This window comes from Suncus etruscus, chromosome 15 (genome assembly GCF_024139225.1).
Source record: "Suncus etruscus isolate mSunEtr1 chromosome 15, mSunEtr1.pri.cur, whole genome shotgun sequence".
NCBI classification, from domain to species: domain Eukaryota; kingdom Metazoa; phylum Chordata; class Mammalia; order Eulipotyphla; family Soricidae; genus Suncus; species Suncus etruscus.
The window spans coordinates 90,034,438-90,153,294 of NC_064862.1; the positions used below are offsets into that span (position 1 = coordinate 90,034,438).

Sequence of the window (118,857 nt, forward strand, 5' to 3'; positions counted from 1 at the left end):
CTTGTCTAGTCTCTGTCGCTGTTTCTGTCCCTCTCCCACGCCTCTCCCAGGGCTTCCTCTCCTCCAATGGGCCAGTCCCAGCTAGCCCTGCACCCCTTAACCGCGTTCCCAGGAGTTTTGTGGCTGCTCGGCTTCCCAGCTGCTTCTCTCACCCACCAAGCACAAAAGGGGGGCCTGATGCTGGCCTGAATTTACACCCCCCTCTCCCCCGTATTGCGATCTTTGTCCTTGCTGCTAGGTCCGTCCTCCCAGCCTAGCGATGAGGCCCTCTAGCCCCTGTCATGAGCTGGAGGCAGGAAAAATGGGTGCCTATGTGGGGATAACCCTAGAAGAGGAAGCCCTAGGACATCCCTAGGTAGCACCTTTGTGGGTTCTTATTTAACACAGGAAAGCCTGTACCCTCATATTCCAGCACGCAAGCGTTCAGTAGGAGGAGTCCCAGAGGGTCCCCCTCAAAAAAATAGCAGTAGCTGGGTGCCTCAATCACACAGCCACACAGCAGGGGTGAGATGAATGTCCCCTATGCAAGGGAAAGTCACACCCCAGGGTGGGAAGGCAAAAGTGGTCAATTCACACTTCACAGAATCTCTCAGGGCCTTTACCTGCCTCATCCCCATGCCATCCCTCTGTACCCTCTCTCCAGCACCATACTGTTCACATACCCAGGACCCCCTTACACACATTCCACACACATTCTCTCTCTCTCTCTCTCTCTCTCTCTCTCTCTCTCTCTCTCTCTCTCTCTCTCTCTCTCTCTCTCTCTCTCACACACACACACACACACACACACACACACACGTTCCAAATTCTCTGGCAGCTTGCTTTGTCTGGGGAATTTTTGTTTTGTTTTGGGGACATACCCCACGGTGCTCAGGGCTTTCTCCTGACTCTCTCTCTCATCAGGGATCATTCTCAGGCCACTTGGGGTGCAGGGATTGAACCCCAGAGGGCCTCATACAAAACAAAAGTCTTTGCTATAGCTCCAGCCAATCCCTGTTGATGGCGTTAGAGCCCCAAATCCTCCCTTCTGTCTTTCCAAACTTGGGAGGGCCTTTCCCACGCCTTCCTGGGGAAGTCACCGCCTCTCACAGACATCCCAACTTTCTGTCCCTTGCTCCTCCTAGACTCCTCCGGGCTATGGTATATGAGGCTTGGCCCCCTGAGGGCCCTGTACCCCTGTCCCTTCCTGCCCAGACCTGCTATGGAGGAGAAAGGGCTCCCAGCAGGCCCTCGGATACAGATGTGGTAGTTTTGTACCTGTCTCTTCTCAGTGGCCCTTATCTGCAGTGGAAGGGTCATCTCCCCTCTGCTACCCTGGGGGGTTTCGGAGATGAAAGGAACTAACCCAGCTATGATCTCTAGCCCTGCAGAATCAGCTGAAGCTCCAGGGGTTCTGCATTGCTGCTTAGTCCCACATCCAGAAATCAGCAAGGGGAGGAGGGCCCAGCGCCAGGGTACAGCCAAGAGGGCATTTGCCTTGCACACAGCTGACCTGGGATGGATCCTCAGTATGCCTTAGAATCTCTTGAGCTCTGGTAGGAGTGATTCCTGACCTGAGAGCCAGGAGTCAATTCTAAGCACCACCAGATGTGTGGCCAGAATACAATAAAAGAGGGCCCGGAGAGATAGCACAGCGGTGTTTGCCTTGCAAGCAGCCGATCCAGGACCAAAGGTGGTTGGTTCGAATCCCGGTGTCCCATATGGTCCCCCTTTGCCTTCCAGGAGCTATTTCTGAGCAGACAGCCAGGAGTAACCCCTGAGCACCACTGGGTGTGGCCCAAAAAAAAAAAAAAGAATACAATAAAAGAAAAGAAAGCATTTGGGGGACCAGAATGACAGCACAGTGGGTAGAGCATTTGCATTGCATTGCACCTGGCTAATTCGGGTTCAATCCCTGATATCCCATATGGTCCTCTGAACCTTCAAGAAATTATTTCAGAGCCTGAGCAATACTACAGCGCTAGGGTGTTTGCCTTGCAAGCGGACAACCCAGGACAGACTCCAATGGACTCCCAGCATCCCTTATGGTCCCTGGAGCCTGGCAGAAGCGGTTTCTGAGTGCATAGCCAGAAAGAACCCCTGAGTATAGCCGGGTGTGACCCAGAAAACAAAAAGCAAAGAAGTGATTTCCGAGTACAGAGTCTGCGCTCAGCCCTGAGCGCTGTTAGGTGTGGCCCATAAAACAAAATAGCAAAAAAAAAAAAAAAAAAAAATTAAAATAAAAAAGCATCCTTGGAATTGGAAAGATAGTACAGCAGGAAGGGCGGGCACTGGACTTGTCCAGAGTTGACTCGGGTGCAATCCCCGGCATCCCATAGGGTCCCCGCACACTGCCAAGAGTGATTCCTGGGAGCAAACCTGGGAGTCAAGCTTCAGCATCTCCGGGTGTGGTCCCAACACCCAAAAAAAGAAGCAAAGAAGCAAAAGAGAAATATATGAGGCGTCTCCACTCCAGACTGAGCCCAAATGCGCCCCAGGCCCTGGGCCTGCTCCCACCCGCACCCTAATCCCCTAAGGCAGCCAAACCTGGTCTTTCCTGGGGAGAGGAGCCCCGGCCTGGGCCTCTGGCTCCAGCCACAGAACTAGCCGCCTGCTGCCTGCTGCATGCCTGGGCTGGCCACACACCCGCCTGGCAGGTTCAGCTGCCCGCCCGCCCCCATGGGGCCGCCCTGCCCGCCTGCGCCCACTCTCCCCCTGGTCCCGCCTTTCAAAGGAATCAGGGGAGCACTGTCTGGGGAGGGGCTTCTCCAAGACGCTGCACCCCAAGATGTGGATGAAGTCGCAGGGGAGAGTCCATAACATAAGGTGGGGGCAGTTGCTTTGCATGCAGGTGTCCTGGGGTACAGCCTGAACTGTGGAAAATATTTAGAAAGGGGGACCAGAGTGAGAGCACAGCGGGAAAGGAATTGGCCTTGCACTTGGCAGGCATGGATTTGGTCCTGGGCATCCCATAGGGTCCCTTGAGCACTGCCAGGAGTGATTTTTGAGCACAGAGCCAGGGGGAACCCCTGAGCACCACCAGATGTGGCCTAAAAACCAAAAAAAGATATAGATATAGATTTTACTCTTGAGTCCTAAAACTTCATAGGGTCTCTGAGCCTTCCTGAACTAAGTCTTGAACACCTTCAGTGTGGATCAAAAATGTACAAAGCCAACACAGAAAAAAATATAAATCAAAGCAGGGGGGGGGGTTCTGATTGAGGATCTTGGAAGGTAACTGAGATGGTTAATGTGCAACAGGCTTTTTTTAAATTACATTTATTTTATTTTTATTTTTGCTGAACACCCAGCAGTGTTCAGTGGTTACTCCTGGACCCTGGACTCAGGAATTATTACTCCTGGTAGTGCTTGGAGGCTTATGCAGGATGGCAGGGATTGAACCCAGGTTGGCTATGTGCAAGGCAAATGTCCTCTCCTCTGTGCTATTGCTCCAGCCCTAGTGCTCAGGTTTTGCAATTAGGAGAGCTGGGTTCCACTGAAACAAAAAGAAAAGAAGAGCTGGAGCAGTGGTACAGCGGTTGGGCATTTACTTTGCACGCTGGTGACCCAGGACAGACCTCAGTTTCATCCCCAGCATCCCATATGGTACCCCAGGCCAGGAGCAATTTCTGAGCGTATAGCCAGGAGTAACCCCTGAGTGTCACTGGGTGTGGCCCCAAAACCAAAAAAAAAAGAGAAAGAAAGAAAGAAAGAAAGGAAGGAAGGAAGGAAGGAAGGAAGGAAGGAAGGAAGGAAGGAAGGAAGGAAGGAGGAAGGAAGGAAGGAAGGAAGGAAGGAAGGAAGGAAGGAAGGAAGGAAGGAAGGAAGGAAGGAAGGAAGGAAGGAAGGAAGGAAGGAAGGAAGGAAGGAAGGAAGGAAGGAAGGAAGGAAGGAAGGAAGGAAGGAAGGAAGGAAGGAAGAAGAAAATGAGATAAAAGCTAGGAGGGTAAAACTAACACCCTGGATAGACTGCATGATTTTTGGGGTGGGGGTACATTTTTGTTTTGTTTTGTTTTGTTTTTTTGGGCCACAATTGGCACTCAGAATGTGCTCAGAATTGTTCTCTGCACTCAGAAATCACTCCTGGCAGGCTTGGGGGAACATATGGGATGCCGGGGATTGAACTCGCATCCAGCCCAGGTCAGCAGCATGCAAGGTGAAACCCTACTGCTGTGCTATCACTCGGGCCTCTACACTTTGTTTTTTGTTTGTTTGTTTGTTTGGTTTTGGTTTGGGGGCCACACCCGGTGGTGCCCAGGGGTTACTCCTGGCTGTCTGCTCAGAAATAGCTCCTGGCAGGCACGGGGGACCATCTGGGACACCGGGATTTGAACCAACCACCTTTGGTCCTGGATCGGCTGCTTGCCGTGCTGTCTCTCCGGGTCTTGTTTGTTTGTTTTTGTTTTGTTTCGGGAGTCAGCCCAACAGCTGCACTCAGGATTTTACTCATGGCTCTGCATTCAGAAATCACTCCTAGCAGGCTCAGGGGACCAAATGGGATGGCAGGGCTTGAACCTGGGTCTGTCCTGGGTTGGCTACGTGCTATTTTTCTGGCCCCTGGATGGGGGTAAACTTTTTTTTTTTAATTTTTGGATCACACCCAGCGGCACTCAGGGTTTCCTCCTGGCTCTACTCTCAGAAAACTCTCCGGGCAGGCTCGAGGGACCATATGTCAAATTCGAGCCACCGTCCTTCTGCACGCAAGACAAATGCCATACCTCCATGCTATCTCTCCAGCCCCTTCGGGGGTACACTTGATAGTTCTCAGGGCTTGCTCCTGACTGCTCAGGGGATCTTATGAGGTGCCGAGAATCCAACCAAGCTTAACAGCATAAAAGGCAAAAGTTCCCCCATCCTGTCTTATGTCTGAGCCCCATGATGAACCATTTCATTCATTTATTCATTGATTTTGGTTTGGAGGCTACAACAGTAGAGCCCATCCCAGTCTTGTTTGTTTTGTTTTGTCAGGGTCACACCTGATGGTGGTGTGTCCCTCTAATCCAACCCAGGACTCCTGTACCCCAAGGCATTTTTAAGTTCCCTCTCTGGCCCTCCTAGGTCTATATAGCTTTCTTCTTTTTTCTTTCTTTTTCTTTCTTTCTTTTTTTTTTTTTTTTTTTTTGGTTTTTGGGTCACACCCAGCAGAGATCAGGGGTTCCTCCTGGCTCTACACTCAGGAATCACTCCTGGCAGACTTGGGGGACCCTATGGGATGCCGGGATTCTAACCACCATCCTTTTGCATGCAAGACAAACGCCTTACCTCCATGCAATCTCTCCGGCCCCACAAAAGTGATTTCTGAGCTCAGAGCCAGGAGTATCCCCTGAGCGCCACCAGGTGTGGCTCCCAAACAAAAAGCAAATAATAAGAATAATATACTTTCTCTAACAGGAGATTACTAAGTGCTACTAATGACGGATCCGGGCACTGAAGATGTGTCTCAGGGCTAGAGCTTGTGGTTTGCAGGGATGAGAAGCCGGTTCTGATGCCCAAGACCACAGGCCTTGAACAGGCACGTAGAAGGTTCCAGAAAATTCCAGAAGGATTCATTTGCATTGGGGTGGGGAGGACAGCTGGTGGCAGAGTGGCGGGTGTCACCTTGTTCCCAGAGGTGCTGATTTGACCAGGGGCCTTTCCCTGTCTCCTCCTCAGCAGAAAACCCAGTTGTTGTGTTTCTTTGTGGATAATGTGCCTTCATTGTCCTGGTTCCTGATAGTTAAACCCAGGTGGAGGATTACAGAGGCTGTTAAGATTAGGGGACAGGGGTCAAAGTGATCATTCATTTGCCTTGCACACAGCAGATCTGAGTTTGCTCATTTGCATCCCATAGAGTTCTTTGAGCCTGCCAGGAATAATTTGTGAGTGAGGAGCAAGGAGTAATCCCTGAGAACCAAAGGGTGTGGCCCCAAAACAAAACAAACACACAAAAGATTGGGGAAATGGGAGGGTTCAGGAGGACACTTGCTTGCCTTCTATGTGGCTGGCCCAGGTTTCTATCCCCAGCATCTCATAGGGTTCCCCAAGCAACTAAAGGAGTAATTTCTGATCAGAGAGCCCTGAGCACTGCCAGATGTGGCCCAAAACAAAACCAAAAATAATATGTGTGTGTGTGTGTGTGTGTGTGTGTGTGTGTGTGTGTGTGTGTGTGTGTGTGTGTGTAGCAAGAGTGTGGAAAGCAGGGATGTGACTCCCACACAAACCTCCACCCCATAGCCTTCTTGGGTACCCACCTCTCTGCCCCCTATACTTAGCCAACGTGATAATTGGCCCCTAGGAGTTAACCTGACCCCCCCCCCAACCTCCACATTCACACAGAGACACATTCATGTCACAGGCTAAGCCAGTAGAGAATTGAGAAAGAACAATTGGGCCGGGCAATTGTGTCAGCACCTACACTGGCCTGGGGGCTGGAAAGAATGTTCTAGAAATACCTTAGGTCAGGGGTCAGGGGCCTTGTGATAGCTAGCCGGTCCTTGCAGGGCAAATATTTGATCCCAGACAGTACATGAGCTCATGCCCCACCCCACACCTGCCCTCACATCTATACACACGCTTAAACATACATTCACACATTCACTCCACTATTTCTAACTCCTGCTCACAAACACACATACTCGTATGATCCACACATATGTTCCCACACCTACACACAAACTCACATGCATACAAGCAGACACACGCAGGCATTCACAATGACACTCTAGGCACCATCTCTCTGACCCAAGCTCTGACTTTTCCATTCCGGGGTCAGCCAATCAGCCAATCACGGTGGTAGTGACCCTCCCCAGATCCCCTGATTAGTGCTTGAGAAGCCCCTATTTGCCCCTCAAAATTAAAATATTTTGGGGGGAGCCACACCCGGCAGCGGCGGCGCTCAGGAAGTTCCTTCTAGCTCTGTGCTCAGAAATCACTCCTGGCAGGCTCAGGGAACCCTATGGGATGCTGGGGGTCGAACCCGGGTCTGTTCTAGGTCGGCAGCGTGCAAGGCAAACACTTACCACTGTGCTATCACTCCGCCTCCCAAATTAAAATATTTGGGCAACATTCTTTGCTTAAATATTTAAGTCAGAAGGGACCAACAGGTCCCAGCCCCTGCTGTGATTGGCCAGGTTGGAGAATGTCGAAGTGTTTTCCCAGGCCCCTGCAACTGGGCCTTCAAGAAGCCTTGATCTTGGCTGTTGGACTTTGGCCCCAGAACCCAGAGAAGGGGAGGCTTGGAGGGTTCACTGTGCTCCTTGGGTGGGCTGGGCAGGTCCTGTCCTAGTAGGCTCTCATTCCTATTATTGTTTTTATGAAGCTGTTATTTCCCTCCCTCTGAAGGGTACAATTAAGATGGATAATTATTACCTAATTGCCTTTTGTGTCTTTGCTCCTGGTGGTTTGTTTTGGCCCCGAGTGGAAAAGGCCCAAGTGTTTTCGGCACAACTGGGCGGAGTTGAGTCAAAAAGGCCAAGTCTATGGTTCAAGATTTCCGATACCCGAAAAGGAGGTGGGGACTGGGCGCTGTGGGCTCCTGCAGGGCTTCCCCACACTCAATCTTTATCCTCTTTCTCCGCCACTGTGATTTTCTGGGTGTTTTAAGAACCAGAAAAGCAATTTCAAAAATTGGGTCAGAAAGATAAGACTAGGGTTAAGGTGCTGCCTTGCACAGAGCCAATCTGGGGTCCATCACCTAATACCATTGGCTCCCCCAAACTTCACTGGGAGAAGTGCTTGAGATCAGAGTCAGGAGTCAGCCCTGAGCACTGGCTGGTGTGGAGCAAAAACCCTCCTCCCCCCCCCCACAAAAGGGGGACCCGTTGGAGCATTGGGTTCAAGATGGTCCGTTTGTTTCCACTTGGGAAGCTGGTCCTGGTGATGGAGAAAAGCAGTGAGTGTCTTCTCGGACCCAAACTCTCCTGCTCTTCTTCCTCTTCCTTTTCTCCTCACCTACCTCCCTTCTACTCACTGTCCTCCATGATCCCTTCCTTCTTCTTTTTTTTGGGGGGGGGTTTGGGTCACACCCAGCAGCATTCAGGGGTTAGTCCTGGCTCTGTGCTCAGAAATAGCAGGCTCGGGGGACCATATGGGATGCCAGGGTTCGAACCACTGTCCTTCTGCATGCAAGGCAAACATCCTATCTCCATGCTATCTCTCCGGCTCCCCTTCCTTCTTCTCCTCCCCTCCTCTTTTATTTCTCCTTCTCCTCTTTTTTTTTTTTTTTTTTTTTTTTGGTTTTTAGTTTTTGGGCCACACCCAGCAGCAGTCAGGGGTGACTGACTCCTGGCTCTGTGCTCAAAAATAGCTCCTGGCAGGCACGGGGGACCATATGGGACACCGGAATTCGAACCAACCACCTTAGGTCCTGGATTGGCTGCTTGAAAGGCAAACGCCGCTGTGCTATCGCTGTGGTATCTCTCCAGCCCGTGTTATCACTTTTAATCCTGTACTGGTTCCTTGGCTCTAGCTTCTGTTTTCCTACTAGGTGATGGATTTTTTTATGTGCTAGGATATAAAGTCTGTACAAGACATAGCTTACAGAATAAAAAAAAGTTTTTGCATTTTCTTTGTTTTTGTGCAATACCCAAAACCTAGTAGTGCTCAGGGGTTACTCCTGGATCTGTACTCAGAAATCACTCCTGGTAGGCTCAGAGGGATCATATGAGATGCTAGGAATTGAACCCGGGTCTGCCACATGTAAGGCAAAGGCACCACAGCTGTGCTATCGCTCCGGCTCCACTTTTTGCATTTTGGAGAGAATTTGACTATACCTGCTGATACTCAGGGAACATTAAGGTCTCTGGCCTGAGTTTTGTATTCTTATGAGTATTTTAAAAAATTTGGGGGGGGGTGAGAGGGTACACACAAGATGATGCTCAGGGCTGACACCTGGCTCTGTATACAAAATTCACTCCTGGGAAGTCTTTGGAGGAACCTAAATGGAACTGGGGATCAAACGAGTTATTTGCATCAAGGTAAAAGTGTCCCACCTTGAGCCGGAGAGATAGCATGGAGGTAGGGCATTCGCCTTGTATGCAGAAGGTCAGTGGTTCGAATCCCGGCATCCCATATGGTCCCCCAACCCTGCCAGGAGCGATTTCTGAGCGTAGAGCCAAGAGGAACCCCTGAGCACTGCCGGGTGTGACCCAAAAACTAAAAAAAAAAAAAAAAAAAAAGTGTCCCACCTTCTGTACTAACTTTCCCGCCCAAAGTTTTGCAAACTTTTCAGCAAGGAAGAGGGTTCGTTTCTAAACATTCTCTCACTCTGACATTCCTGACCCCCAGGAAATCAGGAAACTAGACCCTGAGAGTGGACAGTCGTGAGAAACTGTCTGTCCATCTCAAGTCTTGCTTCAGGCAGGGTAATTTATCTGAGCAAACAATCCGTCTGGTCAGGATTTGCAGGACACGATTTATTTCTCGAGAGGGCCTGGGAACGGGGGAGACAGACGAGGAAATAGACATTCCTGGCATTGCTGCAGAACCCGCCATCAAATTCAGAGCCACTTTTTTTCAGAGAAAAAACAGTTCCAGGAGACAGTCTTACCACATGATTGTCTTTCACACTCAGTAAGTTTGGCTTTAAAGCTTTAATGTCATCAGCTGGGGAAAACCCAAGCACCTGGGAGCCCCAGGCTCTATTCCCAGCACCCCAGAGACAAACAAAAAAAAAAAGAAAGAAAGAAAGAAAGAAAGAAACGAAAAAGAAAAAGATCTTAATCCATGTGAATGAACCCAAGCCTAAGACAGAACTTCTGGTCTGAACACATGCAAGACATGGGTGAGGCTGGGGCCTTGGCACAGTGGGTAGGGTATTTGCCTTGCATATCAATACCAGGTTTGATCCCTGGCATCCCGTATGGTACCTGAACTCTTGAAGAGTGATTTCTGAGTGCTGAGCCCGGAGTATTATATTAATATATACCAGTGCTTCTCAATTGTTTTCTGTCATGCCACCCTAGGCAGAAGAAAACATTTTTCACACACACCCCCCCCCCGCGTGACTGTAAACAGTATCTTTATTTTATTATCTTTTATTTTTTTGGTTTTTGGGCCATACCCGGTGACGCTCGGGGTTACTCCTGGCTATGTGCTCAGAAGTCACTCCTGGCTTGGGGGACCATATGAGATGCCGGGGGATCAAACTGCGGTTCGTCCTAGGCTAGCGCTGGCAAGGCAGGCACCTTATCTCTAGCACCACTGCGCTGGCCCCAGTATCTTTAGTTTTTATTTATTTATTTATTTATTTATTTATTTATTTATTTATTTATTTATTTATTTATTTTGGTTTTTGGTCACACGCAGCAGTGCTCAGGGGTTACTCCTGGCTCTACGCTCAGAAATCGCCCCTGGCAGGCACGGAGACCATATGGGATGCTGGGATTCTAACCAATGACCTTCTGCATGAAAGGCAAACGCCCCACCTTCATGCTATCTCTCCGGCCCCTAGTTTTTATTTATTTATTTATTTATTTATTTATTTATTGGTTTTTGAGTCACACCCTGCAGCACTCAGGAGTTACTCCTGGCTCTACACTCAGAAATCGCTCCTGGTAGGCTCGGGGAACCATATGGGATGCCGGGATTTGAATCACCGACCTTCTGAATGCAAGGCAAATGCCTTACCTCCATGCTACCTCGCCGGCCCCATAAACATCATCTTTATTAAAAACAAACAAAACAGGGCCCGGAGAGATAGCACAGTGGCGTTCGCCTTGCAAGCAGCCGATCCAGGACCAAAGGTGGTTGATTCAAATCCCGGCGTCCCATATGGTCCCCCGTGCCTGCCAGGAGCTATTTCTGAGCAGACAGCTAGGAGTAACCCCTGAGCACTGCCAGGTGTGGCCCAAAAACAAACAAACAAACAAGCAAACAAAACAAAAAAAAATAACTTGGGACCGGAGAGATAGCATGGAGGTAAGATGTTTGCCTTTCATGCAGATGGTTTGAATCCCAGCATCCCATATGGTCCCCTGAGCCTGCCAGGAGCGATTTCTGAGCTTAGAGCCAGGAGTAACTCTGAGCGATGCCAGGTGTGACCCCCTCCCCCCAAAAAATACCCCAAAAACTTTAACCTGCAAGACAAAAAAAATTTTTGAGCTGATTTTTTTTTTTTTTTTTTTTGGTTTTTGAGTCACACCCTGTGACGCTCAGGGGTTACTCCTGGCTATGCGCTCAGAAGTTGCTCCTGGCTTCTTGGGGGACCATATGGGACGCCGGGGGATCGAACCGCGGTCCGTCCTAGGCTAGCGCAGGCAAGGCAGGCACCTTACCTCCAGCGCCACCGCCCGGCCCCTTGAGCTGATTTTTTTTTTTTTTTGTGGTTTTTGGGTCACACCCGGCAGTGCTCAGGGGTTATTCCTGGCTCCAGGCTCAGAAATTGCTCCTGGCAGGCACGGGAGGACCATATATGGGACGCCGGGATTCGAACCGATGACCTCCTGCATGAGAGGCAAACGCCTTACCTCCATGCTATCTCTCCGGCCCCTTGAGCTGATTTTTTAATCAGAGGTGATGTCTAGATGAATGGCTACAATGAGCACGTTTTGCAATGCATAGCTTTTCGAAGCGGGGTTTGAAGCAGGACACAGCAACTCTCAGCTCCAGAGACATACAGAGACATAAACATGAGATTGTTATGACAGTGTTTGCCGAGGTCAAAAGCGCCCTTCTTTACGAAGCCTCGCGCCCTCCCTGGGGGACACGCCCCACTATTTGAGAAGCACTGATATATACAATTCATATAATTAATTATATTGACATAACTAATATATTAGTTGCTATATTAATTACCATAATAATATACAATATGTATGGTCTCCCTCACCCTAAGTCCTGCTAGTAGGGAGCCCTGAGCTCCAAGTCAAGACTAAAAGCCCCAAGCAAAGCAGGGTGTAGTTCAAAACTTAAACTTAAAGGGAAATTCCAGAACATCCAAATCAGAAGGGTCTGTGGATTGGAATAAAAGGTCAAAGGGAAGTACAGGGTTTCGGTTTCTTAGAGGAGACACAGAGACTAAGCAAGCCAGAGCACAGCAGGGAGGGTGCTTGCCTTGCAACAGACCCAGGTTCAATCCCAGGCATCCCATAGGACCCCTCAAGCATCATTAGGTATGGCCCATTCCCCTCACTCCAAATAAGAGAGGGAATCTATGGGAAGAAGAAAGTTCCTTAAGATTCTTAGGAGAGGGGCTGGAGTGGTAGTACAGCAGGTAAGGTGTTTGCCTTGCATCTATGGCAGACCTAGGTTTGATCCCCGGCATCCCATATGGTCCCCCGTGCCTGCCAGGAGTGATTTCTGAGCAAAGAGCCAGGAGGAACCCCTGAGCACCGCCACTGGGTGTGGCCCCAAAACACCACCACCACCACCACCACAACAACAACAACAAGATTTTTTGGGAGAGAGCAGCGCAGAAACTTGTGGGACAGAGAGGAATAGTTTGCTGCAGAGAGTTCTGAAAAAGCCTATTTTGGTATTTATTTCCAGATTTTGAGGGGTAGGACAAAATAATTGGCTAGAAGCATGCCCAGGCCCCTTCCCATTCTCTTTCTTAGTTTCTGGCCATTTCTGGTAGTTGCAAGCCCTGACCCCCAGGATTTATAGTCTTCATTTGTGCGTTTATGACTCCTCTTTTGGGGAGGTTGGAGTTCAGGGACTATTCCTGGCTCTGTGCTCTGAAGTGACGTCTGGTGGGTTTTAGGGAAACCACACGCAGTACTGGGGAGCCAGCTGGAGTTGGTTCTCATGCTAGCGAAGCCCCCTGATTCCCTCTACTATTTCTCTGGTTCCGGGGTGACCTTTGAATGAAATCCCAAGGGGAACTGGAGAGGATTGATACTACTCATTTGAGGTGGGTGGATAGAGCAAGTGCAAAGGTCCTGAGGTCACTCTCTGCTGGCTTTGATCCAAAAGGAGGGAATGGAGTGAGTGGATACCCCCAAGGAGGAAGTGAGATCATTAGGGTGCTCCCCCCCCACTCCTTCCAATCCTCAGCCCTGGGGTTCCCAATTTAGCCAGCTCAGGATGCAACTATGGGGTTTGGCCACCAGAGGTCACGCTCTTGGGGTTCCTAGGGTTCCCACACTGTCACCTCGTTTGGTTTTCACTGAGCCTCAAGTGTGCCTTAAATACCAGGCTGAGAGTTTTTACAGGGGTGAGTTCAGCTCCTCCCGCTGCTGCCCTTCCCCGGAGTTAGGAGCATTTTAAATGTTTAACAGCTTCATTGAGGTGTGATTAACACACACAGCAAACCACACAGGGACAATCCAGGAATTCTCGCTCTGGAAACCACCCAAGATACCAAGATAGCACGCAATCGCCTCTCTGGACCAGGTTACCAAAACCTCCCTGGCTCCTTCCCGCCTCTGCACCCCCTGTCTCCCCCCCCAGGTCCCGTTTACCTGCATTCCTTACATGACAAGGCAGGCGTGTTCTGGAGCCTTGGAGATTCAGGACCCTGGAGTAACATTTCTTCCCTGGAGGGCCATACAGGCCTCATGATCGCCCAAGAGGGTCACAGGTGAAAATCCAGTGAATGGGAGGGGGGCCTGGTAGGAGGCTTGGGGGTGTCTGTAATTAGGGAAAGAAAAGGTAGCAAGGAGGGCAATGTTGGAAAAGGGTGGAGGGCCCTAGAGACAGAATGACAGGGAAGGAGCTTGCCTTGCAAGGGGCTGACTTGGTTCTGTCTCCTGCAATAGAATAAAATGTCCCCAGATTTGCACCAGGAGTGACCCCTGAGTGCAGAACCAAGGCGGATCCTCCAAGCCCTGAATGAGCACAGTCATTCATTGGCCCCCCAAAAAGACAAAAATAAATAAATCAGACTGAGCAGCACTTGTCCTACAGTTGTCTGCAACTGGTACTGGTGGGTGTCTACCCCAAGGGTTTCCACGCGTGAATGAATGTCTGGGTGGGCAAGTGATGGTGGATCTTGGAAACTGAGGCACGCAGAGGTGAGGAGGCTTGAGTAGGGGAGAGCTGAGGGGCTGGAGGAGTGGCACAAAGGAGGACAGAGGTGGCACTGGGAATCTGTTTGGGGATGATGCCAGTCAGCGGGTACAAAAAAATCAGGGGAACCCAGCAAAGCTGGGCTGACTTAACTGTTCCACAGGGGGCGTGGCCCATAGCCATTAGGGGCGTGGCCTCCGGGATTGGGGCGGAGCATTTACGGGAGAGGCGGGGCATAGCGTCCTAGGGGCGTGGCGTCTACATCCGGGACGGGCATAGAGATCATGGGGCGTGGCCTCCGGAATGGGGCGCAGCTTCACGTTAGGGGCGGGTCTAGAGCGTGGCCCGGACCATTCAGGGGCGGGGAACCAGGCCTGGGGCGTGGCTATAGCCAAGTGGGCGTGTCCTCGGGCCCAGGGGCGGGGCTCGGTCTCTGGGGTCTCCGATAAGGACCTGTCAGGGCTCGGGCGCGCCTGCGCCGTTGAGATAACGCGGGGCGTGTGATCCGGGGTGCGGGGTGGTGCGGATCGGGGCGCCGAGCGCAGGTTTGGGGGCCGGGCCGGGGCGGGGCGTCAGGCGGGGCCTCCCCGGGACCGGGGCCGCGAAGATGGCGGCGGCGGCTGTGGTGATCGCGAACCGCAGCGGGTCCCGCGGATCGGCCGCCGCGGCCGGGCCCGAGTAAGCCCCGCGGCCGGGCCTCGTTGCGTCCTCCCGGCGCGTCCATGAACTCCGTGTCGCCCGCCGCCGCGCAGTACCGGAGCGGGAGCCCCGAGGACGCGCGCCGGCCCGAGAGCCGCAGGCCGCGGGGTCCCCGGGGCCCGGACCCCAACCCCAATCCCAGCCCCAACCCCAACGGCCTGGGGCCCTCTGGAGCCAGCGGCCCGGCTCAGGAAGAGCCGGACGAAGTGGACAAGTTAAAGGCCAAGTTCCTGACGGCCTGGAACAACGTTAAGTACGGTGAGGCTGCAGGGGGACAGAGCTGGGGGGGACCCTCAGGGGGATCCAGGACCTCCCAGGGCCTCCGATTGGGTGGGTGAGAGTCCAAGGGGACTGACTCTCCAAGCTCCCCAAATTCTGTGCAATTGTTTCCCATCCGTGAGTCACCTGCGGGTTCCCCACCCGGCCTGGCCTGGCCTGGCCTGCCCTGTCCTGTCCTGCCTGCCCAGGTGGAGCAGGGAACTTGCTTCCTGCTGCTGCTTCCGCCCAGCAAAGCGCTTCCACGCCCCATCCAGGCATAAGCCCTAAAGTTATGACAGCCCCAAGGCGTAGCTTCCCTGGGTCCCCCCACTCTCCCCGAATTTCACAGATAAGGGCCTGGACTTGGCTTGGACTGCAAGTACCTGGCAGTTGGAGAGGGGAACCCCATTAATGCATGACTGCTGCCTCTTCAGGCTGGGCTGTCAAAAGCCGGACCAGCTTCAGCAAGATCTCCAGTGTGCACCTCTGTGGCCGCCGCTATCGCTTTGAGGGTGAAGGTGAGCTGGGGGTGTGGAGTGTAGGGTGTGTGACGACCCCTTACCCACTCATCGTACCCTACCCCCTCACTCCTGGTGGCCCGGCAGGGGCGGCCGCTGACAGGCGACTCTCCTAGGCGACATTCAGCGTTTCCAGCGGGATTTTGTGTCTCGCCTATGGTTCACCTACCGCAGGGACTTCCCACCGCTGGCCCAGGGCCACCTGACGTCGGACTGTGGATGGGGGTGCATGTTACGAAGTGGGCAGATGATGCTAGCGCAGGGCCTGCTGCTACACCTACTGCCTAGAGGTGAGCAGGCAAAGCCCTGGGACCCACTGGGGGCGTGTGGGGGAACAATGTTTCAGGGGTGCGGGTGTGAGGAGCAGAAGGTCCATGGAGGGTCTAAAACAACAACAAAATTACTCCTGGCAGGCTCAGGGGACCCTATGGGATTGAACACAGGTTAGCTGTGTGCAAGGCTAATGTCTTCCCCCACCTTGCGCTGTGCTATGGCCCTGGCCCAAGGATCAATAAATGAGCGCAGAGCAGGGGTAGCCCCTGAACATCATTGGGTGTGGCCCACCCCACCCCCCAAAAAAGAAAAAGGCAGTTTCAGGAAGGCATAGGACATTGGGGAGGGTGCTGGCCTTGTAAGTGACTGACACGGGTGTGATCCTGGGCGCAGAGCGCATCATAGCTTTCGCCAAGCACAACCAGGCGTGAGCTCTGAGCGCAGAACTAGGAGTCCATCCTGAGCACTGCCAGGGGAAACCTCAAAAACCAAAATATGAAAGAAAAAAATTAAAAAGGAATTGGGCAGGAGAGATAACATGGAGGTAAGACATTTGCTTTGCATGCAGGACAGTGGTTCAAATCCCGGCATCCCATATGGTCCCCCGAGCCTGCCAGGAGCGATTTCTGAGCGTAGAGCCAGGAGTAACCTCTGAGCGCTGCCGGGTAGTGACCCAAAAAACAAAAACAAAAAACAGGGGCCGCAGAGATAGCACAGTGGCGTTTGCCTTGCAAGCAGCTGATCCAGGACCTAAGGTGGTTGGTTCGAATCCTGGCATCCCATATGGTCCCCCGTGCCTGCCAGGAGCTATTTCTGAGCAGACAGCCAGGAGTAACCCCTGAGCACCGCCGGGTGTGGCCCAAAACAAAAACAAAAACAAAACAAAAAAGGAATTGGAAAGTGTGGGAAGTTGAATCTGATACCTCAAAGGGCCAGAGCTTATTCATGCCAGGCAGGTGCAGGGTTTGAAGCCTGCACAGCATGGACACTCCTCCCCACAAATACATTAGAGCAGCCCTGGGGCTACAGGAATAGTCCCAAACCTTATCAGTTGTGACCCCCATCAAAATAAGTCACTTCAGGGGCCGGGTAGGTGGCGCTGGAGGTAAGGTGTCTGCCTTGCTAGCGCTAGCCAAGGAAGGACCACGGTTCGATCCCCCGGCGTCCCATATGGTCCCCCCAAGCCAGGGGCGATTTCTGAGCACATAGCCAGGAGTAACCCCTGAGCATCAAACGGGTGTGGCCCAAAAACCAAAAAAAAAAAAAAAAAAAATAAGTCACTTCAAATAACAAGTTTAAAAACAGGCTAGGGAGAGAATTTAGGCACCAGGGAGAGAACTTAGGAACCAGGGGCACTGATGGTCCTAGACGCTGATACCCCAAGTTCAATCCCGGGCACAGCCTGAACCCGAAGCCCTAGCTCTGATGCACCTGAGCACTAGCCGCCTGGCCCCGTTATCCAGGAATGGTTCCTGATCCCCCAACCCTGCTTGTAAGGCTCCCCTGGGGCCCCCCCAGAAGTTGAAAGCTGTATGGTAATGCCCAAGTAGATGAGAGCAAGTGTCCTCTGACCTTTGCCCTCTGCCCCCACCAGACTGGACATGGTCCGGGGCTGCAGGCCTGATGCTTTCCGAGCCCTCAGCGCGGGCTTCTCCCCTCCGGAACCGTGCTCGACGAGGGTCCCTGCGCATGTCCCAGGGTGTCCCCGAGCTGGGGCAGGAGCAGGAGCAATGCCACCGGCAAATTGTGTCCTGGTTTGCTGACCATCCCCAGGCCCCCTTCGGCCTCCACCAGCTGGTGGAGCTCGGCCACAGCTCAGGCAAGAAGGCGGGTGACTGGTACGGGCCCTCGCTAGTGGCACATATACTCAGGTGAGGACACGGCATCCTGCTGGGGGGCCCCTGGACCTCTTCTCCGGAAACTCAGTCTGTCCTCTGTCCCCAGGAAAGCTGTGGAGAGTCACCCCGAAGTTTCCCGCCTGGCGCTGTACGTTTCTCAGGACTGCACAGGTAAAGGCTAATGGGGAAGCTGGAAGCCCAGTCTTTCAAAAGTGGGGTCCAGGGCTGCTCAGTGCAATGGGCCCCAACAGTGCTCTGACACACGGCCACAAGTTGAGTCACTGGACCACTTTCCAGCCCCCAAACAGCTACTTAAATTTTGGGGTTTTTTTTAGAAGGGCCACACCTGGCGATGCTCAGGGTTGACTCCTGGCTCGGTGCTCCCGGTTTCCTTCTGGTGAGGCTGGGGATAGGGAGGTGGCCCTATAGGGTACATGTCACATGTCATGCTCACCAGGGGGTGCTCTTCCTGGCTTTGGTACCTGCAGGTCTTAGTTGTGGGGCACGCACCCCAGGCTGTCTTGTGTCCAGGGATCAACGGGCCAGCCAAGTTTAGGGCTGGGGTTCTGCCCTAGAGCACTGACCTTCCATGTGTAACACTGGGGGTGGGTTCACTACAGACACTGCCCCCCAATAAAAACTAACAAAAAATGTCAGAATCAGGCACCATGGATGAAACCTGTGGCCTTGTGTGGGTCCGAGTTCTTTCTCCACACCCCAGACCCCACCTCTTCATACTCCCTAATCTTTGATTCCAACATCAAGATTTGTCTTTTTTGTTTAGTTTTTTGGGGCCACACCCATTTGATGCTCAGGGGTTACTCCTGGCTAAGCACTCAGAAATTGCCCCTGGCTTGGGGGGGACCATATGGGACGAGGGTGGGGGATCGAACCTTGGTCCTTCCTTGGTTAGCGCTTGCAAGGCAGACACCTTACCTCGAGCGCCACCTCGCCAGCCCCTCAACATCAGGATTTGATCAGGACACAAATGTTCCAATCAGGGCCACAGCGATAGCACAGCAGCAGGGCATTTGCCTTAGCACTTTACCGACCTGGAACAGACCTGGGTTCAATCCCCGGCATCCCATATGGTCCCAGAGCCTGTCAGGAATGATTTCTTAGTGCAGAGCCAGGAGTAACTCCTGAGTTGGGTGTGCCCCCCAACCAAAAAAAATAGATGCTCCTGGCCCGGAGAGATAGCGCAGCGGCGTTTGCCTTGCAAGCAGCCAATCGAGGACCAAAGGTGGTTGGTTCGAATCCCGGTGTCCCATATGGTCCCCCGTGCCTGCCAGGGGCTATTTCTGAGCAGACAGCCAGGAGGAACCCCTGAGCGCTGCCAGGTGTGACCCAAAAACTAAAAAAAAAAAAAAAAAATAGATGCTCCAGTCAGAAGTGCAGGAGTGATGGCACAGCAAGGAGGGTGTTTGCCTTGCAAGCAGCTGATCTATATTCAATCCTTGACATCCCATAGGATCTCCCAGGCACTACTCGGAGTGATCCCTGAGCACGGAGCCAGGAGGAACTCCTGAGCACTGTCGGGTGTGGCCCAAGAACCGAAATCAAAACACAAAAAATTAATAATGGGGCTGGAACCCTTGCTTTAAGGGCCTGGAGTCTTGGGGTGCAGGGCAGTACCAGAAAAATGTCTCTCCTCCCACTATTAAAGGGAGGGTCATCCCCCATCCCGAGGGAGGTGATGGGATGACAGCTGGGCCCAGCCTGGGAGCCCCCAGGAGCAGCCTTTGTGGGGTGCAAAGGAGAGATCTCTTTCCCTTCCAGTGTACAAGGCAGACGTAGCTCGCCTGGTGGGCTGGCCGGCTGAGTGGAAGTCGGTGGTGATCCTGGTGCCCGTGCGGCTTGGGGGCGAGACCCTCAATCCTGTCTACGTGCCGTGCGTGAAGGTAGGTGCCAAGTCCAGGGAGCCTTCCTGGATTTTTTTCAGTAGGTGGCAAAGCCGGTTCTTTTTTCTGCTCCTTTTTGCCCACTTTGGGGTCTGACACTGCTAAGCCTGGGCTTGAGGGATTGGGAAAGATGCCACAGGAAAGAGGGAGGGGTTGCTGGGAGGAGAAGACACGGAAGATGCCAGGATAAGGAGCTCGAGAACCAAACTGAAAGCACTAGGGTACACCTGAGACCCTGAGAGGAGCCAATGAGGCCCATGGTGGCAGGGGGAGGCTGGGCCACATAAAGGAGAGGCCTGAGCAGTATAACAGTGGGAAGGACTTTTGCTTTGCAAGGCCAACCCGGGATCAATCCCTGACATCCCATTACACCAGCAACAGTCTGAGCACAGGGCCAGGAGTAACCTCTGAGTTACTGAGGTGGCCCAAAAAACAAAAATAAAGACTGGTTGGTGGAGCTAGAGTGACAAAACAGCGGGGAGGGTGTTTGAGTTCAATCCCCAGTATCTCTTGGGGTTCCATGAGCCTGCCAGGATTGATTCCTGAGCAGAGCCAGGAGTACCCCTGAACACTATGGACTCAGGCTCCCGGAAGTCGGGCCTGTGTTTTTTTTGGGGGGTCCACACCCGGTGATGCTCAGGGGTTACTCCTGGCTATGCACTCAGAAATCGCCCCTGGCTTGGGGGACCAAATGGGACACCAGGGGATCGAACCACTGTCTGTCCTAGGTTACCACATGCAAGGCAGACACACTATCGCTTGTGCTATTGCTCAGGCCCCAGCGCCTGTATTTGTTGTCTGTGTTGGCCTCGCGCTGACTTTTCCCCCCATCTTTGTGTCCCACAGGAGCTGCTGCGCTCAGAGCTGTGCCTGGGCATCATGGGGGGCAAACCTCGCCATTCACTGTACTTCATAGGCTATCAGGGTGAGCGCCCCGTCCCCGCCTCCCCACCCCCCTTCGCCCCTGGTTCCTGCTCACCCCTGCACCCCTGCAGATGACTTCCTGCTCTACCTGGACCCTCACTACTGCCAGCCTGCTGTGGATGTCAGCCAGGCCAACTTCCCCCTGGAGGTGAGACGGGCAAGTGTCCCCTGACCACCCACCCCGGGACCAATCCTGCCACGAAAAGGGAGGCGGGAAGGAAGCTGCCGCCGCTGCCACCCTCCCTGAGCAACCTTGTCGGTGCACCCCAGTCCTACCACTGCACCACCCCCCGAAAAATGGCCTTCTCCAAGATGGACCCTAGCTGTGCCGTGGGATTCTACGCCGGAGACCGTAAAGAGTTCGAGAGGCTCTGCTCTGAGCTGACCAGGGTGAGCCAGAGGGCCGCCTGTGAGGTGGGTGGGGTGTGGGTGCAGCTTTTAGGGTGCTGCCTGGGAGCCCCACAGTTTGGCCCAGCGGCTGGGCAGGATGTTACAGGTATTTGTATAGATGGTGACCAAGCTATGCACTTCCCTGGCCCTTGGGGGAACCTGGGTTCGATCCTCGACATCTCAAAGGGTTCCCCTAAGTCCCACTGGGAGGGACCCCTGAGCACAGAGCCCTGAGCATCACTACACTCAAGAAATGGCTCAGGGTCCCGGAGAGATAGCACAGCAGCGTTTGCCTTGCAAGCAGCCGATCCAGGACCAAAGGTGGTTGGTTCGAATCCCGGTGTCCCATAGGGTCCCCCGTGCCTGCCATGAGCTATTTCTGAGCAGACAGCCGGGTCTGACCCAAAAACCAAAAACCAAAAAAAAAAAAAAAAAGAAATGGCTCAGGGATGAAGGCAGACCCTAGTTCAGCCTCCCCCACTCAGGAAAAAAAAAATCCCAAGGCTGCCTCTCATTGGCCCCTGCGGGTTACGTGCTCATCGCTAAGCCAATCACAGGAGGTGGGTACTGGGGTGGGCAGAGCTTTGTCCCTGGGCTGTCAGTGCTGAGTTGCTCTTCCTCCTCCCTCCTCCCACCAGGTCCTCAGCTGCTCCTCCGCCTCGGAGCGGTACCCCATGTTCACGCTGGCCGAGGGCCACGCTCAGGACCACAGCCTGGACGACCTCGGCTCCCAGCCCATCCCACGGCCGCCCAGGCCAGGCAGGCTGAAGGCCAAGCGCCCCAGTTCCGAGGACTTTGTGTTTTTATGAAATAGGGGGGAGGAGACAATGGGAAAAAAATAAGACAGACACTATTTATTTTTCTATTTATGTCCTGGGGGTGGGATGACCCACCCCCTCATCCCCTCGGGCTCACACAGCTGAGACCCTTGGGCAGAGGGCAGCCCACTGGCACCCACCCACTCAGGTTCTGACTATGTACTGTGTAGATGGTAATGGACGCCCCTGGGTTCCCCCATATCCTCTCTCTGGCGTTGGGAGGAACTGGGGGGCAAATAAAGTCCTGCGAATTGACCAATTGTGCTGCCCAGTACTGGGGAGGCTGCTGAGGCCCCAACAGGTATCAGTGGCAGGTTCGAGGCTGGGGTATATGGGCTGGGCCCATCATGGGCCACTTTGACGCTGCTGTTGCTGCTTCCGGCGCTGTCGGCCCAGCTGGCGGAAGTGCAGCTTTTTGGGGTTCAGGCCAAAGGCCTGCAGCCTCTGGCAGCTGAACTCACGGCCCTTGAGGGTCACTGTCGGGCCCAGCAGACGCGCCTTCTTGGCCTTCCTGCGCCTCAGAGGGGCTGGTGGCTCCTCAGGAGTTGCCTCAAGGCCCGACTTCTCCAGCACCGGAGGGCTCTTGGGCTTGGGTCGCTTCTTAGGGGTCCCATTGGGTGAGGACAACTGGGCCTTGGGACTGGCCACATCTTTTTGTGGCTTCTCCACGGCTTCTGTGCGTGTCTCTGTCCTGTGGGCAGGAAGAGGGGTGCTGGGATTTTGGCCACGATGGTCAACCTGACCCCATTTTGAGGACTAAAAGTGAGGCTCAGAACTGGCTTCAGATCTGGGGTTTTGTCTTCCACACCCAATATCCCCACATGCCTGCCCGGGGCCTTTCTTCTTTCTAATCACCTACAACAAGTCGTTTTGTTTTGGGTTTTGTTTGGGGCCACACCTGGCAGTGCCCAGGTGCAAATCAGGGTTCAATGAGCGCCAGTGTCCTCCCCCCCCCCCCCCCCGTCACCTCCAAAACCCCAAACATAACAGCATGAGCCAGGAATGTGGCTCATGCAAGGCCCCAGGTTACTCACCTAGCCCCACCAAAGACTTAAAATAAAAATGGAGCCGGAGTGATAGCACAACAGGTAGGGTGTTTGATTTGCACACCGCTGACCTGGGACAGATCCGGGTTGGGATCCACGGCATCCCATATGGTCCCCCTAACCTGCCAGGAGCTATTTCTGAGCACAGATCCAGGAGTAACCACTGAGTGCTGCTGGGTGTGACCACAAAACAAAAAGTCATCCTAAGGGTCACTGCTGGTGGTATTTGAGACCTTATCCTGGACCATCTTCCCAGCCCCGTCAGACTTACTGCCCTAACCTACACTGCCTATTTTGGGGGTTTGTTTTTGGGTCACACTCCTGGCTCTGCATGCAGGAGTTAGTTCCGGGGGTACTCAGAGAACCTTATGGCAAGCTGGGGTTCGAACCCAGGTCAGCCACATGCAAGGTCAGTGCCCTCAACACTGTCCTATCTATTGGTCCTTTTAACCTTCATTTCTAGGGAAACAGGCCCAGAAAGGGAATGGCCGAGATCACACAACCCAACCCATGGCCAAGATCGGGGTAGCACAGAGCAAGACCCCACACCCCCTCTAGGGTGCCCCACTTACTCCTCGGGGCACAGTGACTTGAAGATCTGCTTCTTTTTCCACGAGTTTTTGGCCTTCTGCTTGTAGGCCTGCTTGTCCTGCAGCTCCTCCTGCTCAGACCTGTGGGAAGGGGGTGTTCAGTTGTGACTGGGGTTTCTGGGAGTGGCCCCCACTGTGGGGTGCTGCCTGGACCCCGCTCACCTGTACATGCAGGTCTTTTTCAGGGAACACCACCGGTTCAGCTCCTTATCATCCGCTGCCAGGATCTGCAGGAAAGGTTCGGGGGGGTGCGATGTGAGCCATAGCACAGCGGGGAGGGCGTTTGCCCTGCATGCAGACCACCTACTGTATTTTCCGGCGTATAAGACGACTTTTGAAACAAAAAAAAGTCAACCGAAAATTGGGGTCGTCTTATATGCTGAGTATATCCCAAAAAATGTTTCAATATGCCGCTAAACGAAACGAAAATTGTCTGAATACTGCCACAAAACGAATCTTCCAACTCGATCCTGCACCAATCACTGCAAGGCTGCTGGGACCGTCTCTCTAACTCAGCCAATCCAAGCAGGCTTTCTTTTTTTTTTTTTTGTGGTTTTTGGGTCACACCCGGCAGTGCTCAGGGGTTATTCCTGGCTCCAGGCTCAGATTTGCTCCTGACAGGCTCGGAGGACCAAATGGGACGCTGGGATTCAAACCGATGACCTCCTGCATGAAAGGCAAACGCCTTACCTCCATGCTCTCTCCGGCCCCCCAAGCAGGCTTTTTATGCATGCAAATGAGACAATGCTCTGGACCCGATCTACAATGTAAAAAGCCTGCTCAGATTGGCCAGAATCAGAGAGGACGTCTATTACAGTATAACCTTTGGACCTTTGCTTGTTGTGATTGGCTCACTGTGGTACATACAATTGCAGCACAGGAACGTTCTGTCTGATACAGTGAATATAGGCCTAAACCTATGTTTTGACTGCAAAATTAGAGGGTCATCTTATACGCCGGATAATACGGTAGGTTCGATCCCCGACATCCCAGATGCTCTCCTGAGCATAGAGCCAGGAGTGAAACCAAACAAAGACCTGCCCCTTCCCCTGCCCAGTCCCTGGCTCCTCTTCCCCCCCAGGGAGCCCTGTATCCCCACCTCCTCGGTGCTGAGCCCGAAGTCGCAGGGCACCACAGTGCGGTACTTGAAGCGACAGGGCAGGTCGTCGATGATGTCCTCATAGTCCAGCCGGTAGTACTCATCCAGGTACTGCTCGAAGGACCGCTCCTCTGCTCGGACACAGTCAGGCTGCTGGGGCCCGAATCCACCCACTTGCCTTCCTGCCCGTCCATCCTCACCCCCCTGCCCATCACCCACCCAATCATTCATCCATCCATCCATCCGTCTATCCTCACTCCCCGTCAGTCCGATCACCCTCACCCCTTCATCTGTACACTCACCCATCTATCTGTCCATTCATTTGTACAAACATCCACGCATCCACTCAGCTGTCTGTCTATTCATCTGCCCTCACGCCCCACAGTCAGTCTGTCCATCCATCTCTCTGCCCTGCTTCATATCTGGCTGCCATCCATCCATCATCCATTCATCCACCCATCCGTCTGGTCCATCTGTCCGCCCTCACCAGGCTCGAACTGGGGCTTCTCCTGCTCCACGGCGGCCGCAAAGGGCGATTTCCGCTTCTTCTTGCCAGTGGCAGGGGCTGTGCGCTTCTTTTTCAGGGGCTGGCTAGGGTCGTAGTCGGCGTCCATCTGCGGAGGTCGGGGTTAGGGCTGTGCTCAGGGACCCAGGGACCCACCCCCCAAGAGCTTCCCTTTTCCCGGGCACCAACATTGAAGTCGGGGTCTTCGCAGTGTGGCTCCCTCTCTGGGCCAGCCCAAGTGTCCCAGTTCCAGTCATCTGTGGGGAGGACAAGGCAGGGCTGAGGGTGGGGGTTTCGGGCTTCAGCTCCCCACCAGCTCCGTCCTGGAGTGAGCCCCCTTACCTTCGAGGCCTTCCTCTTCCTCAAACTGCGGTTTCTCCTCTTCCTCAGTGCCATAATATTCATCCCCGAAACATTTCTGCCAGAGCAGTGGGGGAGATTCAGCAGGAGCCCCCGACACAGCCAGCCCCCCTCCTGTACCTTCTTGGGGTGCCCTATGGTAAGCGTCCCTCCTCCCTGCTCCACCTCCACCGCCTTTCTGTTCCCAGACACCCTCACAGGCCCAGAGAGGTTGTGGCAGCACCCTGAGGCAGCACAGCATGGGCACCTGCATGAGTTGGTCGTGCTGGGCAGGGTCGAAGTCAGCATCCAGGTCACCCACTTCCAGGCCCAATGTCGCGTTGCCTGTGACCTGGCGGAGTCGCTCCAGCTTTGCCTCGATCTCCTTCCTCTTGAGGTTTTTCAGCTGCTTCAACTCCTCCTGCTTCTTAGCTTTCTCCTGCAGACCAGGTGTGTGTGTGTGTGTGTGTGTGTGTGTGTGTAAGGTGGGGTGATGGGATGAGGGTGCATCAGGAGCGGGGGACTCCTCCCAACACCCCCACACTCACCCTCTTCTTGCGTTCCCGAGTCTCCTCTCTTCGCTCCTTCCGCCGTTCATCCTTGCGGCGCACGGAAGATGCAATGTTCCGGGGGAAGGTCTTGACCTGGGGGTGGGAAGGAGCAGGAGCCCAAAAAAGGATGAGTCTAGGTTCCCCGTGCCTTCTCAATCCCCGGTGGGGGAGCCCCCTCGCCTGCACCCACCGACGTGGCGTCAGGCTCCTCGAAGCGAAAGTTGTACTTGTGCTCAAAGTCCTCCTGCTTCCGGAGAAACAGCTCCCCCTCATCCGAGGAGTCCTCCACGGCCAGCTGCAGTGGGGCGCCAGGGACCCTGCAGGATGTGAGCCCAAGGGTGAGCCCGTGGGAGGCACGTAAGTCCCCCAGAAGAACCCCTGTGATTGGGGCAGGAGAACAGCACATTGAAACGGACGGATGCAGATTCGATCCTCAGCATCCCATATGTTCCCCCTAGTCTGCTGGAGAAATTTCTGAGCACAGAGCCAGGAGTAACCATTGACCGCCTCCAGGTGTGGCCCAAATGCCTTCCCAAAAAAAGAACCCCTGTAGCAACGGTGCCCATTTTGCAAAAGGGAAAATTGAGGCACAAGCCTAGCGGTGGGGTCTGATTTCAAAGTGGGGCAACCTCTTCCTCAGCCAACTTGGAGGTTCTTTCTTGTGGAAGGGAGTCTCTCTGGCAACAGGACCAACACCTTCTCCTTCGCTGCCTTCTTCCTCTTGGGACACATCCACTTACCCTTCTTCTTCCTCTTCCTCCTCTTCTTCCTCCTCCTCATAGCCCTTGTTGAGGATGTAGTCCCGCAGGAATCGCTCCCCTTCATCCAACTCAGGATTGTTCCAATATTCCTTGAGGTGGGTCTGGGGGAGGACACAGGAGCCTGGTTAGGGGTGGTGGCAGCGGGAACAGCGGGTGAGCAGCAGTTGGGCAGGACAGACGGAGTTGTGGATATTCAGCAGTTGCTTCTCTGGGTTTTTTTTTTTTTTTTTTTGGGGGGGGGATCCCTCACACACAGCAGTGTTTGGGGCTTATTCCTAGCTCTGTGCTTAGGGATCAAACCCAGTCAGCTGTGTGTAAGGTCAAACCTAAACCCCCTGGGCCCGGAGAGATAGCACAGTGGCTATCTTTGCCTTGCAAGCAGCCGATCCAGGACCTAAGGTGGTTGGTTCGAATCCCGGTGTCCCATATGGTCCCCCGTGCCTGCCAGGAGCTATTTCTGAGTAGACAGCCAGGAGTAACCCCTGATCGCCGCTGGGTGTGGGCCAAAAACAAAAAAAACAAAAACAAAAACAAAAAAAACCTAAACCCCCGTATCATGGGCTCAGAACCAGTTAAACTTAATTAATTGAAACTGGGGGCATAGCGAAAGGACAGTGAGCAGTGAGGAGGGTGCTTGCCTTCCGCATGGTGGATCCGGGTTCGATCCCCGGCATTCCATAGGGGTGGTGTGTGTGTGTGTGTGTGTATGTGTGGGGTGTGTGTGTGTGTGTGTGTGTGTGTGTAGAACCAGTTAAACTTAATTAATTGAAACTGGGGGCATAGCGAAAGGACAGTGAGCAGTGAGGAGGGTGCTTGCCTTCCGCATGATGGATCCGGGTTCGATCCCCGGCATTCCATAGGGGTGGTGTGTGTGTGTGTGTGTGTGTGTGGTGTGTGTGTGTGTGTGTGTGTGTGTGTGTGTGTGTGTGTGTGTGTGTGTGTGTGTGTGGTCTGTCCCTACTTCACAGATGGAGAAACTGAGCCCATCAGGGAAAGGGCAGGCAGCTGGAGGGGTGGGGATTTGGGGTGGGGGTCCAGCCAAGCCCTACAAGAGACTCACCAGCTCTTCAAGGCCCTGCGAGCTGCCGGTTTCCTGCTGCCCTTTGAGCCAGTTCACATAATCGGCTTCTTCCTGAGCCTGCAGGGCCAGGTGACCTTTGTGGGACTCTGCAAGAGCCCCAGAATCCCTGCACCTCCCTCTCCTCTGCACCCACTTTTTCCTCCTGGGTCTTGGCTCGTCGCTGCAACAAGCCGGATCCCCCTTCTCCGGCACTGTCGTCATCCTCACTGTCCTCCACAAACGTCCGGAAGCTGTCCAAGCCAGGGATGAGGTTCAGGACACAAAGGCGGATGGGGACCCAAACGGGGTGCAAGTGATCACACCCTGGACCCCCCAAATCACCTTTCCTTGAGCTGTTTCTGTTCCTCCACGTAACTCTTGGACGAGAACTGCTGGGGAAACGGTGACGGGGCTCAGGCTTGGCCTTGCACCCCCTCAGCGCCCTCAGAATTCCCCAAGTTCCTCCCTTACCTGCTGCTGCTGTCTGGAGAGTTCCCCGTCTGAATCCTCCTCATCCACATATTTGCTGTGCGAGAAAAATGGGTGAAGTCAGAAGGGGCTGGACTCTCCTGGGGTCGAGGCTCATCATCCAGGGTCCGGGATGCCTGGGAGGATGTTTCAGGGGACTCCTCACCCTTCTTTCTCTAAGATAACCTTCCTCTCGTAGTCCTTTAAGAACATGGGCTGGACCTTCTTCTTCTTCTGGCGCTGCTTGGTGGCCGACTGGTCCTCCTCCTCTTCCTCCTCGTCGCTGTCAGAAGCTGAGGTTCGGGGGTGTCAGCAGAGACACCCCAAATAATTCATAACAGCCCTCAACAGGCAAAAATACCACAGGGATGGGCGGGGGGGGGGGTCCCGTGGCCTCAATATCCTAAGCCAAGCAGGCATGTGGGAATCTTGGGCTTGACCCCACCTGTTCCACAGGGATCCCTGAACACCGCTGGAAACAGCCCCCCCCATCCAAATCCCCAAGTCACTAGCTTCCTGGGGTGAAAAAGAAGGTGTCCACAGTACTGTTAATATAATCGGAGATAACTCTAAGTGACCCCCTGTTGGATCCCCGACACCACAGGGGGATCCTGTGGATCCTGAGGAAACTCAGCACTGCTGGGTGTGGGGAAACCACCCTTCACCCCAGGACCATCCAAGGCCCTGGTAGGAGATGCCCTCTGTCACACCTGTCCGCTGGTAGAAGGTGGCATCCCTCTGGTAGATGCGAGGGTCCTTCTTCTTCAACAGGGACAGAGTCCGGTAAAAGTCACGCTCCTGCTGGGGGTCAAACTCCTAGGGCAGAGGCGGGTGGGAGGATTGTCAGAGAGGGGGGCAAGGGGTACAGGTTGCTGGTGGGGACTGGGGGACTCAGGAAAGAGGGCTGTGGGGTCCCAGACTGGACACACATACTAGCAAGGGTCAGGGGGCTGGGTCTGAATAAGGAGAGAATAGATTGAACTTTTGGGGAGTTCCAGTGCTAGGGCAGGAGGACACAGGCAGGTGCCAGAAGAAAAGGGTTTGGCAGGACTGGGTATCATTTACAGGGCCTGACCTGGTAGGGGCAAGTCGCAGGTGGGTATGAACTGGACAGTGAAGCCGGGGAGAGGAGTGCAGGCTTATGGGGTGGAGGAGGGGGTCACCCCGAATCATTCCTGTGTGCTGGGATTCTGGGAGAACCTCGGGGGTCGCTCTATCCATCCAGGTGGGCTCATCTATGGAGGAGTTGGTCCCTCCGGGGGATAACTGGGGGGGTGTGGTCAGCCCTCCATGCCACGGGGGTGGGGGGGAAGATGCTTCCGCGGACAAAGAATATGGGGGTTCTTCGGCCGGAGTGGGAGCGGATAAGGCGCCTGCCTTGCAAGAGGCAGACCCGGGTTCGATCTCGGGCACCCTCTGTGGGTTCCCGGAGCCCTGTAGGAGTGATGATCCCTGAGCTCAAAGCCAAGAAGCAATCAGCCCGTGAGAAATCATGATCTGTGGCCCCGCAAGAAACAGCAGGAAAGAAAATCTGGGGTGTGCGGGGCGCGCGGGATTCGAACTCACCACGCGCTCGTCGCTCGAGTCGGACCCGGAGCTGGAGCCGCTGTCCCGGTCCCCGTAGCGATCTTTCACTGCACGGACACAACATCCTCCGGGTTAAGCAACGCTGCCCCAGCTCGGCCCCGCATCCCCGGCCCTCCGCGCACTACTCACGCCGCTGCAGCTCCTCGCGCTCCCGGTAGCGGTTGTAGCGCGCTGCGAACGCCTGGTTCACGCGCAACGGAGACGACGGAGCCCGAGGTTCCGGCATGGCGCCGCGGGGCACCACTGCGCACGCGCAGCTTGCGCGCGCAGTCTGAGTGCGCAGGCGCGCGATGCACGGGGCGGGGCTTCTTCGTGCCACGCCCTTTCAAGGGGACCGTAATGGGCGTGGCTTCCCGGATGTTCTTAGTCACGCCCACTCACCCTTCTGGGGCCCTAACAGGCCACGCCTCCCGGACACGCCCCCTGTTGGGAAAGGCGCCGCCTACCCAGCGCCCTCTCCACCCCGGGGCTCCCCGAGGGACCCAGCTGTCATCTGGGGCCCCTTTCACCGCTCGCGGTTTCCTGCCACTCCTTCCGTTCAGACCCGCCCGAGGAAGCCACGGCCCCACCCAGGCTCACCCCTTGCCAGCACCCTGGGAATTTGCACGCCTCGCCTTTCCCCTCCCCCCAAAGGCACCCCGAAAGTGAGCGTCACGTAACCCTCCTGGCGGTGCCTCATTCCCCCCCCCCCCAAAGGGGTTCCCCAAAGGATCAGAAGCCTCGGATCGCGGGCGATCGTGCACACATCTTAATTTAATTGGGTAAAATAAAAAACTTAAATTATCACACACCATTTTTTCCAATCAGGCTTAATAAATAGAGTTAATTTTTTTTTTTTGAGGTTTTGCTTTTCCAACGCTGGACAAGGCTTCCAACCAAATCAGAACCAACTAAACTCATCACACTCCTCCCTCCCCTTCTTTGCCTTGGACCCTCCCCAACTCCAAAAGTCTGGAACACGCCCCCCTACTTGGCCGCAGGCCCCCCTCCAACAGCGTGCCCTCTAGAGGCTCCGCTCGGTACCAACTTGCAGGCCACGATGACCTCATGGCTGCTGGGCCGAGGCTTTTAAATGCTCATTCTTGGCTCTTTGGGCTCAGATGGTCGCCTCAGTGTCCCCCCCAAACGGGGTGGCCGAGGAGGGGGTAAAATAAACCGTTTCTTTATAAGCATTGCCTGCTCCAGCCTTCCTCCCATCAACACATTACAAGAGAGGTGAGAAATAGAACAAAAAACACAACCAAGAGAAACTCCAGTCTCCAAACACACTCGCACAAAAGCCCCCCAGAAATCAACATCAACAAGCCACAAACTAGGGGAGCCCTTCCTCTCCCCCTCCGGGCTGGAAAAACTGGGGAGAAGGTGGATTTGCACCCAGGTCCTCCTTGGAAGTGGGTTCACTTAGGCTCCCCTTGGCTGCAGGGAGGAGAGAAAGGGAGGGAGCGAGCGGGGAGGGACAGTCACAGCGTCACTGGGGGGCCACCGTGTGCCCCGCCAGTATGTCCAGGAGGTCCTGGGCGCCCTGTGTCCGCGCCAGGTCCAGGGGTGTGAGGCCCCGGGAGTCCTCATGCTGCAGGTCGGACTCGGCCGCCAGGAACGCCACCACGGCCTTGTGGCCCTCTTTCACGGCCAGGTGGATGGGGAGCGCCCCGGTGCCATCGGGGGTGTTGACGTCGGCGCCGTGTTCCACCAAGAGTTTCAGGGTCTCCAGAAACCCGGTGCGGGCAGCGTCGTGGGCCGGGGTGGCCCCGGAGACGTCCTGGACGTTGGGGCAGGCTCCCTGCTTCAAAAGTTCCAGGGCGATGGCCGGGCTGCCAAACATCATTGCCTGGGAGGAAGGGGTGTAGGGGGACAGTGGGGGGTCAGGAAATAAGCTTGTTGGGTTTGCTAGAAGGAGAAAACCCCAGGGGAAGGAAAGAGCACAGCAGGGTAAAGAGTTTGCCTTGCAGGCGGCTGGCCAGGGTTCCATTCCTGGAATTCATAGGGTTCCCCCAATCCAAGCCTGTCAGGGTAATTTCTGAGCGCAGAGCTAAGAGTGATCCCTGAGTACCTCTGGGTGTGGCACCCCCCCAAAAAAAAAGATAAAAGGAGAAACCCTGACTACAAGCCCCCGTCTCTCCCCCAGCTGTTCCAGACCCAGAAAAAGCAGGTCTCTAGGAATAAATTGGTGTCCCTCAAAAAAAAAGCAAACCAAAAAAGAAATCACAACAAAATATTTCATCATCCCCCTATACCCCAGATAACCCTCCCACCAAGAGGACACCCCATAGAAACTTTCCAGAAATGTGGAGCCCCAAAAAGGAGTCAAAGAAGATGCCTTGTATGCAGCTAAGCCCAGTTTGAATCCCCAGCACCCCGTTTCCCAGGATCTTAGGGACTCAGTCATCAGACACTCAGAGTAGGGGGGGTCACTTGTATTAAATTTCCAGCATTAAAAAAAATTTAAAAATTTTTCCAGCATTGACTGAGAGTCACGCAGAGGAACCCCGAGGTCTCCTGGGCGCTCCTGGGATTCCCCTCTCCCCCAAAAAAATACTTTCAAGAAATCTAAGGCCCTTCCCGAAAGAATTCGAGACACCTCTTTTCCCAAAGATGGGAAAACACCATCAGTGCCCCATCCCACAGGGAACCACAGATGCCTGAGAAACGTGAACCCCCATTTTCCGAGGAATATTCGACTCTCCCCTATATAATGGGTACCAGATCCGCTCAGGAATGGGTGATCGAATAAACGCCCCTACCCCCAAAATCCCCCCACTGAGCCCTTTTAATAAACAAACTAGGAATTGAGGGGCAGAGGATGGAAGAACAAAAGAATCTCCTCTTTGAGGTTGCGTTGAATAAAACCCCGATTTTCCAGGAATATGGGGGGTCATCCCCTGCCTTACAAGCCAGAAAGAATCAGAGCTAGAGTCGCCCCAATGAGGCCGGGATCTAAAAACAAAACAAAACAAAATACTGAACCCCATTTTCCCCCTTCTCCAGGCCTCACTCAGGAGTATCTCGATCTTGGGGCGTCCCCAAGGAAACGGGGGTTCCCTCCTCTGGGGGTGATGGGCCAGCTCCCTTCCCCCACCTGCCTCCCCCATGCACTTGGGGCCAGGCGGGGTCTAGAGAGGAGAGAAGAGGTGGAGATTTGGGGCTCTTTTTTTTGGGGGGGCGGGGGTCCCCAGAGTCTCACCTGCAGCGCCGTGTGGCCGAAGCGGTTGAGCGCGTCGGGGTGCACCAGCTCCCGGTGCAGAAGGCGACGCACCTCACTCACGTCCCCGCGAGCCGCGGCCCCGCTCAGCCGGTCTCCGGCGTGGACCTCGTCCAGCAGCATGTCGACGGCACTGCACCCCAAATTTTTTTTTAGATAAACCAAAGCACCCCAAAAACCTCCCGGGTCCCCACGGCCACCTTCCAGCGTTTCCCAGCCGACTCCTCCCCCCTGTCACCCGGCGGAGCCCGGCCCAGCCCTCCAGGAACCTCTGGGTTCGGCCCGGCGCCCGCCCCTTGGGGGGCCGGGTCACCCCGACTCACCGCCCTCCTCCTGCGGCCCGGGCGGGGTCTGCTCTGAGCTGTCGCCGCCGCCGCCGCCGAGGACCACCCTAGGGGCGGGGCCACGGCGCCAAGCCCCGCCCCGGAGGAAGCTGATTTGCTCGCTTAGGGATTGGTTACTTGGTGGCGAGGGGCGGCATTGGCCGGCGCCTGACCCGGCCACGCCCTCTCGGATCAGCCAATCGGCGCCTGTCTCCGGGGAGGGTCTGGGCGGGGCCGCCGCTGATTGGACGAGCCGCGCCGACCGGTGGCCCGCCGGGGCCTGGCGGGGTTTTCGGTTTTCAAACGCGCTGGGCGGGCGGGAATTGGGCCCGTTTAACTGACCCCGGGAGGGTAAAAGGTCAGAGGCGCGGGCTGCTCCAGGGGCAAGGCAGATTTAGGAGGTGCGCGGTCCGGAGTTCCATCCTTCCCGACATGAGATGCTCAGAATACTTATTTATTCATTTGTTCACTCGTTGGTTGGGGGTACGCGGTTTGTACCCCCTATTAGGATGTGCTTTGGGGGGGTTTGGATGAGTTTTGGGGGGACACAATGACGGTGCAGGGGGCTGCACCCAAGTCGATTTGGTGTTCCGGAGTCTCTGGTGTCTGGGATTCAGGATAATAGAAAGTGCATGATTTTGGGGGCCCACCCTTGCAAAGCACTGCTCCCCAGCATCTGGAACTATTTTCCCCCAACCCCAGGAAGCAGAATGTTTTTGGGCCTGGGCTCAGGGAGCACTACTGACTGAGCTCAGGGGGAAACCGATGTGGTGCCAGATCGAGCCTAGGTGGGCTGGGTGCAAGGCAAGTAAGTGCCCTCCCTGCCACACCATGCCACCCACCATGGAGAAATAAATCTGGCAACTGAGAAAGGGGGAGATTGGAGTCGCCTCCTGGTTCCAATTGCTGGTACTGGCCAGGATGGATGTCCCAGCTCCATGATTCAGTCCAGACTTGGTCCCTCCAAATGTCTCATGCGCTAGACGGGTCACAGAAGCGGGAGGTAGAGTGAAATAAAAACAGGTGTAGTGTAAAACTGGTGGGTGGCAAGTCTCTTGGAGAAGGAAAAAGTATGGCAGTGGGCAGGTAGGTCCAGGAGGGCCTCCCGGAGGAGGGGAAGGCATAAATGAGACAAGTGTGCGATTTGAAGAAGGTATGTTAAGACCCTAGGGGCCCCGTTAACACTGGACTTTTACTTTGCACAAAGGGGTTTGGGGGCACCTGTGCCAGGCACCGACTTGTTGGCTCGAAAGCACACCCTAGAGGCCACAAGGGAAATGGCCTGGCAGGGCAAGGAGCTTGGGACTCAGGAGGTGTGGTTGAGCCAGGGGGTGGAGATGAGGAAAAAGGCTGCTTGGGACCCAGACTGCCATCCCCAGTACCCCCAATGCCCAGTTAAGAAGCACATCCAGGGGGCAGAGCAATAGCACATAGGAGAGCAGTGTGTCTTGCACACTGCCGATCCAGGTTTGATCCCTGGCATCCCATAAGGTCCCCCCAATCATCACCAGGAGTAATTCCTGAGCACAGAGGCAGGAATAAGCTCTGAGCACTCCTGGGTGTTGCCTCAACCGCTCCCTAAAATAAAGGAAGCAATGCACTACAGCCAGATTTATCACTTTAATGCCATCTTAAAAGTCAGGATTATAGGGGAAAAGTGGGGTTTTCCTCCCACACTCTCCAAGGTAGATCACAGCAAAAAAAGGCACTTACAAGGGGGGGGCCTCATCCCCTCCTCTGTTACTTCATACTTCATATAAAACAGGAGGGGGTGCCCTGGAGAAGTACATGGACCATCCCCCTTTCCTGATCTCTGGGTAGAATAAAAGGTGCTGGGAACAGCAGTTGCTGAGTTGTGGTGCCCCTCTCATGGACACCCCATTTTCTATCACATGGGCCAGTCATTGCCTGTGGGGCGGAACCCAGGCTCCATTTTTCCATTCCTCCCTTCTAGGTGGTTCGAACTTGATAATCTGTCAGGAAACAGGAAGGGGGAGCTCAGAAATGGGGAGTGGAACTGACCATGCCCCCCCACCAAAATAAACCATGCTCTGCCCCCAAACCTGTGCTTAAGCTCTACAGTTGGTAGTGAAGGAAGAGTTAATACAGGGTAGAAACTACTGTGGGGGATCCAATGGGCTCCCCTATTTCCTTTGTACAGATGGGTAAACTGAGGCACGGGTCCAAATGTCAGGTGGGCTTCAGAAGAAGGTCCCCACTTTCTAGTATGGATGTACCCTGAGACCATCCCTCTACCCCCTTAACCCTGTCGTCATGTTCTCAATGCAGGCTGCTTACCCCCACTTTGGGTAATGTATCGCACCCAGGGCAGTGCCTGGTACCCACTTTTCTCTATGATCTTCATGTAGCGAACCTAGAAAGGCAGGAAGTAGGGGAGGGCAGGGCTGGGGGGAGGGAGACTCGGAGGAGTGGTGGTTCATGGGGGACAGGATCTCAGGGTGGAGATGGGGGAGCACGGGCGGCAGGAGAGAGATGATACCGTCTAAGAGACACGCCAAGGTGTGAGGGCAACATGGGGTAAGAACAGAAGTGGGGATGCCACTCCCCAAAGAGGCAGCTGGCTAGAGAGCCAGGCCAGGAGATGGGGTACAGGGGACCCCATGCCCATGCCTCATACCTGGATCCCAGAGACGGTGAAGTAGGGTATCTCAAACTTGACTCCGATGGGCGGCCGGCCCTCCACTTCCTCTTTCTCCACACTGGGGAGGCCAAAGTGGGCACGCATCAGGTATTCCTTACCACCCTGCAGGGGATGGGGGTGTCAGACAGGCCCTGGGGAGACCCTCAGTGCCCCAGACCATCTCTGAAGCAGCTCCAGGTTAGGACCGGCTCTACCCATTTCTCAGATGTGGAAAATAAAGATCAGGTTCGGCAGAGGCAGCTTAAAGAACCAGAGCTCGGCTCTGCAGGCAGGATTCTGGGGTCCAGCTCGAGCGCCACCAGGGATCACCAGGTCAGGAGCTCTAACCCAGCCCACACCTCGGAGTAACTCAAAACCCAAGAAAAGAGCTAGTGCTATAAGACAGTGGGGAAGGCGCTTGCCATATAGGCGGCTGACCTGGGTTTGATCCCTGAAACCACATTAGGTTCCCCCAAGTCCTTCCAGGAATGATCCCTGAGCACCACCTGTTCTGACCCAAAAGATAATTAAAAGGAAAAAGGAAAGAAAGATGTCTTGAGACTGAAAAGACAGGACAGCAGGGAGGGCGTTCGGTTTGCACAAAGCCAACCTGGGCTCAATCCCTGGTATCCCATTGGGTCCCCTGTGTACTACCAGGAGTGATTTCTGTGTGCAGAGTCAGAAGTAACCCCTCAGCATCACCAGATTTGACACACTCCAATAATAAAGAGGGGCCGGAGTTATAGCATAGTGGTAAAGCGTTTGTCTTGCAGGCGGTCAACCAGGACAAACCCTGGTTCTATTCCTGGCATCCATATGGTCCCCTGAGCCTGCCAGGAGGGATTTCTTTTTTTTTTTTTTGTCCCCCAATTCACAATACAGACTAGGCAAAAAGTCTGGGTTGAGGTGTATATGGGGTGCATTTACTGTACCTCTTTCTATACAGTCAAAGTAAAGAACACAGCCAGGAGGGATTTCTGAACGCAGAACTGGGTATGATACAAAAATCGGAATCGGAGAGATAGCAAGCAGTAGGGCATTCGCCTTGTATGCAGACGATTCAGGGCAGACCCGGGTTTGATTCCCAACATCCCATATGGTCCCCTGAGCCTGCCAGAAGCGATTTCTGGGCACAAGAGAGCTGGGCTTGTCTTGTAGGCACCAGAACCAGATTCATTCCTCCCAAGCATCCTGCCAGAAGTGATCCTTGAGCACAAGGCCAGAAGTCAACCCTGAGCACTATCCCAGGAATCAGTCGTGAGCACAGAGCCAGGAGTCAGTCCTGAGCACAGCCAGTTACATAGCCCCAAAACAAAAAGAAACAAAACAGGGGGCTGAGAGATAGCATGGAGGTAGGGTGTTTGCCTTGCATGCAGGACTGTGGTTCGAGTCCCGGCATCCCATATGGTCCCTGAGCCTGCCAGGAGTAATTTCTGAGCATAGAGCCAGGAGACACCCCTGAGCACTGCTGCCGGGTGTGACCCAAAACCAAAACAAACAAACAAAAAAAACCCAGCAAGCATGGGGCTGTAGGTATCTTTGGTTACTGGCCTGCATCCACTAGGCCCCAGCATCCCCCAAGATTGCCCTAGGTGTGCACAGACGGGGATCCCCAATCTCTGCCTCGCCCCTTCCAGCCCCCTTCATCCTCCCTGACTCACCGGGAATGACTTGATGCTCCAAATGACCACATTCTTCTCGGGCACATACTTAGCGCTGCCCACACTGGTCTTAAAGCGTGGAGAATCGGCGTCACTGGGCACAGGTACACAGATCTCCACGCCGTTGGCTACTGACTGCTTCTTAAACTGGCCCTTGGCCTGGGGGACGGGGCAGAGCAGTTGGGACATGATGTCAGCCCTCTTCCTGGCCCACCCAGGTTCCATCCCTGGCACTGCAATAAAGTGCCAGGCATGAAACATGACCCTGAGCATGGAGCTAGGAGTTGGCCTTGAGCACTGTGAATTGTGTCCCCTAAATCAAAGCCAAGCCATGAGGTATATCTAAGAAATGATACTACAGTGGTAGGGTGTTTTTCTTGCGTGCAGCCGGCTCGGGACCCGAATTCGATTTCTGGCATCCCTTATGGTCCCTTGAGCCTGCCAGGAGCAATTTCTGAGCACAGAGCCAGGAAGAACCCCTGAATGCCGGATGTGGCCCCAAAACAAAAAACAAACAATCCAAGACTAATGAAAAAGTGGGGGGCCTCAGCCTCACCTTCACCATGATCTCCACTCGGCTGTGTGAGAATTTCTCAATGACTGATTCAATCCAGATCAGAGGCTTCACCTGCAGACAAGAAGGAAGAAAGTCCAGGACATCCTAGGGCCAGACCGGGGGTGGGGGGGGGGGGTTCAGGGTCCCCTGCAAAAGGGGAGGGGTGCATGCATCTCACCTGGGTGCTGAGGCGGTAGGACATGAGTTCGAAGTCGCCATCGGGCGGGATGAAGGAGATGGTTCTGTCATTGTCGAACCTCGACAGGCGCACGCACTGATGGAACTTAACATCCTCCAGTTCCACCGACTTGTTCTTACTCCCTGAAACTCGGAGCCCAACATGCGAGGTGGCCCTGTAGTGGGGGGCGCTGCGGGCAGGTTCCATGCCCCTCTACCCTCCCCACGGCGACTCCCCACCACTCCCAGGTCCCATTTCAAGGATGGGGAAAAGAGGAGCTCAGAGGGGTTGAGACACTTGCCCAGAGTTATCCAGCAAGCCAGGGACAGCCCTGGGATGTAAATGTGGGCAATCTGCCACTAACCATGAGGTTATATACTGTCTCCTTCCAGTGGTCCTCAAACTATGGCCCGTGGGCCACATATTGTATTTGTATCTGTTTTGTTTCTTCATTGCAAAATAAGATATATGCAGTAAGCATAAGAATTCGTTCATGGGGCCGGAGAGATAGCATGGAGGTAAGGTGTTTGCCTTTCATGCAGAAGGACGGTGGTTTGAATCCCGGTATCCCATATGGTCCCCCGTGCCTGCCACGGGTGATTTCTGAGCATAGAGCCAGGAGTAACCCCTGAGCGATGCCGGGTGTGACCCAAAAACCAAAAAAAAAAAAAAAAAAAAGAATTCATTCATAAGTTTTGTTTTTACTATAGTCAGACTCTCCAATGGTCTGAGGGACAGTGAACTGGCCCCCTGTTTAAAAAGTTTGAAGACCCCTGCTAGCATTCTGCACTGGAACAGCCATTCCAAGAGGGCAGGGATGCCTCTTGGTTGCCTCCCCTAACAACCCCCCAACAATTCTTCCACCCCCCAAAAGCAAAGCCTTGTTTGCAGGCTTTGAGCACAGACTGCACTACTCGTTCTGGCCAGCAGAGGGCTCGCGAGCGCTTCTTTTCGGGTCCCATTGCTATTGCAATTCCAGCTGCACGGAGAGGAACTTGGGGTTCGCTTTCTTGGGGCTCCACCGCTCTGGATTTTTTTTTTCCCGCCCTGGACTCTTACGGCCAGTGAGTTCGAAGAGCACGCGGTCGTTGAGGCCCAGCCGTAGCTCCGGCATCCCGGATAGAAACACCTTGAGCTTGATGGTACCCACAATCTCGCTCAGCAGGACGCTGCCATTGGCGTTGACCTGGCGGGTGGGTGGGGGCGTGGTCAGAGGAAAGACTCCGCTCCTAGAGACAGATACCACGCCCTTGCCCCGCCCAATCACAGAAACCACGCCCCCAAGTCTAGAAGCCACGCCCCATGTACATCCAGGGACATTGATCTGTGGGTGGGGCGTGGTCAGAAGGAAAGACTCCGCCCCCTAGAGGCAGATACCACGCCCCTGTGTTCAGAAACCCCGCCCCCTGCAGCCAAAGTCCCGTCCTGACTCCACTCAGTTCCAACAGCCAGACACCACACCCCTATGCCGAGATGCTCCGCCCAATTCCAGAGGCCACGCCCATGATGAAAGAAGCCCTGCCCCTTCAGCCAGTTGGTCCGCCCCCTGAGCCCAGAAACCACGCCCCTGTGGACATAAACTCCGCCCCTGACTCCAGACACTGCACCTGTAGCAGATGCCACGCCTCCTCTCCCCGAAGCCCCGCCCTTTCACCGAAGCCCCACAGAAGACTCGCCTTTCCCAAAGCTCCGCCCTCCAACTAGAAGGCACGCCCCTTTCACCAAAACCCCACCCAGAGGACACACCCCTTCCCCGTATCCCCGCCCACACCCAGGCCTTGCCCTGCTTCTGTCTTAGCCTTGGCGCAGGCCTGGGGGCCTCACCAGCAAATTGACGGACTCGATGACGTCGATGAAGACCTCGTTCTTCTTGTACTTGATGCCTTCCGAGCGCCAGGACACGGCGTTGGTCACGGTGGGCGGCACCCGGGACTTGCCCGTCTCTAGCTTGTTGCCCTGTTGGGTGATGTACCTGGAGGAGATGAGGGGGAGGCCTGGCTGGACCCACCAACCCTTCTTCACCCTCCTCCTCCTGCTCCACCTCTTCCCTTCCTTCTCCCCTGTGACCCCCACATGGACCTCGCACCCCCTCACTCACACCCCCTCTCACTCACTCCTGCAGTATCTTGCTGTCCGTGGTCTGGGGGAAGCCGAAGTCCATCAGTTCATCCAGCAGCTCGTAGACGATGACAAAGTTGTCCCGGATACTCTCCTCCTCCAGCTCCTTAAAATACTCGGAGAACACCTGGTGGGCAGCAAAGGGGGGAACATGGAGAGTGAAAAGTAAGACATTCAGAATCCTTCCCTGGACCCTCTCCTCCACGAAATCTTGCTGGACTCCCCTTCCTGGGAAGGAGGTTCTAGCTCCAGCCCAGCATGATCTCCCAAACACCGGTAGAGGTCACTGGAGAGCCGCCAGAAGCGGCTGCTAAACTGCACTGGGTGTGACCCCAAAACCTAGTAAACAAACAGGGGAAAAAAAAAAAAAAGACACCCACAGAGGTGTGACTGGCCTCCCCAGCTCAGAGGGAAACAGGGCAGAGTAACACCTGCACCATGGAACCTAAGCAGAAGGGGACCTCTGTTTTGCACAGAAGACTTCCTGGAAGAGGGGGTGCAGGATCCTGTTTTTGCTTGGTTGGGCTCTCAAAGCATGGGTGGGTTCACTTTCAAGTACTCAGAGGTTACTCTGGGCCAAGACAGCGCCCCAATGGAGGCAGGCAAAGAGGGGTAGACAGATAGGCAAGCCGGTCAGGCCCTACCTCGACGGTCTTGTACAGGAAGGAGTAGACCAAAGAGGCGTTGGCGTTCTTCAGGGTGGTGGCCACCACTGGAGGCAAGGCCCGTTAAGGAATAGGCTCATATTAGGGGTCGCACAAAAGAGGTGCAGCACCTGTACCCCACACCCTCCCCATCACCTCCTTCCCTCGTGTCTAGGGGCCTGTGCTGTGCAGCCCCAGGCCCGGGCTCGCCCTCTCTGGGCCAGGCAGGATACGGTAGAGGTTGCTGTGCTTGATCCACAGAAAGTGGACGCGGCCGTGGCTTAGCAGCGGGGTCAGCGCGCCCTCTTCCTCGCGCTGCACCAGCAGAGGCATGAAATATTCGATTTCACTCATGGGAATGTCGCCTTTGTAGTTGCGGCTGATGAGGGGCTGGAAGGGAGGAGAAGGAGCAGTCACCCCTGTAGCAGGACAGCCCCTGAAGAGGTTGACTGATGGAGGGATGGAGAATGAGGCCCTTTTCTTCCAGCTCGTAGCACGTGTCTGCCACCCTGTCTAGCCCACGGTTCTGAGGTGAAATGGCGGGTAAACAGCTCGCAGACAATCAGGCTCGTGGAAATATTTGCTTTATTCGGATGGACAAATCTGAAGTCCAAAGACTCCGATTCAGTTCCAGCCAGCAAAAGCCTCTCGCCTTCCACAGGCCCTTGCTCTTATAGTCCAGAGTCAGGTCCCACCCAATGGTGGGATCAGATACCAACCAATGGTGGAAGCAGAATCAGGTCCTACCCTAGGGTGGGGGCAGAATGCCAGGTCACATCCTAGGGTAGGGCACAATCACCTAATCAGATTAGGGTGAGCAACATAGTAATCCCCCAAAATATTTACATACACAACAACCCCGGGGTGCATGAAAGAGAAAAGCCCCAGCTCAGATCCTCACCTCCTGAGGGAGCCGGGGCCTGCCTGTATCCAGGGGTCCCCAACTCTGTGAAAGGAGTGCATGGTGAGCCCAGAGAGGGGTGCTCAAAGCTCTTGGGGAGGGAAACCAAGTTAGTGAAAGTATCACAAAGTGGGGGAAAACTGAGCGCAGAGAGGCAGGAAGATGGGGGTCTGGAGGGAAAGGGCACCGGCCTTGTGAAGCACCCACTTCTGCTCCCCCAAATCCGCTCACATATTTTTTGTTTGTTTTTGTTTTGGGGCCACACTCGGCGGTGCTCAGGGGTTCCTCCTGGTTCTTTGCTCATAAATTGCTCCTGGCAGGCTTGGGAGACCATATGGGATGCTAGGGGTTGAACCCGGGTCCATCCAAGTCAGCATCATGCAAGGCAAACGTCCTGCTGCTGAGCTATGGGCCTGGCCCTAATTTTAATTTTATTTAGGAGCCATACCCGGCAAAGCTCAGGGGTTACGGGCCCGGAGAGATAGCACAGCGGCGTTTGCCTTGCAAGCAGCCAATCCAGGACCAAAGGTGGTTGGTTCGAATCCCGGTGTCCCATATGGTCCCCCGTGCCTGCCAGGAGCTATTTCTGAGCAGACAGCCAGGAGTAACCCCTGAGCAATGCTGGGTGTGGCCCAAAAACCAAAAAAAAAAAAAAAAAAAAAAAAAAAGCTCAGGGGTTACTCCTGCGGTGCTCAGGGGACCCTAGGGTTGCTGGGGATCGAACCCAGGTCGTCTGTGTGCAAGGGAAATGCTCTCCCGCTGTAACATCGCTCTGACACTCCTAACATAACAGGATACCACCATCACCACAATGCCACTTGGGGTGTCTGTGACACAAAAATGTGCCATCTGGGGCTCCCCCAAACTGCAACTGAGGATGATCCCTGCTTCTGAAGGGCCACAAGGTCATACAAATACTGCAAGTCGAAGGAACCCCCTGTGACCTCCAGGGGCACCACAACAAAGGGGTAAAGGGGTGTGAAGCCAGCAGTGGAGACTGGAAGCCAGAGGTCAGGGGTACAGTGATGGGAAATTGAAGTAAAATATTAACAACGGGCCGAGCCAGAGCACAGCCAAAGGGCGCTGGTCTTGCACGTGGCTGACCTGGGTTGGATCCCCCACATTCCATAGGGTCTCCTGAGCACTAGCAGGATGCAGAATCTGAATACAGAGCAAGAAGGAAGGAACACCTGAGCCTAATTGGATGTGACCCAAAAACCAAAACCAAACAAAAATACTAATAATACAGTGTTAATGAGTGAGAGAAGTAGAATGCCTGTCTTGAATATAGGCAGGGGGTGGGGGAGGAGGGAGAAGGGGGGCATTGATGGTGGGAAGGTTGCACTAGTGAAGGGGGGGTTCTTTTTATGACTGAAACACAACTACCAACATGTTTGTAATCATGGTGCTTAAATAAAGATATTATTTTAAAAAATACTAATAATAGGGAGCCAGAGCGATAATTTGCCTTGTACTTGGACAACCTGGGACAGACCCAGGTTCAATCCTTGGCATCCCATAGGGTCCCCCGAGCCTGCCAAGAGTGATTTATTTTTTCCATCCTTCCTTCCTTCCTTCCTTCCTTCCTTCCTTCCTTCCTTCCTTCCTTCCTTCCTTCCTTCCTTCCTTCCTTCCTTCCTTCCTTTGTTTTTGAGCCACCCCCAATTACTCTCAGGAGTTACTCCTGGCTATGTGTGTTGGGTTACTTCTTATTTACCCAAAACAAAGATCATCCCTGGTTTCTTTGTATGTTTGTTTATAACTTGGATTTTTTCCCAAACAGAGATTGTCTTACTTGTAAACCTGGGTGGGTTTACTGCCCCACTCAGGGGTGGTCAATAAAAATGGTACTCAATAAAAACAGTAGTTCTGGCAGGCAGGGGGCCATGCCTTACTAGGTAGAAGACTGCCAGACTACACGTGTTTCACCCTTAGCCTGGTCTGGATTATTTCTTGTATGACCCTGATTCAGACCTGGGCTTAGAGATGTGTGGGGTGATTTTAGAAATGGTGCTCAATGGGGCCCGGAGAGATAGCACAGTGGTGTTGGCCTTGCAAGCAGCCGATCCAGAACCAAAGGTGGTTGGTTCGAATCCCGGTGTCCCATATGGTCCCCCGTGCCTGCCAGGAGCTATTTCTGAGCAGACAGCCAGGAGTAACCCCTGAGCAATGCCGGGTGTGGCCCAAAAAAACAAACAAAAAACAAACAAACAAACAAAAAAAAGAAATGGTGCTCAAACCTTGGACTGACTTGAACCCTGGACCCATGACGAAGAACGATGGTAAGTGTCAATTGTGATATGACCCTTTGGTGGATTCTCACCATGACAGTCCCCTCGAGCTGGACTGAATGTGCTGTGCCTTTCACTGAACCATGGCTGAACATGGCTCCTTCCCAGTGATGAGGAGTTCTAGATCTAAAGACCTTCCCAGAACAGATAATTTGTCATTTACAAATGGCACTAAACCAGAGATACCCCCATCTCTCAAGAACGATAAGCCAACTACTGTCTATACTGTCAGACACTGAAAACGGCTCAACCAAAGATGCTCAGAAATCCCTCCTGGCTTGGGGGATCATATGGAATGCCGGGGATCAAACCCAGGTCTGTCCTGGGTCAGCCGCGTGCAAGGCAAACCCCCTCCGCTGTGCTATTGCTCCAGCCCCTCCAGGAGTGATCTTTTTTTTTTTTTTTTTTGGGCCACACCCGGCATTGCTCAGGGGTTACTCCTGGCTGTCTGCTCAGAAATAGCTCCTGGCAGGCACGGGGGACCATATGGGACACCGGGATTCGAACCAACCACCTTAGGTCCTGGATCGGCTGCTTGCAAGGCAAACGCCATTGTGCTATATCTCTGGTCCCCAGGAGTGATTTTTAAGCGCAGAGCTAGGAGTAACCCCTACATGCCGCCAGGTCCAAATATCAAAGAAACAAACAAAATACTAATAATAAAGGCCAGAAAGATAGTACAGAGAGTAAAGCACTGGCTTTGCAAGAAGCCATGTGAGTTCTAAACCCAGCATCACAGCAGGCCCTCCGAGCCCTGAGCATTGCTGGGTGTAGCCCCAAAATCAAGCTAATAATCAGAAATAAATTCCCCCCAAAAAATGGTGGGACAGGAGATGGACCAAGTGTTAAAGCGCAGCCCTGCCAGGCTCGAGGATCCAAATTTAATCCCTGGTATCACCATCCGCCCAGCACCTCTGGGAGTGACCCAGGCTCCCCAGCACAAGGTGAATAAAATAATGTAATAATGAGGTGCTGAAGCGATAGCACTGCAGTAGGGTGTTTGCCCTGAGCCTGCCAGGAGCCATTTTTGAGTGTAGAGCCAGGAATAACCCCTGAGTGCCACCTGGTGTGGCCCAAAAACAAAAACAAAATAAAATTTAAAAATTAATAATGGGGTTGGAGGGATAGCACAGCGGAAAGTGCATAGGCCTTGCACATGGCCAACCTGGGTTCAATCTTCGGCATCCCCTCAGTTCCCCCAAGCCTGCTAGGAGTAATTTCTGAGCACAGAGCCAGGAGGAACCCCTAATTGCAGCTGGGTGTAGTTCCCCCACAAAAAAAAATAAATAAAAACAAACGAACAATGATGTAATTACAGGGCAGGCTGGGAAATCATCCTGACCACATTGTTTTGTCCATAACGGGAAAGCCCAGGGATGGTTCCAGGGTTCCAACTCCTGCCTGCAAAGTCACTGCTCCAGGGCTATTGCAGGGACCTGGGCCTGGGGGTGAAGCTCTGAAGTAGGGGTGTGTGTCTCCCCGTGTCCAGTGGGGCAAAAGCCCAACCAGGGGGCCAGAGCTATAGGAAATCGGGGAAGGCTCTTCTAGCCTTGCATGTGGCTGACCTGGTTTCCATCCCCACATCCTGAGTGAGCCCCGCCAGGAGTCAACTCTGGGCACTGCTGATTGTGCCCCCCCCACAAAAATTAATAAAAGAAACAAATCCAACACCCAACATCTCTGCTCTGGCCTAAGGCTGAGTATGTACAAATCACTGAGTCAGCAAGAAGCTGCAGGAGGGGTAAGAAAGGGGGAAAAAATCAGGATCCCCCAAATTCCACACCCCGATGCCCAGTTCTGCAGGGTCAACTCTGCTATTTCTGCTCCTCCTCCTCCTGGAGCACCTCGCTCAGCGCCCCAGGGCACCCCACAAGCATCCTGGGACCTGAGCTCTCCGGGCTGAGTTTGGACTGTCCCGGGGTGCTCAGATGAGCCGATAGGATGGCAGTTGCAGGAAGGGGTGCTGGGGTGACCCCGAAATGCTCACAGTGTGCAAGAGAAAGAATGATGCCCTGGAAGGAAAAAGTGAGGCCACGGGCTGGATCCCCAGGGGTAGGCGCCCAGTGGACATTCTTTGGGGGGGTATGGATCTGGCCCCCCATTTTTGAGGGAGAGAGAAACTGAGGCTCTTCTAGGCCCAGCCTATCCCCACAAGGGCCTGAGACCCCGAAATTGGACACCATCAGATGAGGGGGTGTAGGGGTCCCGTGGGAAACCGTGGGGATGGGGCAGGGTCCTGCACCCCGCACCCCAGGGCTCCCCAACAGGGAAGTTAGGTTTTGGAGGGGGCCGCGCCCCACCTCACCTTGCCCTTCACGTCCAGGATAAACACGGCCGAGGCGGACATGGTGGTGGTGGCCTGGCAGGGAGGTGACAGCGGCGCCGCTTCCTTCTTCCTGCGGAAGCCCAGCACAGGTGAGCGCCCAGGTGAGCTCTTAAAGGGGAGGCGGCCAGGTGAGCGCGCCGTCGGCCGACACAAAAGGCGCCGCCCAGGGGTGGGGGGACGGGACGGGGCTCCCGAGGGTGCAATCCGCCCCGCCCACTGCCTTGACCCGCCAGGGCGGAAGGGCGGAGACCCCAAGCCAAGCTCACACCCAGGGGTTGGGATCTCTTCAGTCTGTCCCTAAATCTGCCCTTTCTATCCATCCCTATAGCCTCCTGCGTGCTTGTACCATTCATCCATCCCAGACGTTCTTCCCCCAGCGTTCTTCCTTCCTTCTATATGTCTCTATGCCTGCCTGCTGTCCTTTAGGCATTGCCTGTCCAAGCTAACAAACAGGCTACCCTCTGTTTATCTAGCCATCCATCCATCTACCCATCCAGCCATTCATCCTTTCAGCCATCTCATCTACCCCATCTACCTTCCATCTACCCATTCACCCCATCCATCCTCCCCATGCACCATCCCATTCATCCATCCACCCCATTCACCCATCCATTCAACCATCTACCCCACGCACCCATTCATCCATCCATCCATCCACCCCACCCACCCATCTATCCACCCCATCCTCACATCCATCCATCCACCCCATGTACCCACCCATCCATCCATCCACCCCATCCACCCACCCATCCATCCATCCACCCCATCCACCCACCCATCTACCTATCCACTCATCCATTCTTCCATCCACCCATGCACCTATCCATTCATCCATCCACCCCATCTACCTTCCATCTACCCATTCACCCATCCATCCACCCCATGCACCCACCCATTCACCCATCCACCCCATTAACCCATCCATTCATCCATCCACCCCATGTACCCATCCATCTACCCACCTACTCATCCATCCACTCCATCCACACATCCATCCATCCACTCCATTCATCCATCCACCCCATGCACCCACTCATTCATCCATCCACCCCATCCTCTCACCCATCTACCTATCCACTCATCCATCCTTCCATCCACCCAATCCACCTATCCATTCATTCATCCACCTCATTTATCCATCCATCCTCCCCGTCCAACCACCCATTCATCCATCCACCCATCCATCCATCTATCCATCCATCCATCCATCCACCCATCCATTCACCCATGCACCCATCTGTCCATCCATCATCCCATCTACCCATCCATCCTTCCTTCCATCTACCCATTCACCCCATCCATCCACCGCATCCACCCACTCATCTATCCACCCCATCCATCCATCCATCCAACCATCCATTCACCCATGCACCCATCTGTCCATCCATCATCCCATCTCCCATCCATCCTTCCTTCCATCTACCCATTCACCCCATCCATCCACCGCATCCACCCACTCATCCATCCACCCCATCCATCCATCTATCCATCCAACCATCCATTCACCCATATACCCCTCTGTCCATCCATCATCCCATCCACCTATCCATCCTTCCTTCCATTCTACTCATTCACCCCGTCCATCCACCCCATCCACCCTTCCATCTATCCTTCCCTTCTTCCATCCATCCTTCCACCCATCTGTCCAACTACCATACATCTATTCATTCATCCATCCACCCTTCTTCCTTCCTTCCTCCCCTGTGGTTCCTCTTTCCCCACATGTATGTGACCCTAACAGGCAGGGACTCAGCACTCTCCATGTCCATCTCCCAGTGCCCAGCAGGGCTGTTCAATTCACTCATTCATACAAGAAATATTTCTGATGAAATTCAGCAACTCTTGCCTTGCACATAGCTGACCCAAATTCAATCCCTAACACCACAGTCCCTGAGTCTGCCAGGAATTATCCCTGAGCAAAGAGCCATTAAGTCCTGAGCACTGCTGAGTGTGGCCCCGAGCCTATTTTCCTGTATTTAAGGTGCTTATACACACCTGGCTGCAAGGGGGGTAAGATGTGTGTGTCAGAACCCCTTCTGGGAGTGTAGGGGGTTCCCAAGCCCAAGACCTATCAAGCACCAATGAGCTGAGGTTGGTGTGCAACTGCAACCCAACACAACAGGTCTGCAAACCTTAAATTTACAAGGTGGGGCAGAGGGCATTAGCCAACCAAGTCTCCTTCCGATCCTCAAAACACAATGCAGTATCGTGGTCTGTGCCCCAAAGTGGGGGAGCAGCCCTCCCTTCTCTCTCGGAAAAGATCTCCCCACAAGGCTGGGGACTGCAATCAGTCACATCACAGCATCTCAGAGTCCCCACCAGGGCCCCCTTTCCGGCAGCCCGGAGATGTTTTTTGGGGACGTAAACAGAACCCAAGCGCCTGTCTGGGCCTGGTGCCCTGGAATCTGAAACTCAAGGCCTGTTTGGCTGAAAAATTCATGAGCCCAAAGCTGCAAAGGATGAGAGAACAGAGAGACTCTCTGTGCCCCTCATCGCCCTGCCTGGGGGCACCCCCACACCCTACATCCCTTCCCTCCCTAGGGGCCAGGCCCTGCCCCAGTTCCTCCTCCAACCTCCCAGCCCTGAAGAATTACCCCTCCCAGGGCCCTGCCTAGGGCACCTCTTCTTTTCACTTTCAGTCTCTCCCTATAAGCCTGAGCCATAGAACAGCAGGTAGGGCGTTTGCTTCGATCCTTGGTATCCCAAATATCCCCCAAGCACCACCAGATATAATTCCTGAGCACAGATCCAGGAGTCAGCTTTGAGCACTGCTGAGAGTGGCCAACAGATAAAAAAAAACCTCTCTGAGACTCATCCTTTTTTGCCCTCCTTGGCTCCCCTTTGTCTCTTCCCAGGGCTGCTGCAACCCCAGCTGACCACTTTCCACCTTTGACCTCCTCACCCCAGACACTCTGACTTCTCTGTTTTCACTTCCTGTCTTGACTTTTTTTTTTTCTCTCACAACACTTTCCTCCTTTCTGTGCTTCCTCCAGAGTCAGTGTTTGGCTCACCTCCTCTATGAAGTCCTTTCTGATTTGCCACTTTAGGTCGGGGTCAGAGGTCCTTCTTTTTTTTTTTTTTTTTTTACCTTTTTTATTCTTTTTTTTGGGGGGGGCACACCCGGTGACGCTCAGGGGTTACTCCTGGCTATGCGCTCGCTCAGAAGTCACTCCTGGCTTGGGGGGACCATATGGGACGACGGGGGATCTCAAATTGCGGTCCGACCTAGGCTAGCGAACCGCAGTCTGTCCTAGGCTAGCGCAGGCAAGGCAGGCAACTTACCTCTAGTGCCACAGCGCCGGCCCCCAGAGGTCCTTCTTTGACAGCTGTGATAAGTCTTAGATACTTTTTCTTTTCTTTTTTTTTTAACACCCCTGATTTCTGTGGTTGTGGTTATAATTCTCTCTCTCTCTCTCTCTCTCTCTCTCTCTCTCTCTCTCTCTCTCTCTCTCTCACACACACACACACACACACACACACACACACACACACACACACACACACGCCTGGTTCCTACATGCAAGTCACACATGGCTGACCTGGATTCATCCCCAAGGCCACCTATGGGTCCGTAATCCCTGCCGAAGTGATCCCTGAGCACAGATGGGTTTGACTCCCAATTAAAACAAAACAAAACAAGGGGGCTGGAGTGATAGCACAGTGGTAGGGCATTTGCCTTGCACACTGTTGACCTGGGACAGATCTGAGTTCAATCCCCAGCATCCTATATGATCCCCTGAGCCTGCCAGGAGCAATTCCTGAGCACAGAGCCAGGAGCAACCCCTGAGTGCCGCTGGGTGTATCCCCCAAAAATAAAACAAAAACAAAAGAATTAAACACATGTCCAGCCTTTGTGCCCCATGTCCCTTGACACCCCAGCTGTTATTTATTCTATTCTATTCTATTTATTATTATTATTACTTTATGGCTTTGAGCCACACCCAGTTGTGCTCATGACTTATTCCTGGCTCTGTGCTAGGGGAAGATTGCTGGTGGGACTCTGTGCAGTGCTGGATATGGAACTGGATATGGAACTGGATGTGATCCCTTGACCATGTAACCCCTCCCCCGAACAACAACAACAAAAAAAGGTTGGGGAGGGAATGCCAAGACTCAGGAAGTAACTACAAGAGAGCAGTAGCCTTATACACCTAAGGTCCTGGGTTCCATACAGCAAAAGAAAGAAAATTGCAAGTAGTTGCACCAGTTTGAAATCTCAGCTGAAGTTGGTTTCTTATCCCTTTTTGTGGTGAATGCATTTAGCAATGTTGTGTCTCCTGCAAAGTTACTCCACCTGACCAGAGGGGTCATACCAGGGGCCTGCCAAGGCTACCTACAGCAGTGTCCAGGGGACCATGTGATGCCCAGATCCTAGCTCAGGGCCTGGTACCTGCAAGGCCCAAACTACTCGCTCCACTTTTCCCAGGGTCCCTTCTCTGGATCAACAGTTTGCTGTGCATCTTCTGTGTTTTTTTGTTTTGTTTTGTTTTGGGGTCGACCCGGCAGTGCTCAGGGGTTCCTCCTGGCTCTACTCAGAAATTGCTCCTGGCAGGCTCAGGAGACCATATGGGATGCCGGGATTCAAATCACCGTCCTTCTGCATGCAAGACAAATGCCCTGCCTCCATGCTATCTCTCCGGCCCCAACTGTTTTTTGTTTGTTTTGTTTTGTTTTAGTTTTTATTTTTTCTGTAGTGCTGAGTTCCAGCTCAGCAAACTATGTAACTGATCTCTCCAGGAAACAGGGTCAGGAACCACAGCACCACCCTTTACTTGATGAGGAAAAATCAATCAGATCAATAATAATAATTAAAAAAAAAGTTTTCGGGCCCGGAGAGATAGCACAGCGGTGTTTGCCTTGCAAGCAGCCGATCCAGGACCAAAGGTGGTTGGTTCAAATCCCGGTGTCCCATATGTGCCTGCCAGGAGCTATTTCTGAGCAGACAGCCAGGAGTAACCCCTGAGCACCAATGGGTGTGGCCCAAAAAAACAAAACAAAACAACAACAACAACAAAACAGTTTTCGTGATTTCTGAGCGCAGAACCAGGAGTAACCCTAGAGCGACACTGGGTGTGGCCTAAAAACAACAACAACAACAACAACAACAACAAAGCAAAAACAAATTATTTTGCCGCTGGGTACCCAAATGGTGTCAGGATCTAGCGGATGATGATGGATTCAATGGAATGATGGGGGACCTGAGCAACAACAGTACAGCAGGAGGGCCTTTGCTTGCAAGCAGCAGACCTGGCTTCCATCCCTGACACCCCATAGTGTTCCCCCTAAGCCCTGCCAGGCGTGATCCCTGAATGCAAAGACAGTAAGGAGCCCAGAGCAACGTGGCTCATGAAGCAAAAAAAAGAAACCAAAAACCCAAACAAACCATAAAACCCCAAAAAGTGGAAGGATGAGAGATTGCAGCCCTAATTCTCCAGGCAGGCGGAACTGGGAGCCCCGCCTGGGAAACAAAGGTTAGAGACACACCCACCCGCGACCAGACCACGCCCCCATAGACCACGCCCCCGCTCAACTCGAGCTCCTATTGGAGGAGGGCGTGGGGGCGTGACCCGAGGGCGTGGCCAGGCCCGGGGCGGGTCGCTGCACCCGCCAAGCCTCCCGGCCGCCGGGGCTGGGGTCGCGCTGCCTCGGTTTCCCCTTCCCGCCGCCGCCAGCATGGACGACGAGCGCAAGGACGGAGCCTACGGTAGGGGACCCCGACTGCTGAGTTTGGGGGTGCAGGGTCTGGGGGGAGGGGAGCCCTGAGATCGTAAACACACGCGCTGCAGCTGTGATCGTCCTGGGGGCGCAGAGAATGGGGGTGTCGGGGGTCGCCCCGGGTGCACAGCTCGGGGCCCGTAAGGCCCAAGCCGCCTCCGGAAGACCCCTGCACCCCGTTTCTCCCCACCCCACCCCGCAGTGTTCTCTCCGGGCTGATGCACACGGCGCATGCTCCCTCCACCCGGGAGGACCCGTTATCTGGGCGTCTCAGACGCCAGGCGGGGGAGGGGAGGCGCCTGGCGGGAGCTGGGGACCTCAGCAGAGTCCCCCCGACTTATTAAGCAGCTGCTCAGATCCCCCTCCTCCTGCTCACCCCCCACCATGCAAGCACACAGCACCCACAAACACAAGCCCAGGGCCTGGGCTTTGGTCCAGATGGAGAAACTGAGGCAGAGCAAGGGTGGGGGAATGGGAGCCCATAGAGTCTCTGGCCTAACCCACCCCCTCCACTTTTCCCACACACCCCCAGGAGACTGGAAGGGCGGAAATCGGGGCGCCTCCGGTGAGGGGGCAGGAAGGAGGCCGGAAATAATTGAGAAACTTTCCTCCCCCCCCCCCAAGCCTTTTGCCAGCAACTGGGGTACCCGGTTTCTAGGTTTCTATTTCTCCTCTCCGGAGAGGGAGAGAAGTGGGTTGGGGCTAGACCCCCCCCAAGCTCTAACAACCTCTGTGGGCGCTCCTGCCCCTCAGCTTCCCCCGAATCTGGGCACCCCACCTTGTGGTCCATCCGTGGTTCCCAAGGGGAGAGGAGAGGCTGGCCTCAGTGGGTTTCTCTTCTCCTTTAGGGGTCCCCCCTGAGAGGTGCAGAATACAGGGCCCCAGCAGGTGGCCGTGCTGTGGGGTTACATACCCCCAGACCTCCTGTGAGGTAACTCCAACTTCCTGGAAACTGGGGGAGAGAGTGTTGAGGAGGGGGCCCGCCGGAAACCACTTGCAAATTATTCAGAAAAACACAGTGAACCAAGAAAGCTCTTCCTTCCCTTCCAGGCACTGTGGTGCCCTAGACAGACAGAGGGAGGAGGGGGGACCCTCCTTGTTCTTTCTAGAGCTACTTTACTAGTCCTTCCTCCATTCCCCTTCCACATGCAGGGCCCCTTTGCTGCTGAGACTGGGTTTACAGACCTGACCTGTGGCCCGATGCTAAATGCTGTGCATCCCTTGGGAGTAATTGGTGGTCTCTGAGCTGGAAATCTCAACCCAGGGTCTTGGGGCACATCCCTGAGGAATCCAGGGTGCCCTTGAGGTCCTGCTGGGGTGGGAGGTGGACAGTGATGGGATTCAGAAGACCTGGAAGGTGGATAAGCTGGAATCAGTCTGATCCTAGGATTCGGGGTGGGGGGCTTGTCCTGCCGGACTTAGGGGCCAGATCTGAATTGGGGGTATTTTGCTGAGTACCAAGATCTATCTGGACACTTAGAGCAGCAGGAACAAGGCTTGAGAACAGGAAGAGATGAGAGCACAGTGGATAGGGCGTTTACGTTACATGTGACTGACCGGGTTTGATCCCTGGCATCCCATATGGTTCCCTGAGCCTGCCAGGAGTGGTTTTTGAGCATAGAGCCTGGAGGAACCTCTGCATGCCACTGGGTGTGACCCAGAAACCACCTAACAAATACAGCAGGTGTTTGTAATGGGGGGAGTGGTAGGACAGGAGTTTGTGTAAGTAAGTGTGAATGTGTGTGTGTTTGTGTGTCTGAGACTGAACGCATGAGTGTGCTTGTATGTGTGTTTGTGGAGATGTGTGACTGCACCTGTGAATGAGTGTGAAGTGTGGGTGTATGACTATGTGGTGCTGTGGTTTTGGGGGTGGGAAGAAGGGGGCACAGCCAGCCCTGGGCTGAACCTGTAGTCGTGGGAAAATACAAAACACAACCGAGGGCCCAGGAAGGACACTTGAGTAATCGCTCCCAGACCGGATGCTCTGGCCTTGTTCTCAGGCCCCCTACAGGGGCCCCCCAGCACCCCCAGGAGTGATTCCTGAGCACAGAGCTGGGAGTCCTCCCTGAGTATCGCTTTTGGGTGAGCATGAAAGGAATCTAATGCTATGGGGGTGAGGACCAGAATTGGCCGAATGTAAACCAAGTGCCTTAACCCCCCACACACCCCCCCACCCCGCCTGCTCTCTACAGCCCTTATAAAATCCAGCTGGGTCTCTGCAGCCAGGCCCTTATCTCCTCCTTCAGAAGGGCCATCAGGCTTGCATTTGTGAAGTCTGAGTTTTTTGGGGAATGAGTTTCTGCCTTAGTTGGTCCCTGATCATCAGAATCAAGAACCTGGGGTTCCCTGGCTCCCTGTCAGGTTCTTGCCAGAAAATGGAGTGGGAGACAGTAGCCCACAAATACTTCTGTTGCACCCACAGACATTTCTGGAGATGTAGAGCCAGAAAAAGAGATTCCATGTGGTTCAGACTTAGGCTACCTGGTCCTATGTGGTAGTGTTTTGTTATTTTTGTTTGTTTTTGTTGGGGCCACTTCCGGCAGCACTCGGGTTACTCCTGGCTCTAAGCTCAGAAATCTCTCCTGCTAGGCTTGAGGGACCATATGGGATGCCGGGGATCCAACCTGGCTCTGTCCCAGGTCAGTTGCATGCAAGGCAAACTTCCTATCCCTATGCTATCACTCTGGCCTGTCAGTAGTTTTAATACTTATTTTTGGGGCTGGAGAGATAGCACAGAGGTAGGGCATTTGCCTTGCATGCAGAACGGTGATTCGAATCCCGGCATCCCATTTGGTCCCCCGAGCCTGCCAGGAGCGATTTCTGAGCGTAGAGCCAGGCGTAACCCTTGAACGCTGCTGGGTGTGACCCCAAAACAACAACAACAAAATTATTATTTTTAGTTGGGTGTTCAAGCCATCGCAGGCGGTGCTCAGGGTGGACTCCTGACTCTGTGCTCAACTATAATGCTGGGTGGTGTGCCAGGAATTGAACCTGGGTCAGCCTTGTAGGAGGCCAGCGCCTTCCCCCCTGTTCTGTCTCCATAGCGCCTCCTGCTGGTAGTTTTAACCTTTCATACCCCCTCACCCCATCCCCATCTGCCATGCTGAATCTGTACAGTGGGTTGGGGTCTGCAGTCTTGGGGTGTGGGTTTTCTGAGTTGAGGCTCCCCTATCTGCTGTCCAGAACTCTTATGTGTCTGGAGAAAGGTTGCAGTCCCAAGGGAAATCAGGCAATAATGGCTCTGGGGATTGACAGATGCCAGCAAACGTGCCACTTTCCACCCTTGGCACGAGTGATGGAAACAAAGAGTTTTCCATGGAACTTGAATGCAGGGGGACAGGGAAGCAGGGTGGGGAGGAAGAAGGGCCATTGTTTACTTTGTTGTTGCTTTTCGTTTTAGAGTCACAGCCAGGCTGACTCCTGGCTCTGCACTCAGGACTTCTTCCTGGTGGGGCTCAGGGGACTCAAATGGGGTGCCCAGGATCAAACCCAGGTGGGCCTTGTACAAAGCAAGCACCCTCCTGGCTGACCTATAGTTCTGCTTGACAAAGCCAGTTCTGGGGCTGGAGAAATAGCATGGAGGTAGGGCGCTTGCCTTATATGCAGAAGGATGGTGGTTCGAATCCCGGCATGCCATATGGTTCCCCAAGTCTGCCAGGAGCGATTTCTGAGCGTTAAGCCAGGAATAACCCCTGAGCGCTGATGAGTGTGACCTAAAAAACAAAAAACAAACAAACAAACAAAAAAAAAGAAAGAAAAAGCTAGTTCTGGGGTCAAAGCAATAACACAGTGGCATAGCGTTGCCTTGCACTTGGACAACCTGGGACTGACCCAGTTCGATTCCCGGCACCCCATATAGTTTCACGAGCCTGCTAGGAGCGTTCTGAGCACAGAGCCAAGAGTAACCCCTGAGCACTGCCGGGTGTGGCCCCCAAATACATTTAAAAAAAAAAAAAGCCAGTTTTGGGCCAGGAAACTGATTTAAGTGGTATAGCACATGCCTTGCTGGCACTATGGCACTATGGACTCTGCCACTGTGGACAGTCAGGAATTAACAGAATTAACAGGAATTAGCAGAGAAGGAGCACACAGGATTAAAACCCTTGCCTTGGGCGGTAGGGCATTTGCCTTGTAGGCTGCCAACCCTGGAAAGACCTGGGTTAGATCCCAGGCATCCCATATGGTCCCCCAGCTTGCCAGGAGAGATTTCTGAGCACAGAGTAAGCCCCGAGAGTTGCCGGTGTGGCCAACACACACACACACACACACATACACACACACACACACACACACACACACACACACAAGCAAAAAATAGCACGCACACACACAAAAACAAAAAAGTGGTAGGGCATTGGCCTTGCATGTGGCCAACCTGGGATGGACCTGGGTTCAATCCTCGGCATCCCATAGGGTCCCCCAAGCCTGCCAGGAGCGACCTCTGAGCTCAGAGCCAGGAGTAACCCCTAAGTGTTGCCAAGTATGGCCCAAAAACCAAAAGGAAAAAAAAAGCACTTTCCTTGCATGGGTTAACCCTGTTTGATACCTGGCACTGCAGAGGATTCCTGGAGCAAGTCTAGGAGTGAGCTCTGAGCACAGAGCCAGGTGTAAGCCCCGAGAACCATAGGACATGGCCACAGAATTAAATAAAACAAGATAAAACGAATAAGGGTTTAATGGAGAGTTCTTGTAATTCCAAGTGCGGACCCTGGTTTAGTTTCTGGAACTGCAGATGGTTCATAGCACCACTAGGGGTCACAGCCCCACTGTGTGGACCCCAACCCTCCTACAACAAAGCAAAACTGATTTCCAGCTTGCCAAGAGAAGGTAGGGGTTCAGGAACTTGCCAGGCACGTGGCCAGTTCTGGTTCCATCCCTGGCACCACAAAGGGTCCCTCTGGACACAACCAGGAATCTGCTCTGTGCACCCAAAACCCAACACAAAACAAACAGGGGAACCAGATCAATAGAACAGTGAGAAAGGCATTTGCCTTGCATGTAACCGACCTTGGTTCGATATCCGTCATCCCATATGGGTCCCTATGCATCATCAGGAATTATCCCTGAGTGCGGGGCCAGGAGAAAACCCTGAACGTTGCCAAATGTGGCCCCAAACCAAAAGAATAATAGGGTTCGGAGCACAGCAGTAGGGCATTAGCCTTTGACAGGGCTGACCTGGGAGTTTTATTCCCTGCATCTTATATGTTCCTCTGAGCCTGCCAGGAGTGATTTCTGAGCTCAGAGCCTGAAATAACCCCTGAGTGTCTCTGGGTGTAGCCCCAAACCAAAAACAAACAAAATAATAATAACAAAGGTGGGCCCAGAGTGATAGCACAACTGTAGGGCATTTGCTTTGCATACTGCTAACCCAGGATGGCAGACCTGGGGTGGACCTGTGTTCGATCATCTGTGTCCCATAGAGTCCCCCTGAGCCAGGAACGATTTCTGAGCACATAGCCAGGAGTTACCCCTGAGTGTCACTGGATGTGGCCCAAGAATAATTTAAAAAAGTAAATCAGGGCCCGGAGAGATAGCACAGCGGCGTTTGCCTTGCAAGCAGCCAATCCAGGACCAAAGGTGGTTGGTTCGAATCCCGGTGTCCCATATGGTCCCCCGTGCCTGCCAGGAGCTATTTCTGAGCAGACAGCCAGGAGTAACCCCTGACCACCTACGGGTGTGGCCCAAAAACAAAAACAAAAACAAAAAAGTAAATCAAACAGTGGCCAAAGTGGTGCAAGCGGTAGAGCGTTTGCCTTGCATGTGCTGACCTAGGACAGATTGTGGTTCGGTCCCCCACCCCCTCCCCCTGGTTGTCTCATATGGTCCCCCAAGCCAGGAGCAATTTCTGAGCACATAGCCAGGAGTAACTCCTGTGCGTCACTGGGTATGACCCAAAAACCAAATAAATAAATAAATAAATAAATAAATAAATAAATAAATAAAACAAAGGAAAGGAATATATAGATCCCTTAACTTTCTTTGTGTGGTAGGGGACCCCAGCACCTCACAAATGCCAAACACCCTTCCGTAGACCTGGTACCCTGCCAGCTAGCTCTTCCTTCCAAAATACTTGGTGATTGCTTTATCTCAGTGGATTCTGAGGGCATGAAGCATCTTCTTAGCTGTCAGCCTTGGAAGCTGCTGGGTTTTTAATCTGCTCGCTTTTGGAGATTTCTCTCCTGGGAGCTGACCCTGTCTGCTATTTCCTGGCACAGTCCCAGGCAGTCTCCACTCACCACCGCCTCAGGGTCCTGGTTTGAAATTCCTGCTTGTGTGTTAATCACCTGACCTGTCACAGATTGACCAGAAATTGGACTTGGGAGCCAGGAGATGGCGAAATATCTGGAGCGTGGAGCATCTGGTTGGATTCCTGGCACTCCATGGGGTCCCCTGAGCACCTCTAGGGATGATCCCTAGAGCTAGGAGTTAGCTCCATCGCTTTAGTTTGTATATGGATGTCTGTATATACAAATATATATTTGGAGTAAGGTCACATCCAGCAGTGCTCAGGGCTTACTCCTGGCTCTGTGCTCAGGGATCACGCCTGGGGGGAAGCTTAGGGGACCCTAAGAGATGCTGAGGATTGAACCTGTGTTGATTATATTCAAGGCAAGTGCGCCTGCCCCGCTGTGCTATTGCTCTGGGGTTATTTTTATTGGGGGGGGGGGTTTGGGCCACTTGCGGCAGTGCTCAGAGGTTACTCCTGGCTCTGTGCTCAGATATCTCCTCTAGCTGGCTCAGGGGACCACATGGGATGCTGGGCATCGAACCAGGGTCTGTCCTGGGTTGGCTGCATGAAAGGTAAAAGCTCTACCACTATGCTATCTTTCTGCCCCCCTGTTTTGTTTGTTGGTTTGTTTTTGTTTTGGGGCCACACCTGGCTGGCTCTGCGCTCAGAAATCTCTCCTGGCTGGGGAACCATATGGGATGCCTGGAATCAAACCAGGGTCCATCCAGGGTCAGCTGCATGCAAGGTAAAGCCCTACCGCTGTGCTACCACTCTGGCCCCACCCCTGAGGTTATTTTTTTTTTTTTGGTTTTTTGGGCCACACCCACTTGACGCTCAGGGGTTACTCCTGGCTATGTGCTCAGAAATCGCCCCTGGCTTGGGGGGACCATATGGGACGCCGGGGGATCGAACCGCGGTCCTTCCTTGGCTAGCGCTTGCAAGGCAGACACCTTACCTCCAGCGCCACCTACCCGGCCCCCCCTGAGGTTATTTTTAAAGGTGATTTTTAAAGTCAACTAACAGAAATAAAATGTCCTTTCTCAGTTGGGACAGGGTGGGGACTGAGGAATTAAACCACACTGGGACTTGTGCTTTCCACGTGGAAGAAAGAAGCTTCTTCTCCAGCTGTCCTCACCTCTCTCCCCTCAGAGGGCCAGCCAGTGGCCTTCCCGGATTTGGTCTATTAATGTCCCTGGTAGATGTGACATCTGTCCCTTTTTATTTTTTTTATTTTTGGGTCACACCCAGCAGTGCTCAGAGCTTCTTACTCCTGGCTTTGAGCTCAAGAATCACTCCTGGCATTGCTTAGGGGACCATATGAGATGCCTGGGATCAAACCCGAGTTGGCCCCATGCAAGGCAAAGGCCCTCCCCGCTGTGTTATCACTCTGTCCTCTTCTTTGTCTTTTTGTTTGTTTGTTTGTTTGTTTGTTTTTGGTCACACCTGACAGTACTCAGGGGTTACTCCTGGCACTATGCTCAGAAATCGCTCCTGGCAGGCTCGGGGGACCATATGGGATGCTGGGATTTGTGCCACGAACCTTCTGCATACAAGGCAAACACCTTTACCTCCCTGCTATCTCTCTTGCCCCTTTGTCTTTGTGTGTGTGTGTGTGTGTGTGTGTGTGTGTGGTTTTTGGATCACAACGGTGACTCTCAGGGGGTCACGTGTGTGTGTGTGTGTGTGTGTGTGTGTGTGTGTGTGTGTGTGTGTGGTTTTTGGACCACAACGGTGACTCTCAGGGGTCACTCCTGGCTCTACGCTCAGAAATCACTCCTGGCTTTGGGGACCATATGGGACCCCACGACATCAAACCTCGGTCTGCCCTAGGCTAGTTTGGGCAAGGCAGACGCCTTACCACTTCCGCCACTGCTCCAGCCCCTTTTTGTCTTTTTAAGAAGTTCAGGCTGCTGTCCTGAAAACTGGCAGACATATTTATTTTGGGAGGGGCACACTTGATAGTGCTCATGGCTTACTCCTGGCTCTGTGCTCAGCGATCACTCCTGGATCCCCTCTGGGTACCCTGAGTGGTGCCATGGATGGAATCAGAGTGGCATAATTCAGCGGGCGCCCTGCCCTGTCAGCACTATCTCCCCACACTCTGATATGCTCTTGTTGTGGCTCCTAGAATACTGTGTTGCCTTGTCTAAATGTAAATAAACTGATTTTTGCAGCCCAGGGGATACAGACAATGTCTGATTATGTTCCTAGAGAAATAACAGATCAAGAACTGTGTTTCCAAGCCGGAGGCTGCTGGGTTCCAGAATGCTTATGCTGCTAGCCTCAAACCCCTGTCTGGAACTGGGGGCCAAGAACTCCTTGGCAGGTAGAGGCAGTGAGGGCACTGGGCCAGGGCTGAGGGCAGACCAAGTGTAATTTTCTCTCCATCCAAGAGGCTGTTCTGCTCTCAGGCTTGGGATCTTGATAAGCTCTGCAGGAGATTAAAGATCAGCACGTTCATTCATGAATTTCCTTCTGCCAACAGAGATTGGACAGGTCGGGCCGTGCCAGGTGCAGTTCTAGACTCAGGGAGACACCCCAGAAGCCTCCACTTGGCAGGTGACGTTGTAGACCAGGAAACTTAAAAGACAAGGACAGAGAATTGAGAAAGAGACTGAGAATGTGCCAGAGAGCAGAAAAGGGACCAAACACTGGGATGGAAGATCAACATAGAGGAGAAAGGTAGAACAGTCGAGAATGGTGAGATACAGGGGGTCCTTAGCGATAGATAGGACAGCACGAAGGGCATTTATTTATCTGACCTTCGGCCAGCCCAGGGTGTGATTCCTGAGCTTGATCCCTGGCATCCCATATGATCACCTGAACACTGCCAAGAGTAATTCCTTAGCACAGAGCTAGGAATTACCCAGGCAGGGCTGGTGCGGCCCCCAAACCCCAATGGTGGGTATATATAGAATTTTACTGATTCATTTTATTGTATTTATTTATTTATTTATTTATTTAGGCGGGGGAGAAGGAGGCAGTCTCCCTCCTGGCTTTCAGGGCTCAGGGAGATCTGTGGGGCTATGGGGCTGGGATGAAACCCGGATTGGCTGAGTACAAAGCAAATGCTTTTTAACCTCTATGAAAGCTCTCTCTAACCCTGCAATTTGGCTCCAGGGAAGAGTCTGGAAGAATCTAGAGTTCCTCCTGGCAGTGATGGAGGCAGGTCCCAGAGCAGCATGTGGGCGTCTGTTTCTTCATGGTGCCGCATGGCTCAGCACCTAGGGACGGGAAGGAAATGAGCTCCCAAGGGTGTGGAGAAGGCTCAGAGGGCTGGAGTGTTAGCTCTGCACACACATGCTGAGTGAGTCAGCCTCCACCTCTGTATGGCCCCCCAGAGCAAAGCAGACAAGGACCCTATGTACCGGATGGGCACTGGCTCCTGAGCAGTGCAAGTTGTGGCAGTGAGAGCATAATAAATACATCAATGAATAAACCTAATATGGACCATAGCAGGGAGGGTGTTTGCCTTGGGTGTGGCTGACTCAGGTTTGATCCTCCGCATCCCATAGGATGCAGATCCTGAGTGTGCCAGGAGTGATTCCTGAGCAGAGAGCCAGGAGTAACCCCTGAGCACCACCAGGCGTGGTCCAAAACCATAAATAATACATCTAGTAAATGAATTCCTAGGTATTAACGTGTGTTTCGGGGCTAGGGACGCTACTAATAAAAAATGTTGTTTTGGCCCCTTTTTTGGTCTGATGTCAGGATGGAGGTTGCAGGTGACATGGCTGGAAGAAGTTAAGACGCAGGGGGCAAGCTAGGGATAGCATGCGTAAATGGTTGAGATTCACTACACATGTGGTGGATAGGGTATGAATAAAGCTGATACTTCCTGAAAAAAAAAATGTTGTTTTGTTCTGTTTTTTTTTTTTTTTTGGTTTTTGGGCCACACCCGTTGACGCTCAGGGGTTACTCCTGGCTATGCGCTCAGAAGTTGCTCCTGGCTTGGGGGACCATATGGGACGCCGGGGGATCGAACTGTGGTCCTTCCAAGGCTAGCGCAGGCAAGGCAGGCACCTTACCTCTTGCGCCACGGCCCGGCCCCGTTTTGTTCTGTTTTAATGAGTAGAGCGTTTGCCTTGCATGTGGTCCCTTGCACGCAGACTACCCAGGACAGACCTGGGTTCTATCCCTGCTTCCAGATGGTCTCCTGAGCCTGCCAGGAGTAATTTCTGAGCACAGAGCCAGGAGTGACCCCAAAACCAAAATAACCAAACTAAACATAACAAAAATTTTTTTTAAAATTTTTGAGCCACACATAGATTTACTTCTGCACTCAGGAATTATACCCTTGGGAGTGCTCAGAGGACCCTATATGATGCTGGGAATAAAACTCGAAGTAGCTGTCTGCAAAACAAGCACCCTCCCCCACTGTGCTCTCTCTAGCCCCTATACTATTTTGGGGTTTGGGGTTTAGGGTTACATCTAGTAATGCTCCGGATCTACTCCTAACTCTGCTCAGGGGTCACTCCTGGCATTTGGGGGCACCCTGTGTGTGTCATTTCCTTTCCTGGTGGCTTTGCATCTTCTTTGCCCTTTGCTTTACAAATGGTGCAATTATTTCTTTGCTTTCCCAGATAGAGGCTCCCCTTCCCCCCTCGGCAAAGGGATACCCATTTTCTAAGCACTGACTTCTGGGAAATGGGGTGTGGTAAGCTGGCAGGGCGGCGCTGGGCAAGGCCCTTGGGACTTGGCTGGTGTTCGGAATGGATTCGGCAGGGGCAGGTTTTAACTCCGTGTTCCAGCACTGGCATCGTGACTGGGCAGCCTGGCTCAATGTCCTTATCTCTTGGTGGGACTGCTGCTCCAGTGCCTGGCAGTGCTGGAACCCTGGGGCCACTGCACCCCCTCCCTTCACCTCATTTATTCACCCTGACACAACCACAACCCTCTTGTGAGATTTTTAGAGCCTGGTTTTCCCAGGATCTGTTCTCCCAGGATGGGGACCAGGAATTTTGTGGCTAAACCCAGAGGGACCCTGGCTGGGCTGGGCCGTGAAATGGGATTATAGTTCAAATTAGCGATGCTCTTTAAATCTTTTTGTTTGGGGGCCGGGCGGTGGCGCTAAAGGTAAGGTGCCTGCCTTACCTGCGCTAGCCTAGGACGGACCGCGGTTCGATCCCCCGGCACCCCATATGGTCCCCCAAGCCAGGAGCGACTTCTGAGCGCATAGCCAGGAGTAACCCCTGAGCGTCACCGGGTGTGGCCCAAAAACCAAAAAAAAATAAAAATAAAAAATAAATCTTTTTGTTTTTGTCTTGGGGGGCTACACCCAGTGGTACTCCCGGTTACTCCAGGCTCTCAATTCAAGTTCAAGGATCACTTCTGGGGATGTTTTGCTTGGGGGACCTTCTGGGATGCCAGAGATCCAGCCCATGTGCAAGGCAGACACCCTCCCCACTGTACTATCTCTTGGGCCCCTTAATGCTTTAGCATCTTCCCTCACCCCCAACAGGCTTTAAGAGCTTTAATGGGAGTCCAGCCCTGGCCACACCCGGGAGAGATATGCAAGTTCCTTTCCCTTCCCAAGACTGGAGTAAAGGAAAGACAAGGCCTCCTTAGAACCACGCCCACCCCAAACCACGCCCACTCCCACAGAGCCACGCCTTTCCGGTGGCTGCAATACATCATGGGGGCGTCCATGCCCAGGACACACTTCATATGGCATGTTTTTCCTGGTTTTGTGCTCAGGGATCATCCTTGGCTGCTCTCCAGGAATGCTGGCCAGAGGAGGGACCCCAGGGTGGCCTCGTGCAGGGCAAGCACCCAACCCACTGTGCTATCTCTCTCCCTTCCTGAACCCTGGGAGCAAATATTTATTTATAGGACTTGGCAATCCTGTATCGTGTTTCTATGCCCCTGTCTGCAGCTCTGTGACAAGTGTGACTGTGTGCTAAGGGGACGCCATGAAGGCACAATTGGAATAAACAAACCTACCTTTTGTCTGGTTTTCTTTTTTCTTTTTTTTTGGTGGGAGGACAAGTGGGCTACATCTCAAGAGTTGGGGACTATTCCCACCTCAGCACTTGGGGGATCATTTCTGGAAGTGCTCAGAGTCATGTGATAAAGGAGATAAATCGGGGCCGGAGAGATAGCATGGAGGTAAAGTGTTTGCCTTTCATGCATAAGGTCATCAGTTCGAATCCCGGTGTCCCATATGGTCCCCCGAGCCTGCCAGAAGTGATTTCTGATCGTGGAGCCAGGAGTAACTCCTGAGCACTGCCGGGTGTGACCCAAAAACTAAAAAAAAAAAAAAAAAAAAAGGAGATAAATCTTGGACTTTTGCATGCAAAGTATGTGTTGTTGTTGTTGCTTAAGGGCCACACCCCATGGTGCTCAGAGGGCACCTCTGGCTTTAGGGCTCTTTGCTCCTGGAGGTGCTTGGGGAATTCACCTTTTAAAGCATCTATGATATCAACTTCTTCGTTTTATCTTGTTTTTATTTTTTATTTTTTTGTTTTTGGGCCACACCCGGTGGTGCTCAGGGGTTACTCCTGGCTCTGCTCAGAAATAGCTCCTGGCAGGCACGGGGGACCGTATGGGACACTGGGATTCGAACCAACCACCTTTTGGTCCTGGATTGGCTGCTTGCAAGGCAAACACCGCTGTGCTATCTCTCTGGGCCCATTCATTTTATCTTATTTTTTCCCTTTGTTTTGGTTTTGGGGCCACACCTGGTGGCGATTAGGGATTACTCCTGGCTCTCCACTCAGGAGTCACTCTGTGGTGTCCAGGGGATCCTATAGGATGCCAGAGATCAGAGATCCGGTCTGCTACCTGCAAGACAAAAGCCTTCCCCAATGTGCTGTTACTTGGCCTCTTTTCATTTTCTTTTGCTTGCCAAGAACAGGCTTGGATCAGGTTCAATGATCAGAAGCCATTAGCAGTGCCCCCCTCTCCCGCCGGGATTAATAAGAGCTAATGGAACCCTAAGTAACCTCCCCCTAGGCCCCTCTGCTGCTGCTTCCCAGGAACCCCTAAGGCCAGACCCTGAGCCCCACCAGGCCAAGGCCCCCTCCAATTTCAGCCGTTTTAGTGGGAGCTTACTGAATCATCAAGCAAGTTTCTGCAGCCTCTAAAATGCCCAGGGGTGCATGTGTGAGCATTGCTGAGGTCCCCAAGTTCCCTGGGGGGTGCTATATTTTTCCCTCTCAGCCTGCTCTGGCTTCAACACACACCTTCCAAGGTCTTTTCTCACCCATCAACACTGGCATCTAGACCAGTTTGGTTTGATTTTGGTTTGGGGAACATTCTCAGGGATTCCTCCTGGCTCAGGGTTCAAACCCGGCTCTCTAGCTAGAGAGATATATAACACAGCGGGAGGGTGTTTCCCTTGCCTGAGTCTGACATGGGTTTGATCCCCAGCAATCCATAGGAGCCTGTCAATAGTAACCCCCTGGGGCAGGAGAGAGAGCATGGAGGTAAGCCATTTGCCTTTCATGCAGAATTATGGTGGTTCGAATCCCAGCATCCCCCATGCCTGCTAGGGGTGATTTCTTTTCTTTTCTTTTTTTTTTTTTTTTTGGTTTTTGGGTCACACCCGGCACGCTCAGGGGTTACTCCTGGCTCTATGCTCAGAAATCGCCCCTGGCAGGCACGGGGGACCATATGGGATCCGAACCACTGTCCTGCATGGAAGGCAAAAGCCTTACCTCCATGCTATCTCGCCAGCCCCAAGGGGCGATTTCTGAGCATAGAGCCAGGAGTAACCCCTGAGTGCTGCCGGGTGTGACCCAAAAAACAAACAACAACAACAAAAAAGTAACCCCTGAGCACCCACCAGGTGTGGCCCCAAAACTAAAAAAAGAAAAAAAAAAAACCCAGACCTGTCTCAGCTTGGGCAAATCAGACCTTTCTCTGTTGTCCTATCGTTTTGGCCAGAACCACTTGCTGCTAGGCCAAGGGCTTCCTGAGCCCCAGTTTTGGTTTTCTCTGCCTCCCCAGATAGGTTTGTCCAGGAAGGGCACTTTCTTTCCTGCTTCCCAGTCTCCTTCCTCTGAGGCTCCCGGAAGAAGCAGATGGAGCCCTAAGATAGAAGAACAGGAGGCAAAATAGAAACAGACAAGCTGGTGGGGGGGCACCCCAGTAGAACTTCGAGGAGCTGAGTGCACCCGCCCCTCAAACCTCAACTGCCTTGGGCCTGAATTATATAGCACAGGGTTAAGTTGTTTGCTTTGCATGTGGTTGACCCAGGATGGACCTGGGTTTGATCCCCAGCATCCCATATAGTCCCCCAAGCTTGCCAGCAGGATTTCTGAGCGCACAACCCTGAGTAACCCCTGAGCACCCCTGGGTGTGGCCCAAAAACAAAAGACAAAAACAAAAAGCAAAACTCTCTACTGCTGTTGAAGGTCTAGTGGGAGGGAGTCCGCAGTTCTGGGAAGTTACTCAGTCAAGCCGCCTCTGATTGTTATGTAGATATCTCCTCCTGGGAATTGGAAGATAAGAGATCTCTTGGCCTCTCGCTTGGTGGCCAAGGCTGGATACTATTTCAATAGGAATTTGTCATTTTCTTTTTTTTTTTTTTGGGGGGGGGGAGTCACACCCAGCTGCACTCAGGGGTTACTCCTGGCTCTACGCTCAGATATCGCTCCTGGCACACTCAGGTGACCATATGGGATGGCGGGATTCGAACCACCAACCTTCTGCATGAAAGGCAAACACGCCTTACCTCTGTGCAATCTCTCCGGACCCGAATTTGTCATTTTCTTCTCTCTCTCTCTCCCTCTCTCTCTCTCTCCTCCTCTCTCTCTCTCTCTCTCTCTCTCTCTCTCTCTCTCTCTCTCTCTCTCTCTCTCTCTCTCTCTCTCTCCCTCTCTCTCTCTCCTCTCTCTCTCCTCTCTCTCTCTCTCTCTCTCTCTCTCTCTCTCTCTCTCTCTCTCTCTCTCTCTCTCTCTCTCTCTCTCTCTCTCTCTCTCTCAGGCTGTGGGGGGGGTAGGCTGTGTGCAAGGAAAATGCTACAGCTGTGCTATCTCTGGCCCCGGGACACCCGGTAGTGCTCAGGAGTTACTCCTGGCTGTCTGCTCAGAAATAGCTCCTGGCAGGCATGGGGGACCATATGGATCACCGGGATTTGAACCAACCACCTTAGGTCCTGGATTGGCTGCTTGCAAGGCAAACGCCGTTGTGCTATCTCTCCGGGCCCAACTTTCCCTTTTCTATATAAATATCTCAAACCAAATGACTCACCCAACTCCACTCAGCTCTGGAGACCTCATTGAAGAAACTGCCAAGGTGGGAGGAAGATACTAATACAGATGGCCAAGAGAAGGTGGCAAATTTGCTTTATTCAGAGCTGAAAATAGATGCATCATCCTCACCTTCTGGGGCTGTCCCCTCAAGTCTGGCTGCTCTTTGGTTTAATGCCTGAGAATTTGCAAACCTGGGGCCGGGCGGTGGCGCTAAAGGTAAGGTGCCTGCCTTGCCTGCGCTAGCCTTGGACAGACGGCGGTTCGATCCCCCAGTGTCCCATATGGTCCCCCAAGCCAGGAGCAACTTCTGAGCACATAGCCAGGAGTAACCCCTGAGCGTTACCGGGTGTGGCCCAAAAAAACAAAACAAACAAACAAACAAACAAAAAAAGAATTTGCAAACCTGCCTTAGTCTTTCATTCAGCTCCCTGCAGGTAGCCTCCTAGAAGCTTCTGTTTTCCCTCCATGCTTGTAATGCTTGCTTGTTTATATATACCAGCATGATTAATCCACGTGGAATTTATTTCGCTCAGTTTTGTGGGGGTGCGGCAGAAGTGGTGTTGGTGGTGGAAGAAACTTCATTTTCCTTTCCATGTGCCACTGGGTATTGCTGGCTGATTCATGCCTTACCCAGGCTCTAAATGCCAAATATTATTTTTTACCCCCCCAAGGAGGAAATTCTTGTCTGTGTAAGAGCCATAAATAAGAGGACTTACGTACTAGATACCACTGTGTGTGTATGTGGAAATCTCAGTCTGTCTTTTTGTTTTGTTTTGTTTTCAGTTTTAGTTGCCAGTCATTTTTTCCCCCATACACTGGCTGGCATCATGTGGGGTGCTCCAGGACAGACCCGGATGCCTGATCCACACCCCTTTCCTGCCTGTGCTTCTCACAGACCAGGGGTATAGAGAAACACATTTGTGTTAAAACCAGGTGGAAAACTGGGTCTAGAGCGATAGCACAAGAGGGCATTTGCCTTGCACGTGGCCAACCTGGGTTCAATCCTCCATATCCTATAGGATTGGTTCTCGGATCCTGCCAGGAGTAATTTCTTTTTTTTTTTTTTTTTTTTTTTTTGGTTTTTGGGCCACACCCGGTAACGCTCAGGGGTTACTCCTGGCTATGCGCTCAGAAGTCGCTCCTGGCTTGGGGGACCATATGGGACGCCGGGGGATCGAACCGCGGTCCGTCTCCTAGGCTAGCGCAGGTAAGGCAGGCACCTTACCTCCAGCGCCACCGCCCGGCCCCATGGAGTAATTTCTGAGCACAGAGCCAGGAGTAACCCTTGAGTTCTGGGTGTGGTTCCCAAAACAAAACAAAAGATCAGTTTGTTTTCTTTCTTTCTTTTGGTTTGGGGGCCATACTTGGCAGTATTCAAGGCTTAATCCTGACTCCTGGAAGGGCTCAGGGTACCCGCTGGGGTGCTGGAGATGGTCCTTGCCCTCTGTATTCTTTCTCCAGCCCCAGACAAGCAAGTTTACAGTGTAGAAGGGGGAAGAGACAGCTATTGTAGAAAGAACAGGCCTGGGGCACACTTTTTGAGCCTCTGGGCATGAAATGTCTTGTGCAAAGGTCCTGGGGCCCTTTGAGTTGCCAAGAAATTAAAGTTGCTGGGAAAAAAAAAAGTAAGCAGAAGAGGGGCTAGGTGGTGCCTTAAGGGGAAAGCCTTAATTTTTTTGGTTCCTTTGCTGCTCCAGAATAATTTTATTAATTATTTTTTCTGGTGCTGGGGACTAAACCTAGGTTTCCTATCTGCAGGGCAAACTTTGCTTGCTGAATTCTAATTCGCTAGAGGCCTGGTTTTCAGTTTCTACCCAGCCGTAACCTCCAAAGTACCCCTAGGAGCAATATCCTTGACCAAACCCTTGGCCAGAGTGCCTAAAGGAGTCTCCTCTGGATGGGCCCCCAAGTCCTCAGTAATAAGAATGATTGGTATGTGTGTGTGTGTGTGTGTGTGTGTGTGTGTGTGTGACTTTGGGCCACACCCAGTGGTGCTCACATAAAGAGACTATGTGGTTCCAACAGTGCATTTTTTTTTTGCGGGCCACACCCGTTTGATGCTCAGGGGTTACTCCTGGCTAAGCACTCAGAAATTGCCTCTGGCTTGGGGGGACCATATGGGACGCCGGGGGATCGAACCACGTTCGAGATCTTTCCTTGGTTAGCGCTTGCAAGGCAGACACCTTACCTCTAACGCCACCTCGCCGGCCCCCCAACTGTGCATTATTTTTTGTTTCTTGTTTGTTTTTTGGGGAGCGCCCATACTCGGTGGCACTCAGGGATTACTCCTGGCTCTGTGCTCAGGAGTCATTCCTGGCAGTACCCAGGCGGCCCTATAGGCTCAAAGACCAGTTGGTCCCATGCAAGATAAACACTCTTTGTTGTGCTATCAGTCTGGCCTATATATATATTTATTTATTTATTTATTTATTTATTTATTTATTTATTTATTGGTGGTTCGTGTGGGAGTCCCGAGGATCATTTCTGGAGATACACTCACTTCCAGGCTAGGCAGTTGAGTGTTCAGACCCAGTGCTGAGACTTTTATAAGCCCAGAAGCCTTTAACTGCTATGAAAGGAACATTACAGAGGAATTCCTGGAAGTTTCCCTCTGGATCCTTGTTTTGGAGATCAAAGCAGAGTCTTCGGGGCTTCCTGTCCCTTCTTTGTAGATAAGGTTGTTAGTTATCCATTCCTTCATCCATTCTGCATCCATGTAAGGCCGATCTTTCTGGAGAGTTTAAGAGAACCAACGTTCTGAGTTTGAACTGGACTGGTTAACATCTGAGCTGGAGGCATGTTGAAATCTCCAGAGTCTGGCAAGGGCAGGTACATGGGAAGAGCGGCTTGGCTTGCTTCAGCACCCCATAAAGTCCCCTTGCCTGGGCAAGCACCATCAGGAGTGATCCCTGAAGACAGAGCCAGGAGGCTCTCCCGGGGGCGGAGCGTCCACTGGGTCGGCCTGTCCCCTGGGAAGCCCTCGAGGTCCCTGTCCCAGACTAGGACCAGAGCCCCAGCAGGACAGGGGCCACCCAGGTGGGGGGCACTAAGTGTGGCCCCAAAAGCCAAACAAACCAACTAAATCAAACCCAACCCAACCCAAATTCAGGGACTGGAGGGATAGCACAGTGGGAAGGGCATTTGCCTTGCACGCAGCCAACCTGGTTTCAATCCTGGAATCCCATAGGGTCTCCTGAGCCAGCTATGATTGATTCCTGAGCACAGAGCCAGGAGGAATTCTTGAGGGCCACTGGGTGTGGCCCAAAAGCCAAAATAAAAAAAAAACAAACCAACAACTGAAACCCAAATTCAAAAGACATACCTGGGCTGTGGGGGAGGGGGAAAAGAGGTCAAGGGGAGAGAGAGAGATCTTAACTCATCCTGGCATTTATTTCCCTCCCCCCCACAGTGCAAAGCATTTTTAAAAGTGAGAAAGAGAGATGCTGAGAGCGATAGTCCACCTGGCCTTGCATGTAACAACCTGGGTTCCATTCCCCTCATTCCATGTGTTTTCCTGAGTGATCCCTGAGTGCAGAGCCAGTCAATCCCCAGCACAAGGTTGGCCCCAAATTAAAAATAAATAAATTGGGGCCAGAGTGATAGCACAGCGGATAGGGTGTTTGGCAAGGACAGGGCGTTTGGCCAGGACCCGGGTTCAATCCCAGGCATCCCATACTGTTCCCAGAACCTGCTAGGAGTGATTTGGAGTGCAGAGCCAGGAGTAACCCCTGAGCACCTCTGGGTGTGACCCCAAAACCCAATTAATAAATAAGGAATGCATGGTGGCCCCCCTGCAGCCTTTCTCAGACATTTGGGTCTGTGGGCTTGACCCCAAACTTGCAGATGGCGTGCCTCATTTTCTCTACTTAGAGGCATGAGCAGGATGGGGTGTCCTGATCTCTGGGAGGAGCCCCCCCCTTTGCACCACCTTTCCTTCTGCTTTGGGGGCTGGGCCGGGCTAAATCGGGCCCAGGGTGAGTGGCCAGTGCAGCTGTCTCCCTCCCAGCCAGGCCCGGGTCCCCCCTCCACCACCCCAGTCCTGGGCCGGGCCAGTCCGACCGGTTTGGGCCGCCCCGTCCGCCTCTCCCGGGGGCGGAGCGTCCACTGGGTCGGCCCGTCCCCTGGGAAGCCCGCGCGGTCCCTGTCCCAGACTAGGACCAGAGCCCCAGCAGGACAGGGGGCACCCAGGCAGGGGGCACAGGCATGGGAGGCGAGCGGCAGAATTACTACGGCAAGCATGGTAGGAACAACCTGGGGTGGGGGACTCTGGGGGTGAGGCCAGTAGCTGGAGGGGGTAGAGGGAGGAAGGGAAGGAAGGAGGGAAGAAGGGGTGGACATTTGGGGCTGACGCAGGAGCTGCCAGGGGACCCAGATTTTTAGTGGAGGCCTCCCCTGACCCTCCCTGCCCTGGGCCCCCCAAACCTCTTGCAGGAAATTTCACCTCCTGATCCCTCCTTTCTACCTTCTTCTCTCTCTCTGCCTCTCTCTACTCTGCCTCTGGGTACCTCCATTCCAGTCTCTTTGATTGTGGGGGGCCTCTTGGAGATAAACAGGGATGTAGGCTACTTGAGGGAGGCTCCTTGACTGGTGCCTCTGTGTGTTATGTGTGTGTATGTGTGTTTGTAAAACAGGGTGTGTTCTCTGGCAAAGCTTGATCTCCTGAGGACTTTTTTTGGTTTTTGGTTTTGGGGTCACATCAGGGCTTATTCCTGACTCTGGGCTCAGGAATCACTCCTGAGGGTTCTCGGTGGTGGGGGGGGCACCCTAGGAGGTGCCCCTGGATGGGACCCGGGTCGCCCGCATGCCAGGCAAAGCCATGCTTTACGGCAGTCCTACCTTTCTGGCTCCTTGAGCTCCAAGCTCAGGCTCTGTCTGTCTGTCTGTCTGTCTGTGTCTGGTCCATGCACCTCCTTTCCTTCCCTGTTTGCCAGGAACCCCTCCTCACCCATCCCTTGCTCAGAGCCCTTTGGGGTGTGGTTTCCTGGAGGTGGAATTTTACTGTTTTGTGGGGTCTCGGAACCGGAACCTTGTTCCTTCGGAATCCAGATTAGTGGTATTTGTGGGGGGTGAGAAGGGTTCCCCCCAGACAAGCAACCACCAACAATGTGGCTTAGCGGTTTCCTTTTGTTGATCTTTCAGGAACACCGCAGAAGTATGACCCAACCTTCAAAGGACCCATTTATAACAGGTAAGGGGGTGCTGTGGGTTGGGGGAAGGGAATCTGCTTTTTCCCTGACTTAACGTCCTTGCCATCTGCTTCCTCATGTACCACGGTGGCTGTTTCTTAGGGTGCAAGGGTGATGGAGGATGGCTGACTAATTTCCTCAACATTCCAAGAATCTTGACTTTCCTGATTTAAAGAAGCCTGAAAATTCTGGGGAAAAAACTAGAATCAGGCTTTGAACCCGGCTCTCTGGGATTGAAGTTTAGGTATTGCATTTGCAGCTCCACAGTTTGAGCCCATGAGCTTGTGGCCAAATGTGGTCCCTCAAAAAAAAATTTGGGTCACACATGGCGGTGCTCAAGGGTTACTCCTGGTTCTGCACTCAGGAATCACTCCTGGCAGGCTCAGGAGACCCGATGGGATGTTGGGAATCGAACCCAGCATGTGCAAGGCAAGTGCCTTCCCTGCTGTGCTATTCCTCCACCCCACTCTACCCCAATTTTTTGAGGTTGAGTCTAGAAACTTTCTAAAACAAGACCTTACTGTTAGGTATGTGGGGAGTGTGTGTGTGTGTGTGTGTGTGTGTGTGTGTGTGTGTGTGTGTGTGTGTGTGTGTTACTCAAACTTCTTTCTCCCAACGGAATGTTAATTAAAACAAATGGGGGAGGGCCCGGAGAGATAGCACAGCGGCGTTTGCCTTGCAGGCAGCCAATCCAGGACCAAAGGTGGTTGGTTCGAATCCTGGTGTCCCATATGGTCCCCCGTGCCTGCCAGGAGCTATTTCTGAGCAGACAGCGAGGAGTAACCCCTGAGCATCGCTGGGTGTGGCCCAAAAACCAAAAAAAAAAAAAACCCAACAAAAAAAAACAAATGGGGGGGGGGGCGGAGAGATAGCATGGAGGTAAGGCGTTTGCCTTTCATGCAGAAGGTCATCAGTTCAAATCCTGGTGTCCCATATGGTCCCCCGTGCCTGCCAGGAGCAATTTCTGAGCATGGAGCCAGGAGTAACCCCTGAGCACTGCCGGGTGTGACCCAAAACCACAAAAAAAAAAAAAGGGGGCCGGGCTGTGGTGCTAGAGGTAAGGTGCCTACCTTGCCTGCGCTAGCCTTAGACGGACCGTGGTGGTTTGATCCCCCGGCGTCCCATATGGCCCCCAAGCCAGGAGCAACTTCTGAGCGCATAGCCAGGAGTAACCCCTGAGCGTCACTGGGTGTGGCCCAAAAAAAAAAAAAAACAAATGGGGGAGCAGGCAGAAAGATAATGTTATAGTGTGGAGGGCGCTTGCTTTGCCAGTAACTGACCCAGTTCGATCCCCGGCATTCCACATGTACTTCCCCACACTGCCCTGCTAAAAGTGATTACCTGAGCAAGAATTAGGAGTCAGCCCTAAGCACCGCCAACTTTGGCCCAAAAAGAAAAAAAAGAAATGTAAAACAGATGAAATGATATGCTGCAGGGGCCGGAGAGATAGCATGGAGGTAAGGCATTTGGCTTTTATGCAGAAGGATGGTGGTTCGAATCCTGGCATCCCATATGGTCCCCTGTGCCTGCCAGGGGCGATTTCTGAGCATAGAGCTAGGAGTAACCCCTGAGCTAGGCCGGGTGTGACCCAAAAACCAAAAACCAAAAAATGATATGTTGCCTTCCTCTTGGGGAGCCCTTTGTAGAAACAGAATTGGGGCCAGGTTCCCCAAAATACAAACCCTGGGGCATATGGATTGTTTAGCCTTTATTTGGGGGGGATTGGGCCACACCCGTAGACTTTCAGCCGTTGCTTCTGGTTATGCATTCAGAAATCACTCCTGGCTGGGGGATCGAACTGCAGTCTGTCCTGGGTCAGCTGCTTGCAAGGCAAATGCCTTACCACTGTGCCCCCATTCCGCTCCCCTTTTTTTTCTCTTTTGGGCTATACTCAGCAGTGTTCAAGGGTTATTCCTGGCTCTGCACTCGAGGATCACTCAAGTGGTCATATAGGACTTACAAGACTGAACCCCGGTTAGTTGTGTGAAAGGCAAGTTTCCTACCTGTTGTACCATCACCCCAGCCCTGATATATATATATATATTTTTTTTTTCAGTTTTTGGGCCACACCCGGCGGTGCTCAGGGGTTATTTCTGGCTGTCTGCTCAGAAATAGCTCCTGGCAGGCATGGGGGACCATATGGGACACCTGGATTCAAACCAACCACCTTTGGTCCTGGATCGGCTGCTTGCAGGGCAAACACCACTGTGCTATCTCTCTGGGCCCAGCCCTGATTTTTTTAACTTTCTGGTTTGGGACCACATCTGGCATCACTCAGGAGTTACTCCTGGCTCTGTGCTCAGAAGTCAATCCTGGCAGGTTCCGGAGACCATATAGGGTGCTGGGGATCGAACCTGGGTTGGACATGTGCAAGACAAATGTCCTACCACTGTGCTATTGTTCCAGCCCCCCCTTTTTTTTATTTTTGGGTCACACTCAGGGGTTACTCCTGGCTCTACGCTCAGAAATTGACCCTGGCAGGCTCAGGGGACCATATGCGATGCCAGGATTTGAACCACCATCCTTCTGCATGCAAGGCAAGCGCCCTACCTCCATGCTATCTCTCTGGTCCCTACTTTGATTTTTTTGCCACACCCAGCAGTGCTACCAATTCAGGGCTTTCTCCTACTTTGTGCTCAGGGATCACTCTTGGTGGGGCACCAGGATGGACCTTAGGGGTTGTGGGATTGAACCCAGGTTGGCTAAGTGCAAGGCAAGTGCCTTTCCTGCTGTCCGAGCTTGACTGACCCATGATGCTTATTATTTTTGTATTTTTTGTTTTTGTTTTTGGGTCATACCCCGTGATGCTTCTGAATATATGCTCAGAAATCGCTTCTGGCTTGGGGGACTATATGGCTATATGGAATTCTGGGGGATCAAACTAGTGGTTCGTCCTAGTCTAGTGCAGGCAAGGCAGACGCCTTACCGCTTGCGCCACCGCTCTGGCCCCATACTGCTTTTTATTTTTGTGTCCCAGGACCAGCCTGCCTTTGTCTTTTCGAGCCTTCACAACAGAAGATTTTCTTGACTGAATGCATTTTGTTTCCTGCTTGTCTGTCCTTTACTGTGGGACATGTGACAAATGTGACAGCTAAGAACTGAGCGAGGAAGTGCAGTTTCTCTCGTCAAGTTCTATGAGGTTTTTCTTTTTCTTTTTTGGTTTTTGGTTTTTGGGCCACACCCGGCGGTGCTCAGGCGTTACTCCTGGCTGTCTGTTCAGAAATAGCTCCTGGCAGGCACGGGGGACCATATGGGACACCGGGATTCGAACCAACCACCTTTGGTCCTGGATCGGCTGCTTGCAAGGCAAACGTCGCTGTGCTATCTGTCTGGGCCCTCGGTTATTCTTTTGGGGGCTACTCCTGATAGTGCTCAGTTTTTTTTTTTTTGTTTTGTTTTGTTTTGTTATTGTTTTTGGGCCACACCCAGGGCTCTCAGAGGTTCCTCCTACTCTGTGCTCAAAAATCACTCCTGGCAGGCTCGGGGACCATATGGGATGCTGGGGATTGAGCCCGGATTCGTCCTGGTTCAGCCGCTGTACTATCACTCTGGCTCCAGTTCTCAGGGTTTACCCACCACTCTGTGCTCAGAGATGGCTCCTACTGGGACTCGGGGAACCATATTTATTGCCAGGGATGGAGCCAGGCTCAGCTACATGGAAAGCAAGTGATTTTCCCTGCTGTAATGTTTCTTAGCCCTTAACTTAAAGTTTATCAGTTTGGGGTTGCTGGGGATCAGATCTTGGGCCCCTTTTGCCAGGGCTGTGTTTGAGCTCAGCACTACATCCTGGCCTTTTTATCCCTCCTTATCTCTCTTAAGCTGTCTTTAGTGTTTCTAACATGAAAGCCTAGCAATAACTCTGTTTACAATCAGGAGGGCATAGGGATGGCTCCTCTTTTCTCTCTCTCTTTTTTTTTTTTTCTTCGGGCCACACCCATTTGATGCTTGGGGTTATTAATGGCTAAGCGCTCAGAAATCGCCCCTGGCTTGGGGGGACCATATGGGACGTCAGGGGATCGAACTGCCGTCGTTCCTTGGCTAGCGCTTGCAAGGCAGACACCTTACCTCTAGCGCCACCGCGCCGGCCCCATTTTTCTCTCTCTTTATTAAATTATTTTTGTTTCGTTTTATTTAGGGCCACACCCGTCAGTGTCAGTGCTTAGGGGTTACTCCTGCCTCTGCGCTAAGAAATCGCTCCTGGCAGGCTCAGGGGACCATATAGGATGCTGGGAATGGAACTAGGATCCATCCTGGGTCGGCTGCATGCAAGGCAAATGCCCTACCATTGTGCTATTTCCCCAGACTCTCCTCTTTTCATTTCTTTTTTCCTTTTTCTTTTTACCACACCCAGCAGTGCTCAGGGGTTACTCTTGGCCCTGCACTCAAGAATAATCATTTCTAGTAGACTCTGGAGACCCTGCATCCTACAAACTATGCTATCACTCTGACTTAAGGGACGTATTTTTTACAAGTTGAAGCGTTGGGGTGACTCCTGATGGTCCACAGGGACCCTGAGATGTGGGGGAATTGAGCCTGGGGCCCCCACATTCCCTCCAGCCCTTGCCACATCACTTTTGGACGCCTCCTCTGGACAGTATGTGAAACAGACATGATACTAACTAGTAAACTCACTTCCTGCCCAGGGGCTGCACCGATGTCATCTGCTGTGTGTTCCTCCTCCTGGCCATCGTGGGTTATGTGGCCGTGGGCATTGTGGGTGAGTCTGGTCAGGCAGATCCTGGCGCTGAGGTCCTGGGTTTGAGGGTGGCCAGGAACTGAAAGTGTGTGTCTGTCTGTCCGTCTGTCTGTCTGTCTGTCTGTCTTATTGGTCCCTAATCTCTCTATAGCCTGGACTCATGGGGACCCTCGGAAGGTGATCTATCCCACGGACAGCCGAGGAGAGTTCTGTGGCCAGAAAGGCACCAAAAATGAGTAAGTTCAGGGTGCTGGAGCTGTAGCACACATGGGGAGGGCATTTTACTTGAATGTAGTCATCTAGGGTTTGATCCCTGGCATCCCTTATGGTCACTGGATACTGCCAGGAGTGATTCCTGAGAGCAGAGCCAGGAGTAACTCCTGAGTGTGGTTCAATAAACAAAAACAGAAAAAAAGTGAGTTCTTTGAGACTCCCCCCACCCCTAGTGGTAGTAGAAATTTGGGGAGGGAAAGACTATAAAAGTACTTTCTAGAAGGTTCATTCCCTGAGTCAGTGTTAAGAAAAGTTTTAACATCTCGATCACCTTAGGTAATGTGGTAAGAGAGCACAGTGGGTTAAGGCATGTACTTTGCGTAAGGTTGACCCTCCTCCAATCAGTGTCAGCCCAGAGGGTCCCAAGCACAACCAGGAGTGATCCCTGAGAGCAGAGCCAGAAGTCAATCCTGAGCACCTCCGGGTGTGGCCCAGAAGCAAATGGGATTGAGTTCCCGTCATGCCTAGCTGCTGTCATACAATCCGGGCACCTAGTGTTCAGAGAGACAATAAGTGTTCTGTCTTCCTGGGGCCTGCATTCCAGTGGTGAGCAGGCTGTGCTCTACAGGATCTGATATCATATGTGATAAACTCATGCAATTCAGAATGGGGGCTAGAATGATTGCATGCAGCTGACCCGGGTTTGATTTTGTGGATTCCCGAGTCCTCTAGCTAGGGACCCTGGATACTGTCAGGAGTGATCCCTGAGCTGCGTGGAGAGCCAGTAGGAATCCTGGTGTACCACCGAGTGTGACCCCCCCCCAAAAAAAAAAAGCAAAATACAGTGGATTCAAGCTGACCTGAACCACCCCTGGCTCTGTGAGCCTGCATAAGTGTCTCAACCTCTCTGAGTTTGTGCTGTCTGTTCTGGAAGGAACAAACCCTTGGTCCTCGGTTCGGGGAGTCATTGTTCAAATCACAAATACCATAAATATCCAGGTGCTGGAGTGCCGTTGGCTCACTACTAAGCATCAAACTCGCATTGTGGTTGGGCGAGCACAAATCTGAGCTCATTGGCCTGCACCATCCTCTGGACTGACCCACCATTGTTCTGTTGGTTCTCGGCTCCCCCCCAGCCGAGCTTTGGGGTTGGGCGGGTAGAACCTTTGCCCATCCTTGTCTCCCTCCCCCAGGAACAAACCTTACCTGTTCTACTTCAACATTGTCAAGTGTGCCAGCCCCATGGTGCTGCTCGAATTCCAGTGCCCCACGCCCCAGGTACTGGCTCCCCTCTTTCTGTTTTCCCTGAGCTCCCTCTACAGTGCTCTCCCAACCTTTATGTGCCCAGGACTACTCTCTGCTCTTTGCTCTTAAACCCAAGATTTCTGCTTGCACAACTTGTGCTCAGCCCAATTTAAATTTTCTTTCCCGCTCCTCCCAAGCCCTTTCAAGTAACAGGGTGTAGGACCAGAGCAATAATCCAATGGTTGAGATGCTTACCTTGCACCCAGCCAACTTGATTTGGGTTCGATCCTGGCATCCCATATAGTCCACTGAACACTACCAGGAATGATTCTTTAGGGCTGAGCCAGGTGTCAATTCTGAGCACAGCTGTTTGTGACCCCAAAACAATAAAGTTAGTGGACTGGGCCACAAGATAGTCCAGCTATCTGGGCACTAGTGGAAAATGCATCTGACCCGGGTTCCAATCCGAGATGGATTCTCCAAGCTCTGCCAGGATTGTTCCCTGAACACAGAACGAAGAGGAAGTCCTGAGCACCACATGGTTTGTCCCCTGTCCCAAATAAAACAAAGGAGAGTGGAAGGCAGGAGGACTTTTTATTTCTTTGGTGGCCACACTTGGTGGTGTTTAGAGCTGACTCTTGGCTCTGTACTCAGGAATTAATAACGGCATCGCTCTGGGAACCCTATGGGAGGCTAGGGACTGAACCCGGAGCAGCTGTGTGTAAGGCAAATAAATGCCTTTCCCTTTCCCGCTGTACTCTGCCCCTTTTTTGTATGGGGAATGTCTTTCCACTATGCCTGGGGGGGGCCTGTCCTGAGCTCTCTGTCCCCCCCCCCCATCCCCGCCCCGCCCCGTTTTTTTCCTGCCACCTGTCCCCAGATCTGTGTGGAGAAGTGCCCGGATCGGTACCTGACCTACTTGAGTGCTCAAACCGCCACCTCGAAAAATTACTACAAGCAATTTTGCGTCCCTGGTTTCCAGGGCAACAAGGTAAGAGGGAGGGCACTGTCCCAGGGAGATCACAAAAAGCTGGGTGACCTGGGATGCAGGGATTAAGACCCTTTTTTGTGGACAGCCTCCGGCCGAAGTGTTCCGAGATGGTGATTGTCCTGCAGTCCTCACCCCCAGCAAGCCCTGTGAGTGTGGGGTCCTTGTGAACACTGCAGGGTGAAACGGAAGTGCGTGGTGGGGTTTTGGGGAGAGGGCTCCGCCTGATTGTACCCCCCTACCCCGCCCCTATCTTCATCCACGCAGTGGCCCAGCGCTGCTTCCCGGATATTCACGCCCACAAGGGGGTCGTCATGGTGGGCAACGAGACCACCTATGAGGATGGGCACGGTGTCCGGAAGAACGTCACAGATCTGGTGGAGGGTGCCAAGTGAGCCCCCAAATACATCCTCCCCTGGGGTGGACTAACATGAAGCTAATGAGGAGCAGGAGAGAGAGGGCACCGGGGAGGACACTTGCCTGGCACACTGCCAACCTGAGTTGGATCTCTGGCATAACCTAGGCTGCCCCAGGCACTGTCAGGGTGAGCCCTGAGCACAGAGCTAGGAGTAAATCTTGAGCATCTCTGGGTGTGGCTCCCCAAAATAAACAAAACCCAGACTTAGGGAACTGGAGCTATAGAGCACAGCAGGGACTGTATGACTCGCATGCAGCTGACATAGGTTCAATCTTTGGCATCCTATGGGGTCCCCTGAGTCAGCCAAGTATGATTCCAGAGCACCATCTGGGTTGTGACACCCAAAGCAAAAGAAATAAAAATTTCTGGGGCTGGAGCGGTGACTCAAGCAGTAGGGTGTTTGCCTTGCATGCACTGACAAAGGATGGACCACATATGGTCCCCCAAGCCAGGAGCAATTTCTGAGTGCATAGCCAGGAGGAACTTCGAGCATCACTGGGTGTGGCCCCAAAACAAAGCAAAACAAAACAAAACAAAACTAAAAAAGAAATAAAAATTTCTGAGCACCCTGCTGGCTCCAAAAACAAAAAGCAAACAACCAAAACAAAACCAAGCTAATAGGATCAGAACTACAGCACAGCAGGAAGGACACCTGCCTTGCACAAGTCAATGCGGGTTCGCTCCCTGGCATCCCATATGGTTCCCCGAGCCTGCCAGGTGTAATTTCTGATTGCAGAGCCAGGAAGAACCCCTGAGTGTGCTGGTGTGTTCCCCCCAGAAAACAAAAACAACAAAAAAAGAAACAACCAACTAATAGGACCAGAGCTATAGTCCAGCAGGAAGGGCACTTGCCTTGCATGGGTTGACCTGGGTTTGATTCCTGGCATCCCACTGGGTCTCCTAGCCCCAGCCAGGAATGATCTCTGATGTGCAGAGTCAGGAGTCAGCCCTGAGTGTGGCTGGGTATGGCCCCCAAATGGGAAGAACGAACAAGCTAACAGGACTCCCTCCCCCCAACTCCAGGCAGGCAACTGTGGTGCTGGAGGCGAGGCAGCTGGCCATGCGCATCTTCGAGGACTACACGGTTTCCTGGTACTGGATTATCATGTAGGTGCAAGGTGTGGGCACCTTTAGGGGGTCTGGAGAGGTTGGGGCGTGCTCACCCCTTCTCTGTCTCTGTGCCCCCCCCCCACCAGAGGCCTGGTCATCGCTATGCTGCTGAGTCTTCTCTTCATTGTGCTGCTCCGCTTCCTGGCTGGCATCATGGTGTGGGTGATGATCGTCATGGTCATCCTGGTGCTGGGATACGGTCAGTCCCTCCCTCGGCCTTCATCCCTCGGTCACACACCCGATCACATCTCCTTCCTCCCTTTCCCCTGCCTGCTTTTTTATTGTTTTTTTATGGGGGGGAGGGGCCACACCCAGCGGCACTCGGGTTACTCCTGGCTCTGCGCTCAGAAATCGCTCCTGGGGGGCCGGGAAGGTGGCGCTAGAGATAAGGTGTCTGCCTTGTAAGCGCTAGCCAAGGAACGGACCGCGGTTCGTTCCCCCGGCGTCCCATATGGTCCCCCCAAGCCAGGGGCAATTTCTGAGCACTTAGCCAGGAGTAACCCCTGAGCGTCAAATGGGTGTGGCCCAAAAACCAAAAAAAAAAAAAAAAAAAAAAGAAATCGCTCCTGGCAAGCTCAGGAGACCAGATGGGATGCCAGGGATCAAACTCAGGTCCATCCCAGGTTGGCAGCATGCAAGGTGGGAGTTAGAGCTTGGGACACTGAGCCCCATCCCTATCCCTGTTTGTGCTCTTTTGTCTGGAAGTGGTCCATCCAGAATAGTTTCTTTTTTTTGTTGTTGTTTTTTTGTTTTTTGTTTTTGGATCACACTCAGCAGTGCTCAGGGGTTTCCCCTGGCTCTAGGCTCAGAAATCACTCCCAACAGGCTCGGGGGACCATATGGGATGCCGGGATTCAGACCACTGGCCTGCATGCAAGGCAAATGCCCTACCTCCACGCTATCTCTCCGGCCCCATAATAATTTTCTTTTTTTTGGTTGTTTGTTTTGGGGCTATATCCGGTGGTGCTCAGGGGTTCCTCCCTGGCTTTGTGCTTAGGAATCACTCCTGGCAGGCTCAGGGGAACCGTATGGAATGCCAGGGATCGAAATTGGGTCGCCACATGCAAAGCTCTGTGCTATATCATTCAGGTTTCTTCTTCTCATTCAGAATCTTGTTTTCCTTTTTGGTTTTTGGGTTACACCCAGTAGTGCTCAGGGGTTCCTCCTGGCTCTACACTCAGAAATCACTCCTGGCAGGCTCGGGGGACCATATTGGATGCTGGGATTCGAACCACTGTCCTTCTGTATGCAAGACAAATGCCTTACCTCCATGCTATCTCTCCGGCCCCGATGCTGGAATTTAATTTCAGGATCAAACCTAGGTTGGCCACATGCAAGGCAAACGCCTTCCTCACTGTGCTATGCCTCCAGCCCTGGCCTCTATTTTTATTTTTGTCTGGCAAACATGGGTATAATGTGGCACCAGAAAGTCGGGGTTTAGGGCTGCAGCTCCCCTGGTTCCTTCACTGCGTCCCCTCCGGCCAGGGAGTTCACTTCCTGGGCCTCAGTTTCACCCTCTGTAAAATGGGGATAATTAATGTTTACTCAGCTGTTCGGCTGAGTGGCGGTTGGAGCAGGGGCCCTGGAGAGCAGGAGTGAGAACCCTGAGGCCTTTCTCCCCAGCTGATTATTTGGCCCTGATGATTCATCTCAGCTTTCTGGGGGAAAGGAAGCCTGGGTGGGTGCCTCCCAGTGTGTGGCCCCGGTCAGGAAAACATTCATGTTAATAGAGGTTTCCAGGCCCAGAACACTAGTCCTGTGGGTATGTTTGGCATTTGCCTTGCACGTTGCAAACTCAGATTCAATCCCAGACAGGCCACAAGGTCCCTTGAGTTTCGCCAGGAGGGAAACCTGAATGCAGAGCCAGAAGTCAGCCCGAAGCATCGCTGGGTGTGGCCCCAAAATAACATAAGCAGTTTAGGGGCCGGGCGGTGGCTCTGGAGGTAAGGTGCCTGCCTTACCTGCGCTAGCCTAGGAGACGGACCGCGGTTCGATCCCCCGGCGTCCCATATGGTCCCCCAAGCCAGGAGCGACTTCTGAGCGCATAGCCAGGAGTAACCCCTGAGCGTTACCGGGTGTGGCCCAAAAACCAAAAAAAAAAAAAAAAAAAAAAAAAACATAAGCAGTTTACCTGGGTTTGAAACCCAGCATTCCGTCTGATCCCTCAGCACCACCAAGAGTAATTCGTGTGCAGATCCGGGTAGAAGCATTGAGCATCATTGGGTGTGGCCTGCAAATAAATTGAAAAAGTTAATTGATGGCTGGAGCAATCCACAGCTGGAAGGATTTGCCTGCATTTGCCTTGCAAGCAGTTGACCCGCATTCTATCCCCAGCATCCCATAGGGTTCCTCAGCCATGCCAGGAGTGACTCCTGAAGGCAGAGCCAGGAGCAAGCTCTGAGCTCTACTGGGTATAGCCCCAAAACACTATTTGGGTCAGAGTCACTCTCTTTGGGTAAGGTGACTATTGCATTGTTTTGGGGCCACATTCCTAAAGGCCATGTGCAGTGTTGGGGATCAAGCTGGGGCCTCCACCACCTAAAGCCTATGCTCTGAGCCTTTGAACCAATCTCATTCACCCCGCAAGGAAATAAACGAGGGACCCAGTAGGGTCTTTCAGTCTTTCAGCCTGTGTTGTTTTTTGTTTCTGGGCAGGTGTGTGTGGCTTATTTATTGATCCTGATGTGGGGCTTTTTGGAGTGAGGGGGTTTGGGGAGTTGGCGGGAGCTTCATGGGGTGCCTCTGCACACAGGAATATTTCACTGTTACATGGAATTTGCACGTCTGAGAGGTGAGGCCGGTTCCGACGTGTCGCTAGCGGACCTTGGCTTCCAATCGGATATCCGGGTCTACCTTCACCTGCGGCAGACTTGGATGGCTTTCAGTGAGTGGGCCCGGCCTGGCACTCCTGTTGCCTCATGGGAGGAGAGGAGGGTGGTACCCCAGCACCTGGCAGAAACACAACACGCCCCCCCCACTTCCACCCTCGTTCTTCTCAGTGATCATCCTCAGTGTCCTGGAGGTCATCATCATTCTGCTGCTTATCTTCCTGCGGAAGAGAATTCTTATCGCTATTGCACTGATCAAAGAAGCCAGCAGGTGTGGACGTGTCGGAGGGCTGGTGGTGGGGTGTCCCCAGAGGTTACTGAGGCCCTGATCCCTTTGTCCCTCTTTCCTCAGGGCCTTAGGATATGTCATGTGTTCCATACTCTACCCACTGGTCACTTTCTGCCTTCTCTGCCTCTGCATCGCCTACTGGGCCTGCACGGCTGTGTATCCGTCCTCAAACCCTCGTCTGCCACTTGGGGGTGTGTGTGTGTGTGGCACCTTTCTTTGCAAGCTCCTTCCCCCTCCCAGCCCTGGATCCCGAATTCCTTAACACACCCCCAGCTTCCTGTCCACGTCCAACGAAGCCGTCTATAAGATCTTCAGTGATAATAACTGTCCTGTTACTGGGAAAACCTGTAACCCAGAGGTGGGTTTTTGGGGTTCAGGGGTCGTTTGGGGGAAGGGGGCTTTTGGGGGGCAGTGTCTGTTGCTCCCACAACTCACAGATGATCTGAAACTGCTCACGCTCACTTGAGTGAAAGCCACAGAAGAGACCGAAGAGTCAAAATCGGTGATGACAGTGGTGTGTGGTGTGTGGTGGGGTGCTGTCCTGGCATGCAGCCGACCCGGGTTTGATCCCTGGCACTCCATGAGTGATTCCTGAGCACAGAGCCAGGAGTCTGCTCTGACCACCGCTGGGTGTGACTTAAAAAATTCATCTTTGGGGCCGGAGGGTGGTGCTAGTGGTAAGGTGCCTGCCTTGCCTGCGCTAGCCTTGGACGACCGAGGTTCGATCCCCCCGGCGTCCCATATGGTCCCCCAAGCCAGGAGTGACTTCTGACTTCTGAGCGCATAGCCAGGAGTAACCCCTGAGCGTCACCGGGTGTGGCCCAAAAACCAAAACATAAAAAAAAGAAAAAAACAAAAAATTCATCTTTGCTTGCTCGCAGTCTATGCTCTTACATCCTTCATTTCCACCTCACCCCTGTATCCTAGCTTTGTGGTGCTGAAAGCCCTGACTCAGGACCCCACCCTGATCCCCAAAACAGCATCTCCTATCTTGTAGTCCTTGAATTGTTGATCTCTTAGTTAGCTTCTAGAAAGATCCAATTCCTTGACTTAACTCCTGATTCTTGTTTTCTTTTGTTTTGTTTTGTTTTGGATCCACACCCAGTGATGCTCAGGGGTTACGCCTGGCTATGCGCTCAGAAATTCCTTCTGGCTTGGGGGACTGTATGGGACGCCGTACGCCCAGCGTCACCACTCTGGCCCCAACTCCTGATTTTTGTGTTGCCATTGGTCTTTGTTTTGGGCTTGACTCCATCCCAGCTCTGTGCTCAAGGATCACTCCAAAAGCTTGGAGTGTCCTATGGAATGCTAGAGATCAAACCCAATTCAGCCCTGTGCAAAGCAAAACGCCCTCCTGCCTGTCCTATGGTTCCTGCCCCCGTTTGATCTTTCTGACCTTAGTTTTAATATGCAGGGCTAACTGATTGTCTTGGGGGGGGACTCGTGGTGGAAGGCACCCCATATATAGCTATGCTCAACCCCAGCCCTTGGAATCCAGTGGGTTCCTTAACTCCTCCCTATTTTTGTGATCCGGTCTTGTCTCCCACAGACCTTCGCCTCCTCCAACGAGTCCCGCTTATGCCCTGATGCTCACTGTCAATTTGCTTTCTACGGAGGGGAATCGGGGTACCACCGGGCCCTGCTGGGCCTGCAGATCTTCAACGCCTTCATGTTCTTCTGGTTGGCCAACTTCGTGCTGGCCCTGGGCCAGGTCACCCTGGCTGGGGCCTTCGCCTCCTACTACTGGGCCCTGAACAAACCTGACGACCTTCCCGCCTTTCCCCTGTTCTCCGCCTTCGGTCGTGCGCTCAGGTGTCATCTCCAGCTCCCAGGGACTTGTGGGGGGCCAGGCAGGGTGGTAGAAGCCTGATGCATCCACCGACTGCCACGCCTTTTGGGTTCTAGGTACCACACTGGCTCCTTGGCCTTTGGGGCCCTCATTCTGGCCATCGTGCAGATAATACGTGTCATCTTGGAATACTTGGATCAGCGCCTGAAAGGTATGTCCCGCCACCTTTGGTTTATATGGGGGCATTTGTGCTGATAAAAGTTAAGTCTGGGGGGCCGGGCGGTGGCGCTCGAGGTAAGGTGCCTGCCTTGCCTGCGCTAGCCTAGGAGACGGACCGCGGTTCGATCCCCCGGCGTCCCATATGGTCCCCCAAGCCAGGAGCGACTTCTGAGCGCATAGCCAGGAGTAACCCCTGAGCGTCACCGGGTGTGGCCCAAAAAAAAACCAAAAAAAAAAAAAAAAAAAAAAAAGTTAAGTCTGGGCCCGGAGAGATAGCACAGCGGTGTTTGCCTTGCAAGCAGCCGATCCAGGATCAAAAGTGGTTGGTTCGAATCCCAGTGTCCCATGTGGTCCCCCGTGCCTGCCAGGAGCTATTTCTGAGCAGACAGCCAGGAGTAACCCCTGAGCACCGCCGGGTGTGACCCAAAAACAAACAAAAAAGAAGTGAAAAATTTTAGGGGCCAGTGAGGTGGCGCTAGAGGTAAGGTGTCTGCCTTGCAAGCGCTAGCCAAGGAAGGACCGTGGTTCGATCCCCCGGCGTCCCATATGGTCCCCCCCCAAGCCAGGGGCAATTTCTGAGCGCTTAGCCAGGAGTAACCAACCCCTGAGCATCAAATGGGTGTGGCCCGAAAAACCCAAAAAAAAAAAAAAAATTAAGTCTGTTTCCTCTTAGCTTAATTTTTTGGGGGGTCACATTTATGGATGTTGAGGTCAGAGTTACATAGGGTCCTAGCGTTCTTTCTATCAAGGATTACATCCAGGATTTTTGCTTGCAAAACCCAATGGGATATTTTCCCGCCATAAGGATGAGAAGGGGGGCCGGGAAGGTGGCGCTAGAGGTAAGGTGTCTGCCTTACAAGCGCTAGCGTAGGACAGACCGCGGTTCAATCCCCCGGCGTCCCATTTGGTCTCCCCAAGCCAGGGGCGATTTCCGAGCTCATAGCCAGGAGTAACCCCTGAGCGTCAAACGGGTGTGGCCCAAAAACCAAAAAAAAAAAAAAAAAAAAAAAAAAAAGGATGAGAAGGGTGGTGGTGAGACGGGATTGGTTGAACGTTGAGGTGGGTGTGGCCATGCCTGCGATCATAATTGGCTCCTGTGTGGGAGGTGTGGGGCAGGCGGCAATGTGATTGGTTCCTTTCTTGGGACGTGGCTGAACTCTTACTATGTTCTTTCTGCTTTAGAGGGGATGGGATGGTCAGGTCAATGTTTTTTCTTGGGTTTGGGACAGTGCAGGTTTCAGGAGGGTCCCCAGATCTCTCACAGCTTGAGAAGGTGGGTTCTAGGAGCCTATGCACTTTATTGGGGTTGGGGAGAACGAGGGTCTCACCCTTCCCCTTTCTTTCTCTCTTCTCCCAGCTTCAGATAACAAGTTTGTCAAATTTCTCATGATGTGTCTCAAATGCTGTTTCTGGTGCCTGGAGAAGTTCATCAAATTCCTCAATAGGAATGCCTACATCATGGTGAGGAGATCTGGGGTCCCTCCAAACCAGACACCCGCCCTCAGGCATGAGGACCCTTCATTCTAGGGCTGCTGACCATGCCTTCTTGCCTCCCATCAGATTGCCATCTACGGCACCAACTTCTGCACCTCAGCCAGGAATGCCTTCTTCCTGCTAATGAGAAACATCATCAGGTTAGGGGGGAGCCCCGTGCCTTACCTGCCATCCCCTGTACCCCCAGTGCTCAGTCCCATCTTACTATTTCATGTTGCCTCTTCTCTCCTGCAGAGTGGCTGTCCTGGACAAAGTCACCGATTTCCTCTTCCTATTGGGCAAACTTCTGATCGTGGGGAGTGTGGGTGAGTGGAACCTCCTGACTTGAGCTGGTTGTAGATGCCTGTGGGTGAACTTGTGAACAAAACCATCATTTTTTTTTCTCTCATTCTTGGTTTTATCCCACATCGCTTTTCTCTTTCCTTTTTTTTTCGTGGAGGGGGGGTGTCACACCTGGCAGCGCTCAGGGGTTCCTCCTGGCTCTACATTCAGAAATCGCTCCTAGCAGGCTCAGGGGACCATATGGGATGCCGGGATTTGAACCACCATCCTTCTGCATGCAAGTCAAACGCCTTACCTCCATTCTCTCTCTCCGGCCCCTTTTCTTTTTCCTTTTACTTCTTTTTCTTTTTTTTTTTTTTTTTGGTTTTTGGTTTTGGGGTCACACCCGGCACTGCTCAGGGGTTCCTCCTGGCTCTATGCTCAGAAATCGCTCCTGGCAGGCACAGGGGACCATATTGGATGCTGGGATTCGAACTACTGTCCTTCTGCATGAAAGGCAAACGCCTTACCTCCATGCTATCTCTCCGGCCCCACTTCTTTTTATTTTTCAATTTTTGGCCAGCGGTGTCAGAGCCTGGCTCTGTGTTCAGGGATTCAAACTGGGTCATCTGCATGCAAGGCAAACCCCTTAGCCCTATTGTCTTACTCTGTGGCCATCCCATTCTCTCTCTTTTTCTTTTTTGTTGAAACTCAGAGTCTCATACATCTGTGCAGGCTCTCACTGAGCTACATTTTTTTTTTTTTTTTTTTTTTTTTTGGTTTTTGGGCTACACCCGGTAACGCTCAGGGGTTACTCCTGGTTATGTGCTCAGAAGTTGCTCCTGGCTTGGGGGACCATATGGGACACCAGGGGATCGAACCACGGTCCATCCAAGGCTAGCGCAGGCAAGGCAGGCACCTTACCTTTAGCGCCACCGCCCGGCCCCATGCTACATTTTTTAATACTTGCATGAAGGACCCCTTTATTTAGTACTCTGTTTTAGGGGCTACTTCTGGTGGGGCTCTACTCCCAGCTTGGTGCTGAAGAAACTGCACAGTACCAGGGATGGAGCCGGGGCTCCCCCCATGCAAAGCACATGCCCAGCACTCTCTGTTTGGCTCTCCACTTTCTTTTTTTTTTTTTTTTTTTGTGGTTTTTGGGTCACACCCGGCAGTGCTCAGGGGTTATTCCTGGCTCCAGGCTCAGAAATTGCTCCTGGCAGGCACGGAGGACCATATGGGACGCCGGGATTCGAACCGATGACCTCCTGCATGAAAGGCAAATGCCTTACCTCCATGCTATCTCTCCGGCCCCGGCTCTCCACTTTCTTTACCCGGGAATTTACCAATCTTTTCCACCCTTGCAGGGATCCTGGCTTTCTTCTTCTTCACCCACCGTATCAGGATCGTTCAGGACACAGCGCCCTCCCTCAATTATTACTGGGTCCCTATTCTGGTATGGTCTCTGGGGAGTGAGGAGAGGGTTGAGGGGAGAAGGGTGTCTTGGGTTTTGCTAGGTTATCTTTAAGCTAACATCACAGGAATCAGAGGTGGACGGACTGAATGTTTATGTAGTCTTTACACTTCTTTGTTTGGGGCTCATACTCAGTAGCGCTCAAAGGTTACTCTTGGCTCTGCGCTCAGAAATTCCTCCTGGCAGGCGCCAAGGACCATATGGGATGCTGGAATCGAATCTGGATCAGCTGTGTGTAAGGCAAATGCCTACCTGCTGTGCTATTATTGCTCTGGTTTTATTCATTATTTTAATGGTGCAGGGCCCCATCTAGGGGTGCATTAGAGCTACTCCCTGCAGGATTCTGGGGAGCCAGGCGGTGACCATGGATGGAACCTAGGTCTCCAGAACTTTAGGTCTCTGAGCTGTCTCCCTATCTCCAAATGGTTGGGATTTTTTTGTTGTTGGGTTTTATTTATTTATTTACTTAATTTTGGTTTTTCTGTCACACTCGATGACTCTCAGGGGTTACTCCTGGCTCTATGCTCAGAAATCGCCTCTGGCAGGCTGGGGGAACCATATGGGATGTTGCGGGTCCTGGGTCTACCGCTTGCAAGGCAAATGCCCTAGCACGGTGCTCTCTCTCCAGCCCAGCCCGTTGTTTTTGTTGTTTTGGAACCATACCTGGCAGTGCTCAGGGCTTACTCATGCTTCAGGCCCAGGAATTACTCCTGGTGGGCTCAAGGACCAGAGGATCAAACCTGGGTCGGCCAAGTCCAAGGCCAGCCGCTTCCCCGCTGTGCTATTGTTCCGGCCATAAAATGGCTTGGATTTTATCTCAGTTCTCCATTTGCTCGCTCTAAAGTCAGACTGGGGGCAAGTTACTTTATCTCTCAAGGCTTTTCACTAAAGCCCTTCACATCTCCACACCTGCCATGCAAGAAGTGGGGCTGAGTTTCTGAGGATTTGAAATGTGTGGTGCCCCCAACATTCTTACACTTTGTCCTTGGACAGAGACCACATTGGAGGGTGTGTGGCTGAGACAGAGCTTAAAATAGGACCCAGCTTGTGATGAGAAAGACACATTTTATTAGGGTTTGGGTGTTTGCCTTGCACGCAATGGTGCTTCTAGGTTCGATTCCTGGCACTTCTGAAGGTAATCTCTGAGCGCAGAGCCAGAAGTAAGCTCTGAGCTGTTCCCAGTGTGGCCATTAAACACTCCCCACCCCTCACCCCCCAAAAAATCATCCCTAATCAGTGTCTGGCTACCTAGGGCATCTTCCTGGAGGAGGTGAATTTGCAGAATTAATTTTTTTTATTTATTTTTATTTTTTTTTTGGTTTTTGGGCCACACCCGGTGACGCTCAGGGGTAAGTTACTCCTGGCTATGCGCTCAGAATTCGCTCCTGGCTTGGGGGACCATATGGGACACCGGGGGATCGAACCTCGGTCCGTCCAAGGCTAGTGCAGGCAAGGCAGGCACCTTACCTCTAGCGCCACCGCCCGGCCCCGGATTTTTTTATTTTAATGTGAAAGCTGAAGGAAGTAGAAGTGGAAGGAACTTGGGGTGGGTTACAGTCTTAACCAGAAGGAAGATTTGGCAGTGGTTTTTGTTTGAGGGGTTGCCCCAGATCCTGTCTGGGTTGACAACTGGCTGGTCTTCTCCGACTAGACTGTGATCATCGGCTCCTACCTGATTGCTCATGGCTTCTTCAGCGTCTACGGAATGTGCGTGGACACCCTCTTTCTCTGCTTCTGTGAGTGAGCCCCCTCCTGGCTGGGCCTGAACCCCCTGATCCCCGTGGAACGGAACTAGACCTGGAAAGACACCCCCCCCCCGCTTTGTTCATAGATGGAGACCCCTGGTCCTGGGGTCCCCCACGGCTCACTCTCTTGGCTTCTCACTGCAGCCTGTGCTTAGCACTGACCCCCCCCTTCCTGACCCAGGCTCTGCAGCACGCATGCCCTCACTGCCCCTGCTCCCACATTTTCGGCTTTGTTGTAAGGGGGGGGTGAGGGGTGCGGGGGGGGGGTGTCTGCGGGCTGCCACTAACTCTGGTGTCTCCGTCTGTCTCGTTTCTTTTTTTTGTTTTTTTCTCCTTTTCTGTTTCTCTTTTCTTCCTCCACGCCTGCCGGCCTCCCCTCTTCTCTCCCCTGCCTCCCTCTCTCCCACCCCTTCCCCTGCTGGTTCCCGGGGGGAGCCCAGGTGAGGACCTGGAAAGGAATGACGGCTCTCAGGAGCGACCCTACTTCATGTCGCCCGAGCTAAGAGACATCTTATTGAAGGGGAGTGCGGAGGAGGGGAAACAGGCTGAAGTGGAGGAGTAGAGAAGAGTGGGGGATGTTAGTGTTTGGGGGGGCTGCCTTGCTTGGGGCGTGTGGGAGAGTGTGTGTGCCCCCCCCAACGTGTGGGCTGTGCCGGGCCTCCCCCTCCCTGTGTGACCCTCCATGTCTCCTTGGCTTCCTAACCCGCCCTTCTTGGTCTGGGCCCACCCTGCCCTGCCCCATGGCCCCCAATCCTTGACTTGGGGCACCCCTCACGCCTGGCTGCTGTGCGGGTCTCTCTGCAGTGGAGGACCTGGAGCGGAATGACGGCTCGGCCGAGCGGCCTTACTTCATGTCTTCCAACCTCAAGAAGCTCTTGAACAAGACCAACAAGAAGGTGGACTCCTAAAGACAGAACCTCCCCCCCCCCAACAGCCCTGTTGGGCTTTAGAGAAGGGGGGGGGGTCCCAGCTTCCCAGCCCTTGGGAGTCTGAAATCCTTCACTGCCCTTTCCCTCGCCCAATTCTCCATCATTTCCTGAACCATCAATTTCTGGAATATTTTGGGGGGGGTCACCGCCCTGTGCCAAGGAGGTCCACCGCGGGGGAACCTCATGACAGCCTCTTTGCCCCCCACCCCAAGACTGCCAGTTACGTGAGTCTGTCTGTGTCTCATATCAGGAGGTCTGCCCCTGGGGTGCATCTTTATGGCTTCTGATCCCCCTCTTTATTATTATTATTATTGTTATTTTTAACGGTGCTGGGGATCGAACCCAGGGCCTCATGTAAGTAAGGCAGTGAGTGTCCTCCCGCTGACTTTCATTCCTGATCCCCATCTTCAGGGATACTGACTGGACTATTTGGGCCCGTAGATGCCCAGACAAAGACAAGGACAAGGACACCCCCGCCACACACGAACACCTTGTCTCCTCTGGTCAGAGCTAAACCTTTTTTGCTCGACTGAACTGAGTTCCAGGCACTTCTTTGGGGGACTTTTTCCACTGGAATGTGGAAGGGCCTCTGAGATGGGTTGTACCCCCCACACCTTGGAGGGTCTTCCTGTGCTCACTTTACATTTGGATGGGGCTGGGGAGGGGGTTGTCTGTACCCAGAGTGGGTATAGTAGACAGAAGGTGTGGTACTTAACAGAAACCTGTTTGGGGTGTCCCCACTGCCAGGAAGGAAATGATGGGGCTCTCTGAAGGAAAGAAACAGAACCCGCCCGGAGGTGATTTTGGGGGGCCTGGACGAAGAATAAGGGGTTCTGGGGCCCTCCAGACTCCCCTGTGTCTCCTCGCCTTGAGGATCCTTTTGCCAAAACTCCTTGAACTCGGGACCCAGTTTCCGGGCTCCCCCACGCCATACCCCGATATTGGGTGTCTGTCTACATTTTGCCCAGCGCTGGCCCTGCGCCCCTACCCATCGTCTGCACCCCTCCTCTCCCGTTCCTGCATTCCAACCACTAATAAAGTGCCTACTGTACAGACAACCCCGACTCTGGTGTTTGTGGGCGGCCTGAGAGGGGGGCTCTCCCCACCCCTGTCTCTTGCCCTGGGATGGCCTGGCTGGGGCCCCTCTTGCCAGACAAGCGGGAGCGAGGGCAGGAAATCGCCGCCTGCATGCCCGGGCTGAGGTCGCGCTGGACAAACGTCCCTTTTTAGGCCTGGTCCCTGGAGGCCAGGAGATGTGGGGGCCGCTCCAGCTCCCGCCCTGCCTATCACATGCTCAGACCTGGGGCCCAGCCAACCGCTGAGTCCCCGGAGCCCCGCACCTGTCCCGGCCCCTGCACGCCTGCTCTCTGCTGCCCTCTGGCGCTGAGTCCCAACCGCCAGCCTCTGGGATCTGGGGGTATTCCTTGATTTTTGATTTTGGGGCCACACCAGGAGGTGCTCAGGGGTTACTCCTGGTTCTGCGCTCAGGACTCACTCCTGATGGTGACAGTTCTATTATTGCCTCCCACCCCCATTTTCCTTAAATAGTTTCCTCTCTGTTTTTTTTTTTTGTTTTTTTTTTTTTAACTTTTGGTCTACACCTGGCAGTGCTCAGGGCTTACTCCTGGCTCTGCACTCAGGAATCAATCGTGGCAAACTCAGGGGACTCTCTGGAATAATCAGGGATCGAATCTGAATTGGCTGCATGCAAGGCAAATTGCACTCTCTACAGGGCCCTATTCAGTCTCTTTGGGATGCCACAATGAGGATAAAAATAACATTATGGCGGGGCCAGAGAGATGGCATGGAGGTAGAGCGTTTGTCTTGCATGCAGAAGGATGGTGGTTCGAATTCTGACATCCCATATGGTCCCCCAAGCCTGCCAGGAGTGATTTCTGAGCTTAGAGCCAGGAGGAACCCCTGAGCGCTGCCGGGTGTGGCCCAAAAGCCAAATAACAACAACAACATGGGACAAGGAGGGTTGAACCCGGGTCAGCTATGTGCCAGGCACATGTGGAGTTGCCTGGAGGTTAAGGGTGAAAAGGGAAGCCCTGGAGCTGGGAGCTGAGGAGCAGAATCCAGGGACTGCCTCATGCAACAAGGATGAAGAGTGGTGGTCCATGGGAATGTTTGAGGTATTTTGGGGGGGCATACTGAATGGTGTTCAGGGCTTAGTCCTGACTCTGCATTCAGGAATCATTCCTGGTGGTGCTCAGGGGACCCTATGGGATGCCAAGGATTAAACATGGGGCAGCAAGCGCTCACCACACTATTATGGCTCTGGCCAGCCCTTATTATTTTAATTTTTTTGTTTGTTTATGGGTCACACCAGGTGACACTCAGGGGTTCCTCCTGGCTTGGGGGACCATATAGGACACCAGGTACAGAATGTAAGTTCATCCTGGGCAGCCGCATACAAGGCAAACACCTTACTGCCATGCTATTGCTCCAGTCCGTTAATTTTTTTTTTTACTTTTTTGTTTTTGTGTCACACCCGACCGGAGGCACTTCGAGGTTACTCGTGGCTCTATGCTCAGAAATCGCTCCTGGCAGACTCAGGAGACCATATCGGATACTGGTGATCAAACCGTGGTTCATTCCAGGTCGGCAGAATAGAAGACAAATACCCTGCAGCTGTGCTATCATTCTGGCCGTTATTTTAATTTTTTATTGTTTTTTTGGAGCCACACCGGGTGGCGTTCACAAGTTACTCCTGGCTCTGTGCTCAAAAATCGCTGTTAGCAAGCTTGGGGGACCATATGGGATGCCAGGATCGAACCATGGTTCGCTCTGGATAGGTTGCTTGCAAGGCAAATGCCCTACTGATGTACTATCTGGCTCCAATACCCCTTTGTGTTTTTTTTTTTTGGTTTTTGGGCCACACCTGGTAACGCTCAGGGGTTACTCCTGGCTATGCGCTCAGAAGTTGCTCCTGGCTTGGGGGACCATATGGGACACCGGGGGATCGAACCGTGGTCCGTCCAAGGCTAGCGCAGGCAAGGCAGGCACCTTACCTCTAGCGCCACCGCCCGGCCCCTACCCCTTTGTTTTACTTGAGTAAGTTGGAATAGATCTAGGTCTCTCCCAACCCAAAAGACCAAAAAAGCCGAAGGACTTGAAGATTCAGTAAGCGAGGAACCTTCATTCTGCCACTTGGGGGTGCTATTAGCTTAGAGAAGCCAGGAGCTCCGTCCGGAGAGCCATAGTGGCTCCTAATCAATAGGTCTCCAACCAAGTTAGATGCAGCTTCCAGGTGAAGCCCAGGAACACACCCAAAGCTCAGTAAATTTTCTTCACTAGCAAGGTCTGTTGAAGCTCTTTAAGTGGAGGGGCATGAGAGATAGCACAGCCTTGCAGCCGATCCAGAACGGACAGTGGTTGGAATCCCGGTATCCCATATGGTCCCCCAGGAGCGATTTCTGAGTGCAGAGCCAGGATTAACTTCCGAGCGCCACCGGGTGTGACCCAAAACTCCGTGTTATCCTCTTAGTTACCGCGGGGTTAAGTTGGCCAGTTCAGACACTTAACTTCCCCAAGGGTGCTAAGGAGGTGCCGGGTGTCTGGAGGGGAACCGACTTTACTCACGTTCTTCTGCACTTTACATCTCGTTATCAGAGTAATGTTTTTTTTTTTTTGGGGGGGGCCACACCCAGTAACACTCAGGGGTTACTCCTGGCTATGTGCTCAGAAGTTGCTCCTGGCTTGGGGGACCATATGGGACACCGGGGGATCGAACCGCGGTCCGTCCAAGGTTAGCGCAGGCAAGGCAGGCACCTTACCTTTAGCGCCACCGCCCGGCCCCAGAGTAATGTTTTGTTCCAATGAGGGGTTTAAAAAGTAAAGTGAATAAATGGATAAAAGGGCAGATGGAAAGATTCCTGAGGTTGCATCTACAAAATATGCCTGCTGGCTTCCTTCTACAGCGGGTGAGTTCTGTGATTCTGGAGGGCAGAAAGTCAAGAGAATTTTAGAGCCATCCAGTAAGTGGCCGTGTTCTGGGCTTACTCTGAGCTCTGTGCACAGGAACCACATCTGGTTGTGGGGGGTCGGTCAGGCACCCTAACCAGGCCACTCTACACTTTATGTTCTAATCAACAGCTGCAGTTCTGTAGGAAGAAACACGGCCACACATGCCGGTCAAGGTGTGGGGTGTCAGGGGAGTTAGAAGGGAACGTGGTGGTTAAGTTGATACTGGGGGTGGGATCAGTGTTGAAATACATCAAATGTTTAAAATCCAACAACTTTGTGAATCAGGTTCTTTACTTGAGTCAACCCTCCAACAGCCCCCAGGGCTCCCTGAGCAACGACAGGGTTGACAAGCCAAAGAAAAACTAAACTTAACAAGCAAAACTTAGTGTCTGGTTCAGCAGAAGAGAAGTAAGTGATGGAGGCTGAACCCCGCTTGGGGGCCCCGCCGCACAAAGATGCAGGATGCTTCGGGGTTTCCAGATAGGTGGGAGGCCGGAGTGGAGGTCTGATCTGACCCACCGGGCCTCCCCACACCTTCCCGGGAGAGGGAACTTTCTTAGCTGTCCTGGCTGCAGCGCTCGGCCAAGCAGGGCCCCGACTAACGCAACTGATTTTAGCAGTGCGCCCCAGCACCCGGGAAAGGTTCGGCTGACCCAGCGGGAGAGACGAGGAAACACTAGGTCCCCTCTGAAGCCTTGCTGGGCCTCGAACTTGGAGGCCTAGCTTGTAACCTCGGATCTCCCAGAAATTGGCTCCTGGGTGGGTTAAAACAACAACAACAACAACAACAAAAAAAAACTAATCTTGAGGGTTTTGCCTGCGCAAGCCTAGGACGGACATGGGTTCGATCCCCGGCCTCCCACATGGTCCCCCAGGCCAGGAGCGATTCTGAGCGCAGAGCCAGGAGGAACCCCTGAGCATCACAAAATGTGACCCAAAAACCAAAAAAAACAAACAAAAAAAACCAGACACACACAAAAAATCTTGTTGCTGGGAGATCTTCTTGGCCTGGGCCTCAGATCTTCTTGGCCTGGGCCTCAGTTTTCCCACCGGGCAACGCTGCCCACTCCCGGGCCGCGGAGAGCCGCGCGCACCCACGTGCCGGGTCGGGTCTCCGCGGAAGGAGCCGCTTCCGCCAACGTCCTAGCGCAACGACCTGCGCAAGATGGCGCCGGTGCCCGCGCTTGCGCATTAACGCCGCGGCGTCCCTAGGGGCAGCTCGCTCCCAAACCGCCATTGAAAAAAAAAAAAAAACCGAGAAAGGAAAAAAAAACCCAACCAATGCCCGCGGGGGATAGGTAACACGTGACTCGGGCGCCCAATAGGAAACCGAGGAGGAAGCTTTCACCTCCCTCCACATCACGTGACCCGCTTGAGCTCTGGCTCCGCCTTGGATCACATGACCCCGCCGCTTTCAGAGTCAGAGGGGGCGTGGCGAACGCCTTGACTCCGAAACGTGCGGCCGCGCCGGCATCACGTACGAGACGCGGTGACGTCACGCAACGCGACGCCGCTTTTCCGCTTCCGCTCTCTTCCTCCGGGGCGGGGCGTGCGTCGGCACGACGGGCGCGCGGCGGCAGGGGCGGGGCTCCGCGGGTCACGTGATCCCGCAGCTCCTTGGCGCGCGCGCGCCCGCCGCCCGCCCGCCCGCCCGCTCGCTCGCTCGCCCCCGGCCCCGGCTCCTCCTCCTCCTCCTCCTCCTCGCCTCGCCATTGCAGTCGGGATTCACTCGGCGGCCCGGGACGCACCGCGTGGCTTGGCGTGGCGCGGCTGCTCTGCGCTGGGGGGGGCCGCGGCGGCGGCGGCGGCAACGGGGGACGCCGACGAGGTAAGCTGGAGCGTCACGGCGGGCTCGCCGCCGTGCCCGCCCCTCCCCCGCCGCCTCTCTCCCAGGGGGCGTTTTGGGGGTCCCCGAGGAGTCTCCTCAACGCAGCGCCCGGCGGGGAGCCGCGCCGGCCGCCCCCCGCGCCCCCACGCCCCCGGCCCCGTGAGCCTCGCTCCCGCGCTCGGCCGTTAACTCGCCCCCATTGTGCGAGCGAGCGGACAAGATGGCGGCGGCCGGCCGGGTGCGCGCGCAGCTCCTGGGTGCGCGCGCAGCCGCCCCCTCCTCGCCGCGACCCCCCCCGCGGCCCCTCCGACGGGGCCGCGGGAGGGGTCGTGGCGAGGAGGGGGCTGCGCGCGCATGCTGGGCCTCTCCCGGCCCGGCCCGGCCCGGCCCGGCTTTGTCCGCGGCGGAGGCGCCGGCGGCAGGCGCGCACGTGCGCCCGGGCTGCACACACCCCCTGGCGCGGGCCCGCTCTTCCCGCTCCCGCTGCTGCTGTTGCTCTTGCTGTGGCCGACGCCCCCCAGCCTCTTTGTCGCCGGGCCCGCCCCGCAGCCCTGGAGGCGGGAAAGCTTCCCCGTCTTTTGTCCTGCACCCCATTTTGCAGAAGCACCCAGGAGCGCCACCCCTAACAGCCGCCCGGCCCGGCCCCACGCGCACGGGCCTTGGGCTTGGGCTTGCATGCACTCTTCCCCGACTCAGTTAGTCAGCTTGGGGTGGTTCTCTGCTCCCCAGGAGCACCCCTGTTAGCTTACTTGGTGCGTGGACTGGGCTTCTTGCATTGGCTCTGGCTTGCCATGGGGTGGGTGGTTCTCTTGCCCCCCCCCCCAAGAAGCATCTCCTCACACCCCACGCGCACGGCCTTCTTTGTGCGTGGACTTGGCTTGGGGTGGTTCTTTGCCTCCCCTTCCCCCCAGGAGCATCCCCGTTAGCTTCCCGGGCTCCCCACGCGCGCAGGCCTTGGTGCGTGAACTGGGCTTCTTGCATTGGCTCTGGTTGCCGTGGGGTGGTTCTCTTGTTTCCCCCCCCCCAGCAAACACCCCCCCCCCCCGTTAGCTTCCCGGCTCCCGATGCGCAGGCCTTGGTGCGTGGACTAGGCTTCTTGCATTGACTTTTCCACCACTCTGTTAGTCAGTTTGGGCTCGTTCTTTGCCCCCAGGAGCACCCCAGTTAGCTTCCCGACTCCCCACGCGCAGGCCGCCTTTGTGCGTGGACTGGGCTTGTTGCATTGGCTCCGGCTGGCTCTTCCCCGACTCGGTCAGTCTCAGCTTGGGCTTGGGGTGGTTCTCTTTCTCTTAGGAACACCCCAGTTAGCCTCCCAGCCCCGGGCCCCACGTGCAGGCCTTGGTGCGTGGACTCGGCTCGGGCTTCTTGCATTGGCTACGGCTGGCTCTTCCCCAACTCGATCGCAGCTTGAGGTGGTGGGGACTCCTTCATGCCATCCCCACTCCTGTGCGTGGGGATGATTCGTGGGTGTCGTCTTCCGCCGCTGCCCCAGACCCAGACGGCTATGGATGGAAGGACGGGGTGATGGTTTGTCGGGGAGACGGGAGCCTGAATGGCTTTGTAGGGGCTAGGGGAGATAGGAGAGAAAGTCTCCTTTGTGCCTTTTTTCCGAGCCCCTCTCATCGCCACTTTTGCTTTTCTCTGCTTCCGGCTAGTTCTAGTTGGGGAGGCTGAGTGGGGACCCTGCGGGGGTTTCCGTGTCCACGAACTCTTGTCAGCTGAGCTGCTCTTGGAAGCCCAAAGAAAATGGGCGGCAAGTTGTTTCCCCTACCCCCCAGGATGGGGACAAGCCCTGGCACCCCTGCCTTCGCCCCCCAGTGGGGCCTCCCCTAGCTCTGACTAATGGAATCAATTTGGAGCCACAGTTCCTTCGCTTGAGGTGTGTGTAGTTCACAAAGAAGTAACCTTCCCTCACCTTCCAGTTGGGATTTCCTGCATTGGATTCTGCAGGTAGTTTGGGGTCCCTCCCAGGACTGTCCTGCCTGCTGTGTTGACTCCTGGGATGGAGTGTGGGGACTTGCTGCTCCTTGACAGCTGAGAAAGTGAGTAGCCCAGGGGACTTCCATTACAGGCCCCTGCGGCCATTCCTGGGGTTGTTTCTTTCTTCTGCCAGGTGAGCAACAGGCACTGATTTTTCCTATCTCAGCCCCATAGGTTTTGTGCAGGATTAGCTCACTGTCTTTATGGGGTGATGGGTTCCCAGTTGTTGGCTGTTTTCTTTGTGACCCCCCCCCCCCATTCATGCTTTTGGTACCAACACGTGGCTCTGGGAGAGAGCCCTGGGCTTGGGGGGATCACTGACAGCAGGGCAGGGCCCGGAGCTGCTTCTCCCCCCCCCAACTGTCGTGACCTCAGTCTAGTCAGTGATGAGCAAATGTGGATGGTTGACAGGAGGATGGGCCTTTACCTTTGTGCAGCTCTTTTCCATTCTAGTTGGGGCTCCCACATCCCACTCAGATCATTTCACACCACAGTTTGACCCTCTAGTAGTCTTGGGGTGCCTGCTGTGAGCAAGGCTATAGTATAGGCTATTAGCCATCATGCCCACCCACTTCAGGGCTTACGGTGGCACGTGGGCGCCCTGCTCTGGGTAATGGATCAGGAGCCTTACTCGCCTACACTTTCTCTGTGGGGCCCCACCTTTGGTGCTGGGGGCTGGCCTTGTGCTGGAGGGCCTGATGTGAGTTCTGGCCCCAGCATTCCAGGTGGATCCCAAGCACTGCCTGGAGTGTTTCCTGAGTGCAGAGCCAGGAGCGAGAGCTGAGCACTACTGAGTGTGGTCCCTGAACAAGAAAAGTCTGGGGAGACTTGCCAGGGCCTTTCTCGGGGCTCCCTATAGTAAGTGGCAGCAGGACGGGGTGGGGGGTGACAACTGCCATTTATATTTATTACAGCCTTCCTGGGAGTGAGTAGCTCCATGTCCAAGTCAGGGAAGGGAGGCGGGGTGCTTGCAGCCTAAGGGGGTCCTTGTTCGGCCCCTATGGCCAGCACACAGACTGCCCTATCACCTGGTCAGAAGAGCCTGGACCAGTCCACCCTTGGAACTGTTTCCTCTGGTCTGTTTTGTTTTTGGGCCACACCCGTTTGATGCTCAGGGGTTACTCATGGTTATGCACTCAGAAATTGCTCCTGGCTTGGGGGGACCATATGGGATGCCGGGGGATCGAACCGTGGTCCGTCCTACGCTAGCGCTTGCCAGGCAGAACTACCTCTAGCACCACCTCTCTGGCCCCATGGTTGTGTTTTGTTTACGGACAAATGTTAGTGTCAGTGGAGCCTCTTTGCAGGTTAGTAGAGTGCGCTCTCACTCTATCTCTTTCTTCCCTGTCTATAATTTAACAAATCTAGGTAGGAATATGGAGGGAAGGAAAGAAGCTGTTCAGCATGTGAGCGTTGAGCTCTGCTTCCCTCCACATTCCCATCAAGAGGCTCCACTGACAAGCTGATACTAATATTTTTTTTGTTTTGTTTTGTTTTTGGGCCACACCTGGCGGTGCTCAGGGGTTACTCCTATCTGCTCAGAAATAGCTCCTGGCAGGTTAGGGGGACCATATGGGATGGATTTGAACCAACCACCTTAGGTTCTGGATTGGGATTCGAACCAACCACCTTAGGTTCTGGATCGGCTGCTTGCAAGGCAAACACCGCTGTGCTATCTCTCCGGTCCCGACACTAACATTTGTCCAGCATGCAGGGATGTAGGGGTGCGGTCCTACATGTGTGGGGGAGGTGACAGAAGCAGGGATGTGACTTGAGCCAATGTTGGTGATTTGGGACTCATCCGCCAGGGTAGTTGCCTTATCTCAATCTCTCTGGCCTAGTAGGTGGTCTGGTGGTGGGTGCGTGTGGTGTCCCTGGGTTCTGCTGACCCCCCTCCGCCCCTGCTGTGAGTGCCAGTGTCATTGTTGGGGGGAGTAAGACCCGCTAGACCTGTTGGGTGCTGCCCGGCCTGCTGCCTTCTTTGCTCTCAGGACCAGATTTGGGCTGGGACGGGTCCAGGCCCCTGCTGTTGTGACTGTCAAGGACTCAGTGCTGCACTTGGATTACCCTGCAGCTCTGCTTAGGGTGAGGGTCTCAGCGCGAGCCTCAGGGCAGTGTGTCCCTGCATTCCATCTGGTCCCCCAAATCTACCAGGAGTAGCCCTGAGCACTGCTAGAGATGTCCCCCCCAAAAGTTTCCATGCAGACTTTTAGGCTGCTTCTTCCCTTTGTTTTTTTTTTTTTTTTCTTTGCAGGGGCAGGGGGCCCAAATGGGCGTCGGCTCTGCACCCAGGAATCACTCCTACTGCTGCTTTGGGGACCTTTGAGGGTGTTGGGATAGCAGCGGCCCTCCCACCTCTCTTTGTCTGGCTGTGCTTGGAATCACTTGAGACACAGTTACAAAGTTGCGGGGCCTGAGTTTCAGTCTACAATGTTCCACCGCACAGGCCGCTCCCAGTGGCCCCCTTTCTCCCTGCTTGTGATGCATGGTCTCTCTCTCATGGTCTCCCTCTCTCTTTCTCTCTCTCATATGCATGGTGTGTCTTTCTCTCCCCCCTTCTCCCTCCCATCTCTCTCTCCTCTCCTCTCTCCTCCTGTCACGTTCCTGGGATGGGTATTCTGCCTATCACTATCTCCTTTCACACGCAGTTCCTGCTACTCAGGGTCTATTGCTCCCTTCTCGGCCCTACTGCACTTCCCGCCCTTGTGGCAAGCCTCCTCCCGTGGATTGTCCTCTTGGCTCTCTTCTCTCTTGTCCCTGGATGTTCTCTGCAACTCGCTGATCAGTGTAGTATTCTCCACAACCATCCTTGGATGGACCAGAAAACTCCACGGCTTTATTTTCTTTCTAAGTGCTGGTCGGTACTCCTGGTGTAGACGTACTGCAGTTTCCTTAGCCACTCGTCTGTTCTCAGGCACTTGGGCTGGGTCCAGATTCTGTCTATTGTGACTCGTGCTGCCATGAGCATAGCGGTGCCGAACAAGGGCTTTTCTGCCTTGTGTTTTTGAACTAGGGGCGTATTGCTGGACCATATGGAAGCTCATTTGCTAGTTTCTTTCTGAGGAAAGTCCACATTGCCTAAAGAGGCCAGACTGGTTGTTGTCTGCCAGCAGTGAGTGAGTGAGTGAGTGTGTGTGTGTATGTGTTTGTGTGTGTGTGTGTGTGTGTGTGTGTGTGTGTGTGTGTGTGTGTGTGTGTGTGTGAGAGAGAGAGAGAGAGAGAGAGAGAGAGAGAGAGAGAGAGAGAGAGGGAGAGAGAGAGAGGGAGAGGGGAGAAAAAAAGAGTATGCCAATCTCTGTCCACAACTGCCTTCTGCGGTTGGGGACCCGGGCCTTTGGCCTCTGGGTCTCATGAGTGGACATCCCCTGGTGGCTCCTCCTGGCTGTGAGGCTGGTGTTTTCTGCAGAGTTGGGCTGTTTTGGCTTTGAGCGAGTTTAGGAGCTTCTGCCCTGCAGCATTTTTCCCTGGCCTGGTCTCTGGTCCCGTGTGGGGCCTACCCTTGTCTGGAAAACCCCATATTCTTCAGATTGTTTCTGGGTTTGCACCCCTGATCATTCCCTAGGGGAGTCGCTAGAAAGAAAGGAAATGGGCAGGGCCTTGCTGGGTGTGGCCTGTGACTTAGACAGCTGACAGATGGTCCTTGATGGTCACCCTGAGGGTACTGCTGGGCGCTTGTAGTTGGGCTCTGCCTGCTGCTCTGCACAGGCCCAGCTTTGGCCCTGCTGGCCAGATTCTCCCCTGAGGACTGTCAGGTCTGCAGCCGAGTCCCAGCCTGGCTCCTGACCTGATGCCACCGTCAGACCCAGGCCTGGCCTCTTCTGCTTCCTTGTTCTTGTCCCCTCTGTCCAGGCACTACCCGGGCCTTCACTGTCAGGAGGATGGTGGAACATGTTGGAAGCCCCTGTTGGGTGACCCTGTCCCTCTGGGTTCACGCACACACATGGTACACACACACGCACAAACACTGGCCATGTTTTGTGCAGCGCTCATGTTGGCACCCCAAGAGCTGCCAGCAGGGCTGCATGCATGCTGCCAATGGTGCCAGCGGGTCCAGGTCGTGGTGCCGGCACAGTAAGAGTGGGATTAGTCCCTGTCCACGCTTTGTCCATACGTGGTGTTTGATCTCACGGTTCTTCCCACTCGGTTTCCGGAGCCTGTGGCCTAGGGAGCAAGCCTTGTCCTTGGTTGGTGTGATCAGTGCGTCTTAGCGAGCTGTCCCCCTCCCCAGAGATCCCGCTGTGCGAGCTTGAACCCGGAGATTCCTGCATCTTCCATGTCTGCCCAGGTCCTGGCCAGGCACAGCTTCTGGGTCTGGTTCCCAGGGTGTTGTGAGTGGGGTCTCTGTGGGCAGGATGGGCGACCTGCTGGCGGGTGGGAGGGTTGGACCTCAGCCAGCTCCTGGGTCCCCACTTGCCCGAGTCCCCACAGTCCTGGCCCTCTCTGTGTGTCCCTTCTGGGACTGCATGTGAGAGGTGTCAGAGGTGGCCCTAGGTTGGGAGTTTGCAGCTGGAAACGTGGGAGAGGGGCTGCCTTCTTTCCAGGTGCTTCAGTTGAGTCTGGGGCAGCCTCCGGAGAATAGGTGGCCCCAGACCAGCTCTGGGTTTGGGCTGTGCCCTCTCCTGGCCTGCTCGGCCGCCCCTGGCCCTTCTCTTCTGTCCGTGCACCATCAATGGCAGCTAATTGCAGCTGGGTCCAGCATTATCCGTTGCCTGCTTGCCCTGGAGAAGGACTGCAGGTCTTTGTCGGGGCCCGTCTTTAGCCCTGCCCTGCAGCCCAGGACTCGGTGCTGTGGAGACCCTGCTACTGGCCCAGTCTGTTGGGTGCCTGAGCACTGCAGATGCCGCCGCCCCACCAACACGGCCCCTCTCACCTCTACCCATGGGCTGCCCTTGTTCTCCGTGGTTTTCTGTTGACGTGGAATGTGGGTCTCCCTCGGTTGTGCTCAGGAGTCTGTGCTCAGGGATGCCCCATCCTGGCAGGGTTCGGGGCATCTGATAGGGGAGTGAACTGGGTCGGCCATGGGACAGGCTAGTGCCCTGCCCGCCCTGTCTGCGGCCCTGCAGACACTGTGATGCTTGGCGCAGTCCCATCAAGTCCTGTCTGAGTGAGCCTGCAGACCAGGGTCTGCCCAGATGGGGCCTCTGATCACTCGCTATAGATCAGGGGTGGCGAACAAGTTCGACACAAAGAGCCAAAATTTTAAACTGAGAGTCAGAGAGCCACAACACGCAGTGACCTGCCAAAACAGACAAACACTCACACAAAAGCATATAATTTTAACAGTAATATATTAAACACATAATTGCATTTTGCCATTTTGAGTGAGGGTAAAAATCCTGTTTGCCACCCCTGCTATAGATCCTAACGGTGGCTCCAGCCCCAGGTGTGGAACCGGCTAGGAACGCTGTCCCTTGAGCTTCTCTTCAGGGTATTGATTGAAGTTGGGGATGACCCACTGCGCCCATGCTGTCTAACGGGAGCATGAATTGGCGGCATGCTGCGTTCAGACCTGCTCGCAAGAAACCTGGGTGCTTGCCCCCTTCAGCTGCGAGGGTGGGAGTGGGGTCTTTAGTTTTGGGGACCAGGCCCAGCCCCTCAGGTAGTTTGTGTGTGTGTGTGTGGTTTTTGGGTCACACCCGGCAGTGCTCAGGGATTACTCCTGGCTCCATGCTCAGAAATTGCTCCTGGCAGGCACAGGGGACCATATGGGATGCCAGGATTCGAACCAATGACCTGCACGAAAGACAAATGCCTTACCTCCATGCTATCTCTTCGGCCCCAGCCCATGTGTAGTTTTTTTGGGTAGTTTTTGGGTGGGGCCACACCTGGTGGTGCTCAGGAGTCACTCCTACTGGGCTTGTGTAACTGTATCTGGGTGCCAGGGATTGGTGGCCTTCCCCACTGGTACTCTGCATGGCCCCTGGGAATAGTATGTATTATGGGATCTGTTCCAGGGTGGGGGTCAACGAGCATTTTTGGGGTTTGAGCTGTGGCCCCTCCTTGCCACGTATATAGCGGTAGACTTGTAACCATACGTGGCAGTGCTCCACTGTAATGCTCGGGGGAGCTCCTGTGTCAGGGAGTGAGTCTGGCCTGGTCCAGCCCTTGCCCACCTCCTTGCCCCTAAGCAGTCTGTGGGCAGCCAGAGCAGCACCTTCCTTCCACTGCCACCGCATGGTGGCCGAGTGGCTCCTTCGGCCACTCCCTTCTGGTTGGTCTGGCTGGGAGAGCGAGAACATGTGATCACACAGAACAACTGATTCCTGGGCCAGCGCTGCCTCTGCGGGGTGATAGTCCCCAAGCGAGGGTGCTGGGAAATGGCGAGGCCCAGGCAGCATGTGTGGGCAGAATGTGGGGTGGCCCGGCCTGGAGCCTCAGAGTGTGTCCTCATTGTCCCCCAGGATGTTGCCCCCCTGCCCTTCCTTTTCCTCCTCCAGATGAGACTTGGCAGGACGTTTGGGGGTCTTTGTTACTCATTCTGGACTGGGGGTGTCTTGGGGAGCGGTTGGAGCCAGGCTTTGCACCGTGCTGGGCTCAGGGTTGAGCCCCAATGCTCACTTGCATGCTCCCCTGAGCACTGCTGGTATGACCCCAAAATGGGAACAATTCTTTCTATAGAAATAGGGTGATGGGGCCCAGAGAGATAGCACAGTGGTGTTTGCCTTGCAAGCAGCCGATCCAGGACCAAAGGTGGTTGGTTCGAATGGTGTCCCATGTGGTCCCCCGTGCCTGCCGGGAGCTATTTCTGAGCAGACAGCCTGAACACCGCAGGGTGTGGCCCAAAAACCAAAAAAAAAAAAAAAAAAAAGAGGGTGAATGACAAAAAAAAAAAAAAAAAAAAGAAATAGGGTGCGTGCTGTAAAAAAAAAGGCAAAGTGTGAGACAGCCTACTGTGGCCTTGCATGCCAGACAGGGCCAGGTGGAGGGGTTGGTGCTGTCTCGGCTCCTCTGTGCCCTGCACCCCTCTCTTGCTGTGCTCCCCTGCCCTGTCTGGCTGCTAAGTCGATCCTGTTGACTTTCTCGAAACTAAGAAATGTTCTACTCTTACAGGCAGTTGAAGTATTGATTATATCAAGGAAATTGACCGCTTGAAAAGATAAGTAAAAGAGTAAGGAAAAAAATTGATTCCCAGACACTACAAAGAAGTGAAAATGGTAAGAAAAACAGCTTTTTACAAACATACCAGATGTGGGTTGGAGCCATAGCACAGCGGGGAAGGCGTTTTTTCCTTGCACATGGTTAACCCAGGACTGACCCAGGTTCAGTCCCTGGCATCCCATATGGTTCCCCAAACCTGCCTTGAGGAACCCCTGAGCACCACTGGGTGTGACACAGAAACAAAAACCTACCATACCAGATACTTCCTCTGCAAGGAGGGAAGGAACATCAGCTTTTCCCAGTTGTTCTGCCCCCTTTATCCAAGGGGGTAAAGTTTTCCAACCTCGAGATACCGAGGGGGGTGACCAGAGCACACATGCCCTCTTCACTTGGCTGCCTGTGCTGAGGGAGCTAAGTGTGGCCTGCCTGGACAGGACTTGGGTGCCTGGGTGCCACCACATGGGGCTCTGGGCACCAAATGTTGGTTGGACCTCGGCAGTTCCTGGGCTCGCTGCACGGCGACAGGTGGTTGAAGCTAAGGGGCTCAGAAGTCTGCAGGGTGAAAGTGGGGGGGGGGCACTGGCCACGCACAGGACTCTCTTCAAGGGGCTTTCACATGTGCTACATCAAGCCCCCATGCACGCGCACGCACGCACACACCAGTACCCCGCAGCCTCTGTGACCCTGTCTCCCTGCTTCAGCGTCCAATGCGAATTTTTGTGAACGATGATCGGCATGTGATGGCCAAGCACTCGTCCGTGTACCCAACACAAGAGGAGCTAGAGGCCGTGCAGAACATGGTGTCGCACACGGAGCGTGCGCTCAAGGCTGTATCCGACTGGCTTGACGAGCAGGAGAAGGGCAGCAGTGAGCCAGCTGAGGCAGAGGGCACCGACACACCTGCCGAGGAGGAGGCCAAAGACGGGGCCGGGTCTGTGCGGGCCTCCAGGCTACGGGGACGGGGGCGAGGATGGCCAGTCTCAGATGGGCCCTGACTGAACACCATTTGCCCCCCCCCCCCCCCCCTAGGGAGCAGAAGCCGGAACACATGACGAGGACGCTGCGGGGTGTGATGCGCGTGGGCCTGGTGGCCAAGGGGCTGCTGCTCAAGGGGGACCTGGAGTTGGAGCTGGTGCTACTATGCAAGGAAAAGCCCACAGCGGCGCTGCTCGACACAGTGGCCGACAACCTGGCCCTGCAGCTTGCCGTGAGTGCCCGCCACATTGTCCTGCTGTGGGGTTTCATGAGCGTGGGGCACGGGTAAGGGCCACGAGCCAACACCCATCCCTCCCCATGGCTTCTGATCCCTGAGACCTTAAAGCCTCATTTCCTTCATCGTGCCCACTGAGCTGGGACCTGGTGACCCCCAGGTGGTCCCTGTTGGGGGCAGGCTTTCCCTGGACCCTCCTGGGTTCGGTTTCCTGTTGCCTGTGGGACTGGCTAAGGAGTGGCATCAACAGCCCAGTGGGCCTGTGTCCGCCTGATATTCAGTCCTGAGTAACTGTTGTGTCTGCTCAGTCTTTGCTTCTTGGGGTTGTTGAAAGAAAAGTAATCAGTGCAGCCTCCTGTCTAGGGCGAAGCCTAGGAACGCAGATAGACGAGACTTAGAGGAGATGGCTGGGGTGCAGGCCCAGCACCTCTGGGTCCTTTGTATGCAGAGCCAGGAGTGGCCCCAAAAGGGAGAAAGGTGCCAGGAAAGTGCATTTTTGCTGGTTCAGATGGGGGTGGCCTGGAGACTGCTCTCCACTTAGAGAGGCCCCGTGCTCACCCCAACACAGCATTGTGAGGCTCTGGTGGAGAAACTCGAGGTCCTTGCCAGGGTCCCTGTCTGTCTTTGCCACAGCTTTGACCCCTGACAGGATCAGGCCGTGTAGTGCACAGCCTGTGGGCTGCCAGACGTGCCGGAAAGAGACCAGGCCTGGAGCTCTGGGGGATGAGGTAGTCACAAGTTACTTTCTGTGTTTCAGACTGTCACGGAAGACAAGTATGAGATCTTCCAGTCAGTGGATGATGCTGCCATCATCATCAACAACACGAAAGAGCCACCACTGTCTCTCACCATCCACCTGACGTCCCCTGTGGTCAGAGAGGAGATGGAGAAAGCCTCGACCGGAGGTATGTCCGGCCAGTGCTGCGCTGTTCAGTGAGGCCCCTTGTGTGTCTGTACGGGTGTGCACGTGCAGCTTCCCAAGGCCACTCCACTGTAGCTGAGGACCTGGTGGCAGTATTGAGCTGTGGTACCCTTAGCATCTCTCCTGTTATTTGGTGGCAGTTATTTGGTGATCAGGTGCTTGTGTCGAGGTGAATCTGTCCAGTCATACTGGACTTTTGCACCATGGAACTTTCAGATGGGTGTGGGGTGTTTCCTGTTGGATCCTGAGCTGATTTCTGGAGAGCATCTCAGTGGCATCGCTTAGGAAGGCCCCTGTGTGTCTTCACAGCAGGCGCCTTTGCACATTCCCCTGGTTTCTGTCAGATGCCTGAGGGGTGTCTGCGATCCCACTCTTTTTCTCCATGGGCAGAGGGGCCCATTACCTGAGACTCTGGGGTCTCCCCTTTGCCCCTTGGTCATTGTGTGTCCCCGTCTTGTCCCCGTGCAGAGACGCCCGCAGTTAGCGACCCCCCGGATGTGTTGGACAGACAGAAATGTCTCGCAGCCTTGGCCTCCCTCCGGCATGCAAAGTGGTTTCAGGTTTGCAGCTGTTTCTCTTAGTGTTTGGTTTCCACAATTCTCCTGTCAGTGCTTGGGGGTTGGGGGTGGGGCTGTGCACAGCAGTGTTGTGGACTGTTGGCTTCATGGATGTACCGAGCCCAGAGAGGTGCATGTGTGCTTGTGTCTGTGCCTGGGGCAGGTACCCCCTCGCTATAGCTGTGTGGTTTGTCCCTCTAGGCCAGAGCCAATGGGCTGAAGTCATGTGTCATTGTCATCCGGGTCCTGAGGGACCTGTGCACGCGTGTGCCCACCTGGGGGCCCCTCCGAGGATGGGTAAGTAAAGGGCTGTGGTCTGAGTCCTACTTTCGCACATTACGCAGTCAGTCTGAGTGCTGTTGAATTGGGGTGGCAACTGGGCCCCCCACAACCCGATCACAAAGTCTGGCCCTTGTGCAGCCAGTGCTGCTTCTAGGCTCCTGCTGGGAAGCAGTGGGTGTGAGCACATGCTTGCACCTATTACGCACAAATGCGTGTCCCTGGTGCATGCCCTGCACAGTGCACCAGTTGGTACGAACATACACAAGCACCACACATCAGACATGGCAGACAGTGCCCGCCGGCAGCTTCTGACTTGCCCCCTTGCCTTGCAGCCCCTGGAGCTCCTGTGCGAGAAGTCCATCGGCACCGCCAACAGGCCCATGGGTGCCGGCGAGGCCCTGCGGCGCGTACTGGAGTGCCTGGCCTCGGGCATCGTCATGCCAGGTTGGGGCCTTGTGCTGTGCAGGTGGCAGGGAGAGGACAGGGCCCGGCCCCAGTGGGTTAGGGCAGCAGCGCCCCATGTCCCCCTAGGGTTGACTCATGTCCCTGCCCCATACGCCCTCCTTGCCAGCCCTGCCCGGAATGGGGCGGCGGTGACCCACTCCCCGCGGCGCCTCATCCAATACCCTGGTGGGCACTTTGTCTCCGGGGCAGCCGCCCAGGCCGAGTGGGTCACCGTGCTCCACGACTTGCCCGAGCTGGGTGTGGCCGGGCGCGGGGGCTTGTCTGGTTCCCGCAGCCTGCACGCGGCTCCGAGGAGCCCCAAGATAATTCTCTGCATATCTTCCTTGTTTCCTGCCTTCAGATGGTTCTGGCATTTATGACCCTTGTGAAAAAGAAGCCACTGATGCTATTGGGCATCTAGACAGACAGCAACGGGAAGATATCACACAGAGTGCGCAGGTACCGTCGCTGCGGGACCCCTCTGCGCCGCAGGGCTGGGCCTCGCCTCGCGAAGGCCACCCCCACCTGGGCTGCTGCTTGCCCGCTGACACCACGTGCGGCCCTGCCCATCCCGTCGGCCTGCTGTGTGCCATCTTGGCACCGCGGCCGGCGGGGACGGACACGTGCTGCAGCCTGCACCATGCCAGGGAAACCTTTCCCTGCAGGCCCCACGTGGCTCTGTGTGGCAACCGCTCCCTAGGTTGGGGTCTCCAGAGACCTCTCGAGGCGAGGCAGGGGGGTCCCAGACCGGCCTTCCCCCACAGCAAGGCTGGGCGCTGGCCCTCAGGCCTCCCCCTGGCTGCTGGGGGACCCCCGGCCGATGGACGTAGCGGAGACCCAAGACCCATAGCGGCCCGTCAGCTCCCGCCCCTGCAGCAGGCAGTAGTGAGCACAGTCCCGAGGCGCCCCGGGCCATGGCCTCAGGTGCCTCTTTCCCTTCGCAGCATGCCCTGCGCCTCGCTGCCTTTGGCCAGCTCCACAAAGTGCTGGGCATGGACCCATTGCCCTCTAAGATGCCCAAGAAGCCAAAGAACGAGAACCCAGTGGACTACACGGGTGAGTGCGTTGGGGCCAGATTGGTTGGCTCAGGCTGGGTGCTGGGTGCCGGCCGGATCTCTGATGAGCCTCCTGTGCCCCCTGTCCTGTCCGTGCAGTTCAGATCCCCCCCAGCACCACCTACGCCGTCACACCCATGAAGCGCCCTTTGGAGGAGGATGGCGAGGAGAAGTCGCCCAGCAAGAAGAAGAAGAAGTTGCAGAGGAAAGGTAGTGTGGGTGTGAGTTGTGCTGTGACCAGAACAGCACCCAGTTGTGTCCCTACCCACCCACTGATGCTGTTCCCATCTTGTCTAAAGAGGAGAAGGCGGAGCCGCCGCAGGCCATGAATGCACTGATGCGGCTGAACCAGCTCAAGCCAGGGCTGCAGTACAAACTGGTGTCGCAGACGGGCCCTGTACACGCACCTATCTTCACCATGGCTGTGGAAGTGGATGGCAGTTCTTTCGAGGCCTCGGGCCCCTCCAAGAAGACGGCCAAGTTGCACGTGGCCGTGAAGGTGTGTGCCAGTGCCAGCCCCCCAAACCTGCACTACCGCTGAGCCCCGGTCTCCTTCCCTGGGCCAGGCTCTCACAGCTGCTGTCCCACAGGTCTTACAGGACATGGGCCTGCCCACGGGTGCTGAAGGCCGAGACTCCAGCAAAGGCGATGACTCGGCCGAGGAGACGGACACCAAGCCAGCTGTGGTGGCCCCACCGCCCGTGCTGGAAGCCGCTTCCACGCCCAGCACCACTTTCCCCTCCGATCCCACCTCCGAGGTGAGTGCAGAGGGTGGGGAGCTGGGTTTGGGGGGCGGTGGCAAGGCTGAGCCATGGGCTGAGTTTTTGCCCTGTCCCCTGAGAATGCTCCACAGCAGGGGCCGATCTTGACCAAGCACGGCAAGAACCCAGTCATGGAGCTGAATGAGAAACGACGTGGCCTGAAGTACGAGCTGGTGTCCGAAACGGGCGGCAGCCACGACAAGCGCTTCGTCATGGAGGTGAGCCTGGACTTAGCCCTGCCTGCCCGCTCCCTGCCTCATCCGAGCCGAGACCTCAACCCTCGCCCCGTCTTCCAGGTGGAGGTGGATGGGCAGAAGTTCCAGGGCGCCGGCTCTAACAAGAAGGTGGCCAAGGCCTACGCTGCCCTTGCGGCCCTCGAGAAGCTCTTCCCCGACACGCCCCTGGCCTTGGACGCTAACAAGAAGAAGCGCACCCCAGTGCCTGTCAGAGGGGGCCCCAAATTCGCTGCTAAGGTAATGGGGGCTCACCTATGAGGACTGTGTCAGACTTCTGGGAGCATAGCATGATGTGTTTGTGTCATCTCCCTTCAGCCGCACAACCCGGGTTTCGGCATGGGAGGCCCCATGCACAACGAGGTACCCCCGCCCCCCAACATGCGTGGACGGGGCCGAGGCGGGAACATCCGCGGGAGAGGCCGAGGCCGAGGGTTTGGAGGCGCCAACCACGGAGGCTACATGAATGCCGGTGAGGGCCAGGCGCTGGGCAGGGCTTCTGCAGGTGGGGGGGGCTGATGGCCCCTGACCTGGCCAGTCACTCTGTCCCTCCGCTTTCTTTCCGCAGGCTCTGGCTACGGCAGCTACGGATATGGCGGCGGCAACTCAGCCACAGCTGGCTACAGTAAGTGGCTTCCGAGGGGTGGTACAGGGGGCGTGGCTGAGCGTAGCTAGAGCAGGTGGCCCCAGACTGGGGGGGGGCAATGTCCCCACCAGACTAGGTCCAAGGCCCTCCTCCCCACCTGCCCGGCCGGGCGCAGCGCCCTGCTTGCTGCTGACCCCACACTGTCCGGCCTGACCCTCCGAGCCAACATTTTACATTTCTCTGCTTTGAGCCGCGGCCACGCTGGCCCTGCGGAAGTGCTTTGCCCGCCAGGCGCCATTTTGGTCTGGAGAAGGAGCCTTCACTGGGGGTCACAGGAGCAGAGAAATCTAAAACCGAGTCTCAACTGTGGCGCTCTGTGCCCTTTTTCCAAAGAGTTCTAATTTTTTGTTCTCTGCTCTGTCTCCCCCTTTTGTAGGTGACTTTTTCACAGACTGCTACGGCTATCATGATTTTGGGTCTTCCTAGAGCATCTAAAAGTATTGCACACAAAAGCAGCTTTTTACTCCAATTTTCTCGAACTCCAAAACCCAAAGTGTCCGTGCTGTGCCCTGTGCGTCACCGGGTGTTCCTCGGCGGCCCCGCAGCCCGGCCGAAACGCTTAGCCTGCAGAATTTAAGACAATGGCAGTTTTTACCGCCCTTGGCCTTTGAACTGGGTCCCTTGACGGTCACACTAAGTGGAAAGCAATTTTCCGAGTGCGCCTTTTTGAGCGGCCTTGCACGGAGCCCTAGAGCCAGCGTTGGGCCGCGGCAAGGCCCCAGCCCACGAGTCACGAGTGCTTTTTCTGGAAAGCATGACTATCTGAGAGACAGACACGGATGCATTTTAACCTTCCTTTGTCTTAATTCACAGCAGGTTTTGTATGAATTTTTAACCAATTCCCCCATCGGGCGGATGCCTTTGACAGTCACCGACACGATTCGCCACCATCCGAGTCCAGACCAACCGGCTTTGGCTATTTTTCGTTTTTGTTTTTCTTTTCTTTCTTTTATTTCCCCCCCCCCCCCATAAGCATGTAAACACGGGGCAATTGTCTGTTGTGCTGAGTAACTGTCCCGCTGATGGGGGCTGGCCGGGGGCCACGCCACCCTGTGTCCCGTTCAGCTAGAGGTGAGCTGGCGAAGGCGCCCGAGTGGGACCAGCCTCCGGGAATGGGGCACGTGGAATCTTGCAAGTCGCCCTCTGCACGGCCGGGGTGTCTGGGGGGGGTCTGGGTCTGGGATGCTGGACCCCAGGGGTGCGGCGAGGGCGGCCAGGCGGGTAGTAGGTGCGGCTCTCAGGCTCCAGCCTCCTGGGTGGGCCCTGGCTTCCTGGGGATGTACTGGGAGCGATGCAGGCTTGCTGCTGAGATCTCCCGTGCCCTGGGTCAGCGGTCATGAAACCTGCCCTTTGCGTTGACTTGCAAGATTGTGCGTTGATTGAGGCAAAGCAGCTGGTCCAAAACAAAGCAAAGCAAAAAGGGTTACTCCGTCATTTGTTCCTGGAGGTTTGAAAGTCAGTGAAACTTTAAGAAACAGAAAAAAAGAAAAAGGACAACCTTGGATTGCATGATGTATTTTTATTTTATTTTTTTTTAGAAAGTTATTGTTTGAGAATAATGCCTTTTTATACCAGGAAATAGTTCTCCTGAATGACGTTGCAAACTCCCCCTCCCTTTTATTTTTTTTAATCAATACATGTTAAAGTGACAAGCCCGCAGTCCCTGGCGTCTTCATTCATTCCGTGCTTGAGGCGGGCGCGGGCTGAGGCTCCAGCAGCCCCTGCCTGTGTCCTGTGCCGCGGGGGGTGGGGGGGGAAGGGGGCAGTTGTGGTCAGCGACTTGGCCCAGGACACACCGGTGTGGGGTGCCCCTCCTGCAGGCGAGGGAGTGGCGGGAAGGAGCCGCCCATCCAAAAGTTGGGGGTGGGGGTCCTGGGCTGGAAGCACCACCCCACCTACGTGGATGCTGCATAGGCCACTGAGCCCCGCCGGAGCGCACCCACACCGCCGTCCTCCCGCCGGTTGAGCGCAACCTGGGGTTCCACCCACCTGAGCTCAGGGTTCAAGCCCTGGGAGCAGTACAGGGGCGCCCCGTGGCATTCTCCGCCCTGCGCTGGAGAATGTGGCGGCCTCGCTGCACGCTTGTTCGTCCTGCTGCGCGGTCCCGCCTGTGCTGGGAACAAGGCTGGGTTGGGCATTCGGGGGGCTGCAGTGCCAAGCCTTGCTAGGCCTACGGATCCCCCACCATCACAGGGCCAGGAATCATCCCTAAAGCCACTTGCTGGGGGGGGTTCCAGGCTGGGCCAGGCCTGAGCCTACAAAGCTGATGCGTTCCCAGCACAGCCCTTGGGGGGGGTGTCCTGGGATGCAGCTGCTTCTGGAGCTTTGCTTTTCCTGTCACCATCGGGGATCCGGCGCGGGCTGGGCTGCTGGTCTGGTTGTGATTGTCCTCTGGGTGGTGCTGACACCCCGCCATTCCTCCAGCCACCTAAATCCCTAGGGGAATCGAAGTCCCCGGCTAGGGGTCGGCCCTCGGGCCCTACCTGTCCCCAGGTGCCCGGCCGCCGCTCACCCGCTGCCTTCCTGTCTAGGTCAGTTCTACAGCAATGGTGGCCACTCGGGCAGCGCCGGGGGCGGCGGCGGGGGCTCCGGCTACGGTTCCTACTACCAAGGCGAGAGCTACACACCCCCCGTGCCCCCGAAACACACTGGCAAGAAGCAGCCCCACGGGGGCCAGCAGAAGGCGGCATATGGCGCGGGCTACCAGTCGCACCCCACGCCGCAGCCGGCCTACAGCCAGAGCCAGTACAGCAGCTACGGCCCCGCGCAGGCCAAGCACAAGGGCTACGGCCACGGGCAGGCCAGCTACTCGGCCGGCAACTCCTACGGCTCTCCCGGCGCGTCGGGCGCCGACTACAGCTACGAGAGCAAGTTCAGTGAGTGCCCGGCCGCCCCCGCCGCATACCCGCCTCCTGCTTTCAGGGCCCAGGCTGGGGGGAGGGAGCCTCCCTGGGGGCCACACTGTGGCCCCGGGCCCTCACCCCCCTCTCTCTCTCCCCCAGACTACAGTGGGAGTGGCGGCCGAAGCGGCGGCAACGGATACAGCTCGGGCGGCCCCTCATACCCGGGCTCCCACGGCTGCTACAGCGGCGGCTCGGGGGGTTCCTCATACCAAGGCAAACAAGGTGGGCCGGGAGGGTCCAGCCTGGTGCCCGCAGGGGTCGCACACATTGGGGGGACCCCCAGTCCCGCGCCGGCCTGTGGTGGTGGACTGCCTGCTTCTCATGCCAGCGGTCTCGGGGTATAGAAATTTCCCTCAGCTCACTCAGGGCTGCCTTCCTAGTGCACGGCAGGTTAGCCCCAGTTGGGATCCCAGCACTGCTGGCCCTGGCCTGAAGCCCTCCCCACCTCCGCCCCCTCAGAAAAACAAGTAGAAATTGTCCTCCGGGTGCTGAGCCATCACACCCTGGCCTGAAGCATCAGGCCTCCAGAACTCCCAAGAGTGGGAGAATCGGGCCTTGAACCCGAGGCCCCTTTAGGTGCGGCTCTAGTGATCCAGCACCCGCCTTGCTCACCTGCCCACTGTGCTTTGGTCCTGATGGACAGAGACTCCCACTGCCGGCCCTGATGTCCCCCCTCCATCTCTCTCCCCCAGGAGGCTACTCATCACAGTCGAATTACAGCTCCCCGGGTTCGGGCCAGAGTTACAGCGGTGCCCCCACCTCGTACCCGGCGGCACAGGGCGGCTACGGCCGGAACGCAGACCACAGCATGAACTACCAGTACAGATAAAAGGCCCCGTGGCCGAAGACTTGTCCGTTCTGCACTTAGCCCATTGTAAGATTCAGTTGTACAGTTGTCACAGTTACTCTGCCCACCGGCCCCTGCAGGCCGCCCTCCCCATCCTGTCCACGTCGGTATCGTGAGGTGCAGCTGGCCACGCCTGTGGCCTGTCCCGTGGCCCCCGTGTAGCCGTGTTTGGGACTCCGCGTCTTCTCTGGTTGGCTCGTGGCCAGCCTGACTTCTGTGTCCAAAGTAGTTTTATTTTTTTTCCGTTGGTTCGTTCGTTGTTCGTTCGCAGCAGCCGGCCCGTGCTGCCAACTTCTCACCCCCAGCTCCCCGTCTGTTTGCCATCGGTGTTGGTGTTAATAACTCAGTTTGCCTTTCACTGGTCACGGAAGGAAACCTTCCTCCGTTTATGCTTTTGTGAAGTGAGTTCAATGAGCTTTTCTGTATTTTAATGCTTTAGTGTTTCCGTTTTCTAAGTGAAGATTTTATTTTAAAAACCAGCGGGCAAGCGTGGGTTTCTTTTGGGGGGTGTGTGTATGTTTGCACCGTTCAGGCAGTGTATCTGGATTCAGCTGAATGTAGAAAATAAAGACGAGGAAACTGCGCCCGTCCCGGCCTGGGTATCTGCCCACCGGGGTTACCCCTGTCACCCAAGCCCTGGGAAGCTGGGGTGGTTGCAGTACCTGGCGGGCCCTGGGCTCTGGTGCTTCTGGGATCACTGCTATTTTAGGGGTGCCGTGTTCTCTGCTCAGTGACGCTCACGTCCCCGTGGAGTGGACCCACCTTGTAGGGGTGCCTAGAACCTCATTTGACAAAGGCCCCCCCCCCAACACCTCAAAACCAGTGAGGCGCCTTTCTTGTGCCTGCCTTGGATATTTGGGGCTCACTGCCCATTACCTTTTCTGCAGATCTTGGGCCAGTTTAGCAGCATACGGGGTTTACACTGTACTTCCCTGTCAGCACGGCAGTGGGCCAGTGTTACCCTGAGGCTGGGTAAGGTGGGGCCGGCGGAAACACAGGAGGGCTCAGAGCCCCTCAGTTGAAGTCTGCCAAGGCTGAGCAGAAGACACTGAGAGGAAACAGCGAGGCTCGAGTAGACAGCCCCCAGAAAACGGGATGGCCTGTCCGAGGCAGGAGCAGCAAGAAACTGGGCTGTGCCATGACCCCAGGGAGTGCAGAGACAGACGGAGACAACTTTGATAGGACCCTACAGCTGGCTGTCACCCTGTCCTGGGGGACACCCATGGAGAAAGGCCTGTGGCCTCACGCCTTTCGCCTCTGGACCCCGGAGCTCAGACACCCACCCGCCGCAGGCTCCCGGCCTGGGGATGCGAAGACTGGTCCGGGGTGCTGGGACTTAGCCCCAGGTGCCTTGGGGGGCCCCATGCGGCCCAGGACATTCTCGGGATCTGAGTGCCTGAGACCGTTGTGTCGTTGGATGGGGAGGGCTACCTCCAGGGGAGCTCAGCCTGAGATCCTCAGTTCTCTAAAGACCTGTTTCCAATAAAGTCACCTTCACAGTATGAACCGTTGGGACTTGGACGTAACTGTTGAGGGGCGCTGGGTGAGGGTTGACAGGTGCATGGTCATGGTTGGACACCACGTGCTGGCAGCGTGGCAAGGACCTGTCAGAGGGGACAGGACAGTGCAGAGAGCCTTTAGCAGCCACCCCCAGCAGCGGGGTTCAGGAAATTGGCGCTGACCTGTGTCATTCATTCCCTCACGACACCTAAGTTGGTCACATTAGCAG

At 54.3% G+C, this 118,857-nt stretch overlaps 6 protein-coding genes and 1 pseudogene across 12 annotated transcripts; 3 read left to right on the forward strand and 4 right to left on the reverse strand.

The window, feature by feature from the left end:
* Positions 1 to 14,445: 14,445 nt before the first annotated feature.
* Positions 14,446 to 21,779, forward strand: ATG4D (autophagy related 4D cysteine peptidase). The gene is made up of 10 exons (XM_049788449.1): positions 14,446 to 14,862; positions 15,297 to 15,380; positions 15,497 to 15,670; positions 17,248 to 17,524; positions 17,598 to 17,662; positions 19,271 to 19,392; positions 20,239 to 20,317; positions 20,388 to 20,464; positions 20,587 to 20,706; positions 21,345 to 21,779. The coding sequence occupies exons 1-10, from the start codon at positions 14,628 to 14,630 to the stop codon at positions 21,513 to 21,515; spliced, it is 1,404 nt and encodes a 467-aa protein (XP_049644406.1). The 5' UTR covers positions 14,446 to 14,627; the 3' UTR covers positions 21,516 to 21,779.
* KRI1 (KRI1 homolog) lies at positions 21,542 to 29,756 on the reverse strand. The gene is made up of 19 exons (XM_049788465.1): positions 29,660 to 29,756; positions 29,510 to 29,577; positions 28,654 to 28,759; positions 28,110 to 28,236; positions 27,947 to 28,001; positions 27,818 to 27,867; positions 27,630 to 27,726; positions 27,476 to 27,553; positions 26,395 to 26,516; positions 25,845 to 25,971; positions 25,652 to 25,747; positions 25,372 to 25,542; positions 25,107 to 25,182; positions 24,954 to 25,021; positions 24,747 to 24,873; positions 24,260 to 24,390; positions 23,323 to 23,387; positions 23,143 to 23,241; positions 21,542 to 22,215 (listed from the first exon to the last, which is right to left on the reverse strand). Exons 1-19 carry the CDS (start codon positions 29,754 to 29,756, stop codon positions 21,870 to 21,872), a joined length of 2,106 nt encoding a protein of 701 aa, XP_049644422.1. The 3' UTR covers positions 21,542 to 21,869.
* A 1,025-nt stretch (positions 29,757 to 30,781) lies between these two features.
* On the reverse strand, positions 30,782 to 33,038 carry CDKN2D (cyclin dependent kinase inhibitor 2D). The gene is made up of 2 exons (XM_049788459.1): positions 32,712 to 33,038; positions 30,782 to 31,358 (listed from the first exon to the last, which is right to left on the reverse strand). Exons 1-2 carry the CDS (start codon positions 32,850 to 32,852, stop codon positions 30,999 to 31,001), a joined length of 501 nt encoding a protein of 166 aa, XP_049644416.1. The 5' UTR covers positions 32,853 to 33,038; the 3' UTR covers positions 30,782 to 30,998.
* Positions 33,039 to 34,848: 1,810 nt separating this feature from the next.
* Positions 34,849 to 46,496, reverse strand: AP1M2 (adaptor related protein complex 1 subunit mu 2). 2 transcript variants are annotated; one of them, XM_049788451.1, is made up of 12 exons: positions 46,348 to 46,496; positions 41,084 to 41,240; positions 40,851 to 40,918; positions 40,203 to 40,333; positions 39,913 to 40,060; positions 39,148 to 39,274; positions 38,089 to 38,231; positions 37,911 to 37,982; positions 37,355 to 37,513; positions 35,691 to 35,816; positions 35,351 to 35,426; positions 34,849 to 35,025 (listed from the first exon to the last, which is right to left on the reverse strand). In XM_049788451.1, the coding sequence occupies exons 1-12, from the start codon at positions 46,387 to 46,389 to the stop codon at positions 35,003 to 35,005; spliced, it is 1,272 nt and encodes a 423-aa protein (XP_049644408.1). In that variant the 5' UTR covers positions 46,390 to 46,496; the 3' UTR covers positions 34,849 to 35,002. The 2 variants fall into 2 exon arrangements, with proteins under 2 accessions (XP_049644408.1, XP_049644407.1); XM_049788450.1 differs by having other exon boundaries at positions 38,089 to 38,237.
* LOC126031998 (uncharacterized) lies at positions 36,551 to 36,670 on the reverse strand (annotated as a pseudogene).
* Positions 46,497 to 51,945: 5,449 nt separating the features above from the next.
* SLC44A2 (solute carrier family 44 member 2) lies at positions 51,946 to 92,850 on the forward strand. Its single transcript, XM_049788466.1, has 22 exons — positions 51,946 to 52,072; positions 72,649 to 72,697; positions 77,339 to 77,412; positions 77,543 to 77,627; positions 78,798 to 78,882; positions 79,730 to 79,840; positions 79,926 to 79,986; positions 80,105 to 80,228; positions 81,279 to 81,362; positions 81,452 to 81,564; positions 84,118 to 84,249; positions 84,365 to 84,464; positions 84,546 to 84,638; positions 84,756 to 84,840; positions 86,032 to 86,294; positions 86,388 to 86,482; positions 87,848 to 87,951; positions 88,051 to 88,124; positions 88,219 to 88,289; positions 89,613 to 89,701; positions 91,371 to 91,455; positions 92,269 to 92,850. Exons 1-22 carry the CDS (start codon positions 52,042 to 52,044, stop codon positions 92,370 to 92,372), a joined length of 2,112 nt encoding a protein of 703 aa, XP_049644423.1. The 5' UTR covers positions 51,946 to 52,041; the 3' UTR covers positions 92,373 to 92,850.
* Positions 92,851 to 107,218: 14,368 nt separating this feature from the next.
* ILF3 (interleukin enhancer binding factor 3) lies at positions 107,219 to 117,246 on the forward strand. 6 transcript variants are annotated; one of them, XM_049788442.1, is made up of 19 exons: positions 107,219 to 107,324; positions 107,970 to 108,199; positions 108,298 to 108,475; positions 109,236 to 109,383; positions 109,869 to 109,960; positions 110,159 to 110,254; positions 110,572 to 110,683; positions 111,045 to 111,142; positions 111,628 to 111,739; positions 111,838 to 111,948; positions 112,038 to 112,237; positions 112,329 to 112,496; positions 112,580 to 112,717; positions 112,796 to 112,972; positions 113,051 to 113,204; positions 113,301 to 113,357; positions 115,910 to 116,254; positions 116,381 to 116,503; positions 116,974 to 117,246. In XM_049788442.1, the coding sequence occupies exons 1-19, from the start codon at positions 107,322 to 107,324 to the stop codon at positions 117,108 to 117,110; spliced, it is 2,679 nt and encodes an 892-aa protein (XP_049644399.1). In that variant the 5' UTR covers positions 107,219 to 107,321; the 3' UTR covers positions 117,111 to 117,246. The 6 variants fall into 6 exon arrangements, with proteins under 6 accessions (XP_049644399.1, XP_049644400.1, XP_049644401.1 ...); XM_049788443.1 differs by having other exon boundaries at positions 112,592 to 112,717; XM_049788444.1 differs by having other exon boundaries at positions 112,595 to 112,717.
* The last annotated feature ends 1,611 nt before the right edge of the window (positions 117,247 to 118,857 follow it).

Bases quoted from the DNA above. Each gene is read 5' to 3' on its own strand.
- ATG4D (XM_049788449.1), top strand. From the start codon at position 14,628: ATGAACTCCGTGTCGCCCGCCGCCGCGCAGTACCGGAGCGGGAGCCCC. The intron at 19,393-20,238 runs GTAGGTGCCAAG...TGTGTCCCACAG, and splicing joins TCTACGTGCCGTGCGTGAAG to GAGCTGCTGCGCTCAGAGCT. The intron at 20,318-20,387 runs GTGAGCGCCCCG...GCACCCCTGCAG, and splicing joins GTACTTCATAGGCTATCAGG to ATGACTTCCTGCTCTACCTG.
- KRI1 (XM_049788465.1), bottom strand. From the start codon at position 29,756: ATGCCGGAACCTCGGGCTCCGTCGTCTCCGTTGCGCGTGAACCAGGCG. The intron at 25,543-25,651 runs GTGAGTGTGGGG...CCTGGTCTGCAG, and splicing joins CTCGGGAACGCAAGAAGAGG to GAGAAAGCTAAGAAGCAGGA. The intron at 24,391-24,746 runs GTGAGGGCGGAC...GTGTCCGAGCAG, and splicing joins GAAGCCCCAGTTCGAGCCTG to AGGAGCGGTCCTTCGAGCAG.
- CDKN2D (XM_049788459.1), bottom strand. From the start codon at position 32,852: ATGCTGCTGGACGAGGTCCACGCCGGAGACCGGCTGAGCGGGGCCGCG. The intron at 31,359-32,711 runs GTGAGACTCTGG...CCTTCCTCCCAG, and splicing joins TCGGCCACACGGCGCTGCAG to GCAATGATGTTTGGCAGCCC.
- AP1M2 (XM_049788450.1), bottom strand. From the start codon at position 46,389: ATGTCCGCCTCGGCCGTGTTTATCCTGGACGTGAAGGGCAAG. The intron at 39,275-39,912 runs GTGAGGCCCCCA...CCCACCCGCCAG, and splicing joins TCGAGTCCGTCAATTTGCTG to GTCAACGCCAATGGCAGCGT. The intron at 38,238-39,147 runs GTAAGAGTCCAG...TTGGGCTCCGAG, and splicing joins GCTCTTCGAACTCACTGGCC to TTTCAGGGAGTAAGAACAAG.
- SLC44A2 (XM_049788466.1), top strand. From the start codon at position 52,042: ATGGACGACGAGCGCAAGGACGGAGCCTACG. The intron at 78,883-79,729 runs GTACTGGCTCCC...ACCTGTCCCCAG, and splicing joins TCCAGTGCCCCACGCCCCAG to ATCTGTGTGGAGAAGTGCCC. The intron at 88,125-88,218 runs GTTAGGGGGGAG...TCTCTCCTGCAG, and splicing joins CTAATGAGAAACATCATCAG to AGTGGCTGTCCTGGACAAAG.
- ILF3 (XM_049788442.1), top strand. The intron at 109,384-109,868 runs GTATGTCCGGCC...GTCCCCGTGCAG, and splicing joins GGAGAAAGCCTCGACCGGAG to AGACGCCCGCAGTTAGCGAC. The intron at 113,358-115,909 runs GTAAGTGGCTTC...CTTCCTGTCTAG, and splicing joins CTCAGCCACAGCTGGCTACA to GTCAGTTCTACAGCAATGGT.